The sequence below is a fragment of the Camelus dromedarius genome, chromosome 3 (genome assembly GCF_036321535.1).
Source record: "Camelus dromedarius isolate mCamDro1 chromosome 3, mCamDro1.pat, whole genome shotgun sequence".
NCBI lineage: Eukaryota > Metazoa > Chordata > Mammalia > Artiodactyla > Camelidae > Camelus > Camelus dromedarius.
In genome coordinates, this window is record NC_087438.1 from 102,846,576 (window position 1) to 102,982,500 (window position 135,925).

At 39.6% G+C, this 135,925-nt stretch overlaps 3 protein-coding genes across 23 annotated transcripts in view; 1 reads left to right on the forward strand and 2 right to left on the reverse strand.

Annotated features, from left to right (window-relative positions):
• Nucleotides 1-7,520: 7,520 nt before the first annotated feature.
• On the forward strand, nt 7,521-65,232 carry TCERG1 (transcription elongation regulator 1). Of its 13 annotated transcripts, XR_004135916.2 has the most exons (25): nt 7,521-7,610; nt 13,317-13,542; nt 15,783-15,935; nt 16,979-17,366; nt 17,663-17,782; nt 21,678-21,920; nt 26,152-26,214; nt 27,376-27,576; nt 28,288-28,400; nt 29,100-29,188; nt 39,133-39,293; nt 40,311-40,367; nt 40,512-40,578; nt 41,668-41,718; nt 43,090-43,225; nt 44,044-44,133; nt 49,489-49,607; nt 53,612-53,762; nt 57,943-58,107; nt 58,370-58,552; nt 60,491-60,670; nt 61,360-61,443; nt 62,881-62,981; nt 63,805-63,898; nt 64,166-64,302. XR_004135916.2 is itself a non-coding variant. In XM_031449278.2 (24 exons), exons 1-24 carry the CDS (start codon nt 7,552-7,554, stop codon nt 64,365-64,367), a joined length of 3,402 nt encoding a protein of 1,133 aa, XP_031305138.1. In that variant the 5' UTR covers nt 7,521-7,551; the 3' UTR covers nt 64,368-65,232. The 13 variants fall into 13 exon arrangements, 12 of the variants coding, with proteins under 12 accessions (XP_031305138.1, XP_064340482.1, XP_031305139.1 ...); XM_031449278.2 differs by lacking the exon at nt 63,805-63,898 and having other exon boundaries at nt 64,166-65,232; XM_064484412.1 differs by lacking the exon at nt 63,805-63,898 and having other exon boundaries at nt 21,762-21,920; nt 64,166-65,232.
• Nucleotides 65,233-68,296: 3,064 nt separating this feature from the next.
• On the reverse strand, nt 68,297-69,547 carry GPR151 (G protein-coupled receptor 151). Its single transcript, XM_010990365.3, has one exon. The coding sequence runs from the start codon at nt 69,545-69,547 to the stop codon at nt 68,297-68,299; it is 1,251 nt and encodes a 416-aa protein (XP_010988667.3).
• A 63,339-nt stretch (nt 69,548-132,886) lies between these two features.
• The window catches only part of PPP2R2B (protein phosphatase 2 regulatory subunit Bbeta), a 424,199-nt gene continuing 421,160 nt past the window's right edge, over nt 132,887-135,925 (reverse strand). For all 9 annotated transcript variants that reach the window (XM_064484419.1, XM_010990345.3, XM_010990344.3 and 6 more), the window contains 2 exons: nt 135,709-135,800; nt 132,887-133,607 (listed from right to left, as the gene is read on the reverse strand). In XM_064484419.1, the coding sequence (XP_064340489.1) occupies nt 133,328-133,607; nt 135,709-135,800 (372 nt within the window). In that variant the 3' untranslated portion in view covers nt 132,887-133,327. The remainder of the gene's footprint in view (nt 133,608-135,708; nt 135,801-135,925) is intronic.

The window sequence follows — 135,925 nt, forward strand, 5'->3', positions numbered from 1 at the left end:
AGGCAAGACTTCTCCTGAAATTTCTGATAAACCTGAGGCTGCTATTTGGCAAAGGAGAAAAAGTTCTCTTGTTTCTGGCGTAAACCCAGAAGTCAGCTAACTCAGGGTCTTTGCTGCCCTCTACTGATTATCACGAAGACTTGCAGGAGGCTTGAGAGGGTGAGTGGCTTTTTGGCAGACTGCTTCATTCATTCCTTCATTTAATTTTTTGACGCATATTTACCGGGTGTAAATATACTTTGCCTATGCTCTGTGCTAGGCAGTAGTGCAACCGGGAAAAATACACGACGTATATTCCAACAAAGGAGACAAACTATGTGTAAGTCAACAAATAAGAAACATTTTAAGTTTGTTCCAAGTGCCCTGAAAACAATGAACCGGGTGATGTGGGCAAGGAGGCAGTTTAAGACTGGGCAGGCTGGGAGGTGACAGGTGAGCTGAGCCTGGGAGGTTGAGACAGTCAGCTGTGCTGACAGCAGAGCTTAGGGCTCCCCGGCAGGCCGCGAAGTGAATGTAAGCCTACTTGTGTGCCTCTGAAACCAGCGTGGGAGCAGGGGCCAGTGTGGAGGGGAGGTCAGCGAGGCGGGTAGGGAAGGGGTCACAGAGGGACCCCGCAGTCTGTAAAGGTACTTGAATTTTTCTTCAGAATAAATCTTACCCAGTAGAGGAAGGTACTGTTTTTTTAAAAGATCCCTCTTTTCATCGGACACATTCTCTCTAGGAGATCCATAAAGATTTTTCAGAAAGTTTACAAGGTGCATCCATGAAAGAGAGAAATAACCATCTAGAGGACTGCGCTGTCTCCTGTGTGGATCACGGAAGGTAGGGCTGGGGCAGGACCAGGAGGCAGAGCCAAGTGAGGGCTATGCGGGAGGCAGGCTGGGCCAGAGTGGTGCCGCGGAGATGGGCAGAAATGGACCAGAGGCACCCTTGGGAGTTGCACCTTCAGGACCCATTGATGAGTTGGATGTGGAAGATGATGATGGACAGCTGCCAAGGGTACGAGGGCAAGCCAATCAGCTCTGACACGTGGTTGAAGAAAAAGGGCACCTGCAGGCTCCGTTGCGGGCTCATTGCGGGCTCTTTGCGGGCGGGGCAGGGTGGGTGATAGCACGCGAGTGCCTTTGCTCTCTTTCCTTCTGCTCAGTCTGGGTGATTATCCCTGACAGGTCTCAGGGAGGTAGCCCTCATAAAAATGGCTGTAAAACCTTTTGCTAATATGCAGCCACCCATAAATGTCAGGCGATGAGAATTACAGCCCCGCAGGCTCATCAAGGAGAGCGCGGGCCGAGGCTTGAGGAAGCCACAGCGACAGGTGAGGGCACCTAGCTGTCTTTCCAAGCTGTGTTCTAGTTTCAGGGAGGATGGGGCCGGAGTGCTAGCCGAGGCCAAAGCGGCTCAGAGCCTTTCTTGGAAGTCTTAGTTATCCAATCTGTCAGCAAAGCTCCTCTTCACCTGGCCCAAGGCGTCTTCAAGGTTAAGCAGGGCATATTCTTAACTTGTACTCAGCCAGGAGGAGTGGGGAGGTTAGGGAACCTGGCCTCAGGCAGCCTCTGATTATGGGGAATAAACAACATACTGTTTCCTGCCTTTTCCCACCCCTGACCCACCTGTCAGCTAATTAGTACCTAGCACCCAGGTGTGTTCCCCTGCTCACCATCTGTCTGGCGGTCCTTCGATGCACCCCATATGTCTAACAGCCCCAACCCCCAGTTCCCTTTCATTTTCCCCTTATATTTATTTTTCTTCAGCATGCACTCAACATACAGCTAAAAAATCACTGGGATCATATGCTAAGCATGGCATTGTGCTCGGATCCTGGAAACTGGGCTGGGAGGGGTCAAAGAAATAGGATCAGAGGACCCTATTCAGAAGAAGCTATTCATCTAGCTGGCTGTCAGCTGGATGAGGTTCTGGGAGCACAGACACACTGACAAAGTAGAACAATAACAGATAAGGGTGGCTAACATCTAGAGTGCGGGCTGACCACGTGCCAAGTACCTGGCAAGGGCTCTGTCTCAGGCCGTCCTCATGACGTCCTCATGACAACCTCATGAGGTGAGCACTGCTGCCATGTTCCTTTTCAGATGAGGCGGGTGGCTGAGGCTTGGGGAGGTGGTAACTTTTGTAGGGTGACAGCTAGTGAGGGATGGAACCCTTTTTCAACCCAAGTCTGCCTGATCTTGAAGTTCTGTATCCTGCGCTGTCTCTGGCCCATCAGTTAAGACAGCATGAAGGGATGTTCTGCATGGTGCTCCAGTTCTCAGGCCATGCTGCCCTTTGACTTCCCCTAAGTTCTCTTCTACATACCTGTGTGCACGAATACACACCAAACACACACACACACACAAACACACACACACACACACACACACACACATCTTCATCCACATCCCTAGCCTGACCCTAATCCTTTGGGCCCTAATGGCATTTTGACACTTTATCAAAATTATACCAACATTGTTGCATGTTCACTGAGAAAGCATTTTTAGAAGCAAACTTCAGTGGTGATAAACCCACATAAGTAATCCCCCAACCAAATACCAATAAATTTCAGGATCTGTTTTCTACATTAGATGATATTTTTTGCTATTAGTTTTTTTTTTTCACTAAAGTTATTTCTGATCGAATTAACTCTTCATTGAAATTTCAGGGTGAAGATCTGTGTTCCCTAAAGCATTTCTATTGGCATCAGATCTTACCAATTGTCTAGTTCGAGAGAAGTTTCTTCAACGACTGTTATTTCTGCCAGACCCAACTTTCTTGGGTCAGATTTTAGAGATTTGCATTTAAGATCTGATCTTCAGTCAGTTTCACATTTTATCACATGCAGTGTTAGCCATTTTCAGTTTCAATTTGTACTGTTTTTTTTTTAACAAGAAATATCCATTATCAATCAGATATCAGGCTAATAGTTCGTATTTATTACTTAGCTAACCAAGGAGAAAACTGAGCAGTTTATGTAACAGAGAGAGCAAGGTAAAACAGAGGCAAAGAGGCAAAGATTCAGACATGGGGAGATAAAGAAAGCAAGAGGAGATCAAATAATAAGAATAGAAATTATATTTATAGAAATGGTAATAGCTAATGTTTATTGAGCACATACTAGGATCCCTGTTCTAAATACTTTACATGGGCTTACATTCATTCAACACTCACAGAAACTCTTTGGGGGAGATATAATTATTATTTCCATTTTAAGATAGGGAGACTTCAGCAAAAAGACTGGAAAGAAATTGTCCCCAACTACACAGCTGGTAAGAGGCAAATCCAGGATTCAAACCCAGGCAGCCTGTGACAGAGAAGCTACAGTGGTCCTTTATGTTGATTGCTTACTTCTTGGTCTCGCAGCATTGAAATGTCCTCTCAAACAAAATGGTGAGGTGAGTTAAAATGTCCTTACTCCATCCCATGCCTTACTGCCACCTGAAATGCCCTCCCATCTGGTACGCCTAACACAATCACATGCTTCCTACCGGTGAGCCGGCCTGACCTCAGGGAGAGGGGGCACTGCCTGCAGGGCTGGGTCTCCTGGCCCTCTGCAGGGCTTTCCAGCATCTGAGCTAACCACTGTTGGGAATCTTACCTGTGCTGCACTTTTTGCTTCTTAGTCTTCCTCATTAGACCATAAGCTCCTTGAGGGCAGGAGTTAGGTCTCATTATACTGTTCGCATTTACCAGTATAGAAATGAACCAATTAGAAAGGCAATGAATGAATGTGCCATTTCAGTAACAGTGAGTTCCACTAATAGTGATTTGTTTTCTTATTTATTTTTTAGTAAGATTGCTTTGGCCTAACAAGTTCTTCTGCATAAAGGGACCTGTGACCATGGCAGTTCTGGAAACTTCCTAATTCAAAGGTGGGGGGAGTAACTGCTCACAGGTATGGGGTTTCCTTTTGGCTGATGAAAATCTCCACATTCCTCCATTTCTGTTCTGTTCTAAAAATCCTACAGTATCTAGTTAACAAAGGCATCTGAATATGATACAGAGTAAACCAAAGTCCAAAACAAGAACAAGTCAACTTAGAATTTATGCCTGTGATTGTAACTACATACTTGATCTGTAAGGTTGAAGACGTTATCCCTGTGTCTTAACCCAGGCTGCCCAAGTTAGATATCTTAATGTGGCCTAAAATTCCCCTCCTGTTCTTAGTTTTGATCAATGTACCAATGGTTATGTAATATGTTAACCCTAAGGGAAGCTGGGTTCAGAGAATCTCCATACTAACTTTGCAACTCTTCTGTAAATCCAAGATTTCTTCAAAATGAAAAGTTTAAAAAATACGTTTTAAGCTTCCAGATAACTGACTGTCAGTGACACCAAGTGCAGAGGGTAGAAACCACAGCCATATTGTGATGTGTACCTTAGTTTTTGTAGCTCCATCTACAGAGTAAGAGGATTGGACAAGATGCTCATCCAATAAGGGCAAGTAGTGCCCAGAGATGGCCCTACAAAAAGCTCAGCTATGTGAGTGACAGAGAGAGTGCCCAAGGTACCCCTGACTTTGGGGAGTATGTGTGGTTAAGGATTGTACTCCTAGCTTTACAGCCCCCCAGAGAGATTTTATTGGCAAAATAAGACTGGAATCAAAGTCAAGAACACTCATTTTAACTGAGCACGTAAAGATCCATCTCTATAAACCAGAATGCCAAAGCCAATTTATTTACAGAGAATTACACCTGTCAGGTGGCCCAGACATCCCTGTCCTCTCTCTATGGGTAGACTTACAGAGCAAATAAAGTTATCACAAAGCAGCTCAATGTGATTATAAGCAGCATAAGGGCAGTAAGTTATTTGATTTGAGATTTTATTGAAATTGAGTCACGATGGTCTGAAAATTCACTATTCCAAATAGAGACATATCCAATTTAGCTTGTGTTGGGCTAGCTTGTATCATTAGCTCTTTCTTATCTGCTATCTGACTATAAACTAAAAATGTAAGCAGATACATTTTGTTGTGTATCAGTTTAAATACTCAGTTCCCTATAGTTTAATGTTTCAAGAACTTAGAATATTTTCTCTATTAATGGAAATTTTCAATATTTGAAAAGTAGAGATGATAGTATCATAAACCCTCATCTACCCATCACCCAGCTTCAACAGTTATCAAGGTAGAGTCAACCTTGTTTCATCTCTAACCCACTCCTCTCCCCTCCCACTCTCTCCCCACCCTTGCTGTTCCCTTTATTTTGAAGCTAATCTCAGATGTTATATTAGTTCATCTCAAAGTCTTCAGTAGATATTAGAATGTTTTTGATATCAACCAGAAATGATAATCATTTTAATTAATTTGCTCATTGACTTCTTTATGGACTAGCACCGAGCTATATTCAAGAGAAACTGATTAAAAACCACGAATGCATTCCTATTCTCCTGGAGTCTGTATTCAACTGGACACTGAAGTTACTATCTGAGCCACCTTGGTTACTTAACCTCTTAGCTACTCAACTGCCCTTTGTCCTGTTTCTTGATATGAATATGGATTTGGTATTACTGTTAATTTTGTTAGGTGTGAAAATGTTATATTTGACATGTAGAAAACTGTGGGATTTTTTAAAAAAGAGATACATACTGATGTATTTAGGGATGGAATGATATGACGTTTATAATTTAAAGAACTGCAGAATTAAAAACAACAAAGTGAGTCGACAGGTGGTGTTCCACCTCCTGATCATCATCTCCAGCAGTGGGGGTTAGTTTGTTACGAGCCATCTTTACTAGTATTATGTTTGGATATTTGGCCAGGACTTGGGGAGGCATGCTGATGTTGAAAAAGGGATCTAGCTAGCCTCCAGCTCTTAAACTTGTTTGTTCAAACTTTACATATTGAGTGAAATTTTACCCCCACTTTCCTTCTCCAAACAATCATGCTCAGAACTGTGTTTGGCCTTTATCACATTTTATCATACTTAATTGATTTTGAGTATTTAACTGGGAATCAGTATAGCATGGTGTTTATTGAAATACAATAATTCACATACAATAAAATCCACTCTCTAAAGTGTTCACAATGGATTTTAGTATATTTACCAAATTGTGCAATCATCTCCACTATCTAATGCTGCAACATTTTCATCAGCCAAAAGGAAACCCCATACCCATGAGCAGTTACTCCCCCCACCTCTTAGAAATCCATTTTCTGTGTCTATAAATTTGTCTAATCTGGATATTTCACATAAATAGACTCATACAATATGTAGCTTTTGGTGTCTGACTTCTTCCACTTAGCATGTTTTCAAGGTTTATCCATGTTTTAGCATGTATCAGTACTTAATCCTTTTTAATGGCTGAAAAATATTCCTTTGTATAGATGGACCATATTTCTTAATTCTTTCAGCAGTTGATGGAACATTTTTGCTGTTATGAATAATGCTGCTATGAACATTTGTGTACAAGTTTTTGTGTAGATTTATGGTTTCAAATTTTTTGGATCATGATGTTTAACAATGGGGCTTTACTGCCACATGGTCTTGGGTTTAAGGCCAGACTTTGCCATATACTAGCTGTGTGAACTTGGACCAGTAACTCAACTTCTCCGTGCCTCAGTCTCACCTATAAACTGTGGCTATTCATAGTACCCACCTCTTATGAAGCCTTTTAATGAGACCAAAACCAAATAACATATGGAAAGTACTTAGGACAGTGGTTGGTTTATATGGTTAGGTCTGGGTCAAATATGCCTATTATTAGTTTAATATTTTGAGCTCCTTAATGTTAGAGTTCATCTTCACCAGTGCCTTTGAAACCCCAGTGCCTAACAGGGTTTTGTTTGTTTATTTTGTTTTTTCTTTAAGAGTGAAATAAATACTCAGAATTTCTTCTGGGTATCAGGGTATATGAATTTCAGAAAGGTGTATTTTGAAATTAAAGGACAAATCCTTTAACCTTTACATTGTGAAGAGGCTTGCCTCCCCCAACTTTCTTAATAACAGCAACTTGTAATACTCATCAGTCTGCAGGTAATTATTTAATACAATTTGAGAGATATTCTTGTAGTTAGTAATACATTATTTTATAACATGGGTATAATCGGATGGTGCCTTAAGACTCCTGATTTTCTGAAAAGCTGGGAAACAGCTCACTTTCACAGCAACTCTGTGATTGGTTTGAGGGAGACCCAGGTCGATTGCTGATTGGCTCACGCAGTGGAAACGGTCCCGGCCTGAGCCAGTATGAAGCCAATATGGCTCCACAGTTGGCTTTCCTGGAAGCCGGCAGACACGTGGCTACCGCAGGCCGAGCGGTACGTGGGAGGACCTAGTTTTGCTTACCGCAAGAGGGCGCCGGCGGTTTCTCGTTGCTAAAGTCCGGTTTCCCATAAAGCCTCGGACCGACCAATCAACTGGCTGTCTCCATACCGCTTTTAAAGTCGGCGGGCCCTTTCACCAATAATAAAACAGATACCACCCTCATCTCGAGGATTGATGGAAAGTTTGACCAATCATTTCACAGGTCTCTGCTATCTCCGCCTCTCTTGCGCGGGATTGACGATCCGTCCGGCCAATAGAGGACGCTCAGTCGGCGGGTGGATGAACGCGGCCCTCTGTAATGGCGGAGCGTGGCGGGGACGGGGGGGACGGTGAGCGGTTCAACCCGGGGGAGCTCAGGTAAGAGGCGCTGCTCTTCCTTATATCTCGGCGCTCCGGCGTCCCAGGGCTAGGCCTGCCGCGCGGAGAGCCGGGGTGGCGGGTGGGACGAGGAGCCGTGGAGGCTGAGGGGCTAGGACCGCATGGGGTTGGAGAAGGGGGAAGGGGAAGGTGGCTTGAATGAGGGAGCCCGGTCGGGGCTGGGCCGCGGCCTCCTGCGCCTTCTCGGGGCTCTCCCTGCGGTTTTGTCGGGGCCCGGCGCCCCTTGCGGCTTGCGGCCCACGGGCTGGGCCTGGCGTTGCCGCTTTGGGGCCCCGCCTCAGGCGCGGGCCGCCTCCGCCTCGGCCCGCCGACCTCAGCCTTCCGCCGGGTCCGCGCCCCCGCGGGCCAGCTTTACCCCCCGAAGCCCTGCACGCCGCACGGAAGTCCCCAGCGCCCGGCACACCTGGCCCGGCCTTCTCCACGCGCTCCGCGGTCCTTGGGGTCCCCTGTTTGTCCCGGTCTTTCCCCCCCATCTCTTGCTTTTCTTCAACTTCGTGCGGCTTTCCTTTCTCTTACCCTTTGATTCCTTATCCCGTATTTGAGATTATCAACAATAGCGGCAGCCGTTTGCTCCGTGCTTCCGTGGGCCAGGCAGCCCTCTACTTATGAGTTGTCTCCTCCGATCCTCACACCCACCGTTTGGAGTAGTTGCTGTTTGCATTTTGCAGGCCCCAGTCTACATCCATCTTCATTTATGTGACTTGCCCAACTTACAGGTGAGGAAACTGAGCCTGTTAGAGGTTGGGGTAGTAGAACGCGGTCACTTTGGTGGGTATTGTGGCTCCAGGAAGTGACTTGAACCCAGGCAGCCAGGCTCGGGAGCCTATTCGACTGCTCACGCCATTGCCCCAAAGAGGGCAGTGACCTTTCTTGCCCTGGTTTCTCACTGCCTGTGGGATTTTTAATTAAGATTTGGGAAAAATTGAAGTGTCTTTAAAATGTTTTAGTCACTAGTTTTCAGGCAAACGAAGTACTGAGATTTATGTATATCTGATACATATTTTTCCCCCTGGACGGGAACATGTCATTTCCAATGTTCAGCTCCCATTCTGAGTTGTGCCATTGTCAGCCTTTGAGAGTGAAAAAGGAGCAGTGGAAGTTATGAGGACTCTAGTATTGTCTAGAGCTCAAGATGAAATTGTAGATGGAAAATGGGCATTGTCATTCAAGTTTTCAGGGGAAAAAAAAATCACGTCTTTTAGATTCTGAGTGGTCATACACACAAATTCTTACTTTGGCAGGAATAAAGTCTTATTGCAGGGTTAGATCTCATATCCTTTAAACCCTGTATGTCCACTTTAGCCATGAGTGATGAAAGTGAATTGTCAGGGTCGTTCAGTATTAGCGATGGAAGGTTTATTTCTGATTCTGTTCTCTAGAGAAGGTTACTTAGCTAGTCTTAGGGATTTATTTGGGAACTGTTCCTTTATTTTTCAGACATCTTTCTTCAGTTTTACAATGAGTAGCCTTTTAAACTTTATTAATAGTAGTCTAGGCATTGTTGCAAAACTAATTTGAATAGGGCTTTAAATTAGGTGTTCTTTTGCAAATATTTTGTACCTCAGCTTGTTGAGTTGGAAGTGACCTTCAGAGCATATTGTACAGACCTTTATTTTAGCATTTCTCATGGTTTCAGAGAAATTAGTTATTTATGTGGCCTATCATGGCAGAAATTGGGGCCTAGTTTTTGTATTTGTATCCTGAATGTATTTCACAGCGTGTTGCTATCTTAGTACTTGGCAGTAAGGTGTTCAGTGGATATATGATAAATAAATAAATATAGGAGATTGAGAGATGGTTCACTTATTGGACCTACATTTATTAAGTGTACGTTGTGATAGCCACTGACCTAGGTGCTGGCAGTAGAGTCTTGAACCAAACCAGAAACCTTTGTCCTCAAGGAGCTTCCATGCTGATTAAGACTGATTTAAATTCTGAACTAACCACGTCAAGTGAGGAAGCACTTGCAAGTGTGGAGACTTACCCAAGGTCACTGAGTTGGTAGGGTCTGGATTAAAACCAAGGTCTTCTCACTTATGGTCTACCTTATTATAATTTGCTTCCTGTATATAAGCATTAAAAATTTTTGCTCCTCCTGTTGTATTAAAGTATTTTCAGCCTTGTCTTCACGATATTACAGTGTTTTCAGTCTTGTCTTCACCCTTGGGAAGACTGCATATCTGGATAGGGTACTTTGAGGGAAACACATTTGTTCCTATAAAAAAATTTTGTGTGTTTCTGTTCATGCAAGTAGGCATCTGTTTTCCTAAAGATTTAAAGTGGTAGGAATGCAAAATAACTATGGTACATAGAATTTATTTGGAAATCCAAATGCCATCCATCCATTTCTGGTTGTGGGCCATTAAAATTACTTTCAGAGTCGTTGTGTATAGATCCTTTACCTGTGGCCTTTGTTTGCTTATTAATGCTTTATGACTTATGACAAGGTATTTGGAGTCTAAATTTCCTCGACTGTACAATGGGAGTAAGAATATGCTGGTGTCACTACTCACTTGCTGCCTTAAGCAAGTGCTTTTTCTGTGCCATGGTTTCTTCTGCAAAAATGGTGCCAAACTTAAATCTCATTGGGTTGTTGTGAGGATTGAAAGAATTAGTGCAAATGTCCGTATAACTGTGCCTGGTATACAGGAAGTACACAGGATTTACTTATTGTAATTGAGGCAATAATTGAACACCTACCATCCTGGGCACTAGGATGCAGCACTATCCTAAGGGGAAACTATACTTGTGGGTAGAGATAATACATAAGTAAACACAAGTCAGATTTCTTCATAGCATTTCTTATAATTGTAAACTTAAATCGGGTAATGACCTAGGGAGGGGTTGGGAGAGACTAGTGTGGGAAAGGAGTTTGAGGTGACACTTGAGCTCAGGCTGAGTTCTGTAAAGATCTGGGGAAAAGCTTGCCATGCAGAGGGAACAGTGAGTGCAAAGGCTTCAAGGTAATGAAGTCGTTGATCAAGACTAGTCTATAAAGAGGTCAACAAGGGCCAGGTTATATAGAGGCTGCTAATAACAATATAGTAATAATAATAGACAATACTACTTCTAGTGCTAATACTATTTAACACTTACTAATACTGTTACTGTACTAATGTTATAGCGACAGCAATAATAGCTAATACTTAGCACTTATGTGCTGGGTGCCGTTCCAAGTACTTTATTAGCTCATTTAATCCTCACTGTAGGTTCTGGTAAGGTCGTTGTGATGCAGCAGTGTATGTAAAGAGCTCAGCACCTGTGCTATACACCTCTGACATCAGAAATAGCAACTTGAGGCTGTTGACAGGAAGTTATGTGAATTTTGTCACCATTTTAGTGGCAGGCTTTTGAAAGCCATCTAGGCAAATTGGCAACGAAGTGCCTTTTCAGGTAGAGCACTGTGCTAGGATTTGAGGGAGAATGAAAGTAATTAATTATAGTTTAAATAGTTTACTGTGTACTAGGTAGTATCCTAAATGATTCATGGGGATTATGTCACTGAACAGAGAGGAGGGTGGGATGTTTTACTTCTGTCCCCCTGCCCCCAGCTCATTTACATCTGAGTATATATTCAGGCTCAGAAAACATATAAATAGCCTGATAACAAAAGGCAGAGCCCTGGTTTGGCTTTTCTTTATTCTAGAGCCTAAAATGCTTAACTTCAGGTTATAACTAGGGAGTGTGAAATTGTTAAGAAAGAAATAGTGTAGATTTTTTGAAACGGAAGAGTCAGACTCAAGGGAAATCTAAGATAAAGGTTCATTATTAACTGAAGGCTGAAACAGAATATCTTTCCTTGGTGATTAAGTTTTTTCCTGCCCTAAAAGTCAAGACATTCCTTCAGTAACAGGGGCCAGCTCTTTTGGGAGTGCATATAATTTGAAAAAGACTGGTTATTTTGATCCAATCCTTACTCCTTTTTGCAGTCACTGTGTTAACTCATACTTTCTAACATTTAAGTGTGGGATCATTTACAAGCTTGGCTAAATATGCTTGGTATAGTAGTTTTGGATGTGTTTACAATCCTAGTGCTCTTCTAGAGGCAAACTCGTTCTTTTTTAGGATTTTTTTGATCAGAATGACCTATGAATTGAAAATTTTAGAGAAGGTTGAAAGAGTAGTCTTAAGCACAGGGTTGAAAACGTAGGAAAGTTGAAAGAGCCTGATGAGGAGAGTGTAAGAATGATTATCATCAGTCGTACATAAGGAATATACTTGTTAATCTCTCTTGAGCACTGGAATGTAAATTTCATGTATAATGGAGAGATTTATATTAGCTCCTGGGGAGACTGTGATAGGTACTCAGTAACTGACTATGGCAAGTTAACAGTAAACCTTTTTATAAGGTTCTGCATACCCTATTCATAAGGTAGCTTGGGTGCGGTATCACCTAGATACTCATTGTTCATTCAACAAATACTTATTGAGCCCTGTTAATGTGCAGGCATAACTAGGCGCTGGGCATAAAGGTGAACAGGACAGACAACTGCTCTAAAGGGGCTTAGAGAGACAGCATGGTGTAGTGTTTAAGAGCCATTTGAATTCTGGCTTTAGCACTGGACCAGCTGTGTGGCCTTGGGCAAGTTATTTTACACATGTGTGTTTTAATCTGTAAAATGAGGCTGAGAAAATCTTGTAGGGGTGTTATGGTTAAATGACTTAAAAAGAGCACCACCACCTAGCACATGGTAGGCACTATGTAAGAGTTAATTTTTTTAAGAAGCGCTTATGAGAAGAGCTAGATAATACCGTCTTAATGTGATATTGCTTATCTGCTTACATGCCATGAGGAAAATTAAGTAGTGTGTGTAGCTGGAGATTGAAAGTGGGGTAGGGTGCAGTGTAGAGAAAGCCTTTCCCTTTAGTGGGATCTCTTAAGAGTAATCTGTTAAGCTGCTACCCTTCCTTGCTAGAAAAACCTTCTATTTGGAAATAATTTCAATCTTCTAAAAAGTTGCAAAAATAAAGATAGTATGGTTAATGTTAAAATTTTACCTGTTCTGCTTAATACAGTACTTTAATCTATAGTCGATGTTTCAGTGCTATTAATCGAAATGTTCTTTATAGCATTTCTTCCCTCTTCCTGGATCCTGTCTAGAGTTGGTATTGTGTTGTCATGTCTCTTTGGCCTGCTTTAATCTAGAACATTACCGTAGCCTCTTTCTTTGTTTTTTATGTGTAACATTGACTTTTCTGAATAAAACACCCCCTTCCCCCACTTTCTAATAGTACATTCCTCATTTTGTGTTTGTCTACTAGTTCCTCATTATCAGATTGAGTTTATACAGTCTTGCCTGGAATAGGTGATACTGTGTCCCTCTCAGTCACATAATGTCATTTGTCCTTTTTGGATAATAATAATTTGATCACCTGATCAAGGTGTTGAAATAGATCAGTTTCCCTATTGCATAGTGTTTTCTTCATCCTTGTTTGCAGCTGTAAGCAGCAGGTGGGGAGATATTTCGAGACCATCCAGATATCTCCCTCATCTAACTTTCCTCCTAGATTTGGTGTCCATTGATTATTCTTACCAATACAGTCTTTACCACGATGGTACAAAATGATGACTTTCCAACTCTACTTGCTATTAAGGAGCTTTTTAACTTTGATATAACTAGAGATTAGTGGCTACATTTTAGTTATTTTGAGAGAGAAAAATATATATATTGCTTTCCCACCCAGGATGGCTCAACAGCAGGCCTTGAGGTTCCGAGGCCCGGCTCCCCCACCAAATGCAGTGATGCGAGGCCCACCACCTCTCATGCGACCTCCTCCACCTTTTGGTATGATGCGAGGCCCTCCTCCACCACCTCGGCCTCCATTTGGACGTCCTCCTTTTGATCCTAATATGCCACCGATGCCTCCTCCAGGAGGGATTCCTCCACCTATGGGCCCTCCGCACCTCCAGGTAAAAAATGTAGAGATTGCTGTTTCTTTGCTGGTTTAGTGTCAATATCATACATGACTTTTGCCTTAAAAATCTGTATTCTTCATTTTCAGTTTAAAGGAAAATGGGAACTAAAGAGAACATCCTCATATTAACGTGTTGCTCCAGAAGCAATGGTAACAGTCATTAGTGTGGAAATTCAGAAGGGGAATTTAGATGGTGATATGAAAATATATGCATAAAATCAGCACTGAATTAGGGGAGTTCCAACTTGCCTTCATTGCTGAGAATTTTCTATAGTAATCCTTCTTTATCTGAAGTTTGAAATCCTAATATATAGAATGGGAGGAATTTATTCTCAGTGATGCATGTTGCCAGTAAGTTTAAATACATACGTGTGTATGTATATCCTGAGCAGTTCTCCCCAGAAATGATGCCTACAATAGCGTCTAGAAAGTGGCAACACTTGCATTTTGTAAGCACAATATTTGGATTTTTCTCCCCCCACTGAAAAAAATATGGTAACTTACAATTTTAGAAATAGAATTATTGTAGGATTTCTTTAAATAAAAACTTCTGGTATTTTCACCTTAGGTTTGTATCCCTTTTTAGTGTATATAGACTCAGTTATTGTCTGAAATGAGGTTGTGAAGGTATCAACTCTCAAATATCTACTTTTGAGATTGTGTTCTTTTTGATTGAGTATGTACATATGTTGTCTTAGTTTAACAAACCAATTTTTATAATTCTGAAACCAAATAAATACAATGGTATCACCTGCCTTCTCTTAGCTTAGATAATCAAGAGTGAACTTACTAAAAATAGAGATACTATTTAAGTGGTATTCTGTTTAGATAGGGTTATGTTTTTTGGAAGAAACACAAAATTTTAATACTTTGCTTAGAATTGTGTTGCCTTCCTGGTAACATAGTCCCCCACCTTCCTCCAGCTCCCTTAAACAAACTGTTAAATGGTTTTATATTTTCTTCAAGATTAAAGAAAGAAGTAACTTTCTGACCTACTGACTAGTATAACTTGTTACATGTGAATTTATTCTAATTTTTGCCTTTAAGAGTTAAACCTCCTTATCGAATATTATAAAATATAATGGATTAGTGTATCTCTAATTGAGATATATCAGATGTTGTAATGGGATAGTTTCTAACATGATTTTTTTCTTGGTTTTGATGGATAATTGTGTGGTTTTTACATTAAATCCAAGTGATTTCCAGCTTCTGGTGAATGAGCTATGTTTTAGGTGGGTGTGCTAATAGAACATGGGCCTGTGTGCTGGTGCTTGAAAGATGCTAAACTGCATCCAGGAAAACTGAAGTGTAGGAAAGAAAACATTTAGGAAAATGAAATACAGTTTCATATTATCAGCATAGTGTCAATCCTATTATCCAGATTAAGATGCTTTGGATAATTGAATTTTAATGTTACCTTGTAGCTTATAGAGGAAGTCTTTTTAATCCCTGTTCAAAATCTGTTTTAAAAATGGCAGACCTCTTTTCTGCATTAGTAAGAAAGACAGCAATTATATTTAAATTGTTTGGTTCAGGATCTTGGGTTGTGTCAGCAATCATTGAAGGAATCATCAGAGATAACATTGAATCAATAGTGGCTCTAGGAGATTTTAATTTTAATTGTAATATATGCCATTTATTTTCCCTAAAGGTGGATAATTATTTTACTGTATCTTTTAAACTTACTGATGTTCATGTCTTTGATGAGCTACATTATTATTATTATTTGAAAAATAGGAAATGATGAATATTTTCCTAGCTAACATTTTTTCTTGTAGAAAGAGAGAATAAAGGGTTATGTATACCTGATTTTTCTTTTTTAGTTATTCCTGTGATATTTGTAAAGTACTGTTTCTCTTATGGTTGGTTCCTATTACAGGTGAGCTGTGGAGGCATTAGTGTGGTGGGTGTTAAAAATAGAAGAATTCAGTTTTTTCCTTTTGAAAGTAATCCAGTGCCTAACATGTGGAATAGGCAGTATAAAGAATAAAGCAGAATTCACCCGTGACGCTATAACCCAGAGATGACTACTGCTAATATTTTGATGTATTTCTCTCCAGTCTTTTTAGTAATCATTTTCGATATGGAGAAACATTGCTTATGCAACCTAGATGAATGTTTTTGAATGGACTGTAAAACTAGTAGTTTCTCCCAGTGCTTTACGTTTGGGTAGAATTTAGTAATTTAAGGGGAAAAGATAAACACAAGTGACCATTACTTCTTGTGAATTAACAGAGACCACCTTTCATGCCTCCACCCATGGGAACCATGCCTCCTCCTCCCGGTATGATGTTTCCACCAGGAATGCCTCCTGTGACTGCTCCTGGTACTCCAGCACTGCCTCCTACTGAGGAGATATGGGTTGAAAATAAAACTCCAGATGGGAAGGTAAATTATGAGATATATTTAGGTTGATATCTTCTTGATGATAGAAGAGTAAAACAAGAGTTTTGACAGATTGAGATCAGTGACTTGTATTCTTGCCAATTTGAAGAATGAGCTTTTGGTGAGCCGGGAGGGGGCAGGACTCCAGGAAATGCTCCCTGGATTGAACTTCTGCACAGACATAAAGTTGCCTCGAGTGCTTACGTAGGTTAGCCTGTGATTCTGGAAGCCTGTATTTTAAATATGTGCTGCAAGCCCCCAAAACAGCTCTCAGATTTAGTGTTTGCTAGGAGGACTCGCAGGACTCAGCATGCAGTTGTACTCACAGCTAATACTAATCGCAGCAAAAGGAAACAAAGCCATACCAGCAAAGAGAAAAAGGTGCTTGGGGTACAGTCTGGAGGAAGCCGAGCATAAGCTTTCAGGAGTCCTGTCAGTAGAATCACGGAGAATGTGTGTAATCCCTGTGGCCTGCAATTGTGGAAACACGGGTGAAGTGTTATCTGCCAGGGAAGCTCTCATGAGTTAAGGGGCTGCGGGTTTTCATTGGAGACTGGTCACATCTCTGGCACCATCTGCCTAGCACTTACTAAAATTCCAGACTCCCAGAAGGAAGGCAGATATTTAGCATAAACTGCATTGTTTGCCTCAACAGTTTAGGCATAATGAGCCATTCATATCAGTTACGGAATGGTGGGAACCCTCCTGAAATCTAAGTTCCCAGGGGCCAGCCAAGGGCCATTTTAAGTAGGGCTTTCAAAGGATAGCAGTCTCTGGCCTGCTCTATTAACTTTCTGCACAAAATTCACCCAATGTTTTCCTTGTTTTGGTGTGTTAAAAATATAGTGTGCTCATTGGAGAAAATTGGGGGACAGGGAGAAAGGAGTGAAAAATTACCATAGTTCCATAATAAAACAAACAGCCAATTTTTACATACTTTCTCCTTGGTTTTTTTAATACCCTTGAAGATGAAATATAGTTGCATTATCATTTTCAAATGATACCAGGCAGATTCTTTAACACTGATGATTTTGATTCCTCTGCAGGTTTATTACTACAATGCTCGAACACGTGAATCTGCGTGGACCAAGCCAGATGGAGTTAAGGTTATTCAGCAGTCAGAACTGACACCTATGCTTGCAGCCCAGGCACAGGTTCAGGCCCAGGCCCAGGCCCAGGCGCAGGCGCAGGCACAAGCTCAAGCTCAGGCCCAGGCCCAGGCCCAGGCTCAGGCCCAGGCTCAGGCACAAGCACAGGCCCAGGCCCAGGCGCAAGCGCAGGTGCAGGCGCAAGTGCAAGCACAAGCAGTAGGAGCTTCCACCCCTACGACCAGTAGCCCAGCACCTGCAGTGTCCACTTCAACATCATCATCCACCCCATCCTCTACCACTTCTACCACAACAACTGCCTCTTCGGTCTCGCAGACAGTATCAAGTGAGTACTAGTCAGCCTGTTTCCATGTAGGGGCTAGAGAAATGGACGAGTAGGAACTGCATTCAAAAATGATCCTAGTGTTTCAGCTCTTATCCTTGATGAATACATTTTTGACAGTAAAGATTTTGGGGTTAAAAGAACAGAAATTTACATCAGTACAAGAAATTATTTGCCTTGTTGGAATTCATGAAGCTAAACTGGGGAAGTGCAGAGTTAGCTGTTCAACTTGGCCAACAGTAATGCTGGGTGCTGTGGGGTTTGCAAAGTAAGTGTAAGTCTTGGCCCCTATTTTGCAGAGTTTCCAGTTTTTCTAATTGAGGAAGCAAGAATAATGCATGTGAAACAATTAGAGAATAGCGTGCAAAATTATGCAGCGAAAATAGAAGATATAAGAATTCACGAAAACGGAGAGACAAGTGAGTGGACTACACGGGTATTGAGGTTGATCCCGAAGGATGCGTGGTAGGATTTGAGTAGGTTCAAAAGTAAGGAGAGTTGTTTCAGGTGGGGGGAACAGCATAAATGCAGGCCAGGAAATGAGGACAAGTGTAGTTTATGAGATTATCAGGTGGGAGGGTTTACATTGGTTAATAGATTGAAGAGGAATGAGACCAGGTTTTGAAGAGTTTTAAGAACCAGGCATGTGGGGCGGGCAGACAGGCACCAGGCAGTCTGTATAAATGCAGTATACTAGAAGATTTTTCTGGTAGTATTTTTGGGTAGTATTAAAATCAGTGAAACTCAGGAATTTTTCAGTAATCTTGTTTAGAGGTGGATAGGTCTTAAAATGGGATGCAGGCAGATGAAATGAGTTGTGTTAGAAGTAGTCTGAAAGGTAAGAGGATTTTCAAGTATGAAGTCATAGAGGCCCAAGGGGTACATCGTTTCTAAAAAGATGAGAGGTGATTAATAGATTTCAGGGATGAGGGAAGAAAAATCTATTAATTTGCTTAAAAGATTGTCATTAATATGTGTGCTACTTCTGGGTTTTGGTTTTTTTGGGGGGGGGTTTATGGTGTGGGTGTGTTGCTGCTTCATAGGCTGAGAATGAGCCCCAAAATACTTAAATAATGATTTTATTTATTTGATTATTTATTATGATACTGATAGGAAGATACATAGTTATTCCTACAGGGTGATTATAATTTGGATGATTTTGCTACTTGGATAATAGATTAGAATAAGAAAAAAAAAAGGTGTTCATTTCCCCTTGGCTTCAAGGACTTGAGAATCATTAGTGTGTCTTACCTTCTAAGAATAATGTATTTGAGAGAAATTTAGTCATAGAACTAAATCCAAATTTTATTTTATTGACACAAGAAGTAACTGAAGAAGTAAATACGATACATTTGATATGGAGAGTTTTTTTTTAAAGGCCCTATCTGATATTTTTTAGTGAGCTTAGGAGAAAATGTACTTAATAGAAGATGTAAATAATGCTTTACAAGTCTATTTTCTAGCTAAGATGAAGTCTGACATGGAAGTTTAACAGTGATACTAGCTAGTTGGTTGAGGATCTTTGCCTTTTTATAAGCAAGGATTTGTAAAACCTGTGTAGCAAGGCAGAAAACTGCCCATTTTTATGCAGTACTTAGAGTGGTCCTGGGAGAAGGGATTAATGAAAAGCAGTGTGGTTCCACATGGAGGCTTTGTGTTGCTTCTATTTTGTTTCCTGCCTTAGGAAGGAGAAATAGTAGTAGTTTGTTTTAAGGAAGGTGGAGAGCTCAAACTTTTAACTGTCCTCTGTATATTCCATTTCTGTATCAGAGTGGTCTTCAGTAGGACCATAGCTATCTTGTGATTATCAACCATTCTATTCAGAATTCCTGTTTGTCATTCTTTGCACTACCCTTCAGTGATTGGGAGGCTTTAGTCTAAGAACAGAGTAGCAAAATCATGTTCTTTTTACTACTTTAAACATCAGTTTTGATGTTGTCTTTCTGAGCATTCCTGACACCTGTTTTTCTTTCACTTGATTCAATGTCATGAAATGTTGTCATACTACAGTCTTACTGTTTCTCCATCTGTTAGATAGTCACTTGTCTTTTTTAGTTAAGATCTGAGCTGGATTAGTAGTATATATTGAGGTTCAGTGTTATACCAGTTATTTTAGCAAATGGAATTAGTAGGAATTTACCTACTATAAAGTCCCAACTACCATTCCCCCAGCTTCCCATTTTATTCTTTTATTGCCTTTATCCCTTTCCTCTCATGACTCATAGCCACTAATCAAATTTGGAAAATCCTGTGTCATCAAGAGGAATGAGTTGAGCGAATGCTTTTTGCCCTATTCTTTGGTGTTCCTTTCCACTTCAAATTTGATGCCTTTTATAGCTCACTTTATTTTCCTGACTATAGTGCTTTTTATCATTTTAGCAAGTATTACTAAATACTATTACCATAATAGGTTGTAAAAAATGTAATTCTATGAAGTGCAGTATAAACCTGTGGGTAAATGCAACTATAAATTAGCAAATTTATATTTTAACCCCAGTTGAACGTTAAGTCATCCTGTGCAAGTATGTGAAAAATGCTGATTAAATCCTGCTTCTCAGGGAAGTTGGTAAGAATAATTAGATATATTTTCAGCCATTGCAGTAGACTACAAATGCTAAATGGTGTATGTATGGGACTGGGCAAATGTTGCATGTAATTTGTATTTTTCACACTGTTATAAAATTATATTAATATGATACTGTACCCTAAGGCTAGGTCTATGCTAGACCAACAATTCATTCCTGGGCCCCTGAAGATACTTGTTTGGCCCTGCTGTCTATTTAGCCAAGGTGAGTCCCTCATTAACAAGTATGAAATTGCTCACATCTTCCCAGCCTAAGTGAGTTTTTCATTGTTAGGAGCTGAAAAAAAGATACTGAGAAATTTTGTCAGTTGAATTATTGGGTGGTGTGCTTTCCTTTAGAAAATTGGCATGAAGATTGGGAAAGCACTGTTTTATTTAATTTGTTAAATTCATTCTTAGTCCAATACAGGTAGAGTTTGGCTTTTTTCTTTACATCAAGGTAAAGATGAAGTATTTATTACCAGTGAATTACCAAAATGAATTTTCTTTTGGAACTAGGTGGATTATGAATAAATAACAAAAAAATGGTTTTGTAGTATTTGAGAACTGAAACTTAAAAAAAAGAAATAAGAATTTTATTTATTTTGGGGGTCACAGTTTGATTTTCAATGTGATTGCTAGGGATGAAATGTTTTACTTTTGATATTAAAAATAATATATTAGCAGAACCAAATTATCCTAAATTTCATACTCTCCTGGTCTCTCACACTGAAAACCTGAGGGGTTTTTTTTCTTCTTTTTTTTACCTTTGTATTTTGAAATAATTAGAGAAACCCAAATTGTTTTCGACTCCATTTGTTCATATGCAATCAGTCATTAGTTATTGTATATCTTTTCCTCTCTGTTCTTCCTTGCTTGGACAATTCTGATATGTCAAAATTGATTTTCCCACCTCTGTTCTTCCTTTTCTTCCTATGCATCTGCCAGGTTAATTCATCAAATGAACAGTGGTTATTACTGTTCCGTACAGAAGCTTTCATCTGCCTCCCCCGTATTCCTTTTACATCACAAAGTCATACAAATAACGTGTGAATGCATTATTATAAAAAAAAATTTCAAACTCTCACAAAGCATGTACAGTAAAAAGTAAAAAGTGTACACGGATATAAGTTAATACATTTTAGTGTTCATTCTTTTAAATCATTTTTCTACATTTACATAAGTCCTTCCCTTTCCCTACCCGGTAAAGTGCAGACTCATTAGACTTCTGTTCAAGGCCTTCTGCTTTATGCCTCTGGCCTGCCTTTCCAGCTATAACTCACTGGTTCTGTTGGTTGGGTTTTGTTTTTTGTTTTTTTTTCACTGGATGACTGCTTGCCTTCTGTTTTCTGAACAATTCCTTGTTGTTTCCTACTCTTTGCTTTTACTCACTTTTCTCACCACTTATTTTCTCCTTTCACTTTGTCGTTTTCCTTGTTGAAATCCTAATCTGTCAAGGCCTATCAACTCAGTATAAAATTTTCTGTACCTTCTCACAATAAGAAATGGTCTTTGGGTCTTGATATACACTCCTACACATTTATTCCATTTCACTTTGTATTTTAGTTATTTTTTATGTTTCATTTAACTACTTTCAAGCCTCTTGAAGACAGAGACCTTGTTAAAAATTTCTTGCAGTGCATGGAATGGGCCCTTTGCATTACTTAGTTACTGAATGAGTGAATGATGAATAAATATAGTAAAATGGTTTATGAAGGAGTGATACATATTTTTGTTTTATCTTTTATCAGCACCTACAACACAAGATCAGACCCCAAGTTCTGCTGTTTCAGTTGCCACGCCTACAGTTAGTGTTTCAACTCCTGCTCCTACAGCCACACCTGTGCAAACCGTTCCGCAGCCGCACCCCCAGACGTTACCTCCTGCCGTTCCTCACTCAGTACCTCAGCCAGCAGCAGCAATACCTGCTTTTCCACCAGTAATGGTACCTCCGTTTCGTGTTCCCCTTCCTGGCATGCCAATTCCACTTCCAGGTAAACACATAGATTGTAATAGTCTTTCCAGCTATGTTTTCATATTGTCAGTTAGTTTGTTCTCATGTGTCTGTTGCATTTGAAATTTGCCTTGAATCTCACCTGTTTGAAACGTTTTTGAAAGATTCATGGCTAACTGCAGTATTTTTCTCTTCAGTTTTGGTAAATGTCCTTTTTTGTTGTTGTTTACATGTCTTAAAATTAGAGCCACATTTAAAGCTACACTCATTTTGGATAATGGCCTCAGTGAATTACAAATGATCATCTTTTTGTGTAAATATGTTCTTAAATGCAATATTTTTAAGAGTTTGAGTGTATGAAGTTAAAAAATTACCAGTCATAATAGCTAACACAAGTTGAGTGATTTATATATTGTGCATTGTTCTAAGCACTTTATATGTAATAATGCATTTAATTTTTACAGCCATCATATGAGATAGATACACAGACAAGTTAAATTACTTGCCCATGGTCACATAGTAAGTGATGGTGTTGAGATTTGAGCTTGGGTACTCCAGATCCAAATACTGTGCCCTTCATAATTACGTTGTATTGGGAAGAAATCACTTAACTTAAAAAAAATACATCTAAAACAGAGACCATAAGTTTCCCTTGCAACAATTGTGAAGTATAACATGCACCATTTAAATGCTTATGTACTTATGGTGAATTCATGTGTTTTATTATCTTAGAGGGAAGTCATTACAGCTAGAGAAGGAATTTAAAAGATTGTGGAGTAGAATTCTTCCTGTAAGGATTAAACAGTGATTGTGTTTGGCATCCTAATTTGAATGCATTTGCTGTTATCAAACACATTTAATCCTTAATCCATGGTCGCTTCTCCTAGAATTGTAGTTGAAAATATTGATACCTTAGATCAAGTTCATATGGCTAGTTTGTATCAAAGATGAATAGAACCTAGGCCTCTTGTCTCCTAATTTCAGTTACCTCCACTATGATTGCCACTTTGTTGTGCTAGTTTCTGTGCAAGGATAGGGTTGTAATAAAGCTATATCTTAGATTTGCACACATTTTAATTATCACTGTTGCTCTTGTTGTTTATTTCCTTGTAACCACTTTGAAAAGAATGCTTTTCAGATACTACACCTTAGCAAGAAAGAAATCAAAAATTTCAAGAATTAGTGGGTTTTAGGGAGAATCTTTTACACGTTGTTGTAGTGCTAGATAATTAAATGTCCAAAATGTGGTATTTAAGAAACTGAAATCATTTAAAAGTAAGAAGAAAACCAAAAATGTTTTCTCTAGTAGGGATTACCCTTTTTCTAAACTAAATTTAAATTTAAGCTAAGGCTTAATGTAAATTTAAGCTAAGCAGCTGGACACTTTCTTCTTCAGAAATACTTTATGTGGGAAATTAAGTGGTACATGGATAAAAGCTTAACATTTATCATCACCTCTTGTAGTCTTGGTCTGCTTTAAGGGTCAGTGACAGTATTAAGACCAGATCATGGATTCTGAGTGATCTTAAGGAGCTGGGATAGTTATTTCTGTAAAGAGAACAGAAGATTGAGAGATAGCATAGTAACATGCCTGAGGTATTTGAAATGCTATCACCTAAAAGGACTTTGGTTTTGCTTTAGAGGTTCTTAATAGGACTAGTAAGTGAAAGGGTCAGAGTAGCAAAACTTATTCATATAGAAAGTGGAATTTTGTCACAATAAATAATTCCTTCAGTTACAGCTGTCTTTAGATATCAAGGTCTTCTCTGGCTCTCAGCTCATCATTAAATTTGAGAACAGATGGTGGTGACTTTTTGGGTGACCAAATGAGGTACCTATGAAGTTTGGCAGTAAAAGGCATTTAATAAATGGCAGCCACTAATGACATTTTGTAGGTCAATTGGAAGAGAACTTGAGTTAGATACTATATAAAATTTTGTCTAAGATTCCAAAGATTCTTTGGAGATGAAGCTAATGTTTTATAGAAAGTAATATTAAAATTTGTTTATATAGTAAAACATCTTTGATATTAAAGGTCATTCATTTTCTCATTTCCCCTTTTAATCCAGTCTTCTAAGTTGCTTTAGTAAAAAAAGACTTGTCTTTCTCCTCCCCAAACCTTTGGCTTTATGTACAATGTTTATATCAATTTGGGAGTAAGGTGAATAGGAGGGATTTGGATGTAATTTACCTTGGAGCCTTAAATTCCATTTGAAATAGCAATGTATGGTTCTGATGAGGATAATTAAAGAAGGAATAGTCAAACAAGATGAAAGAAAGGAATGGAAGAGTTAGGTAAAATACAGGAATAAGAGACGGAATTGGAGATAGTAAATCAGATTAGGATTATATAGGATTTCTGCTTTTTAGTCTGTAAAATCTTATTTGGGATTTTAAGAAACTTATGGTCAGTAACATCAGAATTACCCAAAGTAGTACTAAGTGGAATTTTCTAATTTCCTGATAGAACATGATTTGAGGATAGAGTTGTAGGAAAATTGAACAAATGCTTCTTTTGAAATGAAGGTTAAAAATGTAAATGTTTGGTTATTTTGTGACTCTTCACAATATGCATATAATCACCCTCAGAGAGTACCTTAAATTTGTCTTTTTAGCATGAGAAGAAACACACATAACCTTTCATTATGGTCTATAATGTATGACCATACAATCAAATACAGGACCTCTGTGTTGGCACAAATGATATTTAACAATGGCAGGCCTAAATATGAAAAGATTTGATTTTCTTCTATTTAAGTTAAAATACATATTAGGGAATGGTTTTGGAGAACAGTCTTTGAGAATAAAGTTCATACATTCTAAGAACTGAATTTCTAGTGCTGCCTTAGTAGGTTCAGCAGTCCTGCAGATGGCAGTATTTACACTAACTTAATCCTAATGCATGCTGTAACTCCCTTAACCAAAGGGATTTTTCCATTGCTATCTGTAAATATCATGGAAAGTAAATCTATACATACACCTTTACTCAACATGCCTTTATGATCCAGTGCTTTTGTTTTAGTTTCAGAGTTAATGGAAAGTTTAGCTTTAATAGTATTTTTTTGAAACGATAATTAAGAGATTAAGGCATTTTTCAAAAATTGGCAGTATTTTTGTGTGTGTGTGTGTGAACATAGGTACATTCTTTACAAACTCAGGGGTTTAATTTTCATTTTCGTCTCTGAATTAGGAGAACTTTCTTTTCATGTACCTCGGGAAAATAGTTCATGATTTAAAAATTTCATCAGTGCCAAAATAGGTTTAGTTTTATTTTAGCTGAAACAAATAGAAAATAAAATTTAATTTCCCAACCCTTTGCCTTTAGCCTTCTGCGTTTTTCTTTACATTTTTTTAAAAATTCACTCTTAATTTTTATTTTTTTCAATTAATCAGTCTTAGTTTTCCAGCTCTTCCTTTCATTCCCTTTTTATCACCATTGTAATGAATCATGATGAGTCTTCATTCTTCTAAGAACTGTACGTAATTTCCATTCTTTAATACTAGTGCTACTTCTTTAACTGGCTTAAATAATGAGGTTTTTAAAGCAGTCAGCCCATGTAGTCATTACTGATGTTAAAGGGGCTGTATTTTTCTTAATGTGATAGCCTGCCTCCACAGTGCCCCAAGCCCATGGCGTTCCATGGAGCAGGCACTACACGTGGATATTTTGTCATTAGTTGAATTCTGCCCTCCTCTTCATCTTTGCCTTTCTTTTATTTGAAGTCTTATTTGCAGTAGAATATTTGGATCCATCTCGTACTTTCTTTTCTTCCTTTGCCTCCTAGCCCTCTTTGTCTATCTTACTCTTTTTCTACTTCTTCTTGGTTATGCTCCATGCCTCAGCTTCTGCATGTAGTTCCCCATGAGCAGCAACACAGAGAAAGTGTCTGGTCAGTGTCATGCTGCATCTTCCTTTCACTGGTGTCTAGAGCAGCATGGGTTTGATGTCCTGTGGGAAAATGTCCCACTTAAGAACTTGTTATGTATATATATTGAAGGGGCTTTCTTTTGTTGAATTTTAAAGCTCCTTCAAATACTGTCAGAGCTGGTTTATAAAAAGGTAATTGATGATATAATTTAGAATCAGTTATCATTGGATTTGGCACCACTTCCCACAAAATGTCAAACAGAAAGAAGTTTTGCTCCATTCTTGGTCTTTTTCATTGGAAATAGCATTCTAAATTGTAGTGGTAAATTATTTCCCTGAATCCCAGTGGTAGCCGACATACAATGGCAGCTTTCCAACGTATGCTTGCTTATCCATTTTACAGGTGTAGCAATGATGCAAATAGTCAGCTGCCCGTATGTAAAGACAGTCGCTACCACCAAGACCGGTAATTTTTAAAACCATCTTAGTTTGTTTTGTCTGTAAGTTGGCATGGTAGTGAATGTTGTTGTTTATCTTTTTATTTATTTTGCCCAAGTAAGTGGATTTTTTTATATTTTTCTTTTTAATGAGCAGTATAAATGCAGTTGTCATATTTGGCCAACACGTAATTTTCCCAATTGCCTGTAGTATTAGCTTGTTGGTTCACAAAAGCAAATAAGGTCAGATCACTTTATATCTTAATTTTTGTAATAAGTGTAAACAACTTCATTCTCATATTCATAACATTTAATTTTATTTTTGATGTGTGCTTTTAAGTTAAATATAAAAAAATCATTTCCATGTGTAAAGTGATGTGATTATGCTTGCATGCTAGTGAGTATATGTGTGTGAATATTTGTGTGTATAGTATAAATTAACATTTTAAAGCTATCAAAGTTAACTACCTGAAACTTAAATTCTAGTATGGGATTCGACGTTTTTAAAAAATTTTTTGATTCACTTATTTTTGGCTACTTTATTTATGTAGTATTGGCTAATCTGTAATATTAGCTACCTGGTAAAAATTATTAATCTTGGCTTATCTTTTAAAAAATACAAGAAGCTTTTGTTTCCTTTAGGAAAAGATTAAACTGACTGACAATTTACAGGGCTATCAGACTTAATTACTTAGTATATTAAAGTAAATTCGATAATAAACTCAGTCATTTTTTTCAGTCATTTACTTTAAAATGGAATTCATATCCTCTAGGTATGTGAGAGCAAGAAAATAATTTTGCCTCAGGAAATATGCTTAGCAAATACAGTTGTTCCCTTGATTTCATTAGAATTTGAGAAATTCTTTATAAAAATATATTTCTATTAGTAAGCAGAAAATGTACCATTTTTATAATTTATGATGTTAAGATTTCATCATAGGAGTGACCCAAATTTCTGACTGTTTTTAAGGTCCTTCTTGGGTTGAATTTCTGAATCTAATAGAATTTAGGCATTAGAACTAAACCAGGGATGTAGATTTAAATAATTAAATCATATTTTATGATTTTCTTTGTTTCACCTGGCTCATTCATTTATTAATATTTAATAGAAAGATTTAGTTCATATTTTAAAATTTAACATTGTATTGCAATCTGATGCTTGGATCTAACTTTTTATCATTGTTTTTTAGGTGTATTGCCAGGAATGGCCCCTCCTATCGTACCCATGATACATCCCCAGGTTGCTATTGCAGCTTCACCTGCTACCTTAGCTGGAGCAACAGCAGTTTCTGAGTGGACTGAATATAAAACAGCAGATGGGAAGACATATTATTATAATAATAGAACATTAGAATCAACCTGGGAAAAACCCCAAGAGCTAAAGGAAAAAGGTATAGTTTTAATAACTTGGTGGGACATAGCATAAATAGAACACTGTTTGAAATTCTGAGTTAATTCTTCTTTGAGGGGCTTTCTAAGTACGGTGTTGGATTATTTATTTCCACTGACTTGGAAAATATGTATTCATTTAAAAAGCCAGGGCTGCTTATATGATTGCCTATCGTTTTATCATCTGAAGTTAAATTATACATACATACTAATATATATTTTTTAGTGTTGTCAGTAACTGCATGAATTTTCTAGTGAATAATTGTTGTCCTTATTGAGATTCATAGCAATGATAGGGAAGGAATCTGTGTATTCTGAAGAAAAAAATTTAGGCCACTGGAGTCTTAGATGAAGAGGACTCGTAATTTTTATAGTATGTAAGCCCCTGTTTCTGTTCCTCAGTACTTTAGACTAACCTTATCCCTTTCAGCAAAATGAATGATTGCCACAAATGATACATGAAATGACTGAAAGACTTTATTTTATGTCTCTCTGAAATCAGTAGTTCTTTTCTGCTGACAAATTTACTGATTGGGATAGCAAGGTACTTGAAGTTGAGCATTACATTAGATTCAAATCAATGATATTAAAATGAAAAACATTTTATCTTTGTGATCAATAACTAAAAATAGAATATTTTAACTGCTTAGTCTCTGAAAGTTCTGTAAGTTATATCAGAACCATTGAATGGCATTATTTCAACTTTTTAATAGAAAAATTAGAGGAGAAGATTAAAGAGCCAATTAAAGAACCTTCTGAAGAACCTTTGCCAATGGAGACAGAGGAGGAGGACCCTAAAGAAGAGCCAATAAAAGAGATAAAGGAGGTAAAGGGTCATGACCCTTTGATGAAGCCATCATTGGTTATAACTGAAAATCCATTTGCTGTAGTTTTAAATAATTGCTATACATCTGATCTCTGAAATTTTAGCATTCTTTAAAGTTTCTAATTCAGTTTTTCCTTTGGAAGTATAAAAGAAAGGGCCTTGGACTAGAGCTTGGACCTGATGTCCAGCCTCCTGACTTACAGACCTGGTACATGTTATAAGTACAACTTTATGTTTGGGGAATGTTTGTTATAATTTATCTCCAGGTGTGAAATAATCCCTAAACAGCACTAAAAGAGCTCTGCTTTTTGGAAGCTTCCTTTCTTCAATGAGGAACCAGTGGTAGTCATGTCTTATAAGTAAGGAATTTAGCAGAAAAAAGAAATTACCTTAAGTGAAGAGGTCTCCTGATCTTCTGTACCCTTTTACTCATTTCTGCTCTTAATGAATGGTTAATGAGTCTGTAAGATAGGACCATCTGCTGCTCATGGGTCTACTGTTAAGGAATTGGGCTCTCTCTGCGGGGCAAGGATTTAGAACTTTCTTAGAGGTTCCTATTCATAGTCTCCCCTCCCTATGCTAGCAGTAGACGTCATGTTGATTGCACTTTAAGGTACTTGCAATTATTCTTATATTTGTAGGATATTCAGGTGTAGTTTTATAATAATAATTTAATGAGAGTAACATCATTTCCCATAGGAGCCCAAAGAAGAGGAGATGACTGAAGAAGAAAAGGCTGCCCAGAAGGCAAAGCCAGTAGCTACTACACCTATTCCTGGTACTCCATGGTATGTACTTGGCTTAATTAGTAACTTATTTTATTTACCTATTTCTTTCTTTCTTGTCATACTTGATTATTACACGATTATCCAATAGGAAAAAAAAAAGTACTTTTAAAAAGTGTATGCCAAAAAAAAACGTATATGTCAAATTCATGTTTTTATCTACTGAATATTTTTGGGTTCTTGTTCATGGTATTTTGCTTACTTGCTGTGGTGTCTTTTTCCCCTGATGGTGCTCTCTATTAATGTTTTATTATTCATGATTATAGATTTGAGCCCCTGTAAGATCCTGAATATACTTTTTATTGTTTAAAGTGTTTTAAAATTGCTTTTGTATATACATCCACATTGTGATTATGTTTATAGAACTATGTAAAATTATGTGTTTTTGCCTTAGCATTGGATAGTCTGTTTTTCCTTTCCTTCTTCTGTTTGGGTCTCCCTTTCCCTTCTTTCCCCACATTATTGCTTTCTGTCCTTTTCCTGCTGTAATTTATTTAAGCCATATACAATCAACCCATGGCAGTGAGTTGACTTTTTACATCTTAGAATCTGTAGGTTTCCCCTCCAACTTGTTGTCCTTGCTTTTTCCTCCTTGTTTTTTTAATTAAAAAAAAAAAAAGTGTGTGTTTTTCTGTAGAATCCCACTGTCTGGATTTTGCTTTTGCGTCCCCATGGTACTGTTTAATAGAATTCTCCATTTCTGAGTTTCCTGCAAATTAGGGAGCAGTTACAGAGATGTGATCAGATTCAAGTTTTATCTTCTTGGCAAGACTAGTTCATAGATGTCCCTTTCCCTCAGGATCTAGTTGTCTCTTTTTTGTGATGTTAGCAGCCATTGCTGATTATTGCCTAGATCAGTGATTTTCAACCAGAAGTAATTTTGTCTACCTCCCCTCAGTGTCCCCCTCCCTGCAGTGGATGTTGAACAATGTCTAGAGGCATTTTTGATTGTCTTAAGTTGGAGGGTGTTAATAGCATGTATAGGCCTGGGATGCTCCTAACATCTCTCCATGCACAGGACAGCTCCCTACATGAATTAATTATTTGGTCCAAAGTGTTAATAGTGCTGAGGTTGCAAAACCTGGCCTAGATCTATCATCACTAAGGGTTGAAAGTGGTAGTAATTTATTTCTGTCACTATTTTCATTTGTTAACTGGAATACTTAAGAGATACTTCCCCTTACTAACACTGGTTATTTGGAAATACAAATTGTACAGGAAAGGACTTAACATGTTTTCAGAATAATGTGTTGGTTTGAGAATTAGAAATTCATAGACGTAAATATATTTTATATGTTTTTATCCATGGCAGTTATTATTCTTACTGATGTTTATATGTTTCACCTTTGGCTAGGTGAAGACTTCAGGTTAACTCCTGACGGCTTATTTTGGTTGTTGTTACAACCCTATCTTTGATACCTTCCTTGTTTTCTTCTCTGACAAGACATTCCTGGCTTATCTCATGTATTTCTTATTTCAGACCTGGATTCAGCCATTTCTCCAAGGAGCCCTGGTTTCTTTTTGTGGGAAGTGGTATTAGTGTGGGATCTAGGGATAGTCATTACTACTGAATTAGTCATTATTTGTAGATCTTTTTGGTAGACACAGATGGAAGATACATTCGAAGATGCATCTTGAGTTCACACCATTACTTTTTTTTCCCCCCACACCATCACTTGTAATTCAAATCTACTATAAAATTTTTGCTGACTCTCATCATCTATCTTAATTCAGTATCTCCTTCCTTTCTGAAAATCCTGTTTCTGAGTGATAGGAACATAATTACTCATTTGCTTTTCTCATACACAAGACACAGAATAACAGTACCAATGCAATCACTAACAGTGTGATTACTGAAGACTATTTAAGTTTTTATTTCTAGTCATTTTTGTTTTTAGGGTGTATTCCTCTAGGGATGTATGATCAAATTACTGTGTTTTTAAAGCATTTTTGAATAGTTGTTTTCTATATAGTTATTCCACCAACTTGACACAGGTTCATTTTTTAAAAAATTGTCCAGAATATTTACCCAGTTCTAAAATCAAAATTATGAAAACAATCTTTTTTAGAAGAATATATTCATAGATTGTGTTTTCTCTGTTTGAGTATTTATTGTACATGGAAAGCCAGTAACCATGTCCAGACCCCACCAGTCTGGATTTTTGTGGGCCTCAGCAGTTTTCAGACTTGAGTCTGTCCTCATATTAATGAAATTTTCCTTTGGAATTTGTTTAATTAATGCTTCTCTTCATCTGTTTCTTTCTCCTTTTCTGGGACATTTGTTACTTGCTTGTCGGGTATCTTGTAGAAATCTTTTACTTTTTCTTTTATGATTTATATCTATAGTTCCTGTGCTCCACTTTGAGTTATTTTCTCATTGCTCTGATATATTATTAGATGGATGTATACAGAAAGCATACAATATAAAATAACCATATGAAGTAAAAAAATGATAGAATTCCACTTTCACCAAGCCTCCTCATTAATAAAAGTTGGGTACATGTGCTTTCTATGCTATATTGCGTTTATGTAAATGTGTATAGAGGTGTGTGTGGTTAATATACATATTATAATGACTTTAAAAAGTATTATTCCTCAGTTTTCTACTAAATGTGTCGCAGAAATTTTGCAGTTTTAGGACATTTATATCTATGATAGCGTAGTTTTCTGTTGTATGAAAATGCATAATTTTCCTGCACATAAATGATTAGGTTGTCTTTCGTGTGTGTGTGTGTGGGTGTGTGTGTGTTTGTTTTGTTTTGTTTTGTTTTTTTCTGTTCCTGGCATTTCAAAAGTTGCTGTTTAGGACATCCTTACATGTAACTATTTCCTTGTGAACACATGCACGTATTTCTGTTTTATTGATTTCTAGAAGTGAAATTGCTGAATCAAGCAATATAGCAACTTCATAAGAAATCATAAATGTTTCCATAATATTGGTGTAGTTGAATCTATTTCTTGTTTATTGGCTGTGCATTGCTTCTTTACAGTTTTTGCTCATCTTTTTAAGGACTTGTATTTTCTTGATGATCTGTGGGAGCTTTTTACATATGCTGTCATTCACTCTTTGACGTAAAGAATTCTTACACCTCAATAAGATGAAAAACAATCCAACAAAAAATAATCAAAAGATGTGAACATGTACTTTACAAACAATGCATGAATGGCAAATAAGCCATGAAAAGAAGCTCCCTGTTATTAGTAATAATCAGAGAAATGTAAATTAAAACCACACCTGTTAGAATAGCTAAGAATTTCAAAAACTGAGCATGCTGAATGTTTTAGAGGATGGTGACTAACTAAAATTCTTATACACTGCTGATGGGAATTTCAAAATGGTGGGACTGCTTTGGAGAATATATAATAAATAATCCAGCCATTCCACTCCTGTTTACTTGAGAAAAACAAAAACATAGGTCTGCGTGAAGACTTTTACAAGAATATTCATAGCAGTTTTATTTGTAATTTATTTGGGCTGTTTCCAGTTTTTGATTGTTACAAATAAGCAAATATCTAGGAATGGAAAAGTTGAAAACTAGAAACAATCCAAATGTCCACCAACAAGTGAATGGATAAATTGTGGCATATTCAAACAAAGGCATGCTACTCAGCAATAAAAAGGAACAAACTGTTGGGAGGTGGAAGTATAGCTCAGTGGTGAAGTACATGCTTAGCTTGCACGAGGTCCTGGGTTCGATTCCTAGTGCCTCCATTTAAACAAATAAATTTAAATTTTAAAAAAGGGAACAAACTATTGATACATTCAACAACATAGATGTATCTCAAAATCATTATTGCTAAGTGAAGTCTTTTGTGGAAATCTTTTTTTTGTCATGGAATCCAAATAAAAACTAAGGGTTGTTGATCCTAGGAAATACAAAATATTTCTAGTTTTGATCTCTCTTTACAATCAGTTTTAAAAGTAAGGGTCGAGGAAGTGAGTGTTAAATATTTTCATCCAACTATTCAGTGCTGAATTCGCTTCAAGAATTTCCATTAGAACCATCCTGAGACACTTAAACCATTTTGTTAGATGTTTCACTTTATTAGGGGAAAACTAAGGTTAAATTTCTGTACAAGTTTCTGAAACACTGATCCACATTAACAGCAATACCTACGTTAAAATGGAGAGCTAGTCTCCTAAAACATGTTGACTGCAGAATACCTAGGTATTAATGGTAAATGTGGAGTGAAAAGCTGTTAGGACGCTTTATGAACAAAGAATTCTTATGTCACAAAACTATCCTGTGCTAAAGGTAATATACATAATAAGCTGCTTAGGGGTGGAGTGTACTGATAATCTGCAATATCTAATGTATCAAAAAAAAATAAGACTGGCAGATGGATTGAGGGAAGGATAGGTAAGTGATAAAGCATATATGATAACTGTAAAATCTAGGTGCTCAATAGTGTTCACTGTTTTAAAAACATTCTTTCAAGTTCTATATGTTTCAATTTTTTCATAATGAAATATTAGAAGTGAAAAAAATGGAAACTATAGAAGCCCAGCAGCAATCAGTCTACATGTATGTGTGTGTGTATATATGTATGTGTGTATATAGATTGATTGATTTTATATATATATAAAATATATATATGTTAATTCCCTGTACCACTCTAGGTAAAAGCCCAAATACTGTAATATGTAAGTTCAAAGATAAATTCTTCATAACTTAAAACCTAGCACAGGTTACAGACAAAGCATGGCAAATACAGGCAGCCCTCACTGCACTTTGTACGAGACTGTAAAAATTAACTGCAGGCTAAATCTTCGGGGTTTTTTTTTTTTTTTAACATTTTTTATTGATTTATAATCATTTTACAATGTTGTGTCAGATTCCAGTGTAGAGCACAATTTTTCAGTTATACATGAACATATATATACAGGCTAAATCTTTGTAATGCAATCATAGTAAGCAAAGGAAAAAATTACAATTGGTCCATGTCCTTTAAAAACTTGTCAAAACATTAAAAACTTTCTTAGAACCAGACTACTAAAGTTTAGTGATCTTAGGAAATACAAAATGCTTCTAATTTGGGCCTATTAATCTAAAAAAAAAAGACTAATGCTGTGAAATACCAGGGGAAAAAAATCCCAGTATAGTTAACGGAAACATGAAACTTTGTATTTTACATTTAGCTTCTTAGAGATAGCAATTTGAAGAGCAGCATGTAAAGATATCAAGAGGTAAGCTAATAAAGTTAGATTATTCAAATGAAGTGGAATATCCTGCTTAGCTGAACAAGTTGTTTAGCTTAAAGTTAGCAGTCACCCATCTTATAAGAAATGGAAAATAGTAAATTAGGGAATGAAAGTTATAATACATTCCTTCATTGATAGATCTTGGAAGGTAGTTTGAAGAGGTGATTATCTTTCATATATTCAGGTGGACTGTAAGAACAATAGGGACATAATAGTTGAATTTTTGGAGAGGGAATGAGGATGCTTTCTAAGAAAGACACAACCTAGAAGCAATAAATAAAAAGATGAATAAATTTGACCTCATAGAAATAAAAGATTCATGAATGACAAGGTTTTTGTATATTTATTTTGTAGACTAGAATCTTGCTAAGTTCTTTTATTACAGTGTTGCAGATTCTCTAGGATTTTCTCTGTAAATAATCATATCATCTGCAAAGAGGAGTCTTTATTTCTTAGTCTCTGATCTTTGATGCCTTTTATTTTTCTGTTATTGCTAGGTCTATCAGTGCAATGCTAAATAGGAGAGGTAAAAGTGAGCATCTTTGCCTTGTTCTCCATATTGCAGGGAGGTAGTTCAGTCTTTTACCTCAGTTATAATATTAGCTATAGGTTTTTAAAAATTTCCTGGTGTTTTAATCATAAATCTGCATCTTTTGAAATGAATTAGTTTTTCTTCTTTGTTCTTTTAATATAGTGGATCACATTGATTTTTGAATGTTTAACTAGCTTTGCATTTCTAGGATAAACCATGTCATAAATTTTGACATGTTGTATTTTCATTGACATTCAGTTCTTACTATTTTAAAATTTTCATTTTATCATGGTAAATTATTATTTTTTTTAATTGAAGTGTAGTCAGTTACAATGTGTCAGTTTCTGGTGTACAGCATAATGTCCCAGTCATGCATATATATACATATATTCATTTTCATATTCTTTTTTCATTAAAGGTTAGTACAGGATATTGAATATAATTCCCTGTGCTATACAGAAGAAACTTGGTTTTTTTAATCTATTTCTATATATGGTGGTTAACATTTGCAAATCTCAAACTCTCAAATTTATACCTTTCTATCCCCTTTCCCCCGATAACCATAAAATTGTTTACTAGGTCTGCAAGTCTGTTTCTGTTTTGTAGATGAGTTCACTAGTGTCCTCTTTCTTCCCCCCACCCCTTTTTTTTTAGACTTCATGTATGAGTGATAGCACATGTAGTTTTCTTTCTCTTTCTGGCTTACTTCACTTACAGTGATCTGCAGTTCCATCCATGTTGCTGCAAATGGCATTATTTTATTCTTTTTTTAATCAGTGAGTAGTATTCCACTGTACAAATATACCACAATTTCTTTATCCATTCATCTTTCAATGGACAGATTAATCTTTTTAATATATTGTTGGATTTGATTTACTAATGTTTTATTAAGGATTTTTAAATCTGCACTCATGGCACATGGATCTTTAAGTTTCTTTTGCAATGTTTTCATTAGGTTTTGGTGTTAAGGTTATTATGCTTGTTTCATAAAATGAGTTGGATGGTGATTGGTGATTTCTACTCTAGTTATTGAATAAGTGTATGAGGTGATATTACTTTTTCCTTAAGGTTTTATAGAGTTAAACCATCTGGGATCAGAGTTTGGGAGCAGGGGGAGGTTTTTGATAATTAAACTTCTTTGATAGCTATAGGACTATGCAATTCTTTGTCTCTTCTGTCAGCTTTGGTAAGTTGTATATTTCAAGAGATTTGCTTATTTTATCTAAGTTGAATTTGTTCCTGTTCTTTTAATGTCCTTTAAATGTCCGTGATTTGTAGTGATAACCCATTTTTCTTTCCTCTAGTGGTGATGTGTTCCCTTTTCTGGATTAGACTAGCTGGAAGTTTGTCAGTTTTGTTGGTCTTTACAAAAAAACCCAGCTTTTGGAGTGGTTATCTTTTTTTTTTTTTCACCACTCATTTCTTTTTTCTACTTACTTTGGGTTTTCTTTGTGCTTTTTCTAGCTTATTGTGATGGACTCTTGGGTCATTAATATTAGTATATAATCATTTAAAACTTTACTGGATCTTCTTTAAGTACTGCTTTACCAGCAGCCTACACATTTTGACATGTTGTATTTTCATTGCCATTCAGTTCTTACTGTTTTAAAATTTTCTTTTTGATTTTGTCTTTGACTTATGTATTATTTAGAAATCTGTCATTTCATTTCCATAATTTGGGGAGTTTCTAGATATCTCACTTACTGATTTAATTGACCAGTGGTAAGAGAATGCACTTTATTTGATTTTTATACTTTGAGATTCATTAAGACTTTTATTGTTCTTCAGATGATCTTTCTTAGTACCACTTGGGTTAGGTTAGTCTATCAGTTGCTTACAGTTTTACTAATCTTTTATAATTGTGAGATTGCCTGTTTCTCTCTTTAATTTGATCCTTTCTTAATTTATTTTGAAACTCTGTAAATGGGCTTTTATATATTTCACAACTGATACGTGTTCCTGATTGTCTTTTTTATCATTATGAATTGACCCTCTTTATCTCTCTTAATAACCTTTTGTCTTCAAGTCGGTTTCATCTGTTATGAAAATAGCCATTCCTGCCTTAATGTTGTGTGCATAGTATTTCTTTTTCCATCCATTTACTTTCACCCTTTCTATGGCTTTATATGTGAAATTGTCTCCTAAGACAGCTTATAGTTGTGTCTTGCATTTTTATCCACTTTGTCAATTCTTGCTTTTTAATTGGAGTGTTTAGACTGTTAACATGAATCTTTTCGTATGGTTGGATTTCAGTTAGATCTATTATTTGATTTCTGTCTTCTCTATTTTTGTTTTTCTGTTCCCCCTTTACTAACTTCATTTAAATTACTTGAACATTTTTTAGCATTCCATTTGATAATTATCTGTTGGCTTTCTGGTGATAACTCTTTGCATTAAAGTTTAGTTGTTCTAGGGATACATTCGTAACCATCATAGCCTACTTAGAGTTATTATTGTACCACTTCACAGAAAATATGGAAACCTTGCTACCATACAGGTTCTTTTTAACCCTAATGACCTATATGTTGTAGTTTTCATATGTATTACTACTGTGTACACTGAACACGCCACTAGCATTGTTAATAATTTCTTATATAAATTTTAAAGAACTTAAGAGGAAAAAAATATATTATCTTTGGTGTTTACCATTTCTGTTGTTTTCCTTTCATTGCTAAAGATCCAGGTTTGTGTTGGGGGTTTTGTTTTGTTTTTTTAAGTTATCATTTTCTTTCAGCTTGAAAAGCTTTCTTGTAGGATAGTTCCAATGGAGATGAAATCTCTTCATTTTCCTTCCTCTGAGAATAACTTTTTTTGCCCTGGTTCCTGAAGGATATTTTCAGTGTATGTGGAGTTCTGGTTTGGCATTTCTTTTTTTCTAAAACTTCAAAGATGTTGTTTTACTGTGTTTTTGCCTCTGTGGGTTTCTGGTAGGAAATCCAGGGTCATTGGACTTATTCCCCTGTTTGTTCTGTTTCATATTTTTCCTTAGCTGCTACGAAGGATTTTTCTTTATATTTCGTTTTCATCTTATTGATTATTTTTTGTCTAAAAATGTGTTTTTTGGGGTTTTTTTGAAGTTTATCCTGTTTGGGGTTCACTGAGCTGCTTTAATATTTGTTTCTTATCAACGTTGGAGATTTGGAGAGCCACTTTTTCTTCATAGTTTTTCTGCCTCCAGTATTCTGTTTTCCTTCTGGGGTCTCAATGACATGTATGTTAAACACTTTGATATAGTCCCATAGGTTCCTGTAACTTATTCTTTCTTTTATTAATGGTTTCTCTACTGAGAACTGTCTTTTCATTCATTTCAAGGTTTTTTTTTTCAATCTAATGAAGCCTAGTTATAATTACTGCTTTAAAGTCTTTGATTATTTCAACAATAGAGGCTTTGCCTGATAATATCAACATCTAGGTCACCTTGGGCTTGGCAGCTATTGATTAACTTTTGATTAGCTGGCCAGAAAGACCTGATTTCTATCGGAGATTTAGCTGCCTGTGCTACTATCACTGTGCAACTAAGAGCCTCTTCAGTACAGAGGTTTGAGGGAGGAGAAATGGAAAATTTACACTCTTGCAGTTGCTTCTCTAATTTTGACATCATGCTTCTATTTTTTAAAAAACTTTACAGAGTCCTTACATACTTGTTTTTTTTTTCTGTCTGTGTATTGATGCAGAGTTGCTCGTTGTAATTAACAGGAACAGTGGGCTGTAGTGGGCTCCAGTATAATCAGTACCTCTCTTTATTTTCAAATATTTGATGTAATCAGTTGTTAAAGGCTCCACTGAAGAATGTGTTTGTAATTCTGATTTGGTAGGAAATACTGAGAAGTATCCTGAAATAGATAGGATACTGTGGTCTTATTCTTTAGCTTTAGAACTGCTTAGTAGCATTATTAATTTATTACTATTAAACTTGTCTTTTGTGGTAGTTTAAAATTGAGTGTGCCAGACTGAGTTCCTGAGCACTCTAAACTGATCACAAATTCCTTTGTTTTCCTGGCTTTCTCAATTAATTTGTTGAGTTAGTATTTTACCCTTAGCTAGTTAGCTCTCTTCTGTTCTAAAAATCATCTTTGTCTCTCTATAAATAACTCATAATAATAAGGTGTCCTTCCCCACCACCACCTCCACTTTGGATAGGATGACAGTAAAAGATCTAGCTATGACATATGTCCCATAACATAAGAAAATTATATTTGAATTAATTCATAGGTGTGTTGTTTGGACTGGTGATGAGAGGGTCTTCTTTTATAATCCTACCACCCGTCTTTCTATGTGGGACCGACCCGATGATCTGATTGGAAGGGCAGATGTTGATAAAATTATTCAGGAGCCCCCTCACAAAAAAGGAATGGAAGAAGTGAAGAAACTAAGTAAGTTTTAAATTAGGAATTTATCCTCTAATTTTAACATTCTTTTAGTACTTTTGCAGAAAATGTGAGAACATTTAGAGATACTTTATATTTTCAAGGAATATAAGAAAAAGAATATTTGAGAAATGGAGAATAGACTGCTTTACTAGTTTGAGTTCAGTAATAGGAGAGGTGTTTTAAAAATAGAGAATTTGGATAAAATTATGTTTAGTAAAATATTTATTACATATATGTTTAACTTCTTGTTCTCTTCAAGATTGTCAGTTAGTCCAAGATATGTTGGTACTGCTGATGCTTGCTGCATGCTTATTGGTAATACTAACATGCTCCTCAGTGAGCTTTTTAGCACTCTTGCGATGAGTAATGTATTTTTAGAAATAATCAAACTGTACAGAGTATTTTTAAAATACTGTTTATTAAAATTTGTAAAATACAGAATGCAAAGGCTTAGTTAGTCTTTTAAACTTGATGAAATTTAGGGAAGGTAAGCCTTATTCCTGAGAATGGAGACTTAACTTTATTAAGAGATAATCTTTTAATGTACCACATATTCAGACATCATTGCAATATATAGAATGAACACAAATATTTGTGCATGATTCTTATTGCTTATTTTTATTGGTAATTTGTCCTTGTTTTATGATGATTATATTTTTATAGAACCCCCTTGTGTAGTATAGAAGCATGATAAATGAACTATTTAAAACTTCAAATGAAACAAATCCTAATACATGTTATTTATAATAATTGAGAAATCTCCATAGTTTATGTATACGTGGTACTAACATTTTCTGCTTACAAGTGATTTCTTAATTAGTGAAACTTGGTCTTTCTGGTTCTAAAGGTATAAGAGTTTGATCCATTTATTTGATAAATACATTCATTATAAATAAAAATTTCAAAATGAATTGAAGATTTAATGGAAAGGGAAGGTAATAGAGTAGGTATTATAAAGGAAAAGATTGTTTAATTAGTGCATATAAGTATTCATAATAATATTTGAAATGTTTTTGCCAGGGCACCCGACCCCGACAATGCTGTCCATCCAAAAGTGGCAATTCTCTATGAGTGCAAGTGAGTGAACTGTAAATTGCAGCTTTAAAAAAGTACAGTTAATGCAGTTGTTAATAGTGCTTAGCAGAAGGAGTCATACCTAAATACTTAAATTGTTGCTTGCTTATTTTTATCCTGATGGTTTAATTAAATGTTATCTTACAGTTAAAGAAGAACAAGAATTAATGGAAGAAATGAATGAAGATGAACCTGTTAAAGCCAAAAAACGGAAGTAAGTAATACTTATAGGTTGTGTAATTTAGATAGTTTTTTTTTACCTTTTAAAAGTTGATTAGATTGCAGTCAGTTCATGATTGGGACAGGTGATAATGTATGCTGTTAGGAGGCAGAAGTCATGATTGCTCTCTTAGGCCTGATACTGAAAAGCTTTGCTTCAGACTGTAGAAATGGTGTCTCTTCTGTTGCTAGATTTGCAAAAGATTTGATTATTTAAATATGTATTATGAAGCCAAATGGTATTTTAGGAGTTAGTTGATAAATTACTTTCAGACATTCGTTAGGGCTGAATTTTATATTAAAAAAAAAAAGAAACTCCCTATGTAGACCCCAACGGATACCATGCCAGAAATCTTATAAACGTATATACAGCCTTCTCTCTCTTCTTACATACTTGTCACTTGGCTAGTCCTTGAGTCCATGGTCATTACTTGGTGAAGAGGGAACCCATGAGCTTTTTCTGAGAGAGAGAGTGCTGTGAGTGAAGGGATTGGCATGACCAGTGCTCTAGAGTTGGTAAAATATGAATGTTGCTAATTATGGGTGGTGAAAGGGTTGGGGTAGAGGGTGTTTGTGTGGGGATGGGGGAGGAATGGGACCATTATTTAGTAGCAAAAAGGAAAGTTTGAAGACATTAGGGACTGGTCTATCATAGTCCTTATCTGAGAAGGACAGATTGAATGCAGCCAAATTATGGCAAAGAAATCAGTAAGACAACCCCTGTCAAGGGTGGTTCTTTTTTAAAAAAAATTTCCTTATTGACAACAATGTGAAAAAAATTAAGATATTAAAAGAGTCACCCATAATTTACCATAGTAACAACAGCTATTTTCATGTTTATAGTTGACTTTTTAGTTCTTGACCAAATGTATAATTATTTTTACTAGTTGTAATCAACTGATTTTGTGTTTTTTTAAAAAAAGTCTAGAATAAGACATTTGTTTTCTTAATTACTATAAATGACTGTATTCATTCTGTTTATGTACCATAATTTTGGATATTCCTACAATGTTAAACTTTTAGGTTGTTTTTAATTGTTTGTTCTTATAGACAACTTTGTAAGGTTTTTAACTGCTTTTATCAGGAGAATGTCAAAGAAGTCCTTTATGTGGATTGCCCGAGCTTCTCTATTTAGGTACAAAGCTAAAAGCCTATTTTTCCTGGCTTAGTTTTTCTTTATTTCTTTTATTGAGATAGATAGTGATAGTTTGTATTGTGACACTTTCATTTAGTGTAATTCTTTATATAAAGGTTATTTGTTTTCATTAGTTATATTTCTTGGATGCCTTTTAACTATTTAAATAGTTCTTAAATAAATTATTATAAGAGGGTATATTGTTTGGCAAATTGCTTTTACCTGTTTGTTTTGTGCATATCTTAGGTCACAGAGTATCTCGCTAAGTTCCTGCAGGTCATGGACTATGTCTTCTCTGTTTGATTCATTCCCTAAATTGCTAATTACCTCTCACTATATTTGTGGGTTAGCCTTAGTTCCATTTAAATCTTCTGGGCTACCTTCATTTCCCTTTATAGCATGCTTTTGAATTTCCTGATGTTCTGTTTTCCTGATTTCCTTAAGTTTATGTAGGAAATACAAATCAATTTGATTTTTATATTTAGCAGATCGTATTTAAGAAGGTAGATCTGCTTAAACACACCTGAATATTACTGAATTACTTTTTTGATTATTCACACGACTGGGCCTTCTTCATAGTGCAGACATTGAGAGGTGACTCAGTTTCGTGTTTACTGTCTCACTTGAGTACGACACAGAAGCAGGGTTGCCCTTAGCCCTGAGGTGCATGTTGGAGGAACAAGAAGTAGTTTAGTCACTGATGAACAGTTCTAGTTCCACCTAACTACTCCGGGGCCTATGTTGCTCTCTGGGACCTGTCCTTCAACTTAAATCTCAACTTACCACCCAGAAAGTGAGTAAAAACATGTCAGGTAGGTAAGGTATATATCTCACATATCCACTTGGCCAAGTTTGCAGAGATTTTAATTTTATTTTCAAAATAAGTATTTGAGGTTACTAAGACTTATACCAATCTTTATTAAACAATTTATGCATTTATAATGTAGAATATTTTGGAAAATGCTGTTTTTCCTGTATCATTTCAGGAACTAAAATTTATTTTGTGCTGTTTGAGTCTAACACATAGAGTTTTACTGCAATATTAGATAAGTTTTTTTGTTTGTTTTTTAAGTAAGGTAGTTTATTTTGTATATCAACTAGTGTCAGGGACAGACAGCACATTAAAGCTATTCTTTTTTCCTAACATTGTAGCCACTGTAACATCATTAGAAGCTCATTGTAACTTTATTATTACTATTATTTTAGTGAAAGTTGCTTATCCCTTAGAGTTTATTTGAAACCCTCATTATAATTTTTGCCAAAAATATGCTGCTCACTAGTGAGTCTTGAATATTCTAATGATGTTAAGATATTAGTAAAATTATTTATTAATATTTTGTCAGTTGATGCCTTATATTTAATTTTTTATAGGAGAGACGATAATAAAGACATTGATTCAGAGAAAGAAGCTGCCATGGAAGCTGAAATTAAAGCTGCCCGAGAAAGGGCCATTGTCCCTCTGGAGGCCCGAATGAAGCAGTTCAAGGACATGCTGCTAGAGAGAGGGGTCAGAAAACAATCTTTGGGGGAGATATTTCTGTTTTGTATAAGTAATATAAATATGTCTTGCTAAAAGGTCAAATCTAAGGTTAGTGCTCATGTTGTGGGGGGGGATAAGGGAAGCCTATCAAATTATTGTACTCTTTTCAAACAGCCTTTTTCTTGGCTAATCATACCGTGTTTAACAAAATGCCATTTTACTGTCCTTTTAAGTACAAATAACATTTAACATTTATTGGGTCATTAAATTATGGTGAGTAATATAAGACGAGTATTAACATTACAGAACGGCGGACTACTCGAGATAGGTAAGGTATATGCGATTCTTTTAATATCTTCAGAATGGCTTTTGGTTAAAGGAGAACTGGTGCTTTATGACATTACTATTAATGAAGCTTAATTGAAAAGGGCTTTCAACCTTTTGGTTATATTCACATATTCATTTGAGTAAGTAAAACTGTTCAATTTTAAATTACAGCCTTGTTCACAAGATTGGAGCAAGCATGGGAAATCAAAATGCAAATCTTCAAGGCTTTTTCTGATGTACTGATTTTTAAAATGTCACACAGTAGTGGTTATTTTAATGAGTAATTAAGTGTGTGTTATTTCTATATAATAGAGAAATGTTCAGAGCCAATTAGTGTGGGACTTAACTGTTGCTAGCCTCCCACTGCTTGTCATTCATTAGTGATGGAAACTTCAGTATGGTTTTTTATTATGTCTCCTTTTTAAGGAGATGTCCTGTAGATTTCAAGCAAAAATTATATGACCTTTCTGTTTTTAAAGCCAACTTAATTATGAGGCAATACATTTTTTATTTTAAAGGTGTCTGCTTTTTCAACATGGGAGAAGGAGTTGCACAAGATAGTTTTTGATCCCCGGTACTTACTGCTCAATCCTAAAGAGAGAAAACAGGTAATAGGAAAATAACAATATTTAAGAAATGTATATCCCTTCCCAACGTAAGTTTTAAATTACAAGAGATAAAGTACCGTCCTTTTTCTCCTAACACAGTACTTTAAGAACAGTTTCATACCTTAGAACATAGTCATTCTTGATGTGGACATTTCTGCCTCAGAAATACTTGGATGTTTTTGCCATTATGGACATGGCTTTTGCCTCATGGACATTTTGTCCTTATGCCTCATACATACTGAGGTTGTATCCAGGTTTCAAAATTCATTTCACATGCATTTACTGATTTATTTTTTATTGAGCAAATAATGCAAACAGAATTGAAAAATAGCAAAATAACAGGTGAGTAAAAAGTAGGAAAATCTACCTATAATCCTACCCAACTGAGAGGCCCATTGTTGAATGCTTTAGCTTTCCTGGCTGTTATGTGCCAGCATAGATGTACATAAATAGACAGCTCTCAGAGTGTTTATATCTCACACCACACACACCAAGGCCACATCTTCTAAGTGCCATCTGTTAAAATGTCTTTTCACTGTAAACTTAGAGAAATGATGGATGCTTCAGGGTCTCTGCTGAACTGAAGTTACTAGAACTAGAGTTGCCTTGTTACTGAGTTGCCATTTATTCCCATGGTGATTCCATGACACACATCGTCTCATAGTGATTGCTGCTCCTAAAGCATGCACACTTCCAACTTAGATAATTTCTGAATTGCTTGGACCACCCTGACACTGCTCTCTGAAAAATGGTGAGTACGTTGAACCACTTGCTCTAGTGCTGTTGAGCTACACGGCCTCATGGGTTGCAATAGTGTCCATCTTCCATATTTGTAATTTAATAGCTGGAGTAATTCTCCACACAGTTTGTGTCATTATGCATACAGGTCTCATCACAGACTTTTTATGTAGAGAAAAAATTTACAATGTGTCAGACATGTGTCAAATAGGAAGATACGACTTTCCAGATATATTTGCATATGTATTTCAAGCACAGTGGTCCTTTTTTTTTTCCCCAACTATTTGTGATGGTCTCATCCTTACCTCAGTTGATGGCCCTATCAAAACCTATAAATTAGCTTCTATTCGTTTCTTTTCACCACTGCGCATTTCCAGTCTGTCAGCAAAATCTACCCTAAAACTGTTCTAAAACCAACCTCTTATTCACCATTTCCCCCCTAACACTCTAATTTAACGTCCCATAATCAACCCATCATCTTTGTGGCCCCTAATTGTTCTCCTTGCCTTCCTTCTTCCATTCTTGCTCCTCTGTAGTCAAGTTCTTTTTTCACATAGCAGCCAGACTAATTTTAAAGTTTAAGTGACAAACTAAGGCAGTGTTCCGTTGCCTTAAAAACGTGCATTGCTTTCCATTTCTTTCAGGATAAAAGTGAAACTCTTTCATGGCCTGTAAGATTCTCCACTCATGGCTGCATACTTGTTGAGCTCTTTTCTTACATTGTCCTAGTAACACTGGCCTTGATACATCTTGGCCAGTACAGGCACATTCTGGTACTTACTAGTCCCTCTGCCTGGAGCACTCTTCCCCCAGGTGTTTGCATAGCTGACTGCATCACTGCATTCAGATACTTATCTCAGTGCCTTCTGATTAACCTATCTCTTTGCCTTCTTTACTTTTTTTGTAGCATTCAGAACTCCAGTTATCTAAAATTATCTTGTCTGTCTTTTCCTGCCTTTGTGTGGTGCCTGGAACAGTGCTTTAGTCTGAATATCCCTGAAGACTTACTTTAAAACTTTTATGACTTACTCTCCATGGCACTTGAGTGTTAGAGTTTCTAAGTGAAATTCCATGTACATACTGAGAACTAAAATTTTCTTTTAATTTTGGAGGCATTTCTTAAGCTGCTGATGTTATTAGTTTCTTAATAGAGTTATACTTAAAAAGAGAAAAAGTATCAAGCAGTGCTCTGCTTTAAATAAAATCTGAACGGTTCTCATGCCTTTTGAGTAGAAGTCTTAAAGCTGGAGTGCGAGGAATGAGTGAACATAAAACCAAGTGTATTGGGAAGCATGGCACAGATAATTAGGAGAAACTTGGCAGCATAATAGAATTCCTCATTTTCTGTGAGATGTTCATCTCTTAGAGTGATCCTAACTTCGGTGTGGGATATCCCAGAGGAGGAGATAGGACATTTTCTCCAGCTTCTGAAAAGAAAGTTAATATTAATTCACTTGGATTTTATTTATAATTTAATACTTTTACAAGTAAAGTGTATACTGAGAAAGGAGAGAGGGGTTGGAAACAAATCTCTTCCCCACTTCCATCAGCAAGTACTTTCATGATACACTCCAATGCCACATTTAGAGGGTATTGAAAAATGACCTACATGCCTAGCAGGGGACTGGTGAGATAATTATATATATGTTTATACAGCTTTTAAAGATTGGCGTATATATATAGACTGACCTGGAAAGAGGTCTAAGTATTTTTTTTAAACTTCTTTTATTTGACTTTTTTCAGAGATGTGGATACATATATTTAAAGAGCCACATAATTCTATTAGATGTGTTAGGAAAAAATATTAGAGTGTTTTATCTTCCTGAAGATGTTTCTTTCAGAGCCTTCCAGCTTTGTTTAGTCTGGACTGGTTGCCCTCCAAACCTGATGTACAGCTGACATTTTTGAGGGTGACACCTTTCTACCATCATCCTAGGGATTTTCATTGCTTTTTTTTTTGTGGTGCGGGGAGTTCACGTGTCTCCTACATTATATGTCTTTTCTTTCTTGGTTTACTGCTTTTTGATGCATTCCATCTCTTGGGTAGCATGCTGAGAGAATGTGCATGAGAAATTTTTGAGGCCTTAGATATCTGAAAACACCTTACTGTACCCTTATTTGGAATTGTTTGGCTAGCTAAGGAATTTGAAGTTGGAAATCTTGTTCCTTCAGGATTTTGAAGGTATTGTTCTGCTTCTAGTTTTCAAGTTTTTTTTTTTTAATTTTATTATTTTGTGGAGGAGGAAGTAATTAGGTTCATTTATTTATTTTATTATTATGATTATTATCTTTTAATGGAGGTACTGGGGATTGAACCTAGGACCTTGTGCATGCTAAGCATGCACTTTACCACTAAGCTATAGCCTCCCCCCTCATGTAGTTTTTGAAACCATACCTATTCCTTTGTATGTGGACGTGTTACTTTTTTCTCCTCTGTAACATGTAGGATCTTCCCTTAAGTCTTTAGGGTTCTAAAATTATACAGTGATTGTACCCTGGTGGAAGGTCCCATCATGCTGGGCAGTTGGTGGCCCTTTCAGTGTGAAAACTCCTATATTTCAATTCTGGTAGAGTGTTGTTTTTTTGATTGCTTCCAACTACTTTATTTTTTCATTCTGAGACAGAGAATTTGCACTCTGGGCTGGTCCTCAGAGTTTCTTATCTTTTTTCTCTTGCTTTCTACCTCTGTTTTTTGTTGTTGTTGTTTTGTTTTTTTTAACTTTCTGCATAATATTCTCAACTTTATTGTGTAACCCTTCAATTAGATTTTTTATTTCTTTTGTCATGTTTTAGGAGTTCCTTTTTCGTCCTTGAAATTTTTCTTGTTTTATGGTTGCAGTATCTTTTAGTTAGTTCTATGAAATTGTTTAGGAATTTTTTCTGCTTTTAACTTTTCATTTTCTTGCCTAGTTTTTAGTTTTGCTGTCTTGGTCTCTCTTTTTCACATTGGGGAGTGTCTGTAGTTTTCTTTGTAGACCCTGAGTGCTCATAATTAAGAATGAGGCACTAAAACGCTGTTTGAGTACTCTTAACATCTGGATGGGCTCTCATGATTGTTGGCTTTTCTGTAGTACAGTACAGTAGTTCTCGACCAGAACTTTTTTTTGCCCTACAGGACATTTTTGTTTGTCACAATTGAGAGAGTGCTGCTGGTATCTCGTGGACAGAGATGCTGCTAAACATGATCTGGTCCAAAATGTCAAAAGCGCTGAGGTTGAAAACCCCTGTTGTAGGGTGACTTAGGCTGGTTTGTTGAGATCCTGTAGGGTAAGGTAAGTAATTTTAGGCTGGTCAGATTCTGGATAAGAACTTCTAGTCTCGCAGGGAAAAGGCCTAGTTCTGAGAGAGAATTGTGTCTTGATATTTGGTGTGTAGCTGTTTGCTTAACTCCTTGTTTTCTCAGCTTGGTACATCGGATTCCTCATTTTTGTTCCCCTACTCCAAAGACACCATTTTACCTTTTAGAGCAGGGGTCAGCAAATTTTTTTGCATAAGGGGTCAGGTAATAAATACTTCATGTTTTGTGGGCCATGTGACCATGATTGTGTAATTCTGCTGTTGTAGTGCAGTAACACCCATAGACTTACGTACAGTTATGAGCATCACTGTTCAAGTAAAGCTTTATAGACACTGACATCTGGATTTCATTTAGTTTTCATGTGTCCTCAGATTTTCTACTTTTTTTCCGAACTGTTTAAAAATATCAAAACTATTCCTGGGCTGTACACTAACAGGCAGCAAGCCAGATTTGGCCAACAGATCATGATTTGCCCACCTTTGCTCTGGAGAATAACCACTCGCCTCTTAACTGAAGTTCAGGAGTGGCAGTGCCCCAGATACATAAAGTTGGTGAGGGGGACCTAGTGATTAAATTGCTTCTAGAAAGCTTTATTGTAGTTGTACCCTTTCCTCACTTCATGGGAACCTGGTGCTGTCAGTTGTGGAGCTGTTAGAGGATTCTCTAATTTTAAAAATTGGATTTTTTCTTTATTTTTATTGACTGCTGGTTTAGGGTTGGCTTTCTCATGTCTGCCAAATCTTTTATCACTTGTCCATGTGCTTTTCAACTTACAGAGTTGCTGTTTCTCTTTTTCCCATTTCCTTGTTCTTATAAAAAAGAAAATCCTTTTGGCATTTGAAGAAAGCAGGAAATAGATGTGCATGTTCAGTTTGTCATCTTGACTATACATTACTAAGTGGGGGAAAATATTCTAGAATGTGAAATATAGGTTCCTATTGTTAATATTTTTTTCTAGAAGGGATTTGGAAAGACTCATTTCTCTTATGTGTTTTATATTGCTCGAAAATGTAAAAATAAACCAGTCCAATTTGTAATCAGAGAAAATGAAAATTAAAGGGGCTTTTGACTTTTTTCTAGTTTGGGAACCTAAACAGAGGGCTTGTATGCTTGTGTTAGTCTGTCAGCTGAAGCTTTAAAATGTGAGACTTGTTAGAGATGACCTGCATATAGTTGAGTTATCTATAATTAATACACCTTTCCAATTATTGTTCAGACAAAGATGTTACTTAATATTTTTTTTTGCAGATTCCACAGTTTGATGTTTAGATTACCTATATGAAAGACTTAACTTGTCAAATTGTTTTTTTTTGTGATAGGTATTTGATCAGTATGTAAAGACCAGGGCAGAGGAAGAACGCAGGGAAAAGAAAAACAAAATAATGCAAGCCAAGGAAGATTTCAAAAAAATGATGGAAGAAGCAAAATTTAATCCAAGGTATATGGCTCATTACTGTCAAATATCAAAATATGAATGTATTTTCTTCTAGATCAGTTAATCTATCTTTTGGATTTTGGGACATAAAAAATGTCTAACTTAATTATTGGTTTCTCCCTTTCTAAGAATCTTTAGTCTTAATTTATTTCCTTTAGAGGAATCCCTGTTACTCTATGAGGCGTTGGTTTTCAAGAAGGGTACCTTTACTTTGAAAACTTCTTTGAGAATAAGTTCCTTTTCTAGAAACTGGTAAATGATTTAAAAAAAATCCCTTTCTTTAAGTTTTATGCATGATAAATTGCAGAGCAGGAACATTAATTTTTTTTTTTTTTTTTTTTTTTTGGCGGAGGAGAGAGGTAACTAGGTTTATTTATTTATTTTAGAGGAGGTACTGGGGATTGAACCCAGGACCTCATGCATGCTAAGCATGAGCTCTACCACTTGAGCTATACCCTCCCCCCAAGCAGAGCAGGAACATTTTGATTGAATTGAAGTGGTGAAGGACTTTCATTTCAAAAATGTCTAAGTGTCTAATTATTGTTTTGTCTGACAATTTCAGTTGACTATTAATATATAGCAAATATATGTAATGGACCGAACAAAATGAGACATTTTAAACTTATGTGCCTAGCATTATAACAATGAGAGCATCAGTTATTGTATATTTTGGCTACACTTAGAGATAAATGTATGAACTTACATATATATGCATACATGCATGCAATTAAAGTGCATGTATGTGTGTGTGTGTTTTGTCTCATTCAGTCTTCAAAACAGTATGACTTGGTACTCATATCCTAGCTATTTTACAGATAAGGAAAGTAAAATATAAGCAATTGCTTGAGTGAATGTGAAATTTTAACTACAGTCCAGTGTTACACAGAATAGTCTGGACAGGGAGAATTACCTTCCTATTTATAACTTAGTTTTGGCAGTAAAGGTATTAAGTTGTTTTAAATATCTCAGACCATGGAGAATTTCTGAAACTGTAGGGTAGAATCATGGAGTCTCTGGGTTAAATGGCACTTTTTATAAAAAAAATTTATCTTGTTTAAACATTTATTTTTGTCAGTGAAGATGGGAAAGAGTATTGTTGTTTGAGGAAGTGTATTTGGTATTACAATTTTATATTTGGAATATGAAGAGAAACCTACTGTGGCATTAATACAGATTTCAGAAAATAAAGCTCAGAGTATTTGTGACTGAAAAATGTAGTATTCTTCATATGGCAGAGGTTCAGACTCTGGGGGGTCTTAGTCTTTTTCTTGATCAAAAGGGTGAGGTTATGAGTCAGCATAGTTGTAACTGGCTTATAAAAGACTTAGAAGGCAGTTGAGGAAATTTGAACATAAATTGGTATTACATGATATTAGAGAATTAGTTATTTTCTTGGATTTTATGGTTATGGAGGAAAAAGGATTTACTCTCAGGAGATGCATGTTGAAAGATTTGTAGATGAAGTCTCATCATATATCTATTTATTAAAGCCTTTATGTGTCTGGGAGTAATTGATTCCAACAAGATTTCTCTTTTGTGGATTTGACACATTAAAAATTAAATCTTACTGTGCTGTACACCAATAATTAACACATTGTAATTGACTCTACTTCAGTTAAAAAAAAATTACATCTTGCTGTTTCACAGTACACTACAGATGTTCTTTTGGGGAAGATAGAATTCTTGGAGTGATCTGCACTATTAACTGGAGCCTTAACGCTTGGGGCATTGTGCCATATTGCTAAACTGAATCACATTTAACACTAACACAGAGGTTAGGACCAGTTTTAGTAAGTACCAGAAAACAAAGGGGAAGAACTTGAAGTTGAAAAAATATTGTCTACTGAGATACTTCAGTGGAGTTTATAAAAGCACTGGAGTTTATTCCAAGGAAAAGAATGACCCAGGAGAATTACTTAACTTTAGTGCCTGTTTCTTCTTTTTTCTTTTTTAATGGAAATTTTAGGTATACCTCTTATGTTCAACACCTAGACACTATGCTCTTCCCCATCCCCTACCATCAACTGTTATCCACCTCCCAATCTTCCCCTTTTAAAAAAGATTCTTATACCATGCCTGTTATAATGTTTTTAAATGGTGAGTCACATGAAAACATCTTTATGGGAATCTAATGCTAAAACTTTATTTTAGTCTGTTCTGGTTAAGAAAAATTATTTTATATCTTTTAAGTAATATAAATATGTAAAATAATTGAATTCTCACTTTATACATTAATATTACATTTTTTAAAAGTTTATTCTTTAATCACTGTAATAATTGCTTTTTCTGTCTTAAAATTATAATTTATCATGAAAAGAAAATGGGTTTAATGGACAACATTTAATCCCTTTTCTGGGGTATGCATTTTTAATTTACCTTAAAATTTTATTATGGTTACGTAATCATTGTTCAAACCAGGTTTGCAGTATATCCTATTGCTAATAATGTTGAATTAATGAAGTTAGGTATTGTGAGTAATATCAGTTGCATATAAAAGATTATTAGAATCTGGCTTTGGTTAGCAATTCTTAAAATAAGCAAATGTTAGCAGTGAGTGGGACTCCTGATCTTCAGTACAGCCAGTTTTTTTGTTATAATTAAAGTTGTAATTTAATCTTGTTTAACACCTAAGAGAAGGTGTTTTATTTTTGTATTGAAATAACTCTTTTTAAAGAGGAAAATAAGCTTTATTTTTCACCTCTAACAACATTAAATATGAGTGTTTATTATAAGAGTGAATTCTTATTATATGCAAGATGAAAGCTTCAAATTTTGAAATACATCTAAATATATGAAAGCTCTATAAATAATCTTTTGTTCATGAGGAAACTTCTTTTTTTATAGTCTCTTTAGCCCTCACAGACATTAATTTTTCACATTTCTGCTGAAACTCCTTATTTGTTCAACTGTTAAGACCATGTTTTAAATTCTTTGAACCTATTTTTATTTAATTCTTCTAATACAGTTTAAAAGAACTTGTGTACCTTAAATAACATCTGCCATCTTGGGTCAGTTCTATTTTAATTTTTTTTCTATGGGTCGCATGTTTTTTTTGTTTAGTGATTTTTAATTGAATATTGTAAATTGTAGATAACAGGTAGAGACACTGAAATCTGTTATTTTCCTCTGAAGAGTAGATTCTTGTTTTAGCAGGCAGTTCAATTATAGGCTGATCACTTTAATTTTAGGTTTGATTTTATGCGTTGTTAGTGTGGATCTCAGAAAGTGGAAGGTTTTTGTCAACCTTCCAACTTTGTCTCCCATATGGGTCTTTTGTGGGCCTTACAGTCCTAATAATGTTCTTTTTCCATCACTACTCAGTGTTTAGTTTCTCTTTTTTGGTCTTAACCATGTAGCAGTTTGGTACAGGGAGTGGCCTTTCTCTGGTGTTTTATGGCTTGGCTTTGGCTGTCTCCTTATTCATGGGGAATTCTTATATGGTATTCTTCTTAGGGTCCCTCTATAGCTTCTCCCTCTGCCATTTTAGTACCCATGCTCTGATCTTTGATGCTTCTAGCTCATCAGGACCACAGTACTCGGACTCTGGCTCTTTGCATTTTGGGAAATTATCCTGAGGCATAGGGACATGGGGTTCATTTTCTCAGTCTTACTCTACCTGTTGTCCACTGTATATTTTGTTCTGTTTTATAATAGCTTACAGAGAGAGAGCTAATTCAGTAAGTTATTCTGCCATGGCTGGAAGCAAAACTCAGCCTCATCTTAGGGTGGAAACAGATGAGCTCTTAAGTCTCTTGAAGCACACAAATTCTTTGCTCTCTGATGTTTATCCCCCTAACACCATGCTGTTAGTATACAAATCTCTAAGCCCATTTTCACTCTTTAGCCCTTTTTACTCCTTTCAGTAGTTCGTTCACTATTTAGGCAGATGTTGGGACTCGTTGTCTCATTGGCACATATTCTTACTGGGAAAGGGGTATCTTCTGCTATACATTTCTACAAGTAGAAATAGCTCTACCAAAGTTAGCACACTTGCCATTTTGTTACAGAGCTACTTTTAGTGAATTTGCAGCCAAGCATGCTAAAGATTCAAGATTCAAAGCAATTGAAAAGATGAAAGATCGAGAAGCCTTGTTTAATGAATTTGTGGCAGCTGCAAGGAAGAAAGAGAAAGAAGATTCGAAGACCAGAGGTGAGAAGGTAAGATGGTTTTAGTTCTGGTATGTGACTGATGGAAGTGCAAATGGGAAGGGACTAAGCTGGTACTGTGTTTCCAATCTCATTCATGGACATAAATAATCACAACTGTTTATATATTATTCTATCACTTTTCTTCCATAGTGCTTATTTTAGTAACATCACTAAACTACATAGGTTTCCTTTAAACTTTATTAATACTGAGATGCCCAGTTAACCCAGACTGGTTGTGGTTAGGCCTGACTGTTCACCGGTGCCTGCCTGCTAAGATTTCAAGATTCTTTATAGGTAGTAACGTTTAACTTTCAAAAAGCTTCTTTATCTTTTTTGCCCTCTAAAAGATAGCATTTTAGTGACTTTCTAATCTTTTAGTAAACATATCTTACATATGAATTATTGTGTATCAGAATTAAAGGTCAGCTATTAAAGATTAATGAATTCCAAATGTCATTCGGTTGCCGTGTCAGGACTGGAGAGGAGCTCACCACCGGGGAGACAGACTGGTAGGGAGATGGCACCAGTGGTGCGTGAACCATCAAAACATGCAGCCATTCTCCTTAGTGTCCCTGTATGCTTTGTGAATGGAGAACAAGACCTTCTGAAGCCTAATCATTCTTGACATTTCAGGTTGCCTCTTATTCCAGACAGTTAGGATATTACAGACTCTATAAGAAATGTTGTTAGGAAAGTAACAGTACTCTGATTGGGAGGAAGCCTCTCTTATTGAAAATAGCAACAGTGTTAGGTGAAATAACTTTTGTCAAAACTAACTGAAATGTCCTGATTATCTGACTTATTGTGCTTCAAGGTGGATTTTTCCAGGATTATTTCAGTTTATTGTTTTTGGGTAAATTATTATGCTTCTCAGAGGAAATGGGCAGGATTGAGTTCCACGTAAACATTTTTTCTGTTGAGTTAGAACGGTGTTAATGAATTGTTTGCTGCTTTTTAGTAAGAACCTATTTGATTAAAGAAAGCCAAGTAAATAAATGATTGATATTGTACGATTACTTTTAAACAAATTGAATGTTTTTCTCTTTGCATTTCTAATGTTTTTTTTTTTTTCCTGAACACTTTTTGGTAACTGTTTTATGTATTCTGTTTTATAACAAGTGGATAGACTTCACAGTTTTGTGCTTTGCGGCTAGCAAATCAGTTCAGTCTGACAGCTGTCAGTCACTGACATGCAAAGTATTTATGGGATTCCCTAGTGAGGAAAGAACTGGTATCTCTCTTTGTGGTGACTTTAGCTTCCCACAGTTCTGGTACATTATATTTTTTTTAGTGTTTTTCCTTTTGAAGTGAAGAGAGTTGTGCCCAGAATGTTAATTAAAATAAGAAATTAAATAGACATTATGTCTAAATAAACCTAGTATGTTCAGCTTTATTTTCTTTTGATTGTAAAATTTTAATTCTCTTAATTACAGGTTTAGCTTTGTACCATTCATTATGTTAAAAAAAAAGAGGGAATTACTAAAATGAAACTTTCTCATTTTAAAGAATGCAAAATCAGTTACTAACTAGGCTATGAAAGCAGAAATTTTTAAAGTAAGGGTTTAAATATAGTATATTTTCTGTTCACATTTTGACAAGTATCTGGTTAATGAAGTTTTATCACTTCATGACTTTCACCGTATATATATATTCTTATTGAAGTGTATTGTCAATACATTTTGTAAAAATGACATTTTAGCTGTATTTGAATAATTTACGCTAGTGTTTGTGTGGTTTTTTTGTTTTGCTTTTTGTTGTTGTTTTGAGGGGAAGTAATTAGGTTTATTTATTTACGTATTTATTTTAATGGAAGTACTGGAGATTGAACCCAGGACCTCAGGCATGCTAAGCATGCACCCTGCCGCTGAGCTGTACGCTCCCCGCAGTAAGCTGGTGTTTTGGAGTTTCTCTATTCTTAAGATGGTTCCTCAGCTGGTCTTTGAAACATTGAGATAATGGAATCAGTGGCTGGATAGCAAAAGCTTAAAGGCTGAGTTAAAAACCTGTGAAAGCTACTGACTTTTGGTAAAATCCTTTTTTCCCCCCTATAGTAGCCATTTTTAAGCTAAAGGGTACAGCCATCATTTCTATGTAGCTTTGGTAATTTTCCATTTTATAAAAAAAGCCTCTTTTTACTGGACTGTTTAACAAACCAGCTGCTCTCAAGTTTTTATTTTATGATAACATTATTATTATTATAACTGTATTATACTTTTTGTTACTAAATTGTGGCTCAAATATTTTATTATTTGGAACAATAGATTTGAAGTTGTATATATGGGACTTAACCTTACAAAATTTTCTCTTTTCCCTTTCTTTTGAATTAGCTGCTGAACAGTTTTTCTTGGTAGTGTATTTGGCTAAGGAAACTATTTCTCCCTTTTTAACTAAACAGCTTAGATGGTAAGATACTTTCATTTTTGGAGAGAGGAAAATAGGGACAGTAGGGCCTTGAATTGCTGCTAATGGTAATTGACATTTTTTGATATTTATGCAGTTGTTAAATAATTCTTCTCATACAAATAGAAGCTTCAGTAAGCCATTTATAGCCTGTCATGATAATAGCTTAGTGAAAGGAAGTTAAAGTTTAATTTTATTTAAAGTTCACTTTGTTTACACATCATACATTTTTAAAGGCTTCATGTCTAATGTTTGAAAAAATTTTGAGTTAATATAAATTCCTATGGCCTAGAAAGATTCCTATTTCATACAGCTTACATGTTTTATTTAAGATAAATGTAAATTTTGCCTTCCAGTTATCCCATGCATCTAGGAATTTGGTGTTCATCATCCCAGGTACAAAGCAGACAGATGAACAGAAAAATTACATCACTACATCAAGTAGTTTATCACTGTCTAGAAAACTGGATTTATGAGTTATTTCTCATTAATCCAGCAGTCAAGAGCCAGGCTCAGTGAGTGGAGAAATCCACAGCTGATTAGCTCTTGCTTTTTAAAAAATTCTCTAGTGCAGAAGCTCTGTCTCTTACAACCTTATGAGTGTTTTCCAGAAAGGACATCAACTTCCCTTTTAATCTTCTATTAGGAGAAATGAGGTTACAGGGAGAAGTGAGAGGGTTGGAACAGACAGAAGGAATGATTAATTTATTTGTGCCCACACAGAAATTCTGTTTTCATTCCCTTGGTCAGGTGAGAAGGCTGCATGTCTAATCCCTGTGGAGGAGAGGTTCTTGACGTGGTAGAATCCTTTGTTGAAATGACTTCAGCTACCTTGGTTGTCTTCCTTGGTAGGAGCACACAAAAATTTAAATGAGACTAATTTTTGAAACTGGTCCTCAAGGTGCATAAAAACAAAGGCCTCATTTATCCTTTTCTTCCCCTATTAAAAAAAAAAATACAGTTTGGAAGAGAGTTTCTAAGTGTTGTAAATGTTGACACTGAAGGATTAATATTACTTAATAACTTTAATATAATGTTACTAACTTATTACTTGATTTGTTAAGAATGTTATTTCATTGACACCTCCTGGTAAAGGCATACTTGTTCAATGACTAAAAAGTACAGAAAATTTGAATGTAGTGTTTTTTTTTTAAATAATGATTATGACCATAGAAATTCTAATTTCCTTATATATTAAGGTACAAACACTGCTCTTTAAGCCAAAATGTAAGTTTACTGCATTTTTTGTTTGTTTTTACACATTTGGCAGTATAGTTTCAACTTTGTAATGAATAAGCTGTTTTTACTCAACTATTTCTAAATTCTCTATTTAACAAACAAAAATTTTATTTATTTACTTCTTAAAATAAATTATTCTTGCCATCTTGATGTTAAAGTATTTTACCATCAGTTTATAAGCCTGAATCTTAGCTAAAAATAAATGCAAATTCATATTCCTTATAAAAACATGGCAGTTCTGAAATCAAAAGTTGTAATCAACCTAAAAATGTTTTTTCCTATATTTGAATAATTTCATTGGAGAAAATGATTTATGTTGAATTTGGTAGATTTTAAATGAGAGCCTTTATGTGTAGTAATTTTTACATTTCTCATAAAAGAGAAATTCAGATATTCCCTTACTAAAATTTATTCTGCTCTGAGTGCATTCAAAAAGTTATTCTCATTTTTAAGGTAGGTGAACTTTTTTCCTAATTGTAAATATCTAGATATGATTAATTTCTCATGGCATATTGTTTTCTTCCCACCTCACACCTGTTTGGAAATATAGATTAAGTCGGATTTCTTTGAACTATTATCTAATCATCACTTGGACAGTCAGTCTCGATGGAGCAAAGTAAAAGACAAAGTAGAGAGTGATCCTCGTTACAAAGCAGTGGACAGTTCATCAATGAGAGAAGACCTCTTCAAACAGTACATTGAAAAAATAGCCAAGGTAACCATTGTGTTTACGGTACCATAACCATGGAATAACAAAATTCTTAATTGTGTTATAAGATTGTTTGAGACTGTTTGGGGTTTGGAATTTTTCTTGTTGGTATTTTTAATAGAATCTCTAGTAATTGAATTTGAAATGAGTGTTTAGGTACATTCTTTGTAAAAACTAGGTTTGAAATTTGGTATTTGGCAAACTGGTTGTCATGTGGAGGCATTTTGGTGGAGTTGGTAAGAAGGTTAATGTTATTTCACTTTTACAGAATTTAGACTCAGAAAAAGAAAAGGAGCTTGAAAGGCAAGCCCGCATTGAGGCAAGCCTTCGAGAACGAGAAAGAGAGGTTCAAAAGGCTCGTTCAGAACAAACAAAAGAAATAGATCGAGAGAGAGAGCAACACAAACGAGAAGAAGCTATCCAGAATTTCAAGGCTCTTCTGTCTGATATGGTATACATTATTCTCTTGCCTTTTTCCTCTGAAGTACTGGGTATTGGAAATCTGTTATATTACCTCATTAGTGGGCATTTTAATATTCTTTAAATTGCCTCTGAGAGATACAATTTAGTGTCTATAAAATATTCTAAAATTGAGTACCTAGTATTAGCACCATTAATATTTTTAGAAGTTTGATGTTTTGTATATATAAAAACGCATAATCTTTCACTTTCGAAGCTTTATTTTTATTCTTGATGGAGGTCATCATAAATTATCACACACTAACATGCCATTGTAATAAATAAATGTGCTGAACATAATTTAACCTTTTTCTTGATGATTTAGTGTCCTCATTGTGATGATCAATTATTACACATGTAGATGGTATGAGATATAGGACTGGAAGTGTACTGACCACAGGAGATACCTGGAATTTTCTTTAAAATCCTTCTGTATTACCCAGAGTTGATTGAGGTATGTAGGGTTTTTTGTCCCTGCAGTGAATGCCCCAGACCAGTCTACTGTTCTTGCATTTTCCCCTTCTCTTTGTCCCTGTTCTCCCACTCTTCTCATCACTTGTTTTGCTTCTTCTGATTTCTTCCCTTGCTTCTGCTGATCTGTTTTCAGTGACCTCTTGTTCTCTGGACAAATACTGTAGTTCCCTGTTTTCTCCTCCTGCCTCTACTTGCCCCAGATTCATCCTCTTTGTTGCAGTCACAGAAGTCTTTGTAAAAGGCATATCTGATGATTTTGTAACTCTCCCTGCTGCTTGCAGAGGGGGAAGGTTTTCCCTACTCCTGGCACTTCCCTCTGTTCAGTCTCCTTAGCATAGTATGGAAGACTGTTCATTCCTTGACCCCTCCTGCCTTCATATGACTTTACTCTCTTAGGTTTCCTCTCTTGCCCCCTAGGCACTAGTCTTGCTGAGCTTAACCCTTAATGATCGATGCTTACATTTAATGAATCGTGCCATTACACATGCCAGTCCCTCCACCTCTAATGCTTTAAACTTCCCGTTGCAGTGGCAGACTTTGTCATTCTTCAAGAGCACACTCAAATACCTCTTCTTTGAGGCTGATCCCAACCCATCTAGGCAGATTTGACCTCACTGTTCCATTTACCACCCTGTGCTCAGCATATACCCCTACAGCACTTACTGCCTGTTACTGTAGTTATTTGCTTACATGCCTGTCTTCTCTAAAAACAGCAAGCCCTTTGAAGGAAGGGATAGTGTCTTAACTTACTTTGTATTTCCAGGGCCAAGCTCAGTGTTTACCTGACATGTTTTTAGATGCTTGATAAATGCTGGTTAAATAAATGTTTTTTATATTTATCTTCTTTCTTACTTTTCTGTCTTTGCAGTATGCCATGTTTCTTAGTGTTCGCAGGAGTGTGACTTAACTTGTAATGCCATTATCCTCCATGAAACATACCTTTCTGTTGGTTGGTGAACCAGCCAGACCTGTCATGTGGTCTGTTATCTTGTCTTCTTAGTGATGTTAATCCCTGCTTATGTGTGGAAGCGTCACTGCCAGTATGTAGTTGATAAGCCCCAATTTGAGCTCAGGAATTTTTTAATTTTTTTGGTGAGCTGCTTGTGCTACAATAAGACATTGTATTTTCTCTTACTCGTACCCATTTCTCCTAGCAGAAGTTGGTAAGATGCTCCTAGAGTACCCAAGTAGTTGACGTTCTTAGGGACCACAGATGATGGGAGGTTATCTTCTCTGCATCCTTCCCACCTCTAACCCAGACTGCATTGCTTGGGTGAGCTCTGGGAGCTCTGGGAGGTCAGATTTCTGGCTTCAAGAGGCAAATTTTCAGTGACTTCTTGACTAAGGTGGAGTTACCAGAAGCTTCTTTATTAAATGTATGACTCCTGAACCAAATAAATGAGTCTTCTGTTGAAATATGAAAAGTCTGGTGATAGATATAGTTCTCTATTTTTAGGTACGTTCTTCTGATGTGTCATGGTCTGATACGCGGAGGACTCTTCGGAAAGATCACCGCTGGGAATCTGGATCCTTGTTGGAAAGAGAGGAGAAAGAGAAGCTTTTTAATGAACACATTGAAGCACTTACCAAAAAGAAGAGGGAGCACTTTAGGCAACTTCTGGATGAAACTTCTGCGGTAAGTGTTTCTTAATTTTCTGTTTTAATCTAGATGAATCTTCATTAATAATTCCCAAATGTAAAATATTGATACAACTTTTAACGTCATGGTCTTTAGAGCTATTAGTGGAATCCATGGGGTTTATGACACTCTGTTCTCTGATTTTTTTTTTTTATGCAAAATGTTGATGGTACTTTTACTCTTTAGAAATTATTTCCTTTTGCAGTTTTGGAATTCCTATATGCTCCGATAGTAATTCAAGTTGTCCTTGGCTATGTGTGATCATTGATACCTCCTAATGCTAGATTTAATAGATTCCTTCTTTTCCTCCATCTTTAATTTGGTACCATGGCCTCCTTATTTGGCAGTTTTTACACTCTGTTGTTCAGGTTTTGCTCCTGTTTATCTGATCTCTTTTTGGTGATGGTTTCTTCAGAAGTTATGATGTTGCCCATGGAGATACAGGGTTTGCAGGTGATTGTCTTAGGCCACCTTGAAAGTATGGCCATGAAAATAAGTCTTGTGGCAAGCCAACAAAAAGAAATGGCATTAAAGCTGCTTCCCTGTCCCTAACTAGTCCAGTTACGCTTGGGCATTACAAGAGATTGCAGGTCAGTGTGTAATATTATGTACCATATGTGCTGCGGTTTGACTCCCTCAATAAAAGCAAGTTGTATTTATGTGTTTTATTCACTTGTCTTTCAAAGATTACCTTAACGTCCACATGGAAGGAAGTAAAAAAAATCATTAAGGAAGATCCTCGGTGCATTAAGTTCTCCTCCAGTGACAGGGTAAGAAGATTTTTGTCTGAGATTTAGTGTCAGTTTGTAAATATTATTTGGATGCTTAATCAGCAGCACTAGTATCTTGACTTAAATGAAGTTGATGGTTTTATGTGAATAACCTTTAAGCACGTAAGAAATAAATCTGAATTGTAAGTTCGTATTTTCTTCCAGGCATGATATATTAACAAGACAGCACAATAGAAGCTTTAAAAATGTAATCCTTGGCGGGGTAGGGTATAGCTCAGTGATAGAGAGTGTGCTTAGCATGCATGAGGTCCTGGGTTCTAGCCGCAGTACCTCCATTTTAAAAAAATTTTTTTTTTTTTTTTAAATTTAATCCTTGGGGTTAAGCCTGTGTTTGGGGATCTTCTAGATTTGGTGAAGCTGTCATTTTTATTGTATACTCAGGTCCCACCAGATAGCTATCTTGAGGCTGGCAGTTGATGGCATGCTACCGAAGTGCTTGATTTTTAAAGCCATGCTAGCAGAACAACATAACATGATCTCTAGTTCTTGTATGCTCCAGAGACTTTGGGGTGGGGCGACCTCAGAGGTGTGAGGTTTGTAGACCCTGAGCCCTCTTCTGACTCCTTTGTAGGAAAAGAATTCACCACGGGTCTGAAATAGCGATTGATGTCAAGGAAAGTGTAGCTTACTCCAGTCCATTTTATTCCTCAGCCTTCCATATGTTCCTTCTTCCCATCGTTCTCCTGTCCTGGTTTTTACCTCTAGGTTTAGAGTCTAAAAATCCATAGATCTATCATTCTTTCCTCTCATACTCCATTAGTTTGAATTTTAGATGCACAGACCACAGAATATACATGGTTGGGAAAGACTGGTAGACTGATAGCTGAGAGACCCAGTTTCAGTCTCTTACAGACTTTTCTGATTGTTCAGAACTGATAATAAGGTCTTTTTAAAAAAACAAAAAACTCAGAGTTTGTACCTGTCGTTGCTATTCCAGTATCACTAAGCTCCCTTACTGAGCGCAAAGCTCAATATAACTAGCTTATTAAAATTCTGAGAGTTATAAATTATATATGCCACATTATTATCTTTGTGTTTGAAGATATAATCTGTAAGAATGCACGTTTAACCGTAAATATCCTTATTTTTAAGAATGTCTACCACTTGAGGTTGTTACGAAGATTAAAGGAGATATCCTTATAAAAGCTTCTGCACAGTGTAGCACGTAGCAAGACTCAAGTTTTAGCTACTACTAATGTATTATATGGTTTCTCATTCTTGCTTCTTGTCTTAAAAACATATATTGCAGATTTTGCATTTTAATGAATGTTATATGAACAAAACATACCTTACTACTTTTTTCTTTTGAATTATTTTATGTTGTGACTTATAAATTACTGGTTTAATAAATAATTGATACAAACTTTGAAATTAGTGGAATTTTTTTTTTCCCCTAACCTTATTGTCTTTTTGCAGAAAAAACAAAGAGAATTCGAAGAATACATCAGAGACAAATACATCACAGCCAAAGCTGACTTCAGGACGCTTTTGAAAGAGACCAAATTTATAACATATAGGTGTGTGCAATGAAATGTTTCATATCGGCAGTCATTGTCTTTACTAGTCTTTACTCTGATGGCCAAAGCATACCTTGCATTCACACACATGTTGACATTATTAATTTTTAGGAATAAGAAGAAGCCAACTTTTATCAAAGGCTGAAAATAACCCATATCTACCTTACCTTTTTTTCTTTTCTTTTTTTTTTTTTTTTTAAAGAAAGGGCCCAGATGTTAATTCTTATTTTGTGTTACCCACCCATCCAGTTTTTTAAACATACTTTTATTTTTACTTCACTGCTTTTTTAGAAGTATTCTCAAATATGAGTTATATTTCATGAAGAGACTTTTTAAAATAATCCTTCACTTTCATTTTTCTTTGCCTCCTCTGAAGACTATTCAGTGTTCCTTCTCAAGCTTGAAATCATCTTACTTAAATTAAGCTCAGCAAAAACATTTTTTCCTCAGAGGAAAGCGGTTTGCTGGATACTTTTAAATTAAAATTTTAAATGATAAAATCAGAGCTTTAAAACAAGGTTTCTCTGTAACATACCCAGGAGTTCCCTCCCCCCAGCAAGCTGTCATCAGGAAAACAGTTTCACATTGCTTAGCGGTCAGTGGCAGGAAATCATTTTTGTTTCATGCTCCAGCTTTTCTTCCTTTAAGAGAAAAATTGGAAACATCTTAATGAAGGGTATGTGCACGGGAGGATAGATAGTGCTGAGGGTGTGGTTTTTAGGTATTTTGTCATTGGATTTTTTGGTCAGGATCCTTAATGTTTTGCATCAGCTTGGGCTTTTAAATTAGATGTGAAGTAAGACTTCTTTCTACATTTTTATAGTTAATTTAGTGAAAGATGTGAAAGTGAAAGCTTGTGAAAGATGCTGGGATTGGCAGCCCCGCAGACTGAAGTCCTCTGTTCATCCACAGAACAGGTACAGCACGGGCAAGATTTACCCACCCACCCTCAGCCCTGATCTGGAGGGACCGCCAGTAGGGGTGGGAGGGTAATTCAGCTTCTGAGGCCCTTTCACTCCTTGGAGTCTTTGCTGAGGCGACTTACAAAGGTGACCACTGCAGTGAAATTTTTCTTTAAAAAAAAAATGAAAACACAATTAGGAACTAGATGGACATTTCCAGCTCATTTCTGAAAGACCTAGGAACAGCAGTCAGTAATTCTTGGCTGTCTTTTCTTATTTCAGATCCAAAAAGCTAATCCAGGAATCGGATCAGCACCTGAAAGATGTAGAAAAAATTTTGCAGAACGACAAACGGTATCTAGTACTAGACTGTGTGCCCGAGGAGAGGCGTAAACTGATTGTGGCCTACGTGGATGACCTGGATCGCCGGGGTCCACCCCCGCCTCCCACAGCGTCAGAGCCTACAAGACGGTCAACAAAATAATTCTGAATACTCTGCCACAGGGGTATCTGTTAATTCAAAACGCTTGCATGAGCCAATTTTCAGGTTTTTACATTTATGTGCATTAGTCAAACTATTGCAGAACCATCTGATGAACAGACGGAGAAGCATTCTTGAACAGTTTCTGAACAGAGAACACTTTGGAAATATTTATGCTTTTCTTTGTGTGGCATGACTGACATACATACTCAAACATAGGCTGTCTAGTAAATCTAAAATCTTGAAGCTAAAAATCATCCTTTTATGAGGTGTGGAAATCAGTGACCTTTGGTGACGTTCTTTCTAGCAGTGTTACACATGCAAGACGTAAGAGCGTTTGTGGTTTGAACTTGCAAGATGCAAGTACCACAGACTCCAGAAAAACCTAAGTTGGAGTTTGTTTTGTTTTGATTTTGTTTCTTAAAGCGGGTAAAAGAAAAAACACTGAAAATTGAATTCTTATCTTCCAGAGGCTAAGATTATTATAATGGACATACTTTTACCTTTGTCTCTAAAGAACACTTTTGTTTTATTTGTTCACTTATGTGCTTTGATTATCCCTTTGGATTATAGGCCACGTCTTGTTTAGCCTAAGAGAAGATTTGTTTAGTAATTCTTCTCAGGTATGGAAGCACGGTCATAACTAACATGTTGGTCAGACTAGGACTGCTGGTTAAATACACTTTATTCACCATTAAGTGATCTTTACCAATATTCTGGATTAGACAACAAATTACCTTTCTTGGGTGTTCCCTGTAAACTATACTCTTGTTTGAATGTTAAATTTTTGTTTCTAAAGTTTAATTTTAAGATGTTTGAATGTTCAGTTTATGTATTTGAACTACAATAAACCAACCCTTTTTATATATGTGGATTGTATCTGATTATTGTTATGTAATTTATAAATACTAATTTTAACCTGTTCTTCAAAGCAGCGGCAAATGTAATTTAGCACAAAGAAAGCTTACTTTAAATCTTGACTAGCACATCGTTTTTAAAGGTGTGAATATAATAATAAATAATTTGCAGCTTAAAAGGGAAGGAATATGTAAAGAACCATTTTGGTGCTCAGACTCTTAGTATTTTATGGCTTCATAGCAAGAAGATGCTGATTTTTTTTTTTGTTTTCTTGTTTTTGTCTTTTTATATTAGCGTATTGATGATGGATACCTTTTTGGACTCCTTTCAGTGTGTCATACACATGATCCCATGTAACTTACCTTTGATTCCCAATTGCTCTTTCTAGCCTTACCTCACCAGTTTAGAAAGATCCTTCTATTTCGTTCCTTTGTAGATTTCTAGTTTCAGAGTTACTGCATAAATAAAATGTTAAAGAAAGATGCATGTTAATAGGATAATTTATTTTCCCTGCTATGATTGCAGCAGAACGCAGGAGGGAGCATAGTAGATCTGTGTGTGTCACGTCCACACAGACAGCCATATATCACACACATAAAACAGTCACATCCGTGTGACTTAGTGCTTAGCTTAAGTATAGTAAGTGCCACAGAAATTACGTGGACTCTGTAGAAGCCTGGACTGGATTATCTGCTAGGGTCTTAATGTACAAAATTGGTAGTTAACAGGACATGGGTTTTTGTTGTTTTTCCCCTTTTTTGAAGTTCATTTTTATTGTAAGTCCACTGAGTGATTTTGAAGCTCTATCAGGACTGAAACTGAAGTGTTTGCCAAGAGGAACACAACTACTTAAGAAATACAGCTGTCCTACAATGGTGCAGTTTCTCGAACGCTTAATTTTGTTTTCTGAATTCCACAGAGTATTGTGTGCCCACTGACTACGTTCTGTTTCTCACTGTAGGACAGTGTGAAGAAAATGGTTTGGTGATATCTATTCTAATTTCCTACATTTGTGTTTGGGATTAGTTTTTTCACATAAGGTGCGAATCAAAATTTCTAGGCAGACTTCTGGAAGGGATCAAGTCAGGACTTTGTATCTATTAGGTTCTTAATGAGAGAGGTATTGTAATTATACTATGTTTCAGTATCTGCATCTTGATTTGGTGCCTGTCAGCAGACTCTTTAGAAATCCGTGGGTCAGTGAGCCCTGAGCCCTGTGCCAACATTAAGGTCGCAGCTGCCTGTGAAGCCCTGTTGTGCTCAGTGATGATTTCAAAAGCAGCATTCAAGACAAAAACAGCTCAAGTCTCCAGAATATCTGAAGTAAAACATAATTGTTTTTATTTGTTTATAAGTAAAAATGTCAAACACTGGAAGCTTTACATCCTACATTTACTGTAGATAATGAACACAGAAATCTTTAATTCAAATAGTTTGTCACAGTTTTAAAGGTAATTCCATTATATAACTGCTGTCTAACAAAATGTATGTGATCTGAGCCTTAAAATAGAATCTGTAATGGACCAAGGCAAAAGAAAACAGCCCTTACCTTCCGAGTTAGAAAAACAAACCACGACCATTGGTAAAGAATGAACAAACCAAAAAACCTACAGACTGAACTTTTTTTAAGAAAAATTCCACCCACAATGTTTTCATATTTTTTCCATTGCTTGTACTAAATACAGATTTCTTTTTTCAGAGAGAAAAATTAGTGAAAGTATCCCAGAATTCCATTACAGAGTAACCAAGAATCATGCATAAATGTCCTTATTATATATTTAATAGGGGAGGAAGTGTATCATCATCATATTTCGTTGGGTATGCTTTAACTTGCTGTAAATTGAATGGTTATTGCCTTTTATTCAAATTCTCTGGTAATATGTTTGGGGACACAAAATTAATTTTACTGCTTTTCTTTTGGCATTGCCTTGTTTTCTATTCTTAGCCAAATTCTCTGTCTTGTGCCCCTTGAATTTTCTCTTTTCCCTACTTCTCTCTCTGTCTCTCTTTCTCTCATTACTCTTGATTATCTTTATAACTTAAAAGCTCTGAGGTATTTTAAAAGTTGAGCAGGGTTCCCGTTCAATGTTATGGGTGAGTTTAATACTCATTTAACAAGAAAGATGACCATCTTTATATTTGAGGGTTACCTTCACGAATTAATACATAGGTTTTAAATCATAGCTTCTGGTTTATCTTGAGAGGAGATGTTGGGAGGAACAGACTGATTTCAGCTTGTCAAAGAGTAACTGCCTCCTGCTGTTTTAGAAGAGGAGTTAATTGGGAAGAGAAAGAAGGATAGTTTTTAAGTTCTTTTTCCAAATTAGAATATAGAATGTCGTGCTAAGCTACTAAAATCCCCAAAGTTAGAAACTGAAGGCTCACTACCGTGCTTTAAAAAGAGGCAGGTTTTAGTATAAGATGAAGTCTGAATTTACTTAAAACTTAGCCAAAATAAGCCATGGTTCGAAATTAGCCCAGAATTGGAATAAGGTGATGTTCCTTATTCTGCAAAATTCAGCATGGAAATTCTGTATGGATTTTCATTAAGTAACACTTTTTAAGCACATGAAGGTAACTCATTAAAATGTATATGTTAAAGAAAAGTCTCTTTATAGTGGAAATAGATTTTGAGCTTTGGTTGTGTGAAATAGTTTGATGGGTGAAGCTAGGGTTAGCAGGTTCAGGAAGAAACTAAAGGTAAAGAGGTTAGCCTTTGACAGATAAGCCCTTCTCCAGCTCGTATCAGACTGATGCTAAGGGGTACCTAATAAAACAGCCACTGTGGACGAATGACAGAAGAGCTGGCCTTTCGAATCTCTTGTGACAGAAACAACTTCATACAACACAGTTAAATCTTAGGACAGCCAGGTTATAATTCTGAAACATAATTATTACTCCTAATAGGATATTCTACTTACCAAATTGCACATTTTGAAAATGCAGGCTGCGAAGCATTTTTGTAACTCAATGGTAATAATTTTATCATGTATCATATGGCAAAGTCAACAATATTGATAAGCAACATTACAAATAAATACACTAATCGCAATTTGTTTTGCTATGAAAGTCATCTATTTATCACAATCTCCTGTCTCTTGATCTTCATGTTCCCAGGGGATAGGGTCATTGTCCTGTACACAAGGGACAGTGTCCCTCTCGTGCCAAAACTGCTCTACATCAGGGAGGATGGGATTCTCAATCTTCTCTTTGCCGGAGGAGGGAGAGCCAGTTTTCTCTTTCTCTGGTTTGAATGTTGGGGATTCTGGAGATGGAACACTGTCAGGAAGGACCTGTGAGTTACCCGCTGGTGTTTCCTGAGGCTCTGAGGCAGTCGGATGTTTTCTGGTTATCATCCATTTCCATAAGCTTTTCAAGACTTCCTTGAACTCCTCTGACATCACTAGGAAAATGAGAGGATTTGCTGAAGAGATGGAAAACATGAAGACTTGAGACAGGGCTATAAAACCTTGTGGTGGGGCCGGGCCTCCAGCCTTTAGATGCCACATCCACAGCCAAGTTACCCATTCAGGGAGCCACAGAATAGCAGAGGTGACGGCAATGCTCAGCAGCATCACTGTGAGTTGCTTTGAGCGCATCTGGTTTCTGAGATTTTGAGTCTTAGTTCCTCGTTTCTGACATTGGCCATATGCTCTCCAGAAGTAAAAGCTGGCAAAGAGTAATGGCAGGCAGAATACCAGGAGAGGGTAGAGCTTACCAAATATTGACATGAACTCTTCGGCCACAGCAGGTACATCCATGAGGCACATTTCCACACCTGCGTGATGCCTGGTGGTGCTAAAAAGCCATTCTGGCAGGGGTAGCAGGCTAGCCACAGCCCAGATGGCCGCCAACACCGACCAGATGCTGCAGTTGTGGATACTTACGTGCTTGGCTGGGTCACTTGCATACATGAAACATACTTTGGCCACTGCAACGATTGTCAGGCTCTTTGCTGCCATGCATGTGTGGATGAACCAGTCAGAGGACTTGCAGACAAACCAGCCGAGGTCCCAAACACCTTTGGAGTATGCTGTAGCTCGGACAGGTGCAGAAAACAGCAGGAGAGAGAGATCAGCCAGGCTGAGATTCAGCATCAGGGAGTGGATCATGGATGGCTTTCCCCTCCAAGCACTGTGAAGGAGGATACCAATCACACACAGGTTCCCCACGAAGCCCACCAGGCAGACAGCCACCAAGAGAGCTGGGACTATAGTCCTCCAGTCCTTGGAGTCCGAGGGCAGGTACCCACCGGCAAAGTGGAGGTGAGCAAAGGACACGTTCATGGTGCTGGAGTTGGAGTCTGCCGAGGCAGCTGTCAGCATCCCCTTTTCCATCCAGCTCCTTGCAGAGGTTAGCTTCTCTTTGTCTTTCTGCCTGGGCTCTTTTGTGTAGGAAATAAATACGTCAGTGTCAAATGACACCTCTGGACCCTCCCCTTGCTTATTTCCTGAGAGCAGACTGTGGAAGAAGGTTGGTTGCTAAGCTCTTCTCGCCGTGTGTGGTATACCTTGGCTGCTCTGACAGGCAGCAGGAATGCATGGTTGCTGCTCATTAGCAAGTCTAATAAACTGTCAGCCCTGTGGAATAAAAATAACCACCCCAATATACCCATCAATAATAAATGAGGAGAGCACACATGTAAGTGGGATATGTTCCTGGGGGCTCAATACTCAAGCCAGTAAAGGCAATTCTTTTCAAATAGTTGTTTCTTAATCTTGACCGTGTTCTGTATCTCTACAGTGAACACATCTTAAACAACCCAGTTCTTTTAACATAAGCATGCACCAGAATCACCTGCATAGCTTGATCCAGGAGGTCTGGACAAGGGCTCAAGAATTTGCATGTCTAACAAGTTCCCAGGGGGTGTTTATACTGTGGGTTGGGGGACCACACTGTTCTAAGAACTGAGGGTGCTCTTCCTCCCTGCGTTCCCTCTCCCCGCCCTGCAGAGATGAGCTTCCTCTTCTTTTACTCAACACTCGCCACCACTTCATCCCCATCAACACCTGGCTGAGATCAAACAAACAGAGCTGGATAATGAAAAAAAGGTGCTAGAAAGAAGTGCTATTAAAAAAAAAAAAAATTCTAATTAGGGATTACTGTAAGTTTAGTCTACTATCGTGAATTTTTTATAGATTTTTGCACACTGCATTTGAATGGGTTAACATACTAATAAGACTTTTAGACAAGTGATAGTGATGAAAGCCACCAAATGATGAATTAGTTTTCTTTTCAGAGAATTCCTGAAGGATTTACTGAGATGAGAAATAAAAGAAAAATAAACAATTTCTGTGCAGAAGGCATTTAAGAGATTTTAAAGAAAATGACATTTTAAAGTTGGGAAAAGAAAAAATTATTGGATAAAATGATTCTAGAACTTTGAAATTTTATAATGGGAAGTGGAAAGATACACTGAAGGGGATCAGAGGAGCCAGAATGGTCCAGGGAAAAGGGTTTGTGGAATTGAAATGATTTTGTGTTCTACTCTGTGGCTGAATCAGAATTGCTTAGTGTCATTTAGTGGAGATTGTGCTGGGCTGGGGGTCTGACCTCTGAGTTCTGGTACTTGACTCTGCTTTCCTCAGTTATTCTCTGGAAACTAAGAATAACATTAAAAAATTCCCCAAAGACCCAGAACTCAGCCAATAAGTACTGACTCAATAAATAAGTACTCACTACCGAAAGCCATCAGTGGTGCTGGATTTCCTTTTCTGTTTTCTTTCCCTTTCTCTGGGAAGTGGTTGTAGTTATGAAAGAGTAAACTGGGGTGATGTCTTATCTCAGCAATTAACAGTAACCCCCAGTTAGTGCTGCGGACAATGAAATATCCTAAAATCTCACTAGAACAACTTCTGGTGGTAAAGAGGCCCCACACCACCTTACAGGGAGTGGGGATATATGCAAAGAAATACCTTGAGTGTGTCGACTGAAATAAATGCACAACCTAGGGTTTTATTCGGTGGACAACTCTGAGGACTCAGCCCGGGTTGACAGCCTCTCAGACCTCTCAGATCGCTCTGAGGGACTGCTCCGAAGAGGTAGAAGAGGAGCCAGGATATATAAGAGATTTACAACAAAGACCAGGAAGTTGGAACATTAAAAGATTACTTGTTAACTGAAGAAAACCAGGTATCTCAAGTTAAAGAATGTAGTGCTTTTCTATGTATGGGAGGGAGCAATTTGGGCTCATTGAATTCACTCCTTTGACAGGCACCTAGCTATCTAGGGCCAGTATCCTGTCCTTTCTTATTCTGAGTCCCCTCAGGGTGCACCATTGTGAACGGCTGCAGAGGCCAGGCTGCAGGCTTGTCTTCACTGTGGGGTGGCAGCAGCCACTGATGACTTGATGGTTTCAGCATTTTTTGTTCACTAGTGTTACTTAGAGCAAATGAACGTTTTGGGAATTACAGGCTACGATCAGCTAGTTCTACCTGATGTACATGGAAGAGATCAGTTCAGAATCTGAAAAAAAAATACTACTTTACATGATGGCTTATAAATGTGGGATGCTCGAGGTTCCTAAAGATATAGAAGACAAAAAGCTAAAGAAGTTTAAGAAGGCTTTAATAGCATAGGAATTTGATATTTAATACACTCGAGAGAAACTAAAGACTGCCATGTGGTTCTCCCCAAACCTATTGAAAGTGACTCAGGGAAGAAAGCCCCAGTGCTCCATTTGGAGACAAAGCATTTGGCCTGAAGGGCTGGAAGATGGAGTTTCCTATGTTCTTACGGAGAATATTTATTTTAACTTTTTATTTTGAAATAATTACAAACTTATAGAAAAAAATGCAAGGATAGTACAAAGAATTACCTTATATACTTAGTTCAGATTTTCCAATTATTAACATTTTGCCACAATTGTTTCTATACACACACACATACACATGAACACACTTACATATATGCATATACACATATGTATTATTTTCTGAACCATTTGAGAATTGGAAATTAATTGTTGAGTTTTCTTCCTGGGGGAAAATTCCAAGTTCCAGCATCCTGAGTCTCCCTTCTCCCCACTGTCCTTTCTCACAATCTCTCCCTGGCTCGCTCTCTATATATGTGTATGTTGCCTCTGACCCCTGGTTTCCTCAGCTTGGAAATGAGCTTTAAGCATGGTTCCTCTACTTCCAAGCGTGCTTAAGATACTAGCAACAGTGTAGCCACCAGTGCCAAACGCCCCAGCTGGGTCTCAGACTACGTTTCCTGACAGGGACATCCACCACCCATTGTGATGTTGTCAAGAAGTAACCCCCCCCCCCCCCAGGAATCTGAGAAAGAGTGTTACAATAATGGAAAATCTGAGCCACAGGCTTTAAAAAAAAAAAAAATTATGTTACCAGGGACCTCAGGCAGCTTAATACTCAAAAACACCCAGGCAAAGTAAATTAGTAGCCAAGCTTTTAATTGGCTTCTGATAAAAGCAGAGCTAAGTGTGAGCTCTTCCTAAGACTAGGGAAAGTTTATCTTATAGCTCAGTTCCAGGGAAGAGTGATTAACAACAATAATCATTTACTGAGTGAGTCCTAACTTCTGTGCTAAGTGTTCTATGCCCTGAATCCTCATGACAGCTCCTTGAGTACTATTACTACCCTCTTCTTACAGATGGTGACATGAGGCATAGACATGAGTAACTTGCCCAGGGAGAGCATGTAGGTCACACAGCTAGTAGATGAAAGGGTTAGGATAGAGATCCCCATGGGTCTGACCCTGGAGCTGGGGTTCCAGACCTGGTGCTCATAAGCAGTAGGCTATCCTGCCCCGCAAAGGAAGTTCCGGGATGCCCACTGTTCTCCAAGGATTGCACTTGTGAAGCTGGTATAAGTCACTTCAGCAAACACTGGGACTATAAAGCTCAAATATTTTTCTTTTTGTTTTCTTTTTTCGTTTCTTCTTTTTGGGGGACCTGGAATCCTAAGTCTAGAACGGGAGCTGGGGACCTGATATACCTGGGTCTAGGAGGTTAAGTGGGAACCTGGAATACTCTGGGTCTAAGAGAGAGCTGGATGCTTCTGATATCTGGGTCCAAGAGAGGAGCTGGGCATATGGGATCCCTGGGCCTAGAGTGGGAGCTGGGTATCTGGGATCCCTCGGTCCTGGAGAGGAAGTGGGCACCTTGGGCCCCTCGGTCCTGAATGGGAGTCGGGAGACTGAATGATGCTTATCTCCAGGGGGGAAACGGAGCGCCTAGGATCAGAGCTTGGAGTTCAGCTCCAAGGATTTTACGTGAAGCAGGTGTGGGGTGTGGAATTAGAGTCTGGGAACAATTGGTCCTAGAGCTTTGAGTTCGTGAGGGGAGCTGGTTTCATGAGTTCTGGAAAAGAAATGGGGTCTCTAGATCCCTGGGTGGACAGAGAAGCGGGTACAGGGGTACAGAGCCCCTGGGAACCGCGGGTGGGAGAAGAGTCCCATTTCTCTAGGAGCTACCATCAAGGTGGAGAGGTGAACCAACAAGGAGAGCAGCGATAACAGAGCCACGGGAATACCGGCTGAGGATGCCTTAAGAAGAAGCACCTGGAGCCAAGACATGGGAACAGCTGCTTCCAATCAGAGACCGGAAGCAGTATGGCTTACTTCCGGTCTCAGGGAGTAAGTGCTCCTGTTCGGGCTCTCGGGCTCTGATGCTGCGAGCGGAGCTCCGGGGAGGGCGAGTGGGGCCGGCGCGGCTCCGGCGCCGTCGGCGGTCTCCTGTGGAGCCTGCGCGGCTCTGTCTCCAGGGGCGGCGGCGAAGTCAGCGCTCGCTTTGGCGCCGTCTTCACCAGCCCAGCGGGCGCGGTTCTAAGACGGCCCTAAGACGCGGTTGGTCCTGCCCTCTGTGCTGAAGGCCTTGCGCTCCTGAAGCTTCCTTTCTCTAGTCCTCTGACGGGGCTCGTTTTTTTGTCCACAGTTCCTCGTTTCTGAGGAGCATCTTTGCTGAGGGGCCTCCCTGAGTGGCGTGTTCCATTATCCGGTGTCTTGGAGGGTCGTTCCAGGCAGCAGGCGCCAAGCTGAGTGCCCGTCCGTCTCTAAGGTCAGTGTTGCGAAGGTCTGGCTGAGTCTGAGGGGCCGCTGCTGCAAAACAGCCCCTTCCTCGGCGTCCTGCTTCTGCGGTTGGTTCGGTAGCTGCTAAATCCACGGTAGGGAAGGTGATGGAGGAAGACGGGTTGTGCTGTTCGTTACAAAGTGGGCGTCAGGTGTGGAAACATAAATGATTATCTTGTGTTATTTAACATCAATAACCGTCTATTACGCATTTACATACGTCTCCAGACTTGGCCATCCTGTGTGTTTCAAATTCCACAAACCGGTAGCCGGGAGACTGAACTTTGTCCTTAAAAATGAGACTGTTAGATCTGAAAGTGGCCCTTTTGGATAGTCTGTGTCACAACTTTCCCAATGTGGAGGTAGATGCCCCGAAGATGTAAATGACCTCTTGTAGATCGTTTTTTCCTTGGTATCTGGGCACTAACTAGCTGGAGTCCAGGAATCCCAGCTGCCAGGTGAATGCTTTTTGCTCTTCACAATGTCTCGGCGTTTTTTGCCTTTGTTAACAACTTGTGTGTGTGTTTTTAATTTTTTGTTAGTGTTTTTTTTTTTCTTTTAATGGGGGGAGGTAATTAAGTTTATTCATTTATTTATGTAATGGAGGTACTGGGAATTGAACCTCGGACCTCATGCACCCTAGGCATGCACTCTACCACTGAGCTATACCCTACCTCTTCCCCCAACCCCCCGAACTTGTGTTTTGACCTTACAGAAGATGAAATTTGGAAAGCAAGAGTATGGTAAGAAGAAAAGGAGGTAGCTGCATTGTGCCCGCTTATGTAGAATTTAAAACTTTCTTTTCTTGGAAAAAAAAAACAACCCAAAACACTTCTAGTCCTATTAAAACACAGCTGTGGTTGATTTGATGATGTATTTTCTTTTATCTCATTTCTTTGCGAGAGTTTGTTTGCTTTTTACGTTGTTATAATGCAAATTATAATTGTGGCTCTGATTTTTTGTTACAACGTAATGAGAGGCCTTGATCATCCAAAACAGCTCCAGAGAGAACTGTCTGAGGGATTGATTTCCCCACAGTGAAGGCAATTTGCTTGTTGTAGAAGCCACAGTCCTAGGAGAACCGCAAGTAAAGGGCTAATATATATATTATATATGAGCCCCAAATAGTTACAATCATGCTTTAGATGTAATCAGCGCAGCTCTGACTACGGCTGTTTTGTTTTTGTGGGATACAGTTTGCTCTGGGTTCTTATTGAATGACATGTCCCGTCCTCTAGAGGAAAAGCACGTTGTTAGGAAGATTTTATTGCTTTGTCCACCTTGTACAGTGAATTCTTCTGCGTTTTGTTTTTTAAAGAGCTTTATTCACATACCACACACTTCACCCACTGAAAGTACAATTTGGTGTTTTTGTTTGTTTGTCTGTGTTTTACTCTCGGTACATTCTTGCCCATACCTGAGTGGCTAGTGTAGATGTGATGATGGATGCTCTCCTCAGCACCGACTAGAGCTGTTTCCATGACTTGACTACCGGATCCAGCAGGTGGCATGGCAATGTCACACATGATTCAGACGTCTCAGGACTGGATGGGCTGGGGAGGGATTGTGCAGGGTTCAGAGATCCCCTGCGAACCTGGTCTCCTGGGGGAACACTGGGAAGGAGAAGACATCACCCTGGAGCCTTGACTCTGCCCTCCTTTTTAACATGGGAGAGGCAGCGCTTCTGTTTGTAGGTTTTGCCCTTCATGTTTACTCTTGGGAGGGAAAAAAGTTAAAAAGATTTTTAAAAAATCCCCAATAATGAAATATCATAATGCAGATCTTGGAAAGATGTTTGGATGGAGGGAAAGGTAGGCTGGAATTTGATTTCAAATATTTCAAATTGGGTACAAAATATTTGTCAATTGACTTTTCTGCTGAGTGCACCAAAACCAAAACCTTTACCACTCTTCAGTCCCTTGTTGCAAATCCTTGTTGTAAGTTCTGGAAATTCTTCTGAAAGTTTAAAACTTTTCTACTTTAGGTGTTAGTTTGCCTTTTGCTCAGTAGTTATAATTGAGATATGAAAGTTTTTAGTTATTCTTGTGAGGCCAATGATCTTTATCTTCACAAAAAATTTTTTAAATGAGGTAAAAGAGAGAAAGTGCCCCAGAGGTTTTGACTTGTTTGTCATTGCAAAACTGGTTAGTAGCTGAGCTGAGAGAGACCCTGGATTCCTGATTCTGGTTTCAGCGTTTCCCACCAGATCAGCCTCCCACTGGGACATCAGTCTCTTGAGAGATGTTTTCAGGTATTCTGTATTAGTTTCTTGTTGTCAGAAAGAATGCAGCTCAGCTGTGGAGGCTTTAGGTGAGAAAGCATTTCCTTGCTTTTTCCAGCTTCTAGATGCCACCCACATTCCTTGGCTTGTGCCCTTTCCTCTATCTGCAAAGGCAGCAACACAGCATCCTCCCCTCCGCCTCCTCCCCTCCGCTTCCATCATCACCTCTCTTCTGACTCCACCCCTAATGCCTCCTCCTTATAATAGATTCTTGTGATTACATTGGGCCCAATGGATAACTTCCTCATTTCAAAATCCTTACATAAGTTTTTTGTATCTCGTGTTCGGGTTTAGCCCAGGCTCATAGTTACATTTCTTTTGAGCATACTGCTACATTTGACAATTGTTTGATATCAAATGTTATTTGAATAATGGTTGTTTAATGCTTTAGAAAACACTTCTGAAAAGGATGTGCGTTTGTGGTGGGAGATAATAGTAAAACAGTTTCAGGTGTAATGGGTGAAGCAGTGGAAATTTGTAGACCACTGAGTCCTCATCTTTGAAACTATCTTGGGTGTTGGTTAGCTGACAAGCTGCCCTAGAGAAGGGTGTCCTTGTGAAAGAACTCTTCAATCATTCAGTAAAACAATGAGGATATTCTAGACATTCTGGGGAAATGAAGTAGGACTAAGGTTCTGTCAAGTCTTTGGAGCTATTCTGGGAAAACATCATGCACTTTGGCAAAAAGATCATCTGTAATGTTGCATAAGACTGCATACCATTGGAAGTGTTGTAAAGAAGGTACCAAGTTAACGTTATGGCCAGTGATGTTCACACTTAGTTTAGCTGTGGAAAACATTCTTTCAGATGAAATCATAGGCAGAAGCTTGATAACTGACAGATAAAAGGGGAGCTGTTCTGTTTGAAGCAAGTGTTGGATGGAATCACGGTACCATTTTCCAAGGACCCCCTTCATTTAACGCTGTGGCCCGTGAGGTACCTCCCTGAAACTCTAGGGGATATAAGTCACTGACAGAATCTGGAAAAGGGTTTAAAAGCTGAGAGGCAGGAGAGTTCCCGGGTTTCTGAGGGAAGGCTGCATGGGAAATGTGAGGTGTGTTAACTTCCCAGATACCTCCATATGCATATTTCAAGTACATTTGATACACATAGATAATTTTTTGGTATATATATATTTATTGAAGTAATCAGTTTACAATGTGTCAATTTCTGGTGTACAGCATAATGCTTCAGTCATACATGAACATACATAGATTTGTTTTCATATTCTTTTTCACCGTAAGTTACTACAAGATACTGAATATAGTTCCTTGTGCTATACAGTATGAACTTGTTTATCTACTTTACATATAGTAGTTAGTATATGAAAATCTTGAACTCCCAATTTATCCCTTCCCACCCTGGTAACCATAAGTTTGTTTTCTATATCTGAGTCTGTTTCTGTCTTGTAAATAAGTATCTTTTTTTTTTTAGATTTCACATGAGTGATACCATATGGTATTTTTCTCCTTCTGGCTTATTTCACTTAGAATGACAATCTCTAGATCCATTCATGTTGCTGCAAATGGCATTATTTTGTTATTTTTTTTTGACTGAGTAGTATTCCATTGTATAAATATACCACAGCTTCTTTAATCCAGTCATCTGTTGATGGACATTTAGGTTGTTTCCATGTCTTGGTTATTGTATATTGTGCTACTGTGAACATTGGGGTGCATATATCTCTTCAAATTTAGAGTTCCCTCTGCATATATGCCCATGAGTGGGATTGCTGGACCACATGGTAAGTCTATTTTTAGATTTTTGAGGAATCTCTGTACTGTTCTCCATAATGGCTGCACCAAACTACATTCCCACCAGCAGTGTAGGAGGGTTCCCTTTTTTCCACACCCTCTCCAGCATTTATTGTTTGTGGACTTTTGCATGATGGCCATTCTGGCTGATGTAAGGTCAGTCACCTCATTGTAGTTTTGATTTGTGTTTCTCTGAGCATTTTTTTCATGTGCCTATTGGCCATTTGTATGTCTTCATTGGAGAATTGCTTGTTTAGCTCTTCTGCCCATTTTTGGATTTGATTGTTTTTGTTATTAAGTTGCATGAGCTGTTTATATATTCTGGAAATTAAGCCATTGTCAGTCTCATTTGCAGATATTTTCCCCCATTCTGTAGGTGGTCTTTTTGTTTTGCTTATTGTTTCCTTTGCTGTGCAGAAGCTTGTAAGTTTAATTAGGTCCCGTTTGTTTATTTTTGCTTTTATTTCTGTTGCCTGGGTAGACTGCCCTAGGAGAACATTGATAAGACTTATGTCAGATAATGTTTTGCCCATGTTTTCTTCTAAGAGGTTTATAGTGTTGTCTTATGTTGAAGTCTTTAAGCCATTTTGAGTTTATTTTTGTGTATGATGTGAAAGAGTACATGTAGATAATTTTGAAAGGATACTATGGGATGCCATTGTAAATTGGCTTTTTCTTTGTATATTATGTCATAAGTAACTCTCTGTGTTATCACCTGATCTGCATCTTTAAAATGGTGGAAGAGCATTCTCTTTTAAGACAGGGAGAAGGGGGCACCCTTAGGATATCCTGTCACTGATCTCAGCCAGACCATTCCCAACAACGCTGGGTATATTTTTTACTCAGAACCAGCCAATTATTTTTAAGAAAGAGACTTCCTTGTTCATAAATGCCAAATGACACTGGAGATCATTGAATTGGCTTTAAATTTTACTCCTGTCATTTGCATTCCCTATGTTGTGTTGACACAGAGATTACATGGGTAATTGAATCATGTTGAGTCTTTGAGTTCTTCATATCATCTGATATTTCAAGGTCTTTTCACACTCAGTCTTGAGCATTCCGCTGCATGAAGTAACAGATTCAAGGTTACATGACTAGTAATGATAGGCCTAGAATTTCAGCCCAGGTAGTCTGGCATTTGAGCTCCAAAGCATTAATCTGTCTCCAGAATAGACTTTCTTTCCAGTAACTGTAGTGCTAGGTAATGAGTTATCAAAAGGAGGTATGGGATCATGAGTGGTACAAAATGTGTGTAATAAACACTGTCTCTCTTTCTCATATGAAGTGGTTATTCTTCCCATGATGACCAGAACCTAGGCATCTCCCCATTGCAGTCCCCTCTCAGCAGCAACACTGATTTACTGTAAAAATAAATTAATGACCTGGTGAAAACCCTTCCACATACGTCTTTATGCATATTTATAAATAAATTAGACTCATGTGATTTTGGTTTAAAAATTTTTTTAGATTTATTTTTTATTTTTATTTTTAATAGATTTTATTCTTTTAGAGCAGTTTCAGGTTCACAACAGAATTGAGCAGAAAATACACAGAGTTTGAACATAGCCCTCACCACCCACACATACATACTCCCCTACCCTCAACATCCCTCATCAGTGTGGTGTATCTGGTACAATCAGTGAACCAACATGGGCACATTATCAACCAAAGTCCGTAGTTTACATTACGGTTCACTGTTGATGTTGTACATTCTATGGGTTTTGACAAATGCATGGTGACATGTAGCCACCACTACAGTATCCAGAGAATAACTTCATTGCCTTAAAAATCCCTTGTGCTCCATCTGTTCATTCCTCCCTCCCTCCCTCCCTCCCCCCAAACCCCTGGAAACCACAATCTTTTTATTGTTTCTGTAGCTGTGCCTTTTCCAGAATGTCATTTGGTTGGAATCGTACAGATTGTAGCCTTTTCAGACTGGCTTCTTTCATTTAGTAATATGTCTTTTAAGTTTCTCCCATATCTTTCATAACTTGATAGATCTTTTTTTTTTTTACTGCACATATATTTTAAAATTTACATATATGTACTGTTCATTATTTCTAAGAACATTTAGAGCTTTAGCTTTTTAAACTTAAATAGTTATCAAAGGAATAAAGCGAACCACAAAATAAGAATTAACTCAAAAAGGTACATACACCCAGCTATTAACAGCAACATTATTTATAATTGTCAAGATATAGAGGCATCCTAAGTGAACATCAACAGTTGAATAGATAATGAAGATGGAGCATATATATACACATATATATGTAATGGAATACAACTCACTCATAAAAAAGGATATTTTGCCATTTGTGGCCCTTCATTCACTTTTTTCTCTAAAAGATTTTTTTTAAGAATTAAAAAATTTTTACTTATTGAAATGTAGTTGATTTACAATGTTAATTTCAGGTTTACAGCAAAGTGATTCAATTTTATATATATACATACACATATATTTTCAGATTATTTTCCGTTATAGGTTATTAGAAGAAATTGAATATAGTTCCCTGTACTATACAGTAGGTCCTTGTTTATCTGTTTTATATATAGTAATGTGTATCTGTTAATCACCAACTCCTAATTTATACCTCCCTTACCTTTTCCCTTTTGATAACCATAATTTGTTTTCTCTGTGAGTCTACTTCTGGTTTGTAAATAACATTTTTTTTTTTGATTCCACATGTAAGTGATACCATGTGTCTTTCTCTGACTTACTATGTAAGAAAATTTAATGATATGGAAACTGTTCACACATTCTGTTAAGTAGCAAAATTGTATGGGTAGGATAATTGCATTAAAAAATTCAACGAAATAGCTACTATTATTCCTATTTGACAGAGAGGCATAGACCTCCTGACCAAATTCGCCCAAAGTCACGTGGCTAGTGAGTCAAAGAGGCAGGATTGAAACCTAGGAGTTAGATTCCAGAATTAGGCACTTAGCCACTTCATTGCATGCTCTCTGACCAAGACAGACTTTAATTGAAAACAGTAGTAGGGGTTAGCTTTTCTTACTTGTTTTTCAGATTTATTTTTTAAAATTTATTTTTAATGAAGTATAGTCAGTTTACAGTTGCATCCAAAAAAAAAAAAAAATGCCTAGGAATAAATCTGACCAAGGAAATACAAGACTTACATGTGGAGAACTACAAAACATTGACTAAGGAAATTAGAGATGACTTAAAGAAATGGAAAGATATCCCCTGATCTTGCATGTATGTGATTTTGAATGAGATCCTACTAGATTCCATCACAAACGAATCCATTTTCTTTCTTTTGGGTAATAGGTGTGATACCGTTGCTTAAGAGACTTTATGTCCAAGATGTGTGTGGAGGTGACCTATGGGTTAAAGAGTCCAATAATAATGTATCTTTAGAGTTAATATTGTGTTTCTTAGAATCAGACAAATTCTTAATTTTCTTGTCTTCCATAAACAGGCACAGCTGATTGTCATAAAGCCTCTGCTGAGGCCGAATAGTTCTCACTTTCATGTCACTTTGGCACACTGAATCATGACTGTTGCTGTTGGAATTGTTATGTTTGAGACTTAGGCTTCTGGTCACCACCTGCAATTTAATTTTGCCATTTCCCATCCATTTTTAATAATACGTTCCTGTAGTCACACAGTGCCGCAAGGCCAACAAGACTGCTGCCTCACCTCGGCTACTGATGGGCAGGCAGCGCCCCCTTGTGACAGCTCCAAGCACTAGTTCAGCTGATGGAGAAAAGAGTGAATGTGGTGTCTGCGGGGCATCAGTGACTCAGACAAAATGTAAGTTGAATGAAGCCTAGGGACTAGTGTTAAATGGGACATGGGTGAAAAATACTTTTAATTAGGATAAGCATCTTTGGATGGAGACAGAGGAAAATGAACACAGAAATTAAAAAATGGTTAAAGATCCCCGTGAAGGGAGGTGTACAATCTCCCTCTAAGCTGTGGATTGAGGACTAGCAGCCTGGGTACTGCTTGGGAGCTGGTTAGAAATGCAGAGTGTCAGTTCCCACTCCAGGCCCTGGAATCGGAATCTGCATTTAGCGAGGGCCTCAGATGATTCATCTGCAGGGTTCAGTGTGAGAAGTGCTGGTGTACAGTGCGGTGGAAGTGTTTGGCCCGTGGACTTAAGACAAACAGAAGTGGGTTGGAATTCCAGCTCTGCCACTTAACTACTTGTGTGAACTTGAGCAGGTAACATTTCTGTGTCTCAGTTTCCTCATTTGTACATCCATCACAGGATTATAGTTGTGCAGCCATCACCACCAGAATCACCACCATCATTGCTAACCATTAATGAGGGCTCACCACCCTCTAGGCACTGTTCTGAGTGCTTTCTATTAATTCATGAATGCGATAGCGCAGGCTACATGCCTGGCCAATGGTGAACCTCATTGAATTAAAAAAAAAAGAGGGACTAGGATTATTATAATCACTATAAAACATGGTCTTTAGCAAAGTGAGATGGTAGAATTCCTCAGTTAAAGCGAAGACTGTAGGTTTGGGGAGTGGGGGTGGGATGTTAGGTCTGCTGGAGCTTTGAGGGTTGAACTCTGGACCCCAGACCTGTGCTTTTTAGTGATGCAAAGAGGATTCTTTAAGATAAAACCAGTTTTCAGAGAGCTTGCTTAATCTAGGAAGCAGAAACAAAACTGTTTAAAACAATGGTTCTCAAACTTTTTGGTCTGGGAGGACCCCTTACCCTTCTAGAAATTGAGGACCCCACAGCGCTTTTGTTCATGTGATTGTATCTATCAGTGTTTACCTTATTATAAACTAAAGCTGAGAAAAATTTAAAATACTCACTTAAATGAGGCAATAATCACCCCACTACATGTTAACATAAGTCATTTTTATAAGAAATAACCATACTTCCTAAAACAAAAAAATTTAGTGAAAAAGTGGTATTTTCCCCACATTTTTGCAAATCTCCTTAATGCCTGGCTCAATGGAATAGAGCTGGACTCTTGTTTGCTTCTGCCTTCAGTCTGTGGAGGTATCACTCATCATGTAGCCTCTAGAGAACTCCACTGTACACTCAGGAGAGATTGAGAGTGAAAAAGGCATGTGATTTTTTAGTATTGTTGGAAAAGAGTTTTGATCTTGTGAACCCCCTGAAAGGGTTTCAAGGGACTCCCAGGAAACTGGGAGTTTCAAGTACATTTATTGCAAGCAGATATATGTAGTTGAAGACAAACTGTTTTTCTACATTAATTAATTGCTTAAAGGGGCAGAGCTCTGCTGGGGTCCCACGCTGTACTTGAAATGCATGAAACAGAATTTCAGCAAGAATGATGAATCTCAGTCTTTGCTAGTTCCAGTTGGTCTTACATGCCTGTGGGTTTTATCATATTCCCACAGGAGTCTTTGATTAGGTGCACTTGGCAATTACCTCTAGACTTCTTGTTCAGCTGCAAAAATTTTGACATTTGTATTCCTTAGCTATTCCTGCTGCTGGTTGGGAATGTGATGAATTTGCAGGGTGTGATCAAAGCCTTGCTTTCTTGTCATATTTTATCTATTAGAAGAGAATGGTGGTTAAAAAAAATAGAGCAGAAATCTCTAATTGAATATATATATATATAGTTTTTCAAGATAGAGCTGTTAAAAGTATGTAACGTTGGAGTGGGCTAGGATAGCTTTGCATGCAGACTGGGAATGTCCTGTGAGGCAGTGATTTCCCCTGCATGGAGGGTTGCACTTGGCGGCAGCTCAGTGACAAAGGGCCTCTTGTTTTGGTTCCTCTGGTGGGGACTGTGAGCACCCTGTTGTGACACAAGTTTGGCCTCTCCATCTTAGGATGGCTAAGCGTAGTGTAGCTCACGGAAACTTGAGGACCAAATCAGTGTGCTCTCATCATATTCAGGACTATAGTGGGAAATTAGTTCAAACACTATATTGGGGAAAAAAATTAATGCTTTGTTATGTAAATAAAGTAATTCTGAATTCTCTTCACAAACTGTACTAAGAGAAATTTGTATTTGTTTAAAATGGTGGTCTGTTAAAATCAAATTCAGTTTGCATTTCTTGAGTACATATCATCTGATGCTGGGAGAAGGTCAGGAATTTTTGTTCTTTTTGTCTGCAAATAGGTCAGCCACACAAAAAACATTTTCTACAATCAATAGGCCGGAATAATTTGTTGACTACATGCAGTTGCATAGAATTGCCAGCAGAGGGCGAGAGACTAACGTACCTTGCTGATAATACCGATGAGTTGTAACTTGTGTGAATTCAGATACCTAAGTTGTGTGGGTAGGGGAGGAGGCGTTTGGGAGCTGGAGAAGGGTTCTGGGTTGGACAGGACCCGCTTGTACTCGGTTCTGGCTGATGGTTGCCTTGTGAAAGAAAGCCCTAGTGTTGCCAGGTTGGATTTCTCAGAAGAAGAAAATATTCTAGATTTTCCTGTGAAACTTTACGATTTAAACTGATTGCTTAATTTTTTTTTGAAGCATCATTCTGGTAAAACAAACAAACAAACAGCCAGTGTTCTAAGTGTTCACTGGTGGGCTGAACTTGACCTGTGGTCTGCTAAGACCTATAGAATCCCGGGATTATAAATGGCCCAGACTTAATTTGTCTTTTTCTGAAAGGACATTTCTATACTACTTCTTTACCGGGGAGGAGAGTGGAGTATGTAACAAAGGTAGGGTGGCTTTAACGTTTCAGGGGAAAGTCATGCCAGTCTGCATTGGTGTAAAAATTTCAAGGTGATAAGACATTTTTCTTTTGGAATCCTGAGAGAGGAGTTGGCCTTTCCTGTTAGATAAGAATTCTCCAAGTAACAAATTACTCTATTTATAATAAAAATATTTTAAATAAGTACTTATAACAAATATTTACAATAAGCTTACTGCTGAAGGAATGACCATACATTCCAGGTTTTGAGGATTATTTGACTGCTAAATATCCCACCTCATTGCCCTGTAACTACTTCCACGCTTATCAGGAGGGTGTCTTACTTGTAATTTGGGAGATGTCGTGACCCTCCAGCTGGTGACCCAGAGTCCAACCCTCAGGCTCTCCTGTGATCTCCTCCTAAGAGGTCTATGTGCATTTTCCTCTGGCTTCCCTCCAGACCCTTCTTTGTAATTTTTCTCCACATGACAACCAGAGTCATCTTTTGAAAACTCAAATTTGATTGAGTTTTTCCTGTTCCGTGTTCTTCCTTGTATCCTTGAAATCCTCCAGTGACCTCTTACTGCTCCTTAGGTTAAAGATAGAACGTCCCATGCCCATTTCTCCTGATTTATCTTAACCATCTCCTCCTCCTTGCGTCCAGCCACCGTAGCCTTGTAATTACCATGTTTTCTTCACCTCACAGCTTTGGAACAAAACTATTTTAAACCTCTCAGAGAGCTATAAATTTATTGTTGAAACCACAGGCAGCAAGTTCTATGGAACCTGAAGCACTGAGGAAAGGTGGTGCAGACACAAGACTGTTGAGTTAGGGTTATTCTTTATCTTTTATTTTGAGATATAAGGGAAAAGGACAGAATATTGACAAACTAGGAACCATAAAATTGGAGTTAAATATGTACTGATAATTTAAAAAAAATCAACTTTCTATTGATAAAATAATCTTTTGGGGAGGGTAATTAGGTTTATTTTATTTAATGGAGGTACTGGGGATTGAACCCAGGACCTCATGCATGCTAAGCATGCACTCTACCACTGAGCTATACCCTCTCCCTAAAGTTGAATTTCTAAGTGTTCACTTAAAAAGGACAAAGAACTTGCCAATAATATTCAGTGGTTGGCTTGAATAAGTATCTTCCAAGGATTGGAGACTTGTAATTTGGAAGCTACTTGTAAGGAAATCAGCATTTTGTCAAAGTGTTTGTTGAAGAATATTGTTTACCAAATTTGTGATATTAGGCACAGGCCATTAATTTACTGATGTTCCTATAATTCACATAATATATTTACAGATAAAAATCAAACAGATTTATTTTTCTAAGTTTTACAAAAATATATATTTAGTCTTCTGTCCACCTCCCTGCTTCCAGTGGTTTAGATCAGCAAGGTCCAACAGCACTTTCTGTGATGATGGAAATGTTTTCTGTTTGTACTGTCCAATATGAAATGTGGATGGTGCAACTAAGGAACTGGATAGTTCATTTTATTTTAGTAAAAACAACCACATGTGGATATTGGCTCTTGCTATAGTCTCAATGTCTGTGTCCCTCCAAAACTGATAATGTTGAAATCCTAGCTCCCCAGGTGATGGTGCTAGGAGGTGGAGGTGGAGTCTTTGGGAGGTGATGAGGTCATGAGGGTGGAGCCCTCATGAATGGCATTAGTGTTCTTACCAAGGAGACCCCCACACAGCTCTCTAGCCCCTTCTGCCATGTGAGGATAGATTGAGAAATTTGTGATCAGAAAGACGGCTCTCACCTAACCATGCTGGCACCTTGATCTTGGACTTTGAGCCTACAGAACTGTGAGACATACATTTCTGTTGGGTTTAATCTACCTGGTCTGTGGTATTGTTATAGCAGCTTAAATGGACCAAGACAGCGAACAGATACAGATTACTTGGTTGTTATGTATCTGAAAGACTGTCCTCCTTCAGTATTAATTTTTGCAAGTAAAAATACACAGGTGATTCTGATAGATTAATTTCAAAGTACCATATGACCTCTATTTTTCATAGGGTTGGAATGTTAACCCTATGAACAAGCAGTGTCCCACTGCCTGGGATTTTTTTTTTTAATATGTCATCAACGTTTAATATTCTGAGGATTAAGTAAGAAAATCAACGAAGTTTTTTTATGTGACTAGGTTAATTTCCTCTGAATTTTTTCTTTAATTAAAGTACAGTTACAATGTGTCAGTTTCTGGTGTACACCACAATACCATTTCCTCTGAATTCTTATGCCTGGGATATTCTTTTCCTTTATTCCCAGCCCACTTCTTCTCATCCTTCAGATCTTGTTGGAGCATTGCTTCCTCTGGGAATCCTCCCTGATATTTCTTTTGTGATCGAGTCTCCCACGAACAGCACTGGTCCCTCTCCTTTACTAGAGCTCACGAGTGTGTTGGAGGGAGTGATGCAGAGACAAAGGAGAGGATGATCACTCCAGAGACGACAAAACAGCCTTAGGAGCAGCACTTGCTTTGGGAAGCGGGGAGGGGCTGGGGGATCTGACCCCATGGTGGGGACTGGCCTTAGGGAGGAGGGCAGTTCCCTGCTGTGGAAGAGGGCAGAAGCGGCAGATGGTGCAGACACAGGATTTGCTATTTGGAGGGGGCAGATCCTGTTCTCTTGATTGCGGCTAGTAAGTAGCAGGGGACAGAGTGTGGAAGATTTGAGAATTAGGACAAATGAAGACCTGTTTACTCTGAAACAGCAGAATTCCTGGGTCTGGCCGATTGCTAATTTGAAATTACGGATGCTGATTTACAGTGACACCCGCCTGCCCAGTCCAGGCTTCACAGATGTGGGCAGAGAGGAAGCTGATGGTTGCGCTATTTAAGTTTGGGATTTGGCCAAATCTGAGAGTAAATGAGGACAGAGCTGTTGAAATCTGGGAGGGTCACTTTCCAATTTTGCCCTGCTGTGATCCATCTGGGATTTCTTGCTGATCTTGCTAAAAACCTGAAGTTGGTGAATGTGAATTGAATAGGAACTTAAAGTCTTAGTGACATACCCCAGGTGCTCCTACACCTGGCTAATTAGCTCCCCATCTCTCTGGTATTTGGGGGCCAGCAGAGTTTGTAAGCCAAGCTTTTCCCCAGACTCTTTGCTGACACAGGATGGAGGTGTATGGTGTCACTCAGCACACGAGGAAATGCCAAAACAGTATCACCTCTGTCACATCTGCATGTCTCCCCTCTGACTGAGAGATACTGCTCGCCAAAGAAAAAACAATTCTCTGACAGGGAAAGTAATTGAACCTAACTCGTGCCTCTAGAGTCTGATTCCGTTTCTCCATCTAACAACGACAGAGCCCCACAAATATCTCAGCTGGGATTTGTTTTTCCTGGGGGGGAACGAGGCGTATTGCCTGCTGGATGGTTTCTGGCGGTCAGTCCACAGGCGGTGCATCTGTGCTGGGGGTGCCCAGCTGACAGCCCAGGTAGGAGCTCTCCGGGGAGGTGGTTGCTGTAATGGTCCAGCTGTTCTCTGGCTGCAGCGGGCGAGCATGGTACAAAGCAGCTCTGGCTCACCTGAGGCCCTGAGCCCTGCCAGCTGCTGCTTCATCAAACTCTTTCTCTTTTTAATTTAACATGTTTCCCCTTATTTTGAAATCAATTTTTAGATGTACAAACACATGAATGAATTCCAGAAAGTTAAATATGAAAGAGCTCTGTTTTCCTTGGACTTTGCTCTGTAACAGAACCCCTCCCCTCTCTTCCCCAGAGATGATCACTGAAATCAGCTCAGTGTGTATCTTCGCAGACTGTTGGATTGGTCTGCTGTGCTACTTAGGACTAGATTTGGCTGTGTGTGATAGGGAAACCTCAAACAGAGCTTACATGAATTACAAGTTTCTTTTTTGCATGAGGAAAGCTGGGATGCAGGCAGTCCAGGGCCAGCATGGTGGCTCCATCATGTCACCAGGGATCCAGGTACCAGTTTGCCATCCTCTGTCCATTGTCTCCATCTTTAAGGTCACCTCCTGGTCCAGGATGGCAACAAGGGCACCAACCATTCTATCCACATCCCAGGCCAGACACAGAAGGAAGGAGGGAGGTCTTATCTGCATTCACTTCTGAGTTCATCTCATTTACCAGAATTTAGTCATAATGCTATGCTTAGCTGCAAAAGATTTTGAGAACTGTAGTCTTACAGTTGAATCCATTGCTGCAAACCAATAAAATCATGATTCTGTTATCAAATGGCAGGGGGGCTAGGCAACAAGTAGTCTGTCATGCAAACGTGTGTATAAAAGCATCATTTTTACACATTTCAGCCCACATACAGTATTTCAACTTGTTTTTTTCCAGTACAATATGTTTTAGAGATTTTAGCATGTTAGTACATATAATTCTACAGCATTTCACTCACTGTTCCGTAAGTATTCCATATTGTGAAAATATTATAATTTGTTTAGCTGTTTCTCCGTGGGTGATCATTAAAGTTATTTCTAGTTTTCCCTGTTACAGACAATACTGTGATGAATACACTTGGGCAGTGTTTCTTGTGCATATTGCGGTGTTATCTTAGTCCGTTCAGGCTGGTATAACAAAATACCACAGACTGGGTGGCTTATAAACAACAGAAGTGTATTTCTCAAGAGTTCTGTGGGCTGGAAGTCTAAGTCTGGGTGCCATCAGTGGCTGGTGAGGTTGCAGACTGCTGACTCCTTGCTGTGTCCTCAGAGGCTGGGCGGGACTACGGAGCTCAGTGGGTCTCTTACAAGAGCGCTAATCCCATTCAGGAGGGCTCTACCCTCATGATGTAATCACCCGCAAGTTATCCATCACCGAATACCATCACAATGGATGTTAGGATTCCATCGTGTAAATTTTGGGGAGGACTTTTGTTCAGAAACATTCAGAAACATAGCAGGCATCATGTTCCAGAAGACTACTGAGAAGTGAAATTGGTGGGTTGAAGTTGATGCTCATACAAAATGTATCGGATGTGGCCAGATTTGCCTCTAAACTGGCTGTCTGGTTTTACACCCTTCACATCTGTGGATGAGGGTTTTGACTTAACTTTGCCCATAGGTGATGTTCTGTTGTTGTAAGGTTTTGACCTTATATTAGATTCAAAGAAATGCCTGCTGAGACAAATGAGTTCGTCACTAATTTGACACTCGGGGAGGTGCTCCCTCCTTGTTCATGTGGTCCCAGTGAGACTCACCTGACCCCTCTCCCACTGTCCCTGAGTCCCTCAGGGCACTCCCTGCGAAGTTCTCGTGCATCACAAGGAACCAGGGTGGGAGCTCTACCGGGCACAGCTCTTGTCACGTCGGTAATCGTGCCTGGAACAGCGTCTGGCACAGTAAGTGGCCGTTTCGTGAAAGGTCAGTGCTGGGGCTCCAACGGATCGATGTTTAGTTTGCTAGTAAGTTGGTTCCTTGGAATTTGCTTTTCCCTTTATGGTGTAGAGGAAAATGAATATGTAATAAGCTATGGTTATATGGCAAACATCGCGCTAACTACTTGACATACATGATCTCATGCGAAGCTTCTCATCACCCTATGAGAATACTGTTGTTCCCATTACGCAGATGGGCAAACTGAGGTAATTGAGCCTAGTTTCGTCCCTGCAAAGCTCGTGTCCTTCCCACTGCCCAAGAACTCAGTGCTTCTAGCAGTTTTTTTTACTTCTGGGACACTACCAAGTTGGGTTGTTTAAAGATCCACAAGCAATTAAGTCTATTAGCTGTTTTTAAAGTAAAAGCAAGTGAAGCTGTCACACATTTTCTTGGTATCATCAGCTTGGGGGGCACAGTGCCCTGCTTGGCTCCGAGTTTGCCCCATTTCACCACTAAATAAATTTTCTTAGGTTGGCCAGGCTTGACGGTTGATCACACATGTGATGTTGGTGTATTTAAAAAGTGGGTAATTCATTTGTTAAATGATTACGGCAATTATTAATTTCAATTTATCCTGTTTATTGGGAACAGCTGTTCATTAACATTTATTTAACTGCAAATTTTTGAGCCAAACTAATTACCTCAAACACACAGCGCAGTGGCATCCTGTATAGAGAAGTGCTCTCATGCCGGCGTATGAAAGTAGCGCGCTGTCCAGGGTGTTGTCTTACAGGTGGCCAGGTGGGGGCTCTCCTCAGTTGGAGTTCAGACCTTAGGCTGCAGTCCTGTCCTAAGAACCTAAATGCTACCAGACACTCTAAGGCCAGAGTGGCAAGTTGGAGCAGATTGGTAATAAAAATGAATGAAACGGGAAGGTCTCAACTCACACAGCCTCACTGGTCTATATTTGCTTCTGTGCTTTTGATTAACATAGAGTTATGAGAAGTCTTTCTTTATGGTAAGAAATACTATTTTAAGCATGGGGATAATGGCCATTGACCCTCAGCCTGAAATTCCAGGGGACAGTAGGGAGTGGTGGGGATTGTAGCACAGTACAGAGTTTACCTTTGGAGGTGGGGCGGGGTAGGAATGGATGGCAGCTGCTTCCTAGAGGAGTCAATTGGGAACGTGGGCCCCCAGTGGTTAGTTCTCATTTTTCAAGAGAAACTAGATGTGTAGATTTTTTAATATGAAATCTCCTAAATTTTAGATGTTAGCTCAAATGTTGAAATAATAGAGTGTATAATAGAAGAATACAGCTGTGGCTTGAGGGCTGTCCATCTGTAACTTGTGGATTAAGTCTTTCCCGAGATCTGTGGGTAAGAGACAGGTGTCTGGTGGACAGACCTGTCTTTTGAGGTTAAATCTAATTTATCTGGTTTTCAGTCATTTCTTTGGTTCACAAAATTCTCTCACTAAAAGTAGTTCATCTTACAGAAAATTCTTAACCTTAAGCTTCCTTTTCCTTGTTTTTAAAATGAAAGGTTTGGGTCTTGTTTTCTGTGAGGTCTAAATCTGACTTTTCTCAGTTGCAACTTTAATATGATTTAAAACTAGGCAAGAGACATGAACCTTTAAACTAAATAAAAAATATAAAATATTAAAAAAAAAAAAAACCATGAACCTTAGAGGGGGCGTTAAAATATCAAAACAATTTTCATGTAGGAGCCATTTTGCTTTGAACCTTGCCCCGCCCCCTCTCACATTTATAGGTAAATCCCTTTGCCGTGGTCCAGAGGATCTGTCTTTAGTGCGTATTGAAGGATTCCTGAGGCCCTGGTCGAAAGGCAGATGCCCAGACCCCCTGAGGTTCTGACCATAAGTGCTGAGCATCCAATGGTAGGTGTTCCCGGTGGTTCTGCTGCAGAGGGTCCCCGGAGCACACTTTGAGAATCTGTGCCAGATGTTGTGTTTTGGCATTCTGTGTCTGTTTCAATCACCTTCTGTGTCCCCATCCTCCTCCATCACAGGGGCTAGAAGGCTAAAAGCCTCATTCTCCTGACTCTTTGGCCACTAGGATGCTGGAGGCAGTTTAGGTCTTGGTAAGGAGGTGTCCTTGAGATTCTGAAGATAGAAGGGAGGCAAAGACCATTCTTTTATCTGCCCCCCCCCCCGCCCCCCTTGAGGTTTCGTGCTGCTGATGTCTGTGAGTGTTGGCAGCAGGTGGACTTGATGGTTACTGTTTATTCTTTAATGTCACCGTTTGGGGAAGCTGTGGCTTTAGCAGTGGTGGTCGCTGTGGAAACAGCAGTAGCCTGACATTTCGTTGGCAGTAATCGTTCCTGCCCTCTGGACTGTGGCTGTGGGAGTTCATGGTCTTGAAGTCAGAACCTGCTTCCATCAGCATAGGTGAGGTTCTGCTGGGGTAACAACCAACCTCAAAATCCTAAGTGTTTTTGTTTTTTAACAGTAAAGCTTTATTTCTTTTTCCCCCATAATGGAGGCACTAGGGATTGAACCCAGGACCTTGTGCGTACCAAGCAAGTGCTCTACCACTGAGCTGTAACTCCCACCCCCAAAGCTTTATTTCTTGTTTCTGCTACATGCCAGCTGTGGATTGCTGAGGAGCTGCAATTTGTGTCTCCTCACTCTAAGATCTAGACTGACAAAGCAGCCATCAGCTTAGTCTTTGCTGGCTACCATGGCAGAGAGGTAAAGGGGCCTGGTGCTGGCAATTCAGTGCTCAGACCTACATGCCATACATGTCACTTTCAAAGCACCAATGGTCCTAACTAGTCCCAAGTCCCATCTAACCACAGAGGGGCTGGGAAGTGTTCCAAGAAGGTGGAGAGCTGGGAAGACTTGGTGAACAGTCCTTATGACCCCCACAGGAACCTACGGGCAGCATTTTAAATTGCATTCAGCTAACTCTTACATGGACTTTGCAAGCGTCTCATCCCTGAATTAAATCATGTTCTTCTGAAGATACCTACAGTGTTTTTTGTTTCCTGGACTAAACTCTGAGCAGTGAATATTACCTTAGACCTTCTTTCTCTATCACTTTATATATATATATATATATAATGTATACACACACATACATACATGCACACACAAACATATATACACACACATACATACACACATATAAATTCACATAATCTTGAATTTCTATTTAATATACTATATTAAATTATGTTCTTAGGAAATGCTTAATCATATAGTGTTCTCACCCATGGAGGGCCCACCTTAACTTTCTTAGCTCAGTGCCATTCTCTATGTTCTTGTAACTGTGGGGTATATACCATCCATCAAAACTCTGGATTTCCAGAGATGTTCCTCTCTGTCTATGACACCTTCAGCAACCCATCAGGTCACCCTTCCCATGACATCACCCTATAGAGATGCTTCACTCTCTGACCAACCTGTATCGTATTATAGTCAGAGGATGGCCTCTGGAGCTAAGTTGACTAGGTTTGAATCTCAGCTCTGCCATTTTCTGGTGGGATGACCTAGGGAGATTTCTTAACCTCATGCCCCTTTTTTTCCTCATGTGTAAACTAGAGGTAGTAATTTCTAATAGATGTGTTTGGAGCAGAAAGCTTTTAAAATGCTGACTGTACAGGCTCAGTAAGTTTTAACCAATTATGCAGTGTCCAGTGTTTCAGAAATGTTGAGCCTTAAATGGTCTGACAGATGCGTTTTTGGTGGCACACAGACCTGATACAGGTAGCATTTAACTCACACAGGTGTATATACCCTCTTGCAGTTCTCTTTTCATCTTTAAAGGACAAAGTCTTTGTTAGTTGCTAGTATGTCTGTTACCACCTCTTTCACACTCTTAACAGGAATGATACAAATGACTGAAGTTTGAAAACCCCCAATCCAGTCCATTAGCAGACTCCTGCTTTCACTCAGTTTGCTACATCGTCCCCACAATTATGTAGCCTCTTAAATGAAGACCTTATTCATAATCATCCAGAGTAGCCTGGGTTTGTGATTTTCTCTAGCAAACAGGGCTCAAGAGTGAATGTTGATCTAGAATCACCTTTCTGGGGCAGATTCCCAGGTTAATAGGTCTTGCTGAATTTTACCAGTTTGCTCCTAGACACATCCTTACCAACCAGTTAAATTAACCTTTTTCCTTTCCCTCCAAGCTCAGTTCTCCTACCTCTCTGATTTGTTTCTGTCGGTAGTGCCACTATTTTGCTGGATAATTTCATATTTCAGCGTATCAGGAGTGGCTGCCTGGAAAGAAAGTTTGCTGCAATCTAAGAGTAGAATGGAGATTGGTTATTTTCTGCCTTGGGTACATAGCAGGTGGGAGTTGGCCAACTTGAGCAACTCCTCACCTACAACTGAACTGGACATCTTGTCCCTTTTCTCTGGCTTTATTTCCTTCATTATGTCTCCATGGGCTATATATGTCTTCACTTTCCCATCAATCCAGCTTCTGTTCCCCTTGAAGAGCCAATGAAAACCCTATCTTTCTTTTTTTAAAAAGACTTTTTTTTTTCTAGAGCTATTTTAGATTTACAACAACATTTAGAGGAAGGTACAGAGATTTCCTGCATCCCCTCTGCTCCCACACATGCATAACCTCCCCTGTTATTAACATCACTTACCAGAATGGTACATTTTTCACCTAGGATGAACCTGCATTGACACATCATAATCACTTGAAGTCCATAGTTTACTTCAGGTTTCACTCTTGGTGTACATGCTATGAGTTTGGACAAATGTATAATGGCACGTGTCTGTCATTGTATCATACGCGGTATTTTCACTGCCCTGAAAATCCTCTATGCTCTGCCTATTCACACGCTCCAACTTCCTCATAACCACTGATCGTTGTTTCTCCATAGTTTTGCCTTTTTTCAGAACCTTGCCTTTTTTATAATATCTAATCGGAATTATATAGTATGATTTTCAAAGAAGTAGCTCTTTAAGATGGGCTTATTTCACTTAGTAACATGCATTTAAGATTTCTTCACGTCTTTCGATGGCTTTAGAGCTCAATCTTTTGTCTGGATATATCACAGTTCATTTATCCATTTACCAACTGAAGGATATCTTAGTTGCTTCCAAGTGTTGGCAATTATGAATAAAGCTGCTGTAAATCCATGTACAGACTTTGTGTAGATATAAGGTTTTAAGTTCTTTGGGTAAATACCAAGGTACATGATTGCTGGATCATGTGGTAGGACTATGTTTAGTTTTGTAAGGAACTGTCTTCTTTGAAATTTTGGAAAGTGTCTTCCACAGTGGCTGTACCATTTTGCATTCCCTCCAGCAGTGTACGAGAGTCCTTGTTGCTTCACATCCTCATCAGCATTTGGCGTTGTCCGTGTTCTGGATTTGGGGCGTTCTAATAGGAATGTAGTGAACCCTACCTTTCGTGACCCAGTCTTAGTCATTTTTGTTTCCCACACAATGCTGAGTGTATAATAATTGCTAAACATTTATTAAATGAATAAAAGACTATGCCTTCTGTTGTTGCCTTGAACAGCCTACATACTTTTTCTAACTATTTATGAATTTGTATTGTCTTCAAAACTAGGTGGGTATTACGGAGGGCAGGGATGAACCAGATCGCATTCTCATTTGTATACTCTTCATGGTCTTGTTCATAGAGGTTTGATCAATAGTATTTGACTTGGAAATTGTTGTTCTTCTGGTTTTTGGCATGCCAGGGGTGGGTCTAGGGGCATGTATACTTCCCAGCCTGTTGCTAATAATGGTGTTCAGGGACCTTTGAAGTTCTGAGGCAGGAGTGAGCATAAGGCAAGTTGGATGACTGCCAGACAAAATATCCTTCCTCTCCAGCTACCCCCATCCACTCTTCACCTTGGTACCAAGTTGCAATCTTTGGGTCTCAGCCTGTTGGCCACACTTCCTCCGAGAAGCCTTGGTCTTACCTGAGTTGTCCTCCCCTCTGATAGTACTAGTAACGTTTTCTACTGTGCATTTCTGTTATACAAGCATTAGCTTTTTCTTCTACTAGCCTGGAAATTCCCAGAGGTCCCTGATTGTCTTTGCTCTTTGTTGTGGCCCCAGAACTCGGTATTGTTCCTGGCAGATAGTGGGCATTGAGTCGGGATTGTTTGGATGAAGGAATAACAACCCAGCACATTAACCTGTGAATTTTGATGAATTTCTATCGTTTAGCGTTAACACTATCACAACTTGGATATCGGCTTTATTTTATTTTATTAAAAAAAATTTGGGGGGACGTAATTAGATATTTATTCATTTATTTATTTTAATAGAAATAGTGGGGATTGAACCCCAGACCTTGTGCATGAGCCATACTCCCACCCCCTACAACTTTAATATATTAGGACAGGTGGATGATTTGGCATGGTGGGGAGGTGAAGTATGGCATCTCTAAATAATTATGTATTCTAGATTCCAGTAACTTTCAACTCACTGCTAAATTTTCTATTAGCATCACTAAAATTTTACCGAATATAGAATTTGGTTGGTTTCTTCCTTCCTTCCTCTTTCTTTTTCTCTCTCCCCTCCCCTCCCCTTTCCTTTTTTAAAACTGCAGTGGCCCTTCTGAGCCTTTCAAGGCCTCAGATTCATCATTTACAGACCATCATGTCCCTTGGCTGTGAGGAGGGACCAAGCAATACAGGGTCAGCTTAGGACTGCCAAAGGCAACTCAAACCACACATTTTTAAGAGAACGCTTCTCTTCCTCTGCAACATCAGAATGACTTCAGAACCATGGTTTCCAAGGTAGTATTTCACTTTTAATTTTAGCACTAAGCCACTAATAGGACTTGAACCTATCGAGAGAACTCTGCCCTTAAAAAAAAAAATCTCCATGTTACACAGCAGAGAGATGCAAAGAATTAATTGCCACATCAGGCTTCATTTTCTGCATAGTTACGCTGGGCTAATATTTAGCCTTCAGCCATGTTTTTGATGCAAACAGTATGCAAAGTACCCGTATCCATTTTTTAAAACATTTTTTTCATTGAGTTATAGTCATTGTACAATATATGAAATTCCAGTGTAGAGCACAATTTTTCAGTTATACGTGAACATACATACATTCATTGTCACATTCTCTTTCGCTGTGAGCCACCACAAGATCCTGTATATATTTCCCTGTGCTACACGGTACAATCTTGTTTGTTCTACATTTTGAAATCCCAGTCTGTCCCTTTACCTGTATCCATTTTAGATGATGGGGTTTGAGACTGCACGGGAACCTCAGGAGGGCCTCCGATCTCTTTCCTACACATGGGACTTGAGGCAAGTCACTAAAGCAGAAGAACTGTTACATGCAGAGCCGAGGAGCCCGCTCGTGGAGCGGTGGAATCTGGGAGCTGCGAGGGAGGCCCTGGCATCACAGTGCCAGTTTCGCTGCAGAGCAGATGATGGTTCCTGGTGTCCAGGCTGCCGGTGATCTCAAGGCCTGTTCACAAGTGCCCTTGATAGTCTCAGCGCTTTCTCAGAGGCGCTGCCTTGTACGTTGTACGTTGAATGTCTGTAGTTCCGCCCTCTCCCCATGACCCTCATCACGAATTCATCTAAAATGAGTATCTTTATCATCTGCCTGGATCACCCCCGGTGTCCAGAGCGATAGTTGCTGAAAATAATGCTAATTATAGCAATAATAATAGCTGCCATTTATTGGCCATCTGCTAGGTTCTAGCAAGTGGCTAAGGGGTTTCTGTGCATTTTGTTCATTTTCCATAACCATCCTGTTGCGGGCATTTCTCATGGGGGAGAGATGCCCTGGTGCATATCTTCCCGTTACCCTCCCTTGTGTGGGGAAATCCAGACAGAGCCCTACTCCAGGGTGCCTCACCTTCCCTTTCCCTGCCTCTGGCAGGCAGTTCAGTCATCAGGCACTAGGTTGGAGTCTTTGAATGTGAGCCTGAGCCAAGAGTCGAGAGGGTGGAGACAGGATAGCAGAGTATGTCTGTGCTGCCGGTAGCTACATTCTGGACAGATGTACTGCCCCGTCTTCAGGGCACTCGGGGCTCCTGCTGCTCCTCCATGTGTGCACATCTTTACATCTGTAGATTCTAATACAGTCTTCTTGCTTGCAGCCAAGTACCCTGTCACATCTATGAATTGAGTGCTGTTATTCTGCCTATTTGACAGGAGAGGAGATTGAAACTTACATAAGGCAACTAACTAGACCAAGGTCACGTACGAGTGTGTTGCAGGGCTGGGGCTCAAATCTCAGACATTGGATACCAGAATCTGTTCCTTCCACTGGCCAACTAAAGGGACTCTCACCTCTGCTTGCCTGGCCCCTTAGCCGGGTCACAACATCTGAGAAAGAACAGAATGGCCTGTTCTTCAGAAAGGACGCAGGAATAGGTGTTGCCTCCCTTTAATGAGATAAAAGCTGCCTTGATTTTCTTTACTGGGCTTGATCTATTCGATTTCCCGCCCGTTTTGTTCATCCCTCTTTCCCCCACTTTAATGCAACAAGGGATTGCCAACCCATGAGTGATTTTAAATTAAAAACTATTTTTTTGTCTCTTAAAATGCAAAGCTACAATTGAAAGAAAAAAAAAAAACACAACTGCATAAAACTTTATCACTGGAGCCCCAAGACAGGAAGCAGCCATAAAACAGTGACATGCCGGAAACAAATTACATGCATTTATCAGTAAATGGGGCTGTGTATGCTAATGGGATTCGGCTTGGGAACAGGGGGCCTGGCTGCATCAGGCTGGTTAAAAGCACAATTCATTACCAGGAGCCAGTGAAGGATAGAGTTGCCATGTTTAGTGCTTGCTGTGGGTCCCACAAGAGCAGCTGGGCGTGTGCATTTACTTTTGGAATGAATTCTTCAGAACTATGGTTGGGAAGGGCTGGCATCGAGACTTCTGGGAAAATAGGGCCATGGTGACCGGCCAAGGCAGGGGAGACTCAGACCAGCGCTTACCGAGACCCTGGGATTGGCAAGGACTGTACTAGGAGGTTTTCTTGCTTTTTTTTTTTTTTTTTTTTTTTGCTTTGTTATTTAAACATTAAGGCAACTTTTTTTCAGTTTTTTAATTTTTTATTGAAATGTAGTCAATGTACAATGTTAGTTTCATGTGTATAGCAAAGCGATTCAGTTATACATATACATATAAATATATATTTCAGATTGTTTCCTTTACAGCTCACTACAAGATATTGAACATAGTTCCCTGTGCTGTACAATAGGTCTTGAGGCACTTTTTTTGATGCGTGCAGTATGAACCCCATTGTATAGGGGAAGAAGTTGCAGATTTAGGAAGGTCAATTGCTGAAAGTCACATAAGGACGAATAAGTAGGTCTTGAACCCAGGTTTTACTCTAGAGCTTGTAAATGAAAAATGTTGCCTGCTATATCAGCAAACAAAGGATGCTACAGCCATCAAGTGAGCTACTATAACTCACCTGGGGGTGAGCTGGAGGGAACTCAGGATGGAGACAAGTATGCTGCCCACAGCCAAGTTCTCAGCCTCTGCAGCAACCCACACAGTGCCCCTTGAGGGGACACAGGATGGGAAAGAACAGCACACTGACCCTAGACAGCTAAGGTGCAGATCGAAGAAATGATTTCAGTGAGCCCAGACTCTTGCATTCTCCCATGCATAGAAAAGCACTAAATTCCTTAACTTTGAGATACCTGGTTTTCTTTAATTAATGGTGAAGTTTTGATGTTCCGACTACCTGGTCTTTGCTGCAAAAATTCCTATATATCCTGGCTTCTCCCCTACCTCTTTGGAGCAGTCCCTTAGAGAGATCTGAGAGGCTACCTCCAGGGCTTGAAGTCCTCAGAAAGTCTGCCAAATAAAACGTATTTTTCAACTTTCAGCTTATGCATCTTTTTTAGTTGACAAGCTGTATCTTATGACCTTGGCAATTACTTTATCTCACAGGACCTGCTTCTGAGGTAGAGGACCTCCAGGAGTCAAAGGATGCATGGGCATGGGCTTGAAATTGGGTAGACCTGGTTTCAGATCTCTTCCTCTGACTATCTGTATGACATCTGACAAGTAACCTCTCTGAACGTCCATTTCTTTGTTTGTTACATGGAGTTTTAATGATTTGTCAAAACATGTAATACAATGGCACCAATAAATGACACAGTGTAGGACACATGCTGACAGTTGATGGTCGTTGACCTTGCTGTTATTATGTAACTTACTTTGCCTTTGAGGGTTATACATTCTTGGTGTTTATCTCCCTCTGTTCATCTAAAATACTGCTGGGCGTGCTTTTCCTAGCTCGACATTCTTCAAACTGTCGTTCCGATTCACGGGCATGCTGAGAGTCCTCACGTTAATGCTGTGAGGCTGGGAGCTGCCAGGAAAGCAAGTGAGAATGGGACCGTGTCTCCTCCTCCTTTTCTTTCTTCTCCCACCTCCTTCTCTTCCTGCATGTGATAGAAAATATAATTTAAACAACTTTGAGCAAAAATATCCCTGTGCTCAAGTGAATTTGGCTTCAGACTGTGTGATCCAGGCTCAGACAAACTGCACCTGGTGCTGTCTGTCCCTCTGTACCTTAGCTCAGTTCACAGATGAGTGCTCGCTCTCAGGGCGGGAAGGTAGCAGCCATTCCAAGGCTGCAGCCCATCAGGTTCATGTCCTGGGGAAAAGAGAGAGAACTCTTCAGTCCCAGGGTTCATTCTGGATCGTCTGAGTCAAGTGCCCCAGCCCCACTGCTAAGCCCAAGGGGACAGATAGATTGATGGGCTCCACCCAAAGCACTGCACAGAGAGTGAAGGAGGGGCTCCCTCTGGAAGGAACCAGGGTGGGCCTTCAAAAGGAAGGGTGCAAAAGTAACAGCACACTGACAGTAAGAGCAGAAACTTAGAGTCTGGAGCAGGGGGGTCAAAAAAGCAAAAACAAATTCCAAAATAATGTGGGTCTCCATTTTGGGGGTAGGTGGGTAAATTTAATGAAACTTGAAGGTCTAAAATACAAGAGGAGATGCCATGTTTTTTAGGTCATATATCTCTTTATATAAAAATTTGAACAAGAAATCTTAGCTTATATATATTTATTTATAAATCACATGTCTATTACTGATTCCATACTGGGTAAATATTAGTAAAGTATAAATGCTAATTTTTTTTTACTGAAACAATAAATATTGTCATACCTCAGTGGACCAATCGGCATTTTAGTGACCGTTGGTTTGGTTTAGAAAATAGGGAACCTCTGAGCATTCAATAAAAAGTCTGAGAAAACATTTCTCCAGGGCTGCCTACCCTGGCTTCAATACACGGCCTTCAGGTCACTTTTTACCCCTCTGGGATCCAGCGCAAAATAGTCATTTTTCTGGAGTTTGAGTTTGTTGCTTGAATCCGATCCTCAAAGATTAAGATCTAGGGACAAACCCACTAATCTAGTCTAGCTGCTTCACAAGACAGAACAGAGAGCAAACTGCCAGAGTGAAGGCAGTAAATTCAGAACTGAGATGGAATTTGCATTTACTGAGTTCCTATTTCATTGCTTTTGGGATTGCACAGATTTGTTTCCGTCTCATTTTTCAGAATTAGGTATTCACAAAGAAAACCATATGAATTCCCTCTACTTTATGAAGGAATAGTTTACATAGAGTAAAATGCACAGATCTTAAATGTACAACTTGATGGTTTTGACAAATACATACATCTGTGTAGTCACCTGGATTAAGATGCAGACGTTGTCCATCACTTCTCAGTCTTCCCTTGTTCCCTGTTGCAGGCAACCCCTCCTTCACACCAGAGGCAATCACTATTAGAATTTCTGTCACTGGAGATTGTTTAGTCTAGTTCTGAATTTTATGTAAATAAAGTCATACAGTGTTCATTTTTTTTTTGTGACTGATTTCTTTCTTTCAGCATAATGTTTTTGACTTTCATCCAAGTTGTTGCTTGTAGTAGTCCGTTTTAACTGCTGAGAAGTATTCTATTGCATGGATAGACCACGGTACATCCATTCTCCTGATAATGGATATTTAGATCATTTCCGTCTTGTACTGTTATACATAATGCTATGGACATTCACTTAGATGTATTTTGGTGGACATACGCACTCATTTCTCTTTGGAATATGGAGTGAAATTTATGGGTCATAGGGTAGGAAATTGCCAAACTGTTTTCAAAAGTAATTGTACCATTTTACATTTCTATCAGAAGTATGTGGAGTCCAACTGCTCTGTATCCTTGTCCACAGTTGGTATTGTCTTTTAAAATTTAGCCATGCTAGTGAGTATTTGTGTTCTCCTCCTACCTGCCTTCCATTTTAATACTTTTGAAGTTGAGATACCTTTTGAATTAGTATCAAAAAGTTTACCAGGCAGAGGAATGAATAGTGATAGACCATAGGTTGTCTTTGACTGTTGAAATTTAAACTTAGAGTTCATAGAAGGAATCTGTTCCTTGATCATTGCCTTGCCTGAGAGATTTTTTTTGGTAGCACCATTTAAGGTAAATCTAAAATTAAGTGTGGCTATCTCACTGTTGGTTAGTCTTCAAAAAGATCATGCTGTCGTGCAATATTGAAACAAAAGTTACCGTCAGTATAGATTGCCACACTTGGAACTAAAAGCAGTAATATTTTCTGAATGTCTAGGAATAGTCGATAGAGTTTTCTAAGCTCTAAGAGGCTGGTATGACAATTCATGTGCTTGAACTTCCTCCAGTTGACTTTAGAAAGAAGCTACTTAACTTCCAGTGGCATGTATTTCAGTTAAGGACAATAGAAATGATGTTTAATCAAATAGGAAGTGAATGTGAAAACTTGTACTTTGAGTTGCCTTGAAAGTATTTTTTAAAAGCTATATACATTTACATGATTTCAAATTCAGGAATTATAAAAGCGAAGAATTAAGTGTCTCCTTCTTACCCTCCCCCCCCAACCCATGAAGCAGCCAGTGTTAGTTTCTTACGTGAAATTTATATGAAAATAAGCAAATGTATTTATCTTTTCTTGCTGCCACCTCATCTTCTTCCTCTTCTCTAGAACAAAACAAAACAAAAGAAAAAAACCACAAAGCAAAATAAACACAACAAATAGAAGTATATGAAGCATGCTGTTCAATACTCAGTTTTTTAAAATTTAACAATATGCTTCGATTTACTGATATTTTACTCCTGTCCCTGAAGTAGTGTCATAGAGATCACGATTACAGATGTGCCTTAGGGAAAGCTAGGTGTTGCTGCAGTGCCAGCAAGACTGCCCAAGGCCAAAAGTCATTCAGAAGACTCCTTTCTTTCTAAATTAGGCTGTCCCAAATAAAGCTTGAGAGGACTCAAGAAGGCAGAGTTACATTGTTATATGATTACAGGTATACAGTTCTTAGTAAAGGTAAAAAATCTTGTACCTTTAACAAACTTTAATTCCTTGAAATGTTGATATTTTGTGGGTGTCTCCACCATCATTTTGAGGAAGATGCAGTTTCTAGGAGTTTTTCTCTTGGTGCAGTATCCAAATACTGTCTGTCTCCAGTCTAGTGGTGCTGTAGGCCTTTGAGAAACTGATCAAAGCTGTAAACTTTGATGCCAGAAAAATTCATGTAGATACAGATAAATTTGACTGTAACTTCAGGGGTTTAGAGACTATCTGAAGCTCACTCACGGCAAATATCCTGAAGCAGTCAGTTCAGATCTGCCTGGGGAATAAAGGTAGTTGATGTTCTGTTGGTTGATCCCTTGGGACTGTTAGCATGGAACCTATCCTTTTTGTGACTTCAGAAACTGTAGTAAATAAAGTTGACTGCAGCTTTTTGAGGGCATATATTAGAATGTATAGGCTTACAAGGGATTTCCCTCCACCATCTCCCCTTAAAATAATAGGGTTGAGTTTGGCCACTTAGAAACGATATACAATGATGTAGTTGTTAAGACGTGGGCTTTATATCGGAACTTCAGAGGACAGGGAGGAAGATCCAGACTTTGTTCTGCCACTTACCTACAGGACAGTTGAGTCTTTCTTAGCCTCAATTTTTTCATCTGAAAGTAGGGTTAAGAGTGCATCTCATGGCATGGTGTGGGGATTACATGAGATAATGAAAATCTATACATGTGGTGTCTGGCCTAAATAAGAGTTCGGTTGATAATATCTGTCAATAGGGAACATAATATTTTCCCTAATGACTCAGATTCTTAATATTTTGTAATTGTATCAGATGACTCTGTATCATATTCATCATTAGTTTAAGTTATCTAATCACCTTGAGACTAACTGAGAAGTTCAAGACCGTGGATTGCCACGTGGCAGCATTGCAGTTAGAAGCATGTGGTTAGAGTTCTTGGTCCCTTGGGGAAATGGGTTTTATAGGGATGCTAGAAATTTTAGTTAATGGAACAGAATAAATACTGTAACAGTGACCTTAACATCTTGTATTCATATGTATTGGTCTTCTCACTGCTCAGAAGACTTTTATTATCATCACTGTTAAATAGGTTAAATGGGAGCCCGTTCACAAAAGGAAGCTGAGAAACTTCTTAAAATTACAGCATATGCTTGTCCTTGAATTGGTCCCATGATTCTTGAGAAGAAAAGGAGCCTTAGGAATATTTCTCAAAACCTAGTTTTAAGGAATTTATTGTCATGCAAGACATTGAAAATACTACGTTTACCCCAATTGGGGAGATTCTCCCTATCTTTTTAATTCTAAAGATGAAACTTGCCCTGCAGTCATTTAGTATTTTTTAAACCTAAACAGGGAGCAGCCTAGCAGGCCATCTGAAAACTAAGCAGGCTTCTGCCAAACTCAGGTTGTGTGTCTGTCCATCTGTGTATGTATCCTGTGTGTGCATGGATCTGTGTGTATATGTGTGTGTCTCTCTCTCCGTATGTATGTATCTGTGTGTGTGTCTCTGCATCTAGATTCTTTACAGTCATATAACTAAAAAAAGACATTAAGAAATAAAGGCATGAGAGTGCTATTCATCACTGGAGTCTGCCTCTGTGCCTGACTAGTGGCTCCCCAGGGAGTCTTAACAAGGTGCCGCTGAGTCCAAGTTCTCCTCCCCACCCCCACGCAATCCTGGGGACATTGTAATTTGAAGCTGTTCTGTCACCTTCACCATCAGGCTCTGCAGGACCTCTCCTCCCCCATTCATCTCTGGGCCCATCAGGGATGTGGGCAAAGGGAGCATTAAAATGGATAGATTGATAGCCTTGGGATCACATCGATCTTCATACGTGTTGAATATTATGTCAATTATTCATCACTCAGAGATATCATTGCAGGGAAAAATCACATTAGGAGGAGCCAGGAAAACTAAAGGTTATAAATTCCAACCCCGGCATAGTCACTGTCAGCTCTGGAATTCAGTGCCAGTTCCTCTGTGGTGGTCTCTTTGGAACTCCCGAGTCTCCGACCTTCTTCTAGAGATGTTTCTTCTCCAGTCTTGCCCTCCACCAGACAGAGGATCAGCCTCGCAGAGGTGACAAAGAGCTGATAAATCTGTAAACACAGTACTGCTAAGTTCCCTCTGAGACCTTGAATTTGCTGTCTGAAAAATGCAGTTTTCTTTCAGTTGACTCAAGGAAGCATTTGATACCAAAAATGGGCATCTGGGAAGATGGCAAATGCCACAAAGTAAATATAACTCAACCTAGCATACAGAGTTGTTGACAGAGAGTGTGGGAGTGTGAGGACTCTGCCACCAGGCAGTGACTCAACCTTTCCAAACCTGCATTTCCTCATTTTGTGAGTTTAGGGCTCCTGCCAATTCCAGTGGGTGTTTGTGAAGATTAAATTAGATAACCTAAATCATGCAGTTCCGAGTCCCCCAACCTTATGGAGCTGCCATTTCTTTGCACCACATTTTGTGGCAGGGCCTCCAAGCCATTCTTCAGAGTCTCTGAAGGTTCCTTGGGTGAAGCTTCTGTGTCTTCTGTGCTGTGACATCTTCTCCTGGAGGGCTGGTCCAACAGGCACTGCTCTTCGTCCCCAGCCTTCTTGCCACCGCTAGATGTGACTCCCTTATTACATTCCCTCAAAGAATCACCGATACAGGGACTATCTACTCATTCACACAGTAACTACTCTGTGAGCTCCTAATAATGTGCCATGGAGGGGAAGTTTTGAACAAGATGAGAGGCCCTGCTCTCTTGGAGCCTACATTCCAGTCTGAACGACAGACCAAAAATGAGTCCACAGCAGGTGCACCAGCAAATTTCAGGTAGTAATGTGTCTTGTAATGGTGACAAAATGGGGTGGTGCTGTTACTAAACTCAAGATCAACTGTTGGCCACTTGAAAGCCAACATTTGAGAGGCAGGTGTTGGCTGGGAAGGAAAGGTTGCTTTATTCAGGAGGCTGGCAACCTGAGGAGAAGGCAGACTCATGTCCAAAAATGAACTCCAAAGATTCTGCTCAACCATAAGTTTTTAAAAGGAGAAAGGGAAGTTAATCATAAGGGGAGGGGGTCAGAGTCTTAATTATCTCCCTCCATGTGCAGATGTTTTTCTGACTGGTGCTCCAGGAACCTTGTGCTCAGCCTGAAGTTACCCTCCTCCCCCTGGGGTGGGGGCCTTAGTTCCTGCAGAAGATCTCAGAGGTGTTGTTGTGTATATTCCCTGAGGAGGAGCTAGGCCCCTGCTTGGTGCTGCACTATTGTTTCTTGACTGCGCCTCCTCTTGTTTCTGTATTCCCTCCCTTCCCTGATTAGCAACTGTTTGAATCTACCCTTTGCAATTTAGGCAAAGTCAGAGAGGCTGAATGAAGCCTGTTTTCTACAAACTAGAAACAGAGGGCATGGAAAGCATCTGTACTCAGGAGGGCCCCACAAGGTTCTGCTTGATTTCAGTCCCCCCCTTTTCTTTGATACTCCCCAATCTTGAGACCAGGTGCTGGGCAAGAAGAGGAATAACGTTTTGGATAGAGAGGTTAATCATACACTCAGTAGGGAAACTCAGTGTTAGGGGGACTTGGTTTCAATGCCATGCAGAGTGAAGTGGGGTGTGAGGTGAGGGAAAGCCTTTTCGTGGAGGTGACAATGAAGCCATCCCCTGAAGGACAGGAGGGAGCCAGGTATGTGAAGATCTCAGGGGAGAGTGTTCTGTGAAAGGGAGCTGCAAATTGAATCTGATATGGGAAGGAGATTAGGTCATTTTAGAAGCAGAAAGGAGGGCAATGTGACAGGAAAGTGTGATCTGAAATGATCAGAGGGGTAGGCAGAATTTGGAAGGCCATAATCGGGAATTTGGACTGTATTCTTGCACATCTGGACCGTTTTTGGCAGCTGTATGACGTAAATTGACTTGTGTTGGAGGTGGGGAGGTCCCTGTTTGGAGCACAGGTAGTGGGGGGAGGAATGGGAGCGGGAAGAGCAGGTGGAGGATCTGCGGCTGTCAAGGTGAGAGGTGGTGCTTGGGCCAGGGTAGGGCCTGTGGGAAGATGGCAGTCAGTGGCCGGGCTGAGGAGCCATTCTGGAAGCTCTGGAATTCGGTACTAGCTCCTGTGTACTGAGAGAATCTATTGATAGATTGAATGTGGGTGAGGGTAGAGTGAATGAGAGAGAGGATGGCTTCTAGGAGTTTTGTCAGTTTTGGCTCCCCCCAAATCTAGGAAAAGATGGCAAATTTGGTTCATAAAATGAACCAGCTGTTTTCCTGCCTTGGGGACTGTCTCACTGGCTGTGTACCTCCACGGGCCCTGCACTCCTGTCTCCTCTGTCTCCTTTCTTGGCTTTCTCCTCTTGTGCATGTGCTCTGTTCTGCCGGCTGAATATTTTTGAGCAGAGGGTGACTTATTCAGAGCTTTTCACTGCTAGCCTACTGAGTGCCCAGACCTATGCTAGTCCCTGTTTGGAACGTGGAAAGTCTTCTGGAAGCCACTTTGATGCTAATGTTTGTGGTGTTGCTTCTAGGAAGAGCATTGCCTCCCCTCTGCCCCCAGGACTATCTTGAGGGACTTGGGTTTCATTGCACACATGATTGTTCTGCATAACGTGCCATTTAGGAGTTCTAGGCTCTGCCACTCTTGGGTCGTGTGAGCTGGAGCAAGCTGCTTAACATCTGTAGGGTCGCCTTTCCATATCTGTGAAATGGGAAACCCACCTTCTAGGATACTAGGAAGATTTTAGGAAACATTGTAGGGGACCTGGCAGATACAGCTCAGGAAAAAGTATATTAGCTAGTTGTTGCTGCTTTTGTTCTTACTCGTGTTTTGATTTAATTGAATAAAGAAGTTTGCACCAGAAACAAGAAATAGTGGGTCCTGGTATTTTGCCACCTTCAGCTGGTCATGAAATCGGAGGTGGTGAGGACATTGGAGAACATTTCTGCCAACTCCTTGACGTAACTGGACAGAAACATTTGTAAAGAAGATCCCTAGAGGCATTTCTTGTGGCTGCACATTCCTGAGGGTGTTTGAGGACTGGTAGCCATGCAGTGACTTGCTCAAGGACGTACTTTGTCCAATAACGACGAGATACTGCGTGTTAGATGTCCTCCTTGTAGATGCACAAGCTGCCCAATAAAGGCTCTGATGAGTCCTGTAACAAATAAGTCTGCCAGTCCCAGTGGACTTGCCTGGAGAATCTTTTGTCTGTGTTTTACTTACATCCTGTACAATGTGTGTTCTTTGGAGCATCCTTGGGAAATCCTACTATAGCTAAAGGAGCCCACGTATAAAACTGAGGTTTTGGTTTCTGGAGACATTTCTTTTACTGAGCTAAACTTGGGTCTCCTTGCCCACCATGCAGCAAAACCAGTCTGCTGACAGCTGGTTGTGGTGAAGGAGCATACGGCATTTGGAGGGCATCAAGCAAGGAGAACAGGCAGCTTGTGCTCAAAAAACCTGAACTCCTGTATCGCTTTTGGGGAAGGGTTTTTAAAGGCAACAGTTAGGATGAGGGCTGTGGCTCCTGGATTTTCTTCTGACTGGTTGGTGATGAGGTAACAGGGTCGTGTTTCTGGAGTCTTAATCACCAACTTTCTTTCTTTTTTTTTTTTTTTTTTAACATTTTTTATTGATTTATAATCATTTTACAATGTTGCGTCAAATTCCAGTGTTCAGCACAATTTTTCAGTTATTCATGGACATATACACACTCATTGTCACATTTTTTTCTCTGTGAGTTATCATAACATTTTGTGTATATTTCCAATCACCAACTTTCTGGTTCCAGCCAGTCCGGGGTCAGCGTACTTGTGGTCAGCATGTAGTCTCCACTCTCCACCTGGGGGACGGGGGTTTTAGGTTCTGCAGAACAGCTCAGAGGTACAGCAGGTTGTTACGTACACCCCTTGAGAGAGAGCTAAGATTCTGTTCTACTGCTGAACTGTTGTTCCCTGTCTTGCTGGACTGCCTTTCCTTTGTTTCTGCATCCCATCACTCCTCTGATTAGTAACCGTTGAAGTCTGCTCTTTGGAACTTGCCTAAGAGACTAAAGCCTTTTTCCTATAAACAAGAGGGGAGGCCACCCTTGTCACCAGGAAGGCCCCTTGGGGTCCTTCTTGGTTTCAGCCCCCCGTTTTCTTTGATATTCCTCAGTCCCGAGGGAAACAGGATTGTGGGGACAAAGAAAGGGAATAAAGTTTTGGAGAGAGAGATGAATCGTAAACTTGTGAGGGGAGCTCGGTTTTTGGGGACTTGGTTTTACTTCCCAGAAGCAGAGATCACAGTGATCTCTTCTGACTGAGGGCCTGAGCTGAGAGACAGGAGTCTTACTCCGCAGCCCCTGCCCCTCACAGTCTCTGCATCCCCTCTCCTCTAGCAGCACCTGGGGTCCCTTTACTAACCAGAGACATGAAGATTCTCATCAAGCTCTGAACAGCAGGGGCTTTTTGGGAAAAAGAACCCCATGGGACCCCGGGAATTTTACAGACGAGGAGGCACCATCTGCCCATGTAGGTTGATTGGTGAATATTAGCCAAGAGGACCGAAATGTAGTGGGCTCCATCCTTCACTTTTCGTGTACTCCCCACACCTGGGCCAGGAGAACTTGGTCACCTGAATCAGCCAGAGTGTGCAGCTGGGAGGTGGGGGAAAGTTTGGATGTAATTGAAAACTAAGACAAAAAGCTATGAAAATGGGGTAATGAAATCTTCTCCTTTAAAAAATAAAGAAAACTCACAGAATAGTTTGAGAGAGAAGCAGACAAGCTCTTTAGGTAAAAATAATCTGGCCGGTTGGGTGTCACTTTCTTATGGTCCAGGAAAACCTCCCTTGGAGGTTGTCTGTCTTACGGTGGCGGCAGGAAGGAGGTTGGTAATCCTGGAAAAGGATTCTTACTCATTCTGATCCCACCTAGAGAGGTCTTGTCACTTGAAGTTTTTTTTTTCAGATTTCCGGCTTGAACTCTTGGGCATTTTACTGTTGTAAAACTTTGTAACTGTCTCCTCACTCCAGGGGTGCCTTCTGAGCAGGGGAGACGGTCACCTTGGTGCCCTTGATGTTAGCGGACCGCAAAGGAAGGTAGAGGGACTGGATATCTCAAAGCACTATTTATTTTGTGCTTCATAAGGTCTTAGAACATCTGTCAAATATTTGAGCTTGGGGCTCAAGAATTTAAATCCAGAGTGTCTTCAGCCTGCCAGAAACCACATTTCAGAATTCACAGACCTCTGTTACAGTACTTTCCATATTGTAATTTTGTGCTGTGCTTTTATGAGCTATAATCTAGCAAGCGTGACTGGGTGATCCACAGGTAGTCAGTCAAGGCAGCAGGGGAGGAGAACAGGGAGCATTCAGGGCTCTGGAAGCTTGGACGAGAGACCACCAGGGGCTGCAGCCTGGGACTGCCTCCTCCAGGAGGAGAAGCTGGAGCTCAACCATTAATTCTAATGACCTTAAACCATTAAAAAAATTGGCACATACACATGAAACATTTAAAAAATCGGTACATACATATGGTAAAAATGTAAATACTACAAATAGGTATTCAGTGAAGAATAAATTTCTTTCCTCTCTCGGACCACAGCACCCCAGTTTTCTTTCCCAGAGGTAACTATTTAAAAGCCCTTCTAAAGATACTCTGTTTATTCAAGCATATGTATGTAGGATTTCTTCTTGCTCTTTTTGAAACACAAATGTTACTGTACTACATCTAGTGTTCATTTCCCCCCACTTAATGTTTGACTGCTGGTTACATTTCCATAGAGGTAGCGTTGCCCACTCAGTTTAACATCCGCAGGATAATCACTGCGTGCAAGTACCATAAATGACCACGCAGTTCCCTCTTGATGGACATTTAGGTTGTTTCCAGTTTGCAGCTGCTGAAGGTGTTGCTATAAATATCCTTGAGCACGTATAGCTTTATGTACATATACTCATACATCTGTATGGAATATAATCATAAAAGTAAAATTTATGGGTCAAAGCGAATGTAGATTTTAGGTTTTGATAGAAGCAAGTACTATATTAGAGTTACATTTCCTTCCCTGAGTCTACAGTCATGATCCCTGTCTGCCCTGGGCCTTGTAGAATGGATGAAATAATGGGGGATGTGGACATGATTTTCAGGAGGGAACATTTTGACTAAAGACTTAGATTTAGAAATGAATATGCTATGGGGTGTATGTATCTTTTTGAATTCTTATTTTGTGGTTGGTTTTATTCCTTTGATAACTATGTAAGTTTAAAAAGCTGATGCTCTAAACATTTTTAGAAACAGTAAATAGTACGTATATGTAAAATAAAAAATATGTGCAACATATTGTGTATATGTACTTTCATGCGATACATTATATATGTGCAGTCAAGTTGTAACAATTCTACCTTATGAATCTGAAAAATGAAAAAAATGAATATGCTATGTTTGGGGACTACAAAGAGACCAGTCATATTAATAACTATGATTTATTGACTTCTTACCATGTTCTAAGTTCTTTATACTGTTTCACTTAATCCTCACAACGGCTCTGGATTCAGGTTTCATTATTACTGCCAGGACGGATGAGGGTAGTGAGTCTCAGAGGTTGAGTAACCTGCTCCAGGTCACATGGCCTGGAAAGTGGTGGAAGTGGGTCTAACTGCAAAGCTCAGGCTCTTAGACACTACGTGACGGGCTTGGTGTGTGCGTTGACGTGCGTGTATGAATTTAAGGATGTATCAAATATCAAACTGTTTCTAGAGTTCTACTAAATATTGAGACTTTCTTGAAAGAACCTTTAAAATCTCACTCACTGCTCCACTCGACAAAGCACCCTTTTCTACTACATCCATGTCTGGTTCTCCAGTTTCCTGAACTCTGCTCGATGCTTCTAGTGATTCAGATTTGACACTGACCTGTGGTCAATACCATGACCAATGATAAAACCCTTTCAAATCTGCCTTTGTTCAACCTCCACTGATTTATTATTAGTTCTGGCTCTGAGTCATGCAGAATAAGGGTAGATTCCCATTTAAATTCTCTCTCTCATTCTCCCTCTGGCAGGGAGAAGGGAGCTAGACTATAATTCAATGGAAAAAGAGAGGGTTTACACAGGCTTTGGTTTCAGCTGTTTGTTCAACTTCTGGGTTTTGGTCCAATAAGTGACTTCTTGGTACTAGCAGAGCCTCTGATCGGTGTCATTCTTCCCAAGGCCCAAGGTTTGACTTTACTTAGACGGACTAGAGACCCTGTCTCTCCTGTTAGATGAAACCTGGAATTCGTTTCCTGGAAGGGCTGGCACACCTTACTCACAGAATTTTCTTTGAAACATGGGGCCGTGCAGAGCCTGTGCACCCCAGGGCAAGGGATGCTTGTGGAGAGAGCATAACGGCTCAGATGATGAGGTGCGCGGGAACTTTACAGCCCCAGGGAAGCTGGGGCCAGCCTGGTGCAAAGCTGGTGTTAAACAGGGGACTAGCCTGGGCTGGGGCCCTTGAGGGGAGTCGCCAGCAGTCGTTACTTTGGACGGTGGCTCTCCTAGGACTTTAGGCGTGTTCTGCCACGAACTTCCAATATCCCACCCTCTCCATGGACGTGCTCATCAGATTGGGTGAGGGAACAATTAGCAAAGGAGGGGATCAACTGTTGAGCAGAGCTTCAGGGCTCTGAAAGTGAATTATGAAATACAGATTAGAACATCCTATGTCTGGTAAAGCCTTGTAACCACAAGAAAAACTTGCTTCTGTTTCTGGCTTAGAGAATACAGGTCTGCTGTGGATTTCAGAGTGATCTTGACAAATACTTTATTTCTGCCAAGTGGCTGTTGATAACAATTTTGTAAAACATGTAAAAAGACGTCTGGACAGTGTAGTGGAATTGTTGAGGTTGAAGGGTCTGGATTCAGATTTTTTTTTAGTTAAAATGTTTAACCCAATATACTCAGATTATTATTTCAGCATTTCAGTATAAAAATTATTGAGATATTTTATTGTTTTTCATACTAAGTGTTTAAATTTTCAGTGCGAATTTTATGCTTAATAGCATGTCCCAAGTATTCAATAGCCAACCATGATTATAGCAGTTCTAAAAGATTATTGTTTACCCTTTTACTTTTAGATCTATGTTCTACTTAAAATAGATGTTTGACTGTAGTATGAGGGAGGAATCTAGCTTAATTTTTTTCCATATGAGAATCAAGTTGCCCCAGAATTTGTTTACTGAGAAAGATAGTCCTATTCCCATGGAACTTGCATCTGTCATCGAGCCTCCACATATATGTGAATCTGTTTCTGGACTCTGTTCTGTGCCATTTGTCTCTTTGCCTCTGCTTGTACCAGTATCACACTATCTTAATTACTGTTATTTTTGTAGTAAGTCCTGATATCTGGTAGGGAAATTGTTCCTGTCATTTCTTAAGAGAGTCCTGGCTATTGCCAGCTCTTTGCCTTTCCATATAAATGGCTTGTCAACTTTTCCCAAAATGTCTCTTAGGATTTGGATTGAGATTGCATTGAATCTCTATATCATTTTGAAGAGAGCACTTAAAAAATACCTGTTCATCTGATGCTATCATCTGGGTAGGATCTGGACTTCTCCTTGCCTTCCAGACTTGGCTACCTTCCACATTCTGGGATATAAGCAGCAGACAGAGGCTCAACCTTCAGAGCTGTGATAAGAACACAATGGAGGAATAAAAAATGTTAAAAAAAAAAAAAAAAAACCCACAATGGAGGATTCCATCCTTTTCCTGCAGGAGGCGTTTCTCAAGGGCAGAAAGTCCCTAGCAAGGTTCCATCATCCTAGGATGCTGGAAAAATTGGAGTCTTGGACCCTGTGCCCCATGTGTGAGTTCTCAGGGGTCACCTATTCTTGAGCTCACTTTAATCCAGTGTAAACCAATAGTACTTACCCACCAGAGATCAGATAAGATGCATTCTATTCCCACCTCTTCTCTGCCTTCTATCACTGGTCTTGCTATTTGTTCTGTAGCCACAGACCAAGTTCTATGGAGAAGCTGATTATAAATGTAGAGAATCATGCAGGCTGGCTGATCAGGCAGGAGAGGAAAGGAACAGAAAGGAACTTGTCAAGGGTGTCTCTGGCATCTGAAGAGGATTGAATACGAAGATGAAGGCAAAATGCAGAAAGTAAGATAACCAGGATCTGATCAGAGCTGGAAACACCATCAGGGAAAAAGGGTTCTGTAGGGAACCAAGCTTACCATGCACGCTGAATGCTGTCTGGCCGTCATCTTGAATTCCGTGTGTCCACCAGGTCAGGCTTCTGGGAACCTGCAGTCCTGGCAATTGTGAGCTGAGCTTCACCAGATCCGTCCCACTAGTAAGGAACCTCTTTCCAGGATGAGATTTGGGAATTATCAGGTTGGGGTAGCTGGAGTGTTGGTGAGAACCAGAGTCCAAGGGAAGGGCTAGGAGGAGGAGTAGGGGCAAAGACAAAGGAGTAACTAGCAAGGAGGGCAAGATGAACTGGGTGTCAAGTGGATGGTCTGGAGGGAAAAAGGGAAGACCTAGGCATGGAAATCCTTAATTAGGGTGGCAAGAAGGGGTGACACAAGGCAGAGGAGGGAGATTCAGGCCAGGTCCAAAGCTGAAAGAAGTGGATGGTGCTGGGGAGCAGGCTGAGGCGTAAAAGATTGAGGAGACAGGGGAGGAAGGCAAGTTGGATAATGGGAGCAAGAAGGAACAGAAAGAGGACGTGGAGGTTGGGGTTGAGATGGGGAAATTGCAGGTAGTGTCATTTTTCCAAGTGGCATCCTGTGCTGACTCATCTTGTGAAGATGAGTAACTGGCAGAAGCTCAGCCCTGCTTCAGTGGTTATCTCACACCACTGCCCGCATCTCCCCACTCATGATGGGAATGCCCTTTATGAAGAGGACATACCACTCCCTTTGGGGCCAGTCAGTAGGCTCCACCAACCATGGAAATGGTCCAGCCTCTAGGTTGCAGAGTGGTCAGGGGAAATGGCACAGAGTAGTGGAGCACTAGTAGTAGTCCCGATTCCTTGGGACAAAGTTTGATCAAACGAGCAGTTGGGGGATGGGACATAGGAGAACGGATCTGAAGCAGGAATGGCAGAAATGGGGAGAAGTTAGTGCTCCCATCTGTGTAGCTTACTACACTTTCCAAAGCCCTTTTGCATCACTTATATCACTCCATCAGTATGAGGTCATCAGAAGAGATAGTACGTTCATATTACCAATAAGGATACTGAAGGCCAGAGAGGAACCATATAGGCAGGCAGCGACTGACAAAGCAGGTGTGACTAGAATTGAGGCCAAAGGTCAGGGAGGAGGGGCATGTAGGAGGGAGCACAATGGCCCATGGCAGCATGACCCCGTCCCATGTTTCTGGAAAGGATCTTGTAGAGGCGCTTCAGAGCAGAACTTGACGGTGTGGCTTTCCTCTTGGTCCCTTTGATCCCCTGGTGTTTTGCCTGGCCCTTAGCTAGAAACACAGGCCCAAGCTCATAGGACTGCTGGCCACTCCTGAGTGCCTAATGGCTACATTGGGGCTTTCTTGCTCACTACCCAGGATGCCGAGCTCCACGTCAGCTGATTCAGGAGGCTGCTACACACTCTCCCGTTCTTCTGTCTGATGTAGCGGTTCTGTCTGCTTATCATTCCTGGTTTCTTTTCTTTTTTTTAATTGAAGTATAGTTGACTTACAATATTATATTAGTTTCAGATGTACAAGATAGTGAATTGATATTTTCATAGTCTATACCCCATACAAGGTTATTATAAAATATTGGCTACATTCCCTGTGCTTTACATGACATCCTTGTAACTTTTTTTTTATACCTAATAGTTTGTACCTCTTAATCCCCTTCCCCTGTCTTGACCCTTCCTTCACTCATCTCCCCACTGGTAACCACTAGTTTGTTCTCTGTATGTGAGTCTGTTTCTGTTTTGTTATGTTTGATTGTTTTCACTTGTATGTGGAATCTAAGAAATACAAAGTATTTTTCTTTCTCTGTCTGACTTACTTCACTAAGCCTAGTACGCTCTAGGTCCAACCATGTTGTTGCAAATGGCAAAGTTTCATTCTTTTTTTTATGGCTGGTTAATATTCCATTGTGTGTGTATATATGTATGTATCGTACCTTCTTTATTTATTCGTCTTTTCATAGACAGGTTGCGTCTATATCTTGGCAATTGTAAATAATGCTATCAACACTGGGGTGTGTGTGTCTTTTTGAATTAGTAGTTTTGTTTTCTTTGGATAAATAGGAATGGAATTACTGGATCATATGATAGTTCTATTTTTAATTTTTTGAGGAATCTTCATACTATTTTCCATAGTGGCTGTACCTATTTACATTCCTACCAACAGTGCACAAGGATTCCCTTTTCTCTACATCCTCAAAAACACTTTGATAAATAGCACATGGTGTGTTTGCACAGAGCTAATATTACTGAACTGCTTGAAAATATTAATTTCTTTAGTGTACTTTTATTTCAGAGGCAGCATACAGGTAAATCCAATAAAAGTTATCTTAGATTGCGGCAAATTCTACAATAGTGAAGTAGAAATGGATTTTTTTTAATTGCAGTAGAGCTATCATTTCATAAATCTTTTCCACACCTGAAGGCACACAGTTTTGTGTTCATCTTTGCTCATTGCCTGCATGTCAGGCAGTCTGCCTCAAGCTGGTTATGGCGGTCTAAATTCAGAACCTGTCTACCAATAAGGTCAAGAAAGATGGATGACCTCAGATACCTGAAGCTGTTATTAGAAAACACATGCACTAAGTTATCAAGAGAATGAGGGGGAGGGGAGGACATGGCTTAAATGGCAGGGGGAGGTGGCGGTGGTTGTGATGGATTGGTTAGCATCTATAAAGAAAGAGCTGAGCCTCAGGCTCTTCTGGCTGTTGGAAATCCAGTCCAGATATTCACGGACGGACTCAATCGCTGTTCAGCTGAGGTCCGTGCCATTTGTACATCTGACGGGTTTTAGTAGTCATTTTACAGCCATTCCCTGCCACCGCTTAGAGAACTAACATCATAAGATCCAACTTTCTTTCTTGTTCCACTTGGTGAGATCCTTCCTGCAAAAACAGCTTTTATGTGGCCCAAAGCACTTGGCTGCATTTGGCGCCTGCTACCTGATGCTGACTAGCCTCACTGAGCGGGAGCCTTCGCATTGGCTTTCAGAAGCAAATGTGAGTGTGTGGAGGGATTTCAGGGGCTTTTTTGCCAAGAAGCAAGAATGGCTGAGCCTGACTGTTCTGGGTGATCCCCCCCCCCCCCCCCCACCAAATAGTGATTCTGTTGAGGCTCACCTTTGTGTTCCGTTACTCTCCAGCGGAGGTTAAGAATATGGGCTTTGGCCTAAGCTATATTTAGCTTACTATCTTAATCTTCCCAGCTGTTATCCTGGGCAAGTTAGGGAATCTCTCTGAACTTTCTCCCATCTGTAAAATGGGGACAGCAATGAAATCGCATCTCCTACACTTGTTGTGAGGGTACTTCAGATATTTAGCAGGCCTGGCACAGTTGGTTTTTAGTAAATGATATTTATTAATATTCATCACCATTACCAGTTTTTCCTCTCTCCTGCCTTCCTCCTTGCCTTAGCTGGTAGTTTTGAGGGGGTGGTCTGTTTTCGTCATCACATATAATTTCCTTTGCAGGTGTCACTCTCTGGAACGATCTTGTGTATTGACTTACTTGTCGAGTCGTTGGCTGTGTCTCTCCTCCCACTGTGGCATGAGCTCCACACGGCAAGCCTGCGCGTACCTGCTCATGCCTGTTCACTCTAGTGAGAGCGCGTAGTGGGCTCTCTCTACATATTTATTAACGCTTCTCTGTTTCAGCCATTTCTCTTCTCTTCTCCATGATTCCAACATAAGGAAACCTGTTACTTTAGAATGAATGGCCTAAGTAAGGATGAGAATGAAAAGGTAATTGTTGCTTTGCTTTGACGGAGTCTCAGGTTAGGAGAGCTTCTTAGAAACAAGGATAAATAGCAGTAGGGCTTTTTTCTCTCTCTCTCATCAGAGACTAGTTTGAATATATTCAACAGGACTTGAGTTTGAGGGCCCATAAAATCACCTGAGCAAGCGGCAGCAGAAAAGGAACAGCCATCACAAGGACGCAGGAAGGTTTCTTGAAATGGAAGGGCATGGGTGTCATCAGGCCTCGGGAATGGACTAGAACCCAGGACCCTTTCCCAAATGTCTGCCTCTGCCTCTATCTCTGCGGATCTCTGTTTTCCACTCTGAAAGTGTTTTTCAAATTGTCTGTGCCAAAGCACTGTAAAAATTAGACTAAAAGAAAATACACCCCAATTTTTAAAATTAGATTCCATAGTCGTAAAATTACTGTCAAAGTTCTGTAAGAGTTTCTAAGTGCTTATTTTGAATTCCTCAGGGACTCTTAACACATAGCCTGTGGGCAGGCACGTGTGTGCTTCACAGAGCAACTGTACAGCACCTCCCGGTCAGCCTTCAAGTTTGCACCCCTACAGGAAACCAGGCCAAACTGCACCATGATCTCAGCCTCCACGTGTGGGTCAGGGTTTGTTTTGAGAATCTTGCACAAGACTATGGTCTGTGCGGCTGTGGTCACTAGGTGGGGGCAAAGGGTGAAAACATGGCAACCAGGGATGTGGCCACTGGGGTGGGAAGGCAGTTAAGGGGTGAGTCCACCAGTACCCAAAAATGTGTCCACAAGGGAGGTCTCCAGCCCTACTCATTTCTATTTCTCTTGAAAAAGTGTCATAATGAGTGTTTGGTTGCCTCGTTTCCAGGGACTCTGGAAGGTGACTCTGAATAAGCACAGAGGAGAAAAGTCACAATCTTGTCTCATGATCCTTCTCACCAGGGTCTTTTGGGGGAGTCACCATCATGCTTATACCTCCTGCCAGCCTACTACTATTTATATACCCCCAAATCTCTGGAGCATACAACCTCCCAGATGGCACTATCTCTTAAGGCCATTGTATACTTCCCATACATATGTTTTGTGGATTTATTTTCTATTTGATGGGAAGGATTTGAAATGTCCACTTGGAGTTTGATCTGGACCTTTGCCTGATTTTTCCAGGATGGTGACAATTTCAAGAACCATTGGCATCTAGAGTAGACGGTTAAAGTAAATCCTAAATGAATTTGTCCTGAGTGACTTTATCTAAGAGAAGGGTTTTGAGGTCTAGACTTACATGAGTGTAGGTCTGGGTTATAATTGATGGTCCACTTTCCCATCTCCCTCTCTTGAGAGAGGCTTGCTTAGAAGGCTAAAACTCTAAGAAATAGAATCTGTACACATAAAGACAGACTTTGGTTTAAGAGACTTAGGCCAACTTAAGTCCAGTTTTTAAACTGCCAAAACTTCCTAAGATAGGGTAATTCCATGGGTGAGAAGTGAAGTATTGCAGATGAGAAGTTAAGGGTGTGGACTTCGGAGTGAAGCAGTTGGGCTTGAACGAATCCTGTCTCCCTGTGTGTCCTTAGGCAACATACTTAATTTCTCTGACCATCAGTTTCCCCACATTTGAAATGGGCATAATACCTTCTTCCAAGGGTTTTTGGTAACTCATTTAACAGCTGTTTCATTGAGAGCCCACTAGTGACCAGACAGTGAGTTAACACTGGTACAGCAGTGAACAACAGAGAGAAGTAATCTCTACCCTTCATGGGACATTAGAGGACAGTGTTTACTTACAACCATCCAGCACAATGCCTGACAAATAGTGCTCAAATGATAAATATGAATATTAATAATAATGACAGCTGTAAATTGAAGTAGTCTGGTCAAGCACAAGACGAGGCGTCAAAGCCTGTATGTCAAATCTTTTAGCAATCCCAATTTTAACCTAACGACTGAATATTTATTGCATGAAGTTCATAATCCTCTGAAACCAGCATTGTCCACGTGTTATTAGAATTTTGCTTAGGGATATTATTGCTCTTACTCAGTTTTTCTGTCTGATGACATTACATGTAATCAAATCTGTCATTTACTTCTTCAACTTGATGTTGAAATGAGTAGGGAAGAAAAGGTCTCCACTAGGAGATAACAGTATAGAATTCATTAGTTTGTCCATTTGGTGTTGATAGACTGTCTTTTGGCACTCAGTGTTTGGTGTTGGGGGCATAGATGTAAAATGGGCACTTTTCAGTAGGGAGGCAGATATACAAATTGGTAATTCAATATTGTGGGCTTAGGTACTATGATAGAGGTTATGGTAGCCAGAATTCTGGGACAACCCCCAGGAGTCTTTGTACACTCTTCGGTGTACACTCCCTTCCTCCCTATATAATCCTCTCATTACAAGTGTAGGCAAAGCCTGTGACAATGATGGGATAGCACTCCTGTGGTTGGGCTACTAATAGGTTAACTTTGAGTTAATCAAAAGAGAAATCATCCTGGGTGGGTCTTACCTAATCAGGTGAGCTCTTCAAAGGGACCGGGTCTTCTTGATGTCAGAAAAGAATCAAGTGTGAGAGAAATCCTACTGCTGGTCTTGAAGATAGAGCTTCCATGAATTCCCTAGCTGTGAGGAAAGGAGTTCTGCCAACAGTCATGGTATTTTGGAAGAGGCCCCCAGCTCTGGCACCTTGGAGGTCCTGAGCATAAGGCCCAGCTAACTCATGCCCAGACTCCTAATTCAGAGAAACTGAGATAATACACTTGTGTTTTTCTAAAGACACTAAGTTTGTGGTAAGTTGTATGTGGCATAGAAAAGTAATACAGAGGTATCAATCATGTGCAAGCACTAGCATCACCTGGGAGTGAGTTAGAGGGCCAGATTCCCAGCCCCACCCCAGAGCTACTGAATCAGACCTCTGAGGGTGGGTCCAGCAGAGTGTGCTTTAACGCGCTCTCAGGGTGGTTCTGATGCACGTTCATATGGGAGAGTCGCTGCTCGGCACAGTTCATAGGTAGCTGTAGACCCACTAGGGAATCCTTTGTTAACAGATGGTATCTCCTTTGATTTGAAATGAAATGCATCTAAGTTTTCAGGGAGGTGGAAATGGTATTCCCACCGTGTAAGTTAGGAATTTGGGAAGTATGGAATATTGCTCGCCATAGCTAATTAAATTTTAAAGAAAAAACAGAAAGTATCCAGATTCTTGGCTCATTTCCATTCTGAATTCAAAAGCCCCTCTTCCTATGAATGTAAAACAAATCAAGTTAATTATGCGATTGTTTTTTTCTGCTGTGGGTTAAGGACGTTCCATTCATCAGTGACACTCTACATTTTAAAGTCTATTAATTTTATCACTTCCTGTATTACAGGAGAAACTTGTTCTTTAGAAGCCTTTGCTGATCTCATTCATGCAGATAGCATTTACTGAATCTTCTAATAGAAGAGGTAATTGGTAAAGAAAAAAGAAATGGAGGATGATTTTAAGTTTAACGGAATAAAGACTCATAAATGAGAAGTTAAAAATGGAACCACACCTAAAATTTTAAAGCTCTTACGGCAAATTTCTTTCTTTGTTCCAAGCATACAGTAAGAGAACATTTACAAAGCTCATTAATATTACTAGGGATCAGCTCCAGGAATTCATGACCTAAAGCAAGGATAAGGAGGTTTCATTTCACATACTGACTTTGATTGATGGAAAGAGACTGCTTGGGTCTTGTTCTGAGAGGGGAAACATGTCTGTCTTAATCAACCAGGGCTGCCGTAACAAAATACCATAGACTGGGTGGCTTAAACAACAGGAATTTATTTCTCATAGTTTTGGAAACTGGAAGCCTGAGATCAAGGTGCCGGTGGGGTTGGTGTCTGGTGAGAATGCTCTCCTTGGTTGGCAGATGGCAAGCCTCATTGTCATTACACGGCCTTTCTTTGGTTTGTGCAGGTGGAGAGAAAGAGAGGAAGAAGGCTCTGTGATGTGTCTTCTTAGAAAGACACTGATCTCATGAGGACCCCACACTCATAACCTCAACTAAACCTGATTACTTCCCAAAGGCCCCATCTCCAAATACCATTACTTTGGCAGGTTAGGGCTTCAACATATGAGTTTGAGGATGTGGGGGGACACAGTTCAGTCCATAGTAATGTCTGAGTCCCTATCTGGCCTAGAGAGAATGCTGTGTTCCATTGGTGATGTCTGTGATGGGTGCAGACCTGCGGGAGGTTACATCATGGCTGTTAGGTAACTGTCATCCCTAGCCGGCTTCCATTCATTTATTCAGATGGAGTAATTTCAGTTATAAGACAGAAAACTAGCTCACTGTTTCAAGCAAACGGGTACCTCATGTACCTGAAGCTCATAGCCTGGGCTAAGAACTTTTGGCCCATTTCGATCTTGGGCTCAAATGATAAAAGACTGGGTTTCTTTCTCTTGGCACCATTGACGGTAGTCATGATGATAAAGGTAGAAGCAGCTAACACACACAGCACTTCAGTGTTCCAGGCCCTGGTTTAGGTACATTATACGTCATCATTTAATCCTCATAAAGAGCCTATGAGGTAGTTGGTATTGTTACTTCCATTTACACATGAGGCAAGTGAGGGGTAGAGAGATTAAGTACCTTGTTCAGGAATGTGCAAGTAACAGAGCCAGGATTTGAGTATGTAATATTTCCAGAGACCGTATATTAAACCAGGGGTTGGCAAACTATGGCCTGCAGGCCAGGTCCTGCCTCCACCCGTTCTTGTAAATGAAGTTTTATTAGAACACAACCATACTCAATTACTTACATATTAGCAATAGATGTTTTTATGCTATAGTGACAGAGTTGAGACGTTACAACAGACTGTACCACTTGTGAAGCCTAAAATATTTCTAGCTGACCCTTGACAGGAAGAGTTGACTGAATCCTGCTCAAACCCCTGTGCTAGTTGGCAATCTGCCATTCTCAAGCTGCATGTGGCGGCAAGGTGGCTGCTGCTGTTCCTGTTCCTAATCCCTTTCTAGTCACTCATCAAGAAAGAACACGTCTGCCTCCCTGATTGCTCAAACAAAGCCCTAGAATTGAGCCTTGCCGGCCATGACCGGCCTGACTTAGGTCACTTACTGTGAACGGTGGCGGGCTCGTTGGATGGACTCCATCCTTCGACGAGGAGTGAGGTCAGCTTCATTCAAGGTACATGGCTGGGTGTTGGGAGAGAGCAGTCCACCCGAAGCCAATGTCTAGAGATTTTGTGGTAAGAAAGAGGGCAGAATGCTGGGTAGTGAAGACAAATGTTGGCTGCATTAATAATGCCCTATTTATCACATTTTTCTATTTAGCGAGGTAAATGGAAATAGTGAATGGAAATACTTCACTAAGGTACCCAGATACTTTGGAAAGGGGGTGTCTCCACCCCTTGTTTCTTGGTCATATGCTTATTCCCTGCTAGAAGCTGGATACTCACAGTGGTTATTCTTCCTGGGGACTGTTACGAAGAAGATTGTTGAAGATGGGAGGATGAGGACGAATTCTGAAGGGAAAGGTGAGAATTTGAATTTACACCCAACTCCTAGGTTGAGCACAGTGGTTGCCTTTTAGCTATAGCTGCTGCAGCCTCTGTAACTTTCCTTTATTCTGTTACATATTTCCTGTTTCCATGCCTTGTCCAACAGCAGATACAGAATTAACGTGATTTTTTTTTTCCTGATGGCTCACAGTCATCATTACAAACATGCTGTCCTGTGTTAGGATTCAGTGATGCCCTCCAGCACTCTTGATGGGCAGTCAGGGCTGCTTTCCCCAACACAGAACAGCCTCCTGTTGTCAGGGTGTTTGAGTCCCTCTCTTAGCTTTTAGAAACATCAAAAGGTGAAATAGATAAGACAGAAAATTGAATAGAACAAATGTAGAACTTAGTGAATTATTATAAAGGGAAATCTTTTAAAATGGTAGATGGATTTTGTGCCAGCTTCCCAGACGTCCCCTGAATGCCTCCTCCCAGTGACTCCTTTTGCCCAGAGATAACCATGGTCCTTAATTTTATAATGACCATTTCCTTGTTTTTCTGTACGGTTTGACCGCTAAGTATGTATCCTCAACATTATACTTCAGTTCTGCTTGTTTGTGTATTTTAACAAATTCCTTGTGTATTTTATGTAATTGGAATCATGAAGCAGTTACTTTCTGTGTGGCTTTTTTCACTCAACCTCAGGTTTATAAAATTCACCCATGTTGTTGTTCAGAGTTTTAGTTCATTCACTTTTGTTGATAGAATTCCGTTTTTCGAGAGGAACACAGTGGTTCTGCTGGTGGCCATTTGTGTTGTCTAATTTTAGCACCAGAAGAGTGTTGCTGTGAACTTGTCCCTCAGTGTGCACGTGCACCAGCTTGCTGAGTGTATGCTTAGGAGTGGAATGTGTTGCTGGGTCATAGGGTATGAATATCTCCAACATTAGTAGATAGTGCTGCATTGGTTTTCAAAGTGATGGATTTGTAATCTCACTGGCAGTGTATGAGAGGTCTGGTTGTACCATCTTTGCCAACACTTGTTAGTGTTAGTCCTTCTCATGGCATTCCTTTTGAGGCTGTACAGTACTATTTACGTTTCCCTGATGACTAAGTAAAGCATTTTTTTTGTTTTTTTTTAAATAGAAGTATAGTTAGTTACAATGTGTCCATTTCTGGTGTATAGCACAATGTCCTTGTCATGCGTATGTATACATATGTTCATTTCCATATTCTTACTCATTAAAGGTTATTACAAGATATTGAATATAGTTCCCTAGAGCATGTTTCTTATGTTTGTTGATTATCTGGAGATCATCTTTGGTGAATTGCCCTCAAGTCCATTATTTTTGTTTTTGTTTTTTTTTTAAATACAGATTTATAGGAGCTGGATTTTTCAATGGGGGAGCTCTACTCCTTTATCTCCATGGTATCCTTTGCCCATGATTCTTGTCGTGACTCTGATGCTTCCTTCTCTAGCTTTGGGTGGCCACCACTGTCTGTTCCTTAACATGTTGTTCCCCAGGGCCCTCTGCTCAGCTAACATAGTCTCACTCTATGTCCTCCCATGTAACCCTCTCCATAAAGGCCAGAACACACTAGTAATTCACTCTCCAGCATATCAGTGGCATCTCGGTCATAAGTCTTTTTATCTCGATGTCTGTCGGGATTCTCTCTCCACCTGGCTGCCTCACTAGCTCCTCAAACTCCCGATGTCCCCAGTTAGACTCCTTTATCTTTTCCTCCAGCTAAACCCTACTGTCCCATGCCTTTAATCTCCAACTCTGTTCATGCCATTGCTTGTCATCTTAGCTATCCACCTGGGCATCTTTATTAACTTCTGTCTTTGCTTTCATCAAGTCATTCTCTAAGTTATATCGATCCCCAGTTTAGGCACTCGTCTCTTTCCTGGACCACTTCAACAGCTTCCTGTTTTCAATCTCGTCTACTTCAAATGTGTCATTTACACAGTTGCCAAGATGGTCTTCGGAAATACAATTCTATGTCAGTTCTCCTCTTTAGCATCTTCCAGTCTTGCTCCCTTGGCTGCTGAGTGATGTCTAAGCCTCTGCAGTGTGGGCCCTGCTCCCTCACCAGCACTTGAGCCAGTGCTAACCAAGTCTTTCCTTTCACTGAAATCAACCTGCTGGCAGTGCTCAGAGACAGGTGGGGCTTCTCAGCCACGTGCCTTTGCTCATGTTCGTGGTCATGTGGCTGCCTCATCCTCCTTTAGGATTGATCTCCATTTCTATCTCCCCCAGGAGATCGGATTCTGTAACTCTGCACACCCTCCATAACTCACGCATATCTCTGCCATTACATTAACCGGGTTATATTGAAGTCACTTTTTGGAATTTCATTTCCTGTTGGACTATGTTCTTTGAGGACAGGAATTATGCCATGATTATGTAGCTTACTCTGTGTGGCCAGGTGTCAATAATTGGTGAAGAGCTCTGAAGGAAGGCAAAAAATGCACAGCACTTAATCTTGTAGGTAAATAATATGTAATGTAGTGAATAAATGCCGTGGGTCCACCTGTGTGACTCTGTGCCGGCACGCACCCCAGTGAACCTTGGTGTGAGGGCGTTCTCCCAGCGTCACTTGCGGAACTCTCCGGTACCGCTGACAGAAGTGCTGAGTGCTCCTTGAATAGGAGTTAAAGCAGCTCATCAAGACCGTCACTCTAGGTGGGAGTAGACCCACTGATTTTAGGCACACAGAAAAATGTCAAAGCAGCAATGAAATGAGGCTCATCTTAGAGATTCAAAAGACCTGGTCTCGGGCTTGGGCTGGGAGCAACCCTGTGTACCCTTGGGCAATTCACTCCACTCCTGTGGCTGTGAAGGTGCCAGGGCAAATTGAAGTGTGTCCACAAACAGGAGTGTTCAATTATTGCTCATCTCTAGGACAGTTATTTCACCCAAGTGTCGTTGTGACTGAGCAATATAACCAGCAGGTGAAAAGAGAAGTTGTTACAATCTTATGTAGAGTCATAAAAGTTTATTATCAACCAAGCCAGTCAGATTTTAATTTGTAAATGGATCTCCAGTCCTGATATAAAATACAGTAAAACATTTTTACAGCATTTGTTTCCAGGTTATGTCCTTAAGCAGCTGGGAAGCAGCCACCATTCCAAAAGGAAGGCTCACAAATTCAGGGAGGGTTCTCAGAGAGGGGAGTCAGTCAGTGGGATGTTGGGGCCGTGTGTGTGTGACGTTGTGTTAAGAAGAATCCATCATGTGTTTAATGCTGGAGAAGACGGGAAAGCTATAATGACTGCCCTCACGGGAGCCTCCCTATGTCCCTCTCGGGGCATCATCCGAGACTGATAGTTACTTAACCTTTGCTGTGCTGGTCAAATTGAAGGACAGCTTTGAACCACGTTCCATTTCTTTCTGTACTTTGGAAGCTGTTAGCTTTTGAACTGAGCTTTCTTGTTCCGTGATGGACACTTCATAAGTCTCTATGATGTTTGTCACATCTTCCACGAATATACCCAGCTTTGAGTTTCAGCTGATTCTTTCCAGAACCATCCCAGATATAACTAACTCACCTTTCTGCCTCTTTCCCCAAAGAATATGACAAATAAGAGCGACAGCCTTCATCTAGTCAGAGAGGAAATGAGGGGCTGAAAAATGGAGCCTGCCATTAAAGAAATTTCTCAACCTCGGAGTTAAGAAATAAGACCATCCTAGTGTCCTAGCCCTGGCTGTCTTCCTGTTAGTGTCCCATCGGAGATGAATGAGCCATGCTTCCGTGGACATGGCAGCAGTACTGGGTTGTGGCTCCAATGGAACGTGACCGGTCCACTTCCCCTGCTAGGAAATAGGTGCTGTTTAACATGCAGTTGTTGGCTGATCTCTTTGATAAATTCGGGCTGACTGTTCATAAGCCACCTGCACTTAGAGTTGGAAATCATTAGCCCAGATGAAATATGACTTTCAATTACGCCACAGTCAGAGAAGCTGAAATAAGAAAGCCAAACTGGGAGGGGGGAGTCAGGTTTTTTTTTTTTTTTTTAAATTTTTTTATTAGAGTGACTTGGGCATGTAGAATGAAATCCAGCATTCACACCTCACATGTCCCCCGCCAACCTCACCATCCATCCCCTTCTAATTCACTGTCGTGCCTCTCAGCTGCCCACAGAGCCTCCCCTATGTTGTGGACACCCAGGCAAATGAAAATGCTAATCTTCTCCCATCCCTGTCCTGCTGTATCAGGTCTGGGCTCAGCGCTGAGCGCTTTCTTTGGGGAACTGGCTTGCCTTCCCCTAAGAACATCTGGGGAAGGTCTGCCTCACCTCTTGCTTCCAAGTGGGAAGGCTGAAAATAATAGCTCTTGTCACTTCCCTTAGCCTTGTTATGGGGAATATTTAGTGCCGGAGCCGGGAGGTGGGGGTAATATCTTGGATGGGATAATGCTGCTCGCTGCATCGGTGAACATGGTATTGATTGTAAGCTGTCAGCCTTTTTGCATGCTCTGCGAGGTCCCAGAAGGCTGACTGCTGCTGGGAGGGCAATGCATCAGGCAGGGATACATATGCTCTGGTAACTGGCGCTGCAGTCTGAGCTCGGTCGCTCGCTCTGAATGCGTCTTGGCTCACTGGCTCTCCGTTTTTTTCTTTTTCATTTCTTGACTCCTCTGAGCAGTCCTGTGATGCTGTAGACCAAACCTCCCTTAACTCACACTCCCAGGGGCACACTGCTCATCGTGTAAGCTCCCTAAGGGTTTCACGCCTGTGCCTGTCTTCCTCACTCATTTATTTGTTCATTCAACATACATTTATTAAGCACTTACTATGAGCCAGACCGTTCTCTATGCTTTGGGGAATAGAGAATGCCTTGGTCCTCGTGCAAGTTGGGGAGTTAGGAAAGGCCAATCTGAGGACCTGACAGTTGACCAGAGTTTCTCAGGATATCCCCCGTGCCTGGACCATTCATATTTGCTATGTTACGGAAACTGTAATTATTCTGTCGAGTGGCTCACAGCCTCGCTATTGGAGAATCCGTGATGTGTGAACCTCACTGAGGCCATTCAATGGTATTTTTCATATCACGCGTTACTGTCCCTTGACCTTATGTCCCCTGGCTTCTGTTGGTCGCATTCCTGTTTTTTACCCATCCATCATAACAGAATATTGTAATTTTCTTAAGTACACCACGTGCCCCTTTGCCTTCACACATCTTGATGCCTGGAACACTCTTGGCCTCTTATCCTCTGGACAGCGCATTTCCTACTTAACTTTCTGGTTTTACCTTAGGAATCCCATCCTCTGGGGAGGTTGCAGTCTGGATGAGGTGGGGTTGCTCTGTATTCTCCTGGCACCTGAGATACCCATGAGGGCACACATCATGCTGTTTCTCAGCACTAGGAAAACAGGAGCAAGGAACCTTCATGGACTGCTTATTGTCAGGAATCTGCACAGAAATTTTAGGAGATAGGTATCATTTTTACCCTTATTTCATCAGTAAGGAAACTGAGACACAGGTTAATCTGTCAAGGGTCCAACACCTTACAAGTAGTGGAGCTTAGCCTTCAATCCAGGCAAGCATCAGGGCTCTTAACCAAGATACTCTGTTACATTGCCTGGGAGTTTGCCAGTATCTCCCATGACCTGGAAGCCCAGTGAAGACAGGGACTGTCACCACGGCTTCCCCAGACCCCCTGGCACAGGGCTTGGCAGGTAGTGCATGGTCAGTTGTTCAGTGTGTATTGAGTGAATGAATAAATGAGTGAATGAATGAATGGATAATGGCCAGCTGAGAGAATAGAATAGAATGCCAAAATACTGCTTTCCTTTGGCCAGTGAGACAGCCTCCTTCCCTCACTTCTACTCCAGCCTCCCTGGGGTTCTCTTTGATCTCCACAAAAATTTAGTGCTCTGGCTGGGAGGGACTGTAGCACTAGCCAGCCAGAGCAAGAATCACAGTGCTCGGGGCTCATCCCACTTCTCTGTGGTCTCTAGGTGTCTGCACACAGATGAGTTCAGGAGAAAGGCTCTGTCCACAGTCATTCAGACCCAGTGCAGCAAACCAAGTGACTGGGGTTGCAACTGGGAGTTCTGAGATGGGTGGACAGGAGGGGCTCTGCTGGGAGCCTTCCATCCAAGAGACATAGGTGGACTTTTCAAGGAACTGGGGGTAGGGGGTGGACTGGGAGTCTGGCAGTCACTATACCCCTGTTCCTGGCCCTGCAGGAATCATTATTTTGACAGCATCCGAGGCAGGAATCAGCAGAGATAGCATATCACCTTGGTTCTGCCACCAGCAGTTTAACCAATGGGGCGTGGAAGATCTAAATTGGGGAACAGTTAAACAGTAATAATAAGGTCAGAATCAGCGGTTGGAGACCTCTGTGAGCCACGTGACTTTACTCTCTGCTTTGGTGACAGACCAAATTTGTTTTCCTGGTCAGCTGTCAGGCAATATTTGGTCGCAGACAGATGGTCTGTGAGTGTTCTCACTCATGAAGAAAAAAAGGACAAGGTAGCTGTGCATTACCTTGAAAGAGGTGCCAGCTCTAGATCAGGGCAGATGTAGATAAAACCTCTGGCTGTGTCTCAGTGACTGTGTCACTTAACCCTTTGAGTCTGTTGATCACCTGTAACAATGGAATAATGTATTTAGCCACCAGGCGATGGTAATGATATAAAAAAGTGCCTAGCCCAATGTCTGCTGCAAAATGTGTCCTTAACTATTGGTTTCCTTTTCTTCCTTCTATCTGTTATACATTTAAATACAGTACTTGGATATGGGGCTTAATAAATATTTAGTATTGGATGAATGAAAGAAAGAAGGGGTAGGCTGGTTCTGGCAAGTGGGAAACGTATTTTAAACACAGGCTTCTTGCTCTCCTGCCATCTCCATCCTTCCTGCAGTGCATCATTCATGTTCTTCTCTACGTGAATGCATATCATGCTTTGTTCATTGTGTGAACTGCAATAAAACCCTTAAATGTCACTTATCCTGAAAACCTTTTTCTTAGCAGTCCTCATTCATGAGCTGCTTCCTTCTCTGTACTAGTTCTGCATTTGGTACACACCTCGTTGTACTGTGAATGCTCGTTTACAGCATCCACGCTGCTCCTGTACGGCTGCCATCTCCTAGGGGGCGGGGGCGGGGGCCGGGGACTCACACACCTCGGGCACTGTACCCCCTGCCTGGGGCCTGGCTAAGTGCCTCCAAAGGCTAAAATGTTCTGTGGGATCAGTGACTCAGTGTCCCGAAGTTTGGTAAGCATGCGCCCTGGGCACCACAAAATGACTGTAGGTGGGGCATGAGTGCATGTTTGTTACATTAATGGCTATGTGATTATCTTAATGTCACAACAAAACATTAAAAGTGACATTTCAAGAATATTCTTTCTTTGGAGGATGCTCAGCCTTGCTTTTAAGAAAGGTGAGTTAAATGTGAAATTAGTAGCAGTACAGAGGTGGGTTGATGCTTAAGTTCAGGCAACAGTGATGTGTCCCAACGGTCACCTGGTACAGTCACAGGAGTGGAATCTCAAAGAAGAGACAAGGCCGTGAGGAAGGTGATAGGAAACTCAGGACAGTAACCCACTGGTCCTTCTGCCTATCCTGAGCTCCCCATTCTCTGAGTTGGAGAAGCTTCTGATGCTCTCAGGTCTCCTCCAAGAACATGGTTCCCCACAGGCCAGGAATCCTGCCCGAAGAGTTTTCACCAGGGCTTCCATCGCAGGGAAGATGAACACGGAGAAGAAAGGCATATCTTCACCCAGGTGAGCCTTCAATTTTGAGATGTGCTTTTTCATGTTTTGAAAATTGAGCCACATCTTACAAAATTGTGCTCACTTAAGTGGATAGTTATTTCCTTGCCCAAGAGCTTTTATGAAATGGATAGTAGCTTAGAATTGAAATATGGTTCTTACACTATATTTTTTCTCTTCCAAAACAAACTACACTTGAAAGTTGGGACTTATAATAAATATACAACGCCAAGGAAAATCTCTCTTTAAAAGGAAAGCTCTCATCTCAAGCCATTTCCTATTCACAAATGGAAGTCAGAGAAAATGAGTCACCAGGACAGAAATGGAGACACAGGGCCCAGGCCCGGCTTTGAGTATCTCCTCCCCGAGCCTCTGCTTCACATTTCTACGTCCTCCGAGTTCATTTAGTCTCCTTCCCAGAGGTGTGCTGCAGAGAACCTGCTGGAGGTTACATGTCCGAACCCTTATCTCGGGGGAAGGATGGTCCGGCCCCTACAGGTGGAAGCAGCCGTCACTTCAACATCAGTGGCTGGGTCCCCCCATACTCTGTTTCTGTAGGAGGAGAGCCCACTGGCCTGTTTTTCCAGAGGGTGAGCTTAGGGGGAGTTAGAAGCATTTGGTGAGACTGTACAAAGCAGCATTTTTTTAATTGGCCATTTTTGTTCTTGCTACAGTGGAGACGGATGGATTGTTACTTTTGGTTACGAAACCCAAGAAGAGGTTGTGGGGGTTGGGGGGACACCGCTTCGGAGGCACACCCAGAAAGAACAGACCTGCCTTTCTTGGGGACTCAAGGGTGCTGCCTCGGCCTCCCACTTTACTGCTGCATTTAGAATGCCAGGTGATAAACAACCAGGACTCGGCCTTTAGCAGTCACTGGAATAAATAGGCTGGAAAAGGTTGACGGGAAAAAGCCAAGGAATGTGTAAGAGGAGCCATTTAAAATGATAAAAAGCAAGAGCTGATGGAATCTGGCCTCACGTGGCCTTGCCAAGCCGACTCTGAGAAGCCCTGTGCAGAAAGTGTTCTCTTTACGTCCCCTGAAGCATTCATGGTGTTTCTCAGCCAAATTCTCAGGCTGTTTCTATGGCGCTTAGAAAAAAAAATGGCTGGGTTGGTGTGGCCTGTCCCTTCCCACACGGCATACTCGTTACAGCCTTGTGAATCAATCTCTGGCTCAAAGAAAATTGTTCAAAAGAAAATAGAAAACAGGAAGGAAAAAAAAGACTGTAGGGGCAGGAGATGCTGACTGGTTCTGACTTTTCACAAAACAAGAATTTCTCTAAGAGTAGATAGAGTAAACAGTGTTTATTTTTTGTTGAATTTTTTTCAATCAAATGGAATTGCTTAATTAAAAAAAAACTTACCTCTTTTCTCTTTAAATACTACAGACAACCTCATTTTATCTCAGCAGACATCTAGAAACAAAACACTGGACCCACCAGAGGAAAACGGGGCAATAAAAGCATCAGAAATTCAAGTCAACTATGGAGGAATTACTGTTAGCTGGCAGCTGTCAAATCTAAACAGAAGTGTCCCAGAACCTATCAGGTTTGGCAGAAGTGTTTCAGTACCGGGGATCTGGGAAAGTTGGACTCCACTGAATTCTATTCCAATTGCTTCCTGCTTAGGGAAATTAAAGTCGATGCATCAAATGAACACCCAAAGAAACATTTAAAAACGTGTTTGACTAGTATTCAGTATGTGAGATGATTAAGTAATAACTTGTCCTCCTAGTTAACCTTGTCCTGGAATATATATAGATTATTTGTAGCCGCCACTGCTATAATGTTTTCTGAAGGATGCCAGGCTGTGTGCAAGATCTTTTTGCTAAAGTCCAGACTGTCGACACTGATCTCGTCTTTTCTCCGCTTGCCTCCCACGCACACTTTGCGTGGCTTCAGGATAGCCCGGGGTTTGCTGTTTTCCCTCGAGGCCTCGAGAGTAACATCACGCTTGGTGTTTCGGTCAAACATCCTGAAGAAGTTGTTGTAGGAGCCCGTCATGATGACACTGCAGGCAGAGAGGAAACAGGGAGTGAGTGAGTGAGTGCTGTAGACAAAGGCAGGAGCACATCTCTGTCATGACTTTGTATAGCAAATCACAGCACGCTGTGGCCAGCTTAGGGCACTGTACGTTCTGTTGAAAACAAACAAATCAAAAACTGCAGCAGGCGTTGTAGTGTGACTGTTGAGTGTCTTTGGAGTCACTAAGAGCAACAAGCTGTTTGGTTTGGAAATGAAGGACAGTGATAACCCTGGTTATTTATCAGTAGATTTCTTTGGTTCTTTGGCTCCATAAATAAGTCAGATGGTTTTAAGGATCTCAGCCTACCTGCCTCACCTCAGGATTCTGAGACTGGAGGGAAGTTAGGAGAGTAGGAACACTGAAGACAGCCATCAGTGTATCGTGCATATTCACAGCAGGATTCTGTGCCAAGGTTCTCTCACATCAGCACCGCGGGAGGGGTGTCGACAGTACAGCACGTGCACCTGCCTGTGTTCTCCCCCTGCTAAGAACTAGCTCGAAATTTGGCTTTCTCTGAAAACTTAGCTGAAAAAAATGGAGGCCGTCATGGTCTCACTCGGGAAGAGAGTAAACAAAAATTTTACCCCGGATCTCATTTCCTCTTCTATCATCCCATAGAAGGGGAAAGTGAGTGACTTGTCCAGTGTCACACGGCTAGCAAGTGGTTAAAACGGGTCTCCAGCTCACATCTGCCAGAGTCCAGGGCACAAATATTCAGCCACTTGGCCTCACTGCGTCCCCTGCACTGAACTTTGTTTCCCTCAACACGACCCGAGTTGTTTTTAAAAAGTAAGGGAGTCTTTTTTGGGGAAAAAAAAAAATCTCAACTTCATCTAGACCAAGAATAACATTTTCTTGGTTACTGGTTATGGAAAGAAATTGTAATGTTGTGGAAAGAATGGTGATTTTGGGATTCAGACTCAAACTTTTTCTTGTCGCTACTACTTACTAGTTTCTGAGCTTGGGCAGGTTACTTGACTGGGCTGAGTCTCAGTTTCCTCAACTGTAAAATGGGGTTGATGAAACCAACCTTCTCAGATTGTGGTCAGGATTGAAAAACATGTGATGTGTGTGGAGTGCCTGGTAAGTAGTTTTTGAATCTTAGTTAAGATAGAAGGGAAACTGGAACAGTAAGAATCACAAATATAAAGAAAACCTATTAATTATAAATCATGAATAAATGAATACATTATATATAAGTAAAAATAAGTGAAGTAGTAGGGCTGGGGTAGCTTCTTCTCTCCTCCGGGGCCTTTGTTCACATGGCACAGTGGCTTTGCTGTCTGCCCTGTGCCCTCTCCCCGCTGGGTGGTATGACGCGGTGACCCCTTCCAGGCCTGCGAAGCTCATTTTGGATCATTAGCAGAGACAGCGCAACAAGGGTCAGAGAGGGCCGGCTTGCGCTCAGTAGAAGTGCCGGTCTCCAAGTGCGTCGTCATGGTGGCATTTCTGGGCTTCCAGGCCCTCTCGCTGGTGCCGCTTTGGTCAAGGACCAGCCCGTGGTGGTCGGTGCTTAGTTCTCCCAGAAGTCAAGAATCAGCTGTATGTGTTACATGAGGCAAAACTAGGGCGGTCATATGAAGTCCTGTTGAAATTAACATCCTTAAAACAGTGATACATCACGTGGAGGGCATGTGATACGTGAGGTTGCTAGAATGCAGCTAGTGAGCCACCAGGGCCTTTGGCCAGCAGGTCTGTCCTGCCAGCTTCAAGGGGTAATTCTCCATCTAGAACACACGCTTTGCAGTAATCTGAACGCTTCACGCTGGAAAGCGGCCCGTGGAGCTTCACTTCGACCTGTTGACCTAGCGCTGGGAATGTCCTGTGTGTAAAAGGTAGGATTTTTTGAGGGTAAATGGTCACCTGTGCTGGTCGTGAAAGAGGAGTCAAGGGTCTCAGAGATCCTTCCCTTCTTTCCAGGACTGACCTCAAGGGTCCTCCAGAGGCCCACGCCAGGCTTCCTGCTGGCCCTGGAGGCCCGATTTTGATTTCTGTTTAGTCGCAGCCGGCTTAGGGTACACGGCCCAGGGCCAGCAAGGAGAGAGTGCACCTTTGGAAGGTTCCCAGCCACACAGACCTTTCTTACCTGTCTGACCCATTCCACACACACTCAAATTTATCAAAAATGCAGTCATTTTCGTAGAGCGAGCACAGCTTGCTGCGGAGGTAGTCGTGCACCTGGTGGGGGTGGAAACACAGGAGGAGATCAGTTGTTGTTAAAAGTGGTTCCCCTGTGAGTAGCTTCTCTTTGGATGTGAACTGTTACTTATCTCAGTGCCAGTGTGCCTTGAATCAGATGGCCC

Coding starts and splice junctions, on each gene's coding strand:
- TCERG1 (XM_031449278.2), top strand. CDS start 7,552: ATGGCGGAGCGTGGCGGGGACGGGGGGGACGGTGAGCGGTTCAACCCG. Junction 7,611..13,316: donor TTCAACCCGGGGGAGCTCAG/GTAAGAGGCGCT, acceptor TTTCCCACCCAG/GATGGCTCAACAGCAGGCCT. Junction 40,368..40,511: donor GCAATTCTCTATGAGTGCAA/GTGAGTGAACTG, acceptor GTTATCTTACAG/TTAAAGAAGAACAAGAATTA.
- GPR151 (XM_010990365.3), bottom strand. CDS start 69,547: ATGCTGACAGCTGCCTCGGCAGACTCCAACTCCAGCACCATGAACGTG.